The 138,838-nt window shown below is 40.5% G+C and overlaps 4 protein-coding genes and 2 long non-coding RNA genes across 10 annotated transcripts in view; 3 read left to right on the forward strand and 3 right to left on the reverse strand.

Annotated features, from left to right (window-relative positions):
• The window catches only part of LOC116051620, a 13,324-nt gene extending 12,414 nt beyond the window's left edge, over positions 1 to 910 (forward strand). The window contains exon 3 of the long non-coding RNA XR_004105382.1: positions 753 to 910. This is a non-coding gene — a long non-coding RNA (uncharacterized LOC116051620). The remainder of the gene's footprint in view (positions 1 to 752) is intronic.
• A 9,759-nt stretch (positions 911 to 10,669) lies between these two features.
• Positions 10,670 to 17,104, forward strand: errfi1a (ERBB receptor feedback inhibitor 1a). Of its 3 annotated transcripts, XM_031301628.2 has the most exons (4): positions 10,670 to 10,883; positions 13,352 to 13,555; positions 13,737 to 13,825; positions 14,068 to 17,104. In XM_031301628.2, the coding sequence occupies exons 2-4, from the start codon at positions 13,410 to 13,412 to the stop codon at positions 15,147 to 15,149; spliced, it is 1,317 nt and encodes a 438-aa protein (XP_031157488.1). In that variant the 5' UTR covers positions 10,670 to 10,883; positions 13,352 to 13,409; the 3' UTR covers positions 15,150 to 17,104. The 3 variants fall into 3 exon arrangements, with proteins under 3 accessions (XP_031157488.1, XP_035858110.1, XP_031157489.1); XM_036002217.1 differs by lacking the exon at positions 10,670 to 10,883 and having other exon boundaries at positions 13,352 to 13,567; XM_031301629.2 differs by lacking the exon at positions 10,670 to 10,883 and having other exon boundaries at positions 13,525 to 13,652.
• Positions 17,105 to 20,595: 3,491 nt separating this feature from the next.
• On the reverse strand, positions 20,596 to 23,075 carry LOC116051599 (mucin-3B). The gene is made up of 8 exons (XM_036002201.1): positions 22,736 to 23,075; positions 22,394 to 22,518; positions 22,104 to 22,168; positions 21,799 to 22,001; positions 21,484 to 21,649; positions 21,209 to 21,373; positions 21,001 to 21,071; positions 20,596 to 20,896 (listed from the first exon to the last, which is right to left on the reverse strand). Exons 1-8 carry the CDS (start codon positions 23,073 to 23,075, stop codon positions 20,838 to 20,840), a joined length of 1,194 nt encoding a protein of 397 aa, XP_035858094.1. The 3' UTR covers positions 20,596 to 20,837.
• Positions 23,076 to 37,817: 14,742 nt separating this feature from the next.
• On the reverse strand, positions 37,818 to 38,919 carry LOC118495330. Its single transcript, XR_004897705.1, has 3 exons — positions 38,449 to 38,919; positions 38,107 to 38,231; positions 37,818 to 37,881 (listed from the first exon to the last, which is right to left on the reverse strand). It is a non-coding gene; the product is annotated as an uncharacterized LOC118495330 (long non-coding RNA).
• Positions 38,920 to 55,905: 16,986 nt separating this feature from the next.
• On the reverse strand, positions 55,906 to 58,674 carry mrps16 (mitochondrial ribosomal protein S16). Of its 2 annotated transcripts, none has more exons than XM_031302057.2 (4): positions 58,494 to 58,674; positions 57,571 to 57,601; positions 56,564 to 56,830; positions 55,906 to 56,256 (listed from the first exon to the last, which is right to left on the reverse strand). In XM_031302057.2, the coding sequence occupies exons 2-4, from the start codon at positions 57,581 to 57,583 to the stop codon at positions 56,132 to 56,134; spliced, it is 405 nt and encodes a 134-aa protein (XP_031157917.1). In that variant the 5' UTR covers positions 57,584 to 57,601; positions 58,494 to 58,674; the 3' UTR covers positions 55,906 to 56,131. The 2 variants fall into 2 exon arrangements, with proteins under 2 accessions (XP_031157917.1, XP_031157918.1); XM_031302058.2 differs by having other exon boundaries at positions 57,571 to 57,604; positions 58,494 to 58,657.
• A 16,155-nt stretch (positions 58,675 to 74,829) lies between these two features.
• On the forward strand, positions 74,830 to 121,048 carry pax7a (paired box 7a). 2 transcript variants are annotated; one of them, XM_031302060.2, is made up of 9 exons: positions 74,830 to 75,344; positions 76,578 to 76,813; positions 77,623 to 77,752; positions 78,159 to 78,287; positions 96,411 to 96,610; positions 104,579 to 104,744; positions 105,226 to 105,422; positions 116,866 to 117,109; positions 118,294 to 121,048. In XM_031302060.2, exons 1-9 carry the CDS (start codon positions 75,257 to 75,259, stop codon positions 118,407 to 118,409), a joined length of 1,506 nt encoding a protein of 501 aa, XP_031157920.1. In that variant the 5' UTR covers positions 74,830 to 75,256; the 3' UTR covers positions 118,410 to 121,048. The 2 variants fall into 2 exon arrangements, with proteins under 2 accessions (XP_031157920.1, XP_031157919.1); XM_031302059.2 differs by having other exon boundaries at positions 74,831 to 75,344; positions 77,623 to 77,767.
• The last annotated feature ends 17,790 nt before the right edge of the window (positions 121,049 to 138,838 follow it).

Genomic DNA, 138,838 nt, shown 5'->3' on the forward strand with positions numbered 1-138,838 from the left:
AGTGACTTGCTTTCCTTTTCTAAGCACAACCAATCAAAATTATTCATCACGTGATCAACCACAGATTGACCATGAGAGAAGCCCATCTTGAGTAGCTTTACAATGGCGTCCATACTTCATACAACTATCTAATGACTATTTCAGCATTACAAATCAATCAGACTTTGTTTGTGCATACAATTCCCCGCCATGATACACAAGCACGCACAAATACACACAACACACACACACACACACACACACACACACACACACACACACACACACACACACACATATTCTTTATTCTAAATATGATACCTTTGGTTTACATATGTTTGTAGTTTTGTTTTCTTGTTTCATGCTACTGTATACAACACTGTGCTACTCTTACAAATGTGATGTTTTGTCCAATAAATATTTTCTGTTTTACTGTAACATTGCATTGTTGTTTACAGTGCACTTTTCAACCCCTCTCAGTCGATTACTTTCTCTCTAGAACATTGTAAATGTAGATATAAGCCTAAGAAAGCCAAAAGAGCTTTAGATTTAGAACAACAGTGTGTACATGATATATCCAAAAATGTACTATTATGAAAAAAGTGTTTGCCGTTTGATGCAAATGCTTCATTTTGAGATGTGTTTATGGTATTTTGAATGCAGTGTTTCAAAAAAAGAGACATAGTTTTGAAAATGTGTGTAAGCTGTTGGAAAAAAACTGTAAGTGATCAGAAAAACAGATTCACGTCGCCGGGTTGGCCTGGTCGGTGGAGCGAGCGCACATGTGTAGGGGTTTGCTCCTCGACACAGCGGCCGCGGGTTCGGCTCCGGCCTGCGGCCCTTTGCTGCATGTCGTTCCGTCCCTCACTCCCCTTTCATGTCTTCGTCTGTCCTGTGGAGGTAGAGGCCTAAAAATGCCCCAAAAAATAATCTTTAAAAGAAAAACAGATTCACAAAGTGTTGCAGAGCTCAGTTATTCACTGCCAAAGCATGCTACACACTCTCACTGTAGTAGGAGTGACACTCATGACAATATGCATCACTACAAGCTCTGACATTGTTCGCTCTCTGCAGGGTCTTATGTCATGATTTAGATAATTGTGTGTCTACTCTAATCAGTCGCCCATCACCGTGGCTCCAGTCGTGAAAGCCGCTGTGAGTGATTTGGACACTCCACTCTGCTCTGGCTCAGGGGGCAGGCAGCACATACTGGAGAGGAGACCCAGTGTAATGTCCCTGTCCCACAGCTGTGTGCCAACGAAACCGCATGAGTCAAGCCTTTGTGGTAAGTGTGGGTGGCTTCTCTCCTGTGACTACTCCCTGACCCATCTTTCTCAAACCCCCTCACACTCTAACCTCTCTAACTCCCTCTTTCCCATGTGAATCATCAAGCTGAATTTTGATGGTGATGAATGTTTGCCCCCTCAAAATACCTCTTCACTTCCTGACCATGATTTGACTGAAGGTGTAAATATCACCAATACTACACTAGCTTTGGAACAACAACACACAGCTCTGTTTGCCGAGCTATAGCCGTATCACATGAGAGATCTGCATTACGTCATATAGACACGTGCCTATGCAAACACAAAAGGCCAGAAGACAGCAGGGAGTGGTGTTTGTGCTCTTGTACAAGTAAGGTGTTCGGTGTAGGCCAGCACGTCCATCAGACTTAAGTCTTTCCCATTAGAAAATCCATTCTTCCCCTGTGTGTCTGTTGTTGTTCTGAGTAACAGGCAACAGGGGACTAGGAAAACACATCTATAGGGTCTGCTTCTTCTCACACAGACTGCCAACAACATGCTGACGTACTCCCATGAAGTGCTGCCTGTGCTCTAAGCTCTGCTGTTCATCCTGTGCTGACGTTATTTGTCCCACTCTTAGGCTTGCAATGTCACAAGTGCATGTGAACATACTGTACGTGCATGTGAACGCTCATAAACACAAACTCAACACATTTTGGTTTCCAAGATGCTTTATCTACTTCCTATTAGCTCAGTTTCCCAGAGCAGGGGAAAAGCCAGAGGAAGCAGAACTGTTGTTGTCTCTCTCAGCTGGGTGCTTCCTGTCCTGATAGAGGGCCAAGTAGAGATATCTGTGAAAGGAGCTGTTGGAACAGGGGAGGGAAGAGTTGGGTGTTTTGGACCCCTTTCAATGACTTACAATCTAATCTGGCTTGAGATTGGTATGCATCCACTAGTTAGAGCTGGGCATATTTTGAGAGAATATGTTAGAGTCTCCCTTCTTCGCCTCTCTGTTACAAATAGTGAACAATTTGCAGAGCTGCAGATAGCCCTTCATCTTTAATGGAATTTGGACTTTAATGTAAAACATTTTTACATATGACTTTTATCATGCTTTCTCACCATACAGAGAACAGACACATTTCAACCTTTGATTGTTTGTTCTTAATCTGAAAAGACATAGACTGAAAGATTTCACCAGGATTTGTTTGGTGTTTGCAGCATTCCAGACAATATTTCAAAGGAGCTACTTTCAGCACTTTAATGAGCACCAACTTAATTAGTGGGTCCTGGTGGGAACACTTTGCAAGCTCACTTCAAAAGAAGATTGCAGCTATGCAGGATAAGCTCAAAGCACTCACTGTGCAGCAGGAGTCTATGTTATGGGCAAGCAGGCGTGATTACTTTTGCCATATATCATTGCTTTTTGATAAAGCACTTCAATGTGAAAGACTCTGCCATCTTGTTCTCTTGTCGAATTCTGATGCATTTCAAGATGCTTACTTTCAGTTTGAACTCTAATCTGAGTAAACATTCAAAGACAGGCCACCTCCCAGGCTGTCTGGTCTGTCTATCACTCTGTGTGTACTCTCTCGTTTATGACTAGATGGTGGCCTGAGAGGCTTCATATGTGTGTTTGTGGTGGGACTAGAATGTAAACATTAGGCTCCTCATCCTGTCCGCAGATAAGAGCAACCTAAATGGATATGATTAAATAATAAAGTGAGTAGCAGATGCTTCAAGACTATCATCATCTGCAGTCAGGATATCCGAGCTTATCCTTGTCAATGACACTTGATTGGTAATTGGATGGCTGGCTATTGTTGCCTACAAATGCAGGACACATACTGCTGTCTCAGACGTCACAGACACACATGCTCTATGGAAAATTGCCCACATTTTAATCAGAAGCTTTGTGCTCAAGTGTATTCTGTGCAGAGTTATTCCAGGCTATTACGCCAGCATTTTAATTAGGCAAAGCTAATTATCAGGCCAGAGTAAGTCAGAGAGACACATGCATAAGGGCAATTGCCTGATGTCTGATATGTTTGATCTCCCTAAAAACTCACAGTGGAAACTTTACATGAGCAGAATACTTTCTCTAAGTTCTGAGAAATTAGTCTTGCTAAACATGCTGTACAGTAAACTAAACTGGGTTCCATTAGTTTTCTTTTGTAAAACTTGGTACTATCTTCAATTCTTTTGTAAATGTCTTCTAAAGACAGACACATTCGGGGGCCTGTTTCAGGTCACGACAGATAACATGCAAGGCTCTTTAACGCAAGCAGAGTGTCACAATGTGTCTTAACCACTTCGACATGAGCCCCTATTTAAAGCCAGTCCTTCAAAGGTAGTCTGAGGTCAGAGGCACACGTATGTGAGTGTGATATCTCTTAGAGAAGTGTAAAATGACACTCCTGTGTAGTGAAATCTTAAAAAAATGCTTGTCAGTAAAAGGGATTCAGGAGAAGGCTCCAAAATGATGATGATGGAGTAATTATGTCAGGAGCTTTACAGTAAATATAGTTTTAGAGTTGGATTTAGAGGTAGAGGGTAGAGGGTGTTAAGTATAGACTACTGCTCTCAAAGTGTTGCTTGTGTGGGAAAAATCCAAAAATGAAAATGTTTGACTTAAGCAAGCGCATGTGCCTGTCTGTTGCTTACTGATGTGTAAACTCAAGTATGTGCAGATGTCTATATGCACACATTTTTTCATGAGTTAATGTAAGTTTATGTGCACGTCTGTGTATACAGCAAAGTATGTTTTTTTACTTGACGAGGAAGTAACAAGCACATTGTGCCCCGTGAGCTCAGTGTACACCTCCCACACCCCTTCAGGCTCCAGAGGCCCTTGCAGTGTTTGGGCTGGGGCGGCTCCCCGGCTGATTTATTTCCTGCCAGGGACCACAGCAGTGCGTGGAGGAGAGTGTCTGCAGGGTTTACCAGAAAGCAGAAAGAAGGCAAGGATAAACTGAGATTTATGTTAAAACTCATTAATTCTACATTTCACCGCCTCTTCAAACAGAAGCTGTCCGTCTTAGTGACCCTACTGTTAGTTCACTGAATGCACAGTAGACCTACAGGACAAAGCATTAACTATGTTTAAGAAGCTGAATCAGAATAACACTATTGCACCCAAGTAATCAGACCTAGAGCGTCACTTGTTACATGATTTAAAAATAGGGTGTACAGCAGTGATAACCCATTATTTTTTCTACGGAGCTGAGAATAATCTGCTGGCTCCAAGATAATTATAGTCTTTAACTTGACTTTGAATGTTCTTTCCACCCAGAGCTAAATTTACAAAGCAGTGAAGATGGCTCATCTGAAGTCTCAATTTTGTCTTGGCATGAACCATGGTGTCATATTCTTTATAATTTTTTAGTTGTTTTAGTCATAGAGTACAATAAACATGATACCATATGAAGATGTAAATATTGAGATGGATAACAATATAAAATAATTAGCAACAAACTAAAGTGTTCATACTCACAAACAAATCTTTCCGTGGATCTTCCTGCCCTGTATGGAAGCATCTGCATTTGTTAGGTTTCTCCACTCATTTATTACTTTTCACATCACTAAGTTTCACAACACCATGGGTTAGTGTGGCTTTGCATTAACTCTTGAGAAAAGGTACAAATGATGTTGTAGTGAAGTAGATGGCAGTTTAATTATTCATCTGGCTTAGCTTTCAGCATGTAGCCCCAAGGCCATTATAGTCCTCGTACCCTGACGATTGAGTTTAGCTCAGGACTGCATTCCCACCCACGCACGGTTCTCCCCCTGGAGCGTCACATTTTGCCCCAAACATTATGCGTCTGCACAGCCAACCTGCTCGTAGAGGATGGAAAATGGGAGCTGGAACTCATCTGCATTTCTTCTGAACCAGTAGGCTCGCTCGTTAAGAGGCTTGTGTGAGCGGTGATCCAGAGCATTTCTGTTGTGAGGAATTAATGTGGCTGCTGCCCAGCACTAGATCAGGTAGTCTGGCTGACTTCATCAGGGGCCCTAAATTCATTTGTGAATGGAACAAAAGGCACTCTGACAAAGCACACTCTGCCCTGTATGACTCAGTCCCTGTCATCAGACCCTGCCACATGCACTCTCTCTCTCCCTCTCACACACACACACACACACACACACACACACACACACACACACACACACACACACACACACACACACACACACTCACACACACACACACACACACACACACACACACACACACACACACACACACACACACACACACACACACAAATGGGGGAAACAGGACTTGTTCAGCTCACTGACCAGCTCATATGGACTGCATCCTTCATTACACATGTGTTTTTCTGTCTTCTTAGTGTACCAAGAGAGCAATGCGGAGGCTACTGATTTATACCCTTCTCCATTAGAAGTGCCCCCCTTTGATGGCAAGCCTGCTGATCTTCTTGGTGGACAACATCTGAAATCTTTATCAGCAGAGTCGGGGGCCTTGGGTCCTGCTGTGTGCTGTGTTTCTAATATCCCCCACGAGTGAGACTGAACCAGGAAATCAGGGGAAGAGCCAATTCCCTTAGCAATCAGTTGTTACTTAAGATTAATATATTGCTACATTACCTAAGCACAACCTAAACCTTCGCCTCTACAGGCTAAGCTCAGGAACACCGGAAACCTGGGATACTCATCGGCCAAATGCCAGAAACTCCTGTTTTGGAAGTCCGAAATACAATGCAGGCATTACATTGCGGGAAACAGGTAATGTATTTCTTTATGTGACCCTAGGATTCAATAATCCACAACAAAAAATGAAAATGTAGTCAAAAGATAGGTGATGTTAGTTGTGAGGCCGGAAACAAAGCATATTAGGAGCGGGTTTCCATCTGTGTCAGTCAATCCTGTAGAGCTCCAGTGAGCAGAGTTGGCTCTGAACTAGCAGCTGGAGAAAGTCGAACCAGCATGACGTTCTCCATCACACCACAGCTGTCGTTTTCACAGCTTCTCCCCAAACACCAGACACAAATGAGAGTGTTTGTGTGGGTGCCTGTGTAGGGGATTATGTGTGACTGTAAATGTATGCTCCCACTCTTTTTTACTACTTCCCAAAATCCAAAAAAGACGAATTATTACAGCATGTTAGCCTTACTAATAATCAGCTATCATAATTACTAACATGACTTTGATTCAGTCTCAGTCATAGGATGAGCATGCCAATAACTCCCCCAGTCTATGTCTAAAGTGATCCTTGGGTTATGGAGACTAAACACACCCTGTCATCATCAAGGAGGCGGTGTGGCTCGCTCCACCCATTACTAACAGCAAGCTGTGGCGGCACTTGAACCACTCAACAATGATGGGAAGTGATGCAATGATGACTCGTTATTGCTGCTTTTGATTATATTGCGCTCCAAAATAGAAAATACCTGTGTGAGGCAATTTACTCTAAAATCCCTGCATTTCCCCGATGTCTTTGTACCAATACAGGAAGTGATTAATAAGTGAAGCAGCTGGAGGATTCTCAGGAGTTTGGTATGATTAACAAGTAGTGCTTTAATATGGTCGTATTTACATTCTAGAGAGACACGACAGCCCGTTGCCTGGGGATTTGTGTTTTGTTTCCACGGCAGGAGCCAAGTGTGTGGGTCTGCCAGACAAAACCACGATCCAGCAGTAATACACAGCGATGTGTCAGCCTGAGCCTTGGCTGTTGCTCACAGCTGCACCGGCTGGACACACAACTCATCTGCAGCGTGAACCATGAAGGCAGGACACAGTCATGTTGTATTGTATTGTTGTTGTATTGTTTCTGTGTGCTACTATTGCATTTCTCTGAGGCTACTTAGGGATTAAAAGAGACTGTTCCTGTTTAAAATAGTTCATTATTTATCCCCTTTCAAGAGTCAAAAAAGGTTTTACAATTAACAAATACATAAAACAAGACAGGTAAAATCAGTTCATCTCAATTATAAAAATCCATGTTTTCTTACTTTCTTAGCTGGGCACATTGTTTTAACTTTATTTCAATCAGGAGAGACAAGTTAATGAAGTTAAGATGAATGTTTATTATAACAGATGATGTGATAATTAAGTCTTGGCACAGTTTATCGGCCAGGAAGCCAACATTTGATTGAAAGCTAGGAAAGCTGGTCTGCTGGGGTTAGCCTTCAGCCAAACACAAACACCGGCTTGTTTGCTGTGTTTATGTTCTCACACCACCTCCGCCGTCTCCTTGTTCAGATGGCAGCGTTAGCCTGCTACAAGGACCAGAGGCCGAAGCCACAGCATGGCCTGTTGCTGCCATCCGAATGAGGAGACTTGTGTGAGAGGAACATACATTTGGTAGATGACCCGGTAGCAGCATAAATGTTCTAAAGGCAGAGCGAGAATCATATTTAAACAGAGGCAGCAGCAGGCTAACAATGTAGGTGTGTGACTGAGCTTTTGGATAAATGAGATCAGCTGATGTAACCAGCTGATGAGGCAAGGCGAGGCAAGGCAAGGCAGCTTTATTTATATAGCACATTTCAGCAACAGGGCAATTCAAAGTGCTTTCCATAAAACATTAAAGAGCAGTTAAAAATGAATAAAAAAATTTAAAACAGATAAAATACGAGAATAAAATTCACAGTGCAGTATAAGAAATTAAAGAAAGGCAACATCAAAAAGACAGGTCTTCAGCCTTGATTTAAAAGAACTGAGAGTTGCGGCGGACCTGCAGTTTTCTGGGAGGTTGTTCCAGATACGTGGAGCATAAAAACTGAACGCTGCTTCCCCCTGTTTAGTTCTGACTCTGGGGACAACAAGCAGACCTGTCCCAGATAACCTGAGAGGTCTGGGTGGTTCATAGTGTAGTAGCAGATCAGAAATGTATTTTGGCCCTAAACCGTTTAGTGATTTATAAACCAGCAAAAGTATTTTGAAATCAATTCTTTGAGGCACAGGAAGCCAGTGTAAAAACTTCAGAACTGGAGTGATGTGATCCACTTTCTTGGCCTTAGTGAGGACTCAAGCAGCAGCGTTCTGAATCAGCTGCAGCTGTCTGATTGATTTTTTAGAGAGACCTGTAAAGACACTGTTATAGTAGTCAAGTCTACTGAAGATAAAAGCATGGACAAGTGAGAACAGCTGATAACATAATTGACAGCGATGGACAGCAAGGAATAATGAGTGAGCATGCGTAAGAGGATTAAATGCAGATGCATGAGAAATAAAACTAACTAACTAACTAGGCCTAAGCATGCAAAAGTAACCTATATTCTTCCTGACTAAACTTATGCTATAGCGTCATTAGTCATGGTTTTGAGATATCATTTCTACCACAACCCAAATGTAATGGAAGTGAATGTGATTCTTTTTCAAAATGTTTTGAAAATTTGCTTTCAAAGGAAAAGTTTGGGAAATATACTTCATCACTATGACTAGGGTATACATTTAATAGGCTATATGCAGATTTTATTTTTCTACTTAATCCTAGTTTTTCTACTTAACTAGTGGTTTAGTAGAGAAATATCTCTTTTTGTAATGTGAGTGAACTGACTATTTAAGCTGCTTTTTAAAGGTGTCAGTAGCGGCCACAGTTCTCATGTCTAAAGAGAGAAAGCTGCAGACTTTGCTGGTCACAAAATGCTTACAATAACCTTTAAATTTTAGCAAAAACAATCACAAACTTAACACCACATTTACTGAAATCTTCTACAGACTCATAGGCTTGACGTCACCATACTTCAACACTGAACCTTCTGCTGCTGTGTTTATATCAGTGTGAACTTTGGACACAGGCTAAATATGCACGTAATTGAATTACCTCAGCAATCAATGCTGTGGCCTCCATAGTGAATAAATCATTTACACTGATGATACAGGTAATTTTTTTTATTTCCAACTCAACTCCACCCTTTTTGTTGGTAAGTGATTCATAGTCTGAGACGGGACTGAAGTGGGAAGAGAGACAGTTTGGACATGAAGCGTATTTTGAGATGTAAAGAGTTTTACGGACAGATTCAGAAATATAAAGTGGAAATAAACATAATCACATGCTTTAATGAACTGTATCTGATTACATTTAATTTCATTTTTAATTTTCCTTTTGAAAATGTACCTTTATTGTTATAGGTGAGTATTCCCTATACCATCCATCACATCACACTTGTAAATTATTTATAATCCAAACTGTGATGCTCATTTTATTCACATTACACAAACTGTAATTCTCACCTAGCAAAACCCCTTCCTCCACTGGTCACAACCAGCCCAGGGAATTCCAAAAATTTGGCTGAAATTATAAAGGGGATTAGCGAAAGCCTGGTCCATGTAGAGACCAAATATGTAATGAAAAGCCTTCTGGGTGGGGGGGCTTGTGCACAAGCTGTAAAGGATTTACGAACTCAGACACAAGAACACTCTGTTCTCTCTCTGCACACACCTCTGCTTTCTGCCACTATTGATTCAACACACAAGTTGTTTGTAGCCATTGTATCACTGTGTTTGGTTAGTGTGCATGTTACTGTTGGGTTTGTATAGCCCAGATAGGTTAGGTGCCATAGTTATTACAGCACCACTTAAGATCTAAGTAGGTTAAGTGACTAGAAATAGAGGGTGTTAGGGATGGCACATCTAAGATTTTTACCTTAAACTAAAACACAGAAAAGTATATTTGACCTGATCAACCTTGTAGCCTGAGTTAAATTACACTGTGTAAAGTGAACATTATGTCAGAAAAACAGAGAACTAGCTAAAAGCAAATGCCCAGGGTGATCTGATAAGCGAGCAGCTAAACAATCTGTGCTTCATTCAGTTAGCAGCTGTGCAGATAAGAGTGTTTCTGGCTCTGTTTCTTTGCCTGTTGTCTGCATTATCTATACTGGAGCCATCCCTATTACTGCCTCTGTCTCCCTGCAGATCTGTGTTCACTTTTGACTGCAGCACGTATGCTTGTTGTTTATGAAACCACACAGGAGACACATATACGCCTATAATATAGGTAATAAAATGCAATGTTTTTAAAAGCTAAACATATGGGATGATGTTCCACCTTGCAATTATTACTTTATTGCTGCTAAGGAACTGTATGCAATTATGAATAAACATCACTCCACTGCATCAACCAATCCCTGTTCCGCTTAAATGTATTCACAGAGCAGCTGCATGTCTAATTGTTGAGGTGTTTACTGTTTAATGCATGTTCCCTATCCCACTGTAACAGTTTATCAGCTAACTGTATCCTTGTGTACACACCTGATCCGTCCTAGGGATAAAAGCAGACTTTGATCACATCAAGTTAACTAAATGCTCAAATTAGACCTGTGTATATGTCCAAGGGTGATTTTGCCATCCCATATGCACTCAGCCTGTCCTGATGTGCATAGACTAAACGCTGCAGAGAGACATGTAAAAATGAAAACTGCGCCTTTAAGGGCAAGTGTGCGAGGCGGAGCCAGTGCGACTTTCGTGTGGTGGAGCTTATATGAAGACATAAGCCTATTGCTCACTACAATACTTGTCTTATCTAAAGTGGCACAGTTTAGCCGGAGCTCCACCAATTCGCTGGCGTCCTGTCCCTGATACAGTCAGAAGACTATAGATTCAAATCAAACCAAAGAAACCGAGGAGCTATATTTCACCAAAGAGGAGTCTAGGAGTAAGTCAGCGGAGGAGAACTGTGAAGTTATTTAGGTGAGTTCAGAAATTGATTTCAAATGTCTGGTGTTGGCTGCTGTAAGAGCCCATGTCTTGTCTATTGTTTTGTATGTTGGTGCCAGCACGACAGACTCCACTGATTGATGCAACCTGAGCTCCTCTTGCGATTATATGTATTTAAAAAAAGAAGTATAATCTAAGCCGTTTAGAGGTGTAAATTGTCTTTAAGCCGACATAACGAGGATTTTAAAAGTTCACATAACACATACAAGTAACACATTTGTCAACTTTTATTAAGTCTATCTATCCATCTTTTATGATGAGCCGAAATATTAAAATCTATCCCTTAGATAACTTTGGGTCGATTGCAAACCTATAACCTGGTTTGATTCTTTTATTTAGTCTACAATATCTATGTGTATATTTTCCGCTTAAACTAAATGGACATGACAATCAATTCTGTGTCATCAGTACCCGGCCTTGCCAGATGGCTGACTTGTGTGTTGTGGTGTGACTCACCTGCATGCTAGAGGGCTTTTAACCATTATTATCTCAATCCGGTAAAGTGAGGGGGTGTGCGCGCTGTTTGCTTGCCGCACAGGTAGAGCGGGTATAGTTGCTCGGAAATGACTGCAGGGATGTCATGAGCGGGGTGTGAACTCCTTATTTCAAAGTCTGTGTGTGACTACTACAATCCTGAATCAAAGGCAAACTATCTCCTGATGTTTTACATCACAGCTAACCAATCAGACCTCCTCCTTTCCAGTAAGCATGGGCCGTGTGTTATCTTCACACTCGCCTGTCCACCTAGGCTATTGTATAGACCTACACAGAAAGGCCAGACTTCACCATATAAAGACTCACATTCTCTGAAATAATCTGATTTAAGTGATTTTAAAGAATTCCATCTTAAGAGGGTTAATGCTCTGCATGACTAAACATAATTTGTTTAATTCTGTTGCCTGTAAATGCTCCTCTGGTAAACTGCCAGGATGAACTGTCTTTGCACCTGTTGCAAGAGGAAGCACAAGCCCCCTGGGGTTCATTATCGAGGATCATGTTGCTTCCCATCCCTGCCGAACCGAATCGACTGCCCTGGGCATGTGGAGTGCATGCCTTGTTGGGCAGTTTGGCTAATGCTGCTGACCCAGGCTTCCTGTTGTTTTAGAGCTTTGTTTCTCCCCAGCTGTCAGGACAGCACATAAATTTGGCTCATAGGAGAACAGGAGCAAGGGGGCCGTGTTCTTCTCAGTCATCACTCCAACATTATAAGGACAGCTTGTCTCTGGGTGTGCAAGCACCTCATTTGTGGTCTTCAGAAGAGATGACCACCAGGCCAATGGATGCACCTGTTTTACTGCATTCTGAAAAATAGGACTTCTGATAGGGCGCCGGAGCAACAATGCACGGCTGGTGTCAGTGAACTCACACATGGTGTACAACAAATACACCTATAGTAGGCACTGTATACTTTATAATAACACTTTCTAAAGTGCCAGAGATTGTGACATACTGAACTGGTTAATCCAGTGTGAGTCAAGACATTCAGATCAGATTTTGCTTCCAGTGTATTGCTGACCCCAGAAATATCAATATGCTTCCGGATTTCCTCCCCTCTGAATATTGTACACATTGTTTACTCAGCCCTGACACATACTTGACATGACACAGACATTCAGGTCATTTGACTGGAGGAGTTCTTGCAACATCAGGTATATCTATGGTAACTGGAGGAGCCCCTTCCTCTGCCGTTCAGGACAAGCGAGATTGCAGCACTGGAGTACAGCACAGTCAAGTTTAAAATCAACTGTAAACCTATTAAGAGATTGCTATGTTAAATTTAGACTATATATATATATATATATATATATATAAAAGAGAGAGAATGTAAAGATAATTCAGTGAGCTGTTAATTGCTCTCACTGTTTACACTTTATACAACTCAACTTCTAACTTTTATCTGTCATCTACTTCAGGCTAGTTTTTGAATAAAGTAGACTTGAAGAACGAACAACAAAACAATCTGTAAATTATAGCGACATTTCTACATAAATATCTTTGTTAGTTATTTTGGTCTATCTACTGCTTTTCTGCTTTCTTTGTAAAATACTCTGAACAGAACATTATGAATGATAAAGTGCTCTGTCCTCATCGTGTGTGGGGACATAAGTGACAGAAAATCTTGTCAAACTTCTCTTGTCAAACTTTTTGTCAAGCTTTTGTCATCTCTGTCATAGAAGATTGTTGTCTTGTCTTGTGAGAGGTAAAAGAATAATAAGCAAAAGGCCATAACTAAATATTTGGTTTGGTGGGCAGCAGAAAGGGGGAGATGTGTTATTTGCACTCTATTTTAATATCAGGTCTTTTTTGCTTCAGTAGAGGATGTGAGCTCTGCTTTCAGAAAGCATTTTTTCAATGTGCTACACGTTCTGTTTCTCTTCATCTGCTTTTGCTTTCAACCTTCTTTCACTGTCATTCATTGCTGTGTCTTGGCTGTGTTACAGGTACACCAGAAGCAGGGGCAGCCAGCCAGCCGGGCGATCTGAGTGTTTCCTGACTTTGATGCGACCCGAGTGTGCCTGGAGCATGTCCACAGTGGGCCTGACTGCCCAGGAGATCTCTTTTCCCATAGAAAACCCCTTCCTGAGGGGCAGCTACTGTCATAGCATGGCCAAACCCTCCTGGAGCTATCGCCATGAGCTGGACAAGTGAGTGTTCAGGTGCCACAACTAGCAGTCCATAAAGATTTTTTAGAAAGGGACATTATTTCAAATCTGCATGACATGCTGCACTTTTATGGTTCAGGTCAGTCTGAGATTTATTGCAAATTACGATGAAATGTTATGTAGCTCTTAAACTGGTACTAATCTAATGTTTCTTTTTTAACAGCTTCTACTTCAGTATGGACACTGCACACACAGATCACAGCTCTCGTGCCCAGCATAAGGGGCCACCTCCACCGTCTCTAAGTCATGAAAGTAAGTGCATGATCTGTCATCTGCATAGTGCAGGTCTTCTGAAATACCCAAATGCTGCATTGGATATGTTGTTCCTTTGAATCATCTGCTTCATACTGGATATAGTAAGTGGTTTTCCAGAAATATAGAGAAAGATAGGAGTCCATTGGAGTAGTAAATTGTGATTGTCGTTGAACAACCTTAACAGTTTTATACTGTGCCATTAATGTGATGGGTCTGTTTCATTTTTTTCTCTCTGACAGGCCATAAACACAGTTTCAGCTCACAGAGATTACCTCCAAAGAAATCCCGGCCCTCCCATCTCTCCCTGTCCTGCAGTGCTGAACCATCCACCCCAAGTCCTGCTGATGACGACCAGGTGGTCCCCTCATTCCAGAGGCTCTCAGTATACGAGTGCAGCAGTCCCCCACAGACGCCAGGCAGATGCTCTAAGCCTCTGCCCCCCATCCCTCCACAAACCGACATCTCCCCTGAGCAGGCTATGGACAGTGAGGTAGAATTTTTTACGAGTTCGGACGACAGCCGCTGCCTGGTGTCTGATCAGTGTCCAAAATCGTCTCCTTTTCGATATGGAGTCCCCAGTCGAAGGAGCTTCAGGGACTGCGGCCAGATTAACTATGCTTACTATGACGGGCCATTAGGACCGCAAAGCCAGAGGAAGCCCCAACAGCAGCATCAAGCACATCCTCCGCAGGAAGTGCGGGAACAGTGTGAGCAGCAGCAACAGGAACCACCTGAGCCAGTGGTCTGTCAGAGACAGCAGGACAAAGCTCAGAGGAGGCTACGACGATCGCACTCTGGCCCAGCTGGATCCTTTAACAAGCCCTCGCTGCTGCGCCTCACGTGCCACAAACACCACACCCAAAGTATGGATAAGCCCGAGGTGCCACCCCCAATCCCTCCTCGAACAATCAAGACAGGAGACTATCGCCGCTGGTCAGCAGAGGTCTCGTCAGGGGCTTACAGCGATGAGGACAAACCACCCAAGGTACCCCCAAGGGAACCTTTGTCCAGAAGCAGCTCCCGCACCCCCAGCCCCAAGAGCCTCCCAACATACATTAATGGGGTGATGCCCCCCACCCAAAGCTTTGCACCGGATCCTAAGTACGTAAGCTGTCGGGGTTTACAGAGACAGAACAGTGAGGGCTCCCCCTGCATCCTCCCTGTTATGGAGAACGGCAAAAAGGCCAGCACCACACATTACTATCTCTTGCCTCAGCGATTTCTTCGTGTCATTAACAGCCCTGGAGCTCGCAATACAGATGTATCAGACTCAGACTGGGACTGTCACACCAGTGGGAAAGCACATGTGGATTTAGTTTAAAAGGTTTTAGTGGAAGTAGCAGAGGACTCTACTGTAAATGAACAAAAAACACTTGAAAAATGGTGAAACTGGACACTATAATCCCTCAAACCGCTGCTTTTACCTTCTTTTTTTTAACCCCTATGTATTCTGAACACACAGGGTGTGTGTGCACTGTAATCAGTTACTGGTAATGTTGGAATAGCTATCACAACCGAGATACTTTATGTAAAAACTGTATCTCTGACCATAGATTGTGGGCAAAATTCAACATTGTAGAGCTTATTTTTGATGTGCTTATTATTACATGATATTCAATATTGTGCTGTTTTTGTTGATGATGTGGTACAGTCAGAAGGTACAAGCGGGCCTTGAACCTTGTGTGTTCAGTGTTTTCGGTGTCTGGAAGGTTGAGGATGTTTCGTGAGATGCATTGACGCTGCTTTTGTATCTCACAAGAGACAGGTCAGTAATGTAACCATGTATAACTTAATGTATGAAGTCTAAATACAAGGACAGTTAATTTTTTAACAAAATGAAGGATGCTAGCACACAAATCTCTTTTCTGTTTGCTATTATATATCAACACGATATGGTTTCCCTGCCTTGATGAAGTTTCAGTTTTACTTAGGCCACTATATCTGTGTAAATGTTGTTTTCCACATGGTATATTTTGTACTAAGATGTGGATATATTACTGGTAGCTACGCATGTTCCATTGGAATCTTTAGTGCAGCTTAAAGTGTGTGTGTGTGTGTGTGTGTGTGTGTGTGTGTGTGTGTGTGTGTGTGTGTGTGTGTGTGTGTGTGTGTGTGTGTGTGTGTGTGTGTGTGTGTGTGTGTGTGTGTACAGCAGTTGGAAAAGTGTTCTGGTGAGACTTTATAAAAGACTTTCTACAATTGGTAGAAAACTGTCAACTATACTTGTTACTGTGCTCTGCTTATTTGCAGCACCTGCGTTTAAGTACAGCCCTCTAAAAAGTAATTGCTTTCTTTTAGTGTCCAGGTCTGTTTTGTTGCACAGAAATTGACCTGTTGAACATTAAGGGGAATGTATGCTATCCTTACTGAAATTTTATCAAACAGTTGGAGGAGCTTATTTTTGTCAAGCTGTGATTCATTGCTTGGAACTAATTTGCCTCAAGTACTACTGTACCTCCCTTTGAAATAAATCATATATTTCACATACTCCCATTAATAAAGGCAACATCTAAAATGATATCTACAAAAGGTGAAGTAACAGCTCCATATGTGACTTGACACACAATTTAAATTCAATTACACTTCAGTTAAGTGTAAGACAAAGTCAATTCTACCTGGATTTCCTTAAATAGAGATTTTAGATCACGCAGATCTTAGATCACGAAGATGTTGGGCTAACCTGTTAATACAGACGCATTACACAGACAGTGCAGGGTTTACCTACCTGACACAGACTTTCCTGTTCTGCTCATGCATTCCTGCCTTACATGATTGCAGTAGGTGTGGTCAGAGAGACTTTGGCTGCTGGCAGCCTAGAAAATGTATGCATTTTTGTTGTTGTAGATGATTCAAGAAGCATCAGGATGATATAGTAAATGTAGCACATGTATTATACAAGTAACCCTTTGTATCGAACACGGTGTTCAGTTTGGGAAACATAACTGTTAAGGTCAAATATGAAATATACTTTTTCTCTCCCTCCTGCTTACAAAACCTTGCCAACACAATGTTGCTTTTGACTTAAATGTCTGAAAAATGTTTACATCATACACTGATACTATTTAATCTTAAGGTATTCATGTCTTATTAGAAATAATAAAACTGAATGAAGACTAGTTTATTAAGTAATAACTTCTCTGCTGTGGTGAAGACATGCACTGGGAGAATACAGTATGCTGTGTACAGTATTTAACAATTCCATTTGTTATGACTAGTTGATAAATATATAGTCTTTAAAAAAGAAAGCAAAATAAAATGAATTATTTATGAACCTGCTTTATTCTGTTTCTTGAATCTATCAAGCCTGAAATCTCAACTCAGCTGTTTGACCTGTTTTATCACCCACACACCCTCATGCTGTGCCTTTTTGTGACTGGCCTCTATCCAGAGAAAGAAGAGTGACTTACAATAGTCGACTGGCAATACATTGTGTACAGCGTATTGCCTTCCTCTTCCTGGTTAAAACACATTCTCCTCCTGCATGACTCCTTAGATGCTCTGTGGTAGCCAGCTTTGTGCCAACAGGTTTTTTAAGCACTTAACAATGTTGCAAGTGTTTTACTCTTGACTTGAGTCCATGTGGTTAGGCATGGAGCCGAAACCACAGTGAGCCACACAAGAGAATTAGAGGTCAAATCATTACTAATTCAGCTGCAGTTACAATAGCCACCATATAACCTCTCAGCAAGGCAGTAACCATTTCTGTAGGTTTGTAGCAATTGATTTACAATTATTGTCTTAATGGAACAAAAGGCAGCAGTTGGAGCTATTGAGGTCATCTGCAAACCTTTTCACCTGGTTTACTTGTAGGTGAGCTGCTAGGCGACAGCATTGGTGGTGACTATAGCAACTGTGGCTGCACATTTTAAATGTCTGTTGGGGGCAGGAAAGGTCAACTACCAGATGAATTAACAAAGCGTGTGGTTTGTGAGTAGTGTTTGAGCGACACACATTATAGCATGGCTGTGGCACGAAAAGGCATTGTTGTGTTCTAAGCCAGAACTCAGACATGTCATTTGCTTAGACTCCAACTTTTGATTTTACATTAAACTTTTTTTTTAACAAACAAAACACAAGGGATCATTACAATTCTCTATTAAATTCAGTCACTCTGTGTTCTAAACAGTTTATGTGGCTGATTCTTCTTAAACCTTTTGTTTCCTGACTGAGCTTTATTTTGACAACACAACTTAAGTATTGCACTTAAATATGCCATTGGATTTTTACCCTACCTTGGATTTAATTCAGGCATCGAGTATGTGGGACTTAACTTTCAGTTGTAGCAGCTCAACTACATCAAATATATGTTTTGGCCTCAGTTAATTAGATAGAAGTCCTTGGCTCGCAGAGCCGATGGATTAACTAGTGAAAGAAACTTGTTTTAGTGATAAGAATTATTACAGTAATTATGATTAATGCCTCATCAATTGCGAAACAGCCTCTGCTGATTAGTCTGCAGTTGTTTCTGTGACTGGCTCTTAACATGTCTGCAGTGCTGCAGAGATTGACATTGATCAACAAGAAAATTACATAAAATTTTGCTATAAACAAATTAGTATGCTGAGTAGTAATATAACATATTTTACAGTTTAAGCATGATTATTACACTGATGGATTTAACTCTAAGGTCCAGAAATTGAAATTGAATATCAAGCAGCTATACTGTTGTAGCCTACTTTTATACACACAACAAAAAAGTAAGACACTAAATAGTTTAACGCAACCTTTGTCTTCAATAGTAATGTACTATAAAATAAGGCTATATGGGGGCAAATTTAATTGGTTTGACCTTTAACAGTCAGAAAAACTTCCTCTTCAAATTTTAGGCTAGGTGCTTAACGACATATGTTTCCAGGATTAATGCAATTCACACAACATCCCATTCCTAATATATCTATAAAACATCTGCAATTGTATTCTACATTCAACAATATACTATTTTTTTTAGAAACTCCTTGTGAGTGAAAAGGGGTAGTTAACAGTACAATGATATCAGGCTATTGTGGCAGTGTCACAGAATACCTGACAAATAATGAGAATCTTAGCCGAGAAAAACCTTTGGCCAGTTAAAATGTATGTATGTAGACAAAATGTGGAGCATATTCATCTTATCATAAATGGTGTAGTAAAAATGTTCTTAACAGTGAATTCAAAATTGCTATTCGTGGAATATTACTTGCTATGCTCGCTCGTATATCAGTTATATATAAATATACTTTTGGTTATAGCAAGAAAATGCATATCTGCAATCCGTCATATGTTCAAGAGGCAAGAGAAGTAGAGTTTGTAAATTCTATGTTGGCTTCTTCTGCGTATTTTGATTCTCATGTGATTTACCAAAAAAACATGCAGCAAGATAATCGGAAAAATCTGCTAATTAATTCCATTGCATGCACCGCCTTTTCTTTTGCTGTGACTTTTCTTATCATTTGCTATGAGGGGTGGACAGAGTTGTAAATATTTAACTTAGACTGAAGTGCTGCTGGTTAAATTTTACTCAGGTCAGATTACTTGTAAAGAAAGTATAGTACATCAAGGGAAGGTAAACAAATTGGTCACAAGTGTTTCTTCTGAGTCAGCCACTTGTTGTACACAAACAGCCATCAATGGATCAGATGGAAAGACATCAATGAACTGTATATTACTGTTGAGGACCAGCAGCAGGGATGTGCACTAGCATTTCAAGGTACAGTGGCACAGTTCAAAAAAGAGATCTCAATGCCAGTATCCCAAAGATCAACAGGAACAATAATATTGGACTCTTACAGTACTGATAAAGCTGTATTACCTGATGCGACAGTATACATTTCCAATTCTACAACAGGAAAGAGGTGGTCACTGCTGAGGTTCACATCACTCTCATTCGCTTTATAGATCATAAACAATTGTATTAAACTGTCTATCTCTCTATTCACATATGGCAATGGTAAAGCATAATTTAAATGAGTGTGTGTATGCCATCTAGTGTCAGGATATTGTACTGACATTGAGGGATATTGACAAGCCACCGTTACCCTATTTGGCTTAGCAGGGATAGTGAACATGAATTTCACTAATGGAACCCTAGATGCTGACTTAAAAAACAACACCTTTTGGCACGGTTGAAGTAGCATTTTGCATGGCTACTGTATTGGTTTACATATCATTGGACAGATGTTTCTAATCATGATTACCTATGTATTTGAATGCTATAGATTATTGGATGTATCACAGAGATGTTGTGTTATCAAAACATATTACTAACTGCTATGGCAAGTACATATTGCAGATATTAGTCAAAGTCTGAGAACTGGTAGGTTGGCACAGCCCATTGCATTTTCTTGAATACCAAAAACACTCACATCTCAACATCAACGTGCTCCAAACCCGATGCCAACATTGATAAAAATTACACTCATCTAAGCCACCCTGAAAATATTTAAATCACATTTTATTCTTACTATCAGTTTACTACTGGTTGCTATTGCATCTATGTGAATTCAAAACATGTTCTAAATTTTGTATGTATGATGAGGACATCAGTTCTGAAACAAACCCTGGGCAAGAGTTTCAGGAAGTGTTGGTTTTTTTACATTTCTTACCTTGTGTTTCTCATTACTGCAGAGCAGCATTGCTCATGTAGTGAGGTGTGATTAACTGGAGTCTGAATAGACATTGGATTTTTATATAAGGGCACAATAGGCTACAGTAAATTACAATACATATAAATAAAGTCATAAATATAACAAATTACTAGTATATGACATCATGTGCAATATAATGTTGGTAGCTCATACTGATCTGTAATTTTCTTTATTGCTAGCATGGAAAACAATTGTAATTAAAAAAAAATGTTGCTGTTTGTAGCCTTCATCTAGGGTTGATGTTCAAAACCTCTGGACACAAGAATGATTACATATTAATAACATTTTAACTAAAATATTACATGTATCTGTCCTTGAACTTCAGAAGACTTCCAGAGGTACTGTATGTAATACCACACTAGACTGCAATTGGGTGTCAACATTTTTTAGATGTGGCCTAAAACCTTTGATGTGTAAGTGCCTGCAAATCCCAAGTTGTGATCTCCTGGGGAAAAGAACATGAAATATTGAAATTGCAAATGTTAGAGTCCTTGCGGATCAATTGTTTGGCAGATCAGTGCTTACTAAAAAAAACAGACCAGAACACACCTGTATCAGAGAAGTCAAAGAAATCTTCCTCAAAGGCAGACAGTCTTCTTTTGTAGGAGTTGCTTCTTCTCCTAAAATAAAGAGACAGTTCCTTTAGTTTCCCATGGCAATGTTTGTAACTTTATGATTGCAGGCAACAAGCAACAACATTTGTTGACTATTTGCATATTACTATATAGGAAGATGCATATTGGGCATCACAACCCACCAAACGCTCATATGTCTCTTTTTGACAATGACAGCAATGACAATGATAATCAAGAGCAGGAGTGCTGCTGCCAACGATCCAAAGAGTGCACCATAGAAACCTGGACCTCGACGGAAGAGGTCACACTGTGGGCCATAAAACTGCTCGAGGCTAGACTCGAAGCACCTGGATTAAAAGGCCATAAGAGGGAAACGTTACTAAAAAAAACATTAGGAGCAAAATATAATATTTAAGGTCCTTGCAATTAAGATAAAAAAACAGATGTTTTTGCTTACCTACATGTTGGCCCTTGGTGAATGTTATTGTGACATTCTCCATGTTGATGACAGTAATCAGGGTTTGTTTTGCAAGGTCCAATACACTGCCACTGATCAATAATAATCTCAGCAGTGTAATTAGCAAACTGAGAGCAGTTTACAAAAGGCTTTAGATCTGTGATATCTGATTGATAAAAAAGTGATGTATTTAGCATTTTGTAAAAGTACCATAATACAAATATAGAATTGTTGACATATACTGAAAGAAACACTGACAGTGCAAAGCAACAATACGTTAAGTATGCACATTTAGAACTGACAGAGTACACTTACTTGTAATCTCAGGTGGCTGGAAGATGAATCCATTTAACTGCACAGCTGAATTATTAAAGGCCTGAGATATATTTTTGAGGTTACTTGTGTCATTCAAGATATTAAGCAACACTCCATCAAGCTGATTGTTGACAAATTGGATTTGAGTTTCATTGTTTGGATAGATGTACTCAGCCACGCTCTCTGCAACAGTACTTCCTGGTCTACAGTTGAAAAATAGAAAGATATTACCAAAAAATCCAGCGTGTACTTGATTAAAGAGTCATTTAAATAATTGTATCAGTAAAGATTAAATGAAAACCTACGATAACTTGATGACTTGTACTTTTTTAAAGGTTTCTGGATCTGCTTCTTTGCATAGCCCTTCAAGCTACAACACAGGACAGATGTTATTATAGCATGGTTATAACAATAAATAAAAAAGACATCAACATAAAAAACAGTATAGAGCAAAACACACATTATAAAAAGGAGCTTTATATAGTATCACTTATTGCCTGGTAAATAATAAGTATAGCAATAAGTACGTTGTACAACATGAATAAATATAAATTCTACTATCATTAAGTCATGCAACAATGAAATAAATATTTACCTCCCGTTCTAATTTCTCGATGAATTCTAATGATTGAGGTGAGCTTAGATTATTATAAGCCGGCTCAAAAGTGACTTGAATTTCCAAAGTAAAATTTGCTTTTCGAGTTGGAATTTTTCCGGTATCTGCAAAACATGATGAAACCGTTAAATTGACATTGCAAAAATATTATAGACACTGCAATAACATTTTACATTCAACACTGAGGTAAGAAATATCAGTGCCAAAATCAGACACAATTTTAACATACTGCTAAAATCCAATAACGTATCTCTGCTTTGAATATTTTTCTTCAGTTTTTAGAATATTGTAAGACCTGTATTTGGGTATGAAAAATCTCACCAATATGAACAGGGGTGTTGTTCTTTCCAAAAGAGCAGACATCTCCAAAAACAAAATCTTGACATTGGCAGTGACATCTTCCAAGTGTCACGTTGAATTTACAGGTACCCCCGATACACTGACAGTCCTTACACTGAGGAGGTGTAGATAATGTTGACACAGTGACAGTAGTAGAAGATGTTTGAGTGAAATGAGTAGTTAGTGGAGGGACTGTAGTGGGTGAACTTGGTGAGACCTCTGTATTTGTGCGGGAATTGATTGTTGTTGTCGGTTGATCAGTCTTGGTAGTCTTTTTTCCATTAGTGGCAAGGGTTGAGGTTGTTAATTCTGTTGTTGCCATCGGTGTTATCATCGTCACAGATGAAGATTGTTGCTCTATCGATGAGGACATTGTTGTAGATGTTCCATGGCTAGTTAAAGGGAGCTGAGTTGTGCTGGTTCCTGTTGGTGTTGTTTCACTGTTTTGGTCAGAAGATGTTTGAGTGAAATGAGTAGTTAGCAGAGGGACTGTAGAGGAGGAACTTGGTGAGACCTCTGTATTTGTGCGGGAATTGATTGTTGTTGTCGGTTGATCAGTCTTGGTAGTCTTTTTTCCATTTGTGGCAAGGGTTGAGGTTGTTAGTTCTGTTGTTGCCATGGGTGTTATCATCGTCACAGATGAAGATTGTTGCTCTATCGATGAGAACATTGTTGTAGATGTTCCATGGCTAGTTAAAGGGAGCTGAGTTGTGCTGGTTCCTGTTGGTGTTGTTTCACTGTTTTGGTCAGAAGATGTTTGAGTGAAATGAGTAGTTAGCAGAGGGACTGTAGAGGAGGAACTTTGTGAGACCTCTGTATTTGTGCGGGAATTGATTGTTGTTGTCGGTTGATCAGTCTTGGTAGTTGTTTTCCCATTTGTTGCAAGGGTTGAGGTTGTTAATTCTGTTGTTGCCATGAGTGTTATCAGCGCCACAGATGAAGAGCGTTGCTCTATCGATGAGGACATTGTTGTAGATGTTCCTTGGCTATTTAAAGGGAGCAGAGTTGTGCTGATTCCTGTTGGTGTTGTTTCACTGTTTTGGTCAGAAGATGTTTGAGTGAAATGAGTAGTTAGTGGAGGGACTGTAGAGGAGGAACTTGGTGAGACCTCTGTATTTGTGCGGGAATTGATTGTTGTTGTTGGTTGATCAGTCTTGGTAGTCTTTTTGCCATTTGTGGCAAGGGTTGAGGTTGTTAATTCTGTTGTTGCCATGGGTGTTATCGTCACAGATGAAGATCGTTGCTCTATCGATGAGGACATTGTTATAGATGTTCCTTGGCTACTTAAAGGGAGCAGAGTTGTGCTGATTCCTATTGGTGTTGTTTCACTGTTTTTGTCAGAAGATGTTTGAGTGAAATGAGTAGTTAGTGGAGGGACTGTAGAGGGCGAACTTGGTGAGACCTCTGTAATTGTGCGGGAATTGATTGTTGTTGGCGGTTGATCAGTCTTGGTAGTTTTTTTCCCATTTGTTGCAAGGGTTGAGGTTGTTAATTCTGTGGTTGCCATGAGTGTTATCAGCGCCACAGATGAAGATCGTTGCTCTATCGATGAGGACATTGTTGTAGATGTTCCTTGGCTACTTAAAGGGAGCAGAGTTTGGCTGATTCCTGTTGGTGTTGTTTCACTGTTTTGGTCAGAAGATGTTTGAGTGAAATGAGTAGTTAGTGGAGGGATTGTAGAGGAGGAACTTGGTGAGACCTCTGTATTTGTGCGGGAATTGATTGTTGTTGTCGATTGATCAGTCTTGGTAGTCTTTTTTCCAGTTGTTGCAAGGGTTGACTTTGTTAAGTCTGTTGTTGCCATGGGTGTTATCATCGTCACAGATGAAGATTGTTGCTCTATCGATGAGGACATTGTTGTAGATGTTCCATGGCTAGTTAAAGGGAGCTGAGTTGTGCTGGTTCCTGTTGATGTTGTTTCACTGTTTTGGTCAGAAGATGTTTGAGTGAAATGAGTAGTTAGCAGAGGGACTGTAGAGGAGGAACTTTGTGAGACCTCTGTATTTGTGCGGGAATTGATTGTTGTTGTCGGTTGATCAGTCTTGGTAGTTGTTTTTCCAGTTGTTGCAAGGGTTGACTTTGTTAAGTCTGTTGTTGCCATGGGTGTTATCGTAACAGATGAAGATTGTTGCTCTATTGATGAGGACATTGTTGTAGATGTTCCATGGCTAGTTAAAGGGAGCTGAGTTGTGCTGGTTCCTGTTGATGTTGTTTCACTGTTTTGGTCAGAAGATGTTTGAGTGAAATGAGTAGTTAGCAGAGGGACTGTAGAGGAGGAGCTTGGTGAGACCTCTGTATTTGTGCGGGAATTGATTGTTGTTGTCGGTTGATCAGTCTTGGTAGTTGTTTTTGCAGTTGTGGCAAGGGTTAAGGTTGTTAAGTCTTTTGTTGCCATGGGTGTTATCATCGTCACAGATGAAGATTGTTGCTCTATCGATGAGGACATTGTTGTAGATGTTCCTTGGCTAGTTAAAAGGAGCTGAGGTGTTCTGATTCCTGTTGGTGTTGTTTCACTGTTTTGGTCAGAAGATGTTTGAGTGAAATGAGTAGTTAGTGGAGGGACTGTAGAGGGGGAACTTGGTGAGACCTCTGTATTTGTGCGGGAACTGATTGTTGTTGTCGGTTGATCAGTCTTGGTAGTTGTTTTCCCATTTGTTGCAAGGGTTGAGGTTGTTAATTCTGTGGTTGCCATGAGTGTTATCAGCGCCACAGATGAAGATCGTTGCTCTATCGATGAGGACATTGTTGTAGATGTTCCATGGCTAGTTAAAGGGAGCAGAGTTTGGCTGATTCCTGTTGGTGTTGTTTCACTGTTTTGGTCAGAAGATGTTTGAGTGAAATGAGTAGTTAGTGGAGGGATTGTAGAGGAGGAACTTGGTGAGACCTCTGTATTTGTGCGGGAATTGATTGTTGTTGTCGGTTGATCAGTCTTGGTAGTCTTTTTTCCATTTGTGGTAAGGGTTGAGGTTGTTAATTCTGTTGTTGCCATGGGTGTTATCATCGTCACAGATGAAGATTGTTGCTCTATCGATGAGGGCATTGTTGTAGATGTTCCATGGCTAGTTAAAGGGAGCTGAGTTGTGCTGGTTCCTGTTGATGTTGTTTCACTGTTTTGGTCAGAAGATGGTTGAGTGAAATGAGTAGTTAGCAGAGGGACTGTAGAGGAGGAACTTGGTGAGACCTCTGTATTTGTGCGGGAATTGATTGTTGTTGTCGGTTGATCAGTCTTGGTAGTTGTTTTTCCAGTTGTTGCAAGGGTTGACTTTGTTAAGTCTGTTGTTGCCATGGGTGTTATCATCGTCACAGATGAAGATTGTTGCTCTATCGATGAGGACATTGTTGTATATGTTCCTTGGCTAGTTAAAGGGAGCTGAGTTGTGCTGGTACCTGTTGGTGTTGTTTCACTGTTTTGGTCAGAAGATGTTTGAGTGAAATGAGTAGTTAGTGGAGGGACAGTAGAGGGGGAACTTGGTGAGACCTCTGTATTTGTGCGGGAACTGATTGTTGTTGTCGGTTGATCAGTCTTGGTAGTTGTTTTCCCATTTGTTGCAAGGGTTGAGGTTGTTAATTCTGTGGTTGCCATGAGTGTTATCAGCGCCACAGATGAAGATCGTTGCTCTATCGATGAGGACATTGTTGTAGATGTTCCTTGGCTACTTAAAGGGAGCAGAGTTTGGCTGATTCCTGTTGGTGTTGTTTCACTGTTTTGGTCAGAAGATGTTTGAGTGAAATGAGTAGTTAGTGGAGGGATTGTAGAGGAGGAACTTGGTGAGACCTCTGTATTTGTGCGGGAATTGATTGTTGTTGTCGGTTGATCAGTCTTGGTAGTCTTTTTTCCATTTGTGGCAAGGGTTGAGGTTGTTAATTCTGTTGTTGCCATAGGTGTTATCGTCACAGATGAAGATTGTTGCTCTATCGATGAGGACATTGTTGTAGATGTTCCTTGGCTAGTTAAAAGGAGCTGAGTTGTTCTGATTCCTGTTGGTGTTGTTTCACTGTTTTGGTCAGAAGATGTTTGAGTGAAATGAGTAGTTAGTGGAGGGACTGTAGAGGGGGAACTTGGTGAGACCTCTGTATTTGTGCGGGAACTGATTGTTGTTGTCGGTTGATCAGTCTTGATAGTTGTTTTCCCATTTGTTGCAAGGGTTGAGGTTGTTAATTCTGTTGTTGCCATGGGTGTTATCATCGTCACAGATGAAGATTGTTGCTCTATCGATGAGGACATTGTTGTAGATGTTCCATGGCTAGTTAAAGGGAGCTGAGTTGTGCTCGTTCCTGTTGATGTTGTTTCACTGTTTTGGTCAGAAGATGTTTGAATGAAATGAGTAGTTAGCAGAGGGACTGTAGAGGAGGAACTTGGTGAGACCTCTGTATTTGTGCGGGAATTGATTGTTGTTGTCGGTTGATCAGTCTTGGTAGTTGTTTTTCCAGTTGTTGCAAGGGTTGACTTTGTTAAGTCTGTTGTTGCCATGGGTGTTATCATCGTCACAGATGAAGATTGTTGCTCTATCGATGAGGACATTGTTGTAGATGTTCCTTGGCTAGTTAAAGGGAGCTGAGTTGTGCTGGTACCTGTTGGTGTTGTTTCACTGTTTTGGTCAGAAGATGTTTGAGTAAAATGAGTAGTTAGTGGAGGGATTGTAGAGGAGGAACTTGGTGAGACCTCTGTATTTGTGCGGGAATTGATTGTTGTTGTCGGTTGATCAGTCTTGGTAGTCTTTTTTCCACTTGTGGTAAGGGTTGAGGTTGTTAATTCTGTTGTTGCCATAGGTGTTATCGTCACAGATGAAGATTGTTGCTCTATCGATGAGGACATTGTTGTAGATGTTCCTTGGCTAGTTAAAAGGAGCTGAGTTGTTCTGATTCCTGTTGGTGTTGTTTCACTGTTTTGGTCAGAAGATGTTTGAGTGAAATGAGTAGTTAGTGGAGGGACTGTAGAGGGGGAACTTGGTGAGACCTCTGTATTTGTGCGGGAACTGATTGTTGTTGTCGGTTGATCAGTCTTGGTAGTTGTTTTTCCAGTTGTTGCAAGGGTTGACTTTGTTAAGTCTGTTGTTGCCATGGGTGTTATCATCGTCACAGATGAAGATTGTTGCTCTATCGATGAGGACATTGTTGTAGATGTTCCTTGGCTAGTTAAAGGGAGCTGAGTTGTGCTGGTACCTGTTGGTGTTGTTTCACTGTTTTGGTCAGAAGATGTTTGAGTGAAATGAGTAGTTAGCAGAGGGACTGTAGAGGACGAACTTTGTGAGACCTCTGTATTTGTGCGGGAATTGTTTGTTGTTGTCGGTTGATCAGTCTTGGTAGTCTTTTTTCCATTTGTGGCAAGGGTTGAGGTTGTTAATTCTGTTGGTGCCATGGGTGTTATCGTCACAGATGAAGATTGTTGCTCTATCGATGAGGACATTGTTGTAGATGTTCCTTGGCTAGTTAAAAGGAGCTGAGGTGTTCTGATTCCTGTTGGTGTTGTTTCACTGATTTGGTCAGAAGATGTTTGAGTGAAATGAGTAGTTAGTGGAGGGATTGTAGAGGAGGAACTTGGTGAGACCTCTGTATTTGTGCGGGAATTGATTGTTGTTGTCGGTTGATCAGTCTTGGTAGTCTTTTTTCCATTTGTGGCAAGGGTTGAGGTTGTTAATTCTGTTGTTGCCATAGGTGTTATCGTCACAGATGAGGGTCGTTGCTCTATCGATGAGGACATTGTTGTAGGTGTTCCTTGGCTACTTAAAGGGAGCAGAGTTGTGCTGATTCCTGTTGGTGTTGTTTCACTGTTTTTGTCAGAAGATGTTTGAGTGAAATGAGTAGTTAGTGGAGGGATTGTAGAGGAGGAACTTGGTGAGACCTCTGTATTTGTGCGGGAATTGATTGTTGTTGTCGGTTGATCAGTCTTAGTAGTCTTTTTTCCATTTGTGGCAAGGGTTGAGGTTGTTAATTCTGTTGTTGCCATGGGTGTTATCGTCACAGATGAAGATTGTTGCTCTATCGATGAGGACATTGTTGTAGATGTTCCTTGGCTAGTTAAAAGGAGCTGAGGTGTTCTGATTCCTGTTGGTGTTGTTTCACTGTTTTGGTCAGAAGATGTTTGAGTGAAATGAGTAGTTAGCAGAGGGACTGTAGAGGAGGAACTTGGTGAGACCTCTGTATTTGTGCGGGAATTGATTGTTGTTGTCGGTTGATCAGTCTTGGTAGTTGTTTTTCCAGTTGTTGCAAGGGTTGACTTTGTTAAGTCTGTTGTTGCCATGGGTGTTATCATCGTCACAGATGAAGATTGTTGCTCTATCGATGAGGACATTGTTGTAGATGTTCCTTGGCTAGTTAAAGGGAGCTGAGTTGTGCTGGTACCTGTTGGTGTTGTTTCACTGTTTTGGTCAGAAGATGTTTGAGTAAAATGAGTAGTTAGTGGAGGGATTGTAGAGGAGGAACTTGGTGAGACCTCTGTATTTGTGCGGGAATTGATTGTTGTTGTCGGTTGATCAGTCTTGGTAGTCTTTTTTCCACTTGTGGTAAGGGTTGAGGTTGTTAATTCTGTTGTTGCCATAGGTGTTATCGTCACAGATGAAGATTGTTGCTCTATCGATGAGGACATTGTTGTAGATGTTCCTTGGCTAGTTAAAAGGAGCTGAGTTGTTCTGATTCCTGTTGGTGTTGTTTCACTGTTTTGGTCAGAAGATGTTTGAGTGAAATGAGTAGTTAGTGGAGGGACTGTAGAGGGGGAACTTGGTGAGACCTCTGTATTTGTGCGGGAACTGATTGTTGTTGTCGGTTGATCAGTCTTGGTAGTTGTTTTTCCAGTTGTTGCAAGGGTTGACTTTGTTAAGTCTGTTGTTGCCATGGGTGTTATCATCGTCACAGATGAAGATTGTTGCTCTATCGATGAGGACATTGTTGTAGATGTTCCTTGGCTAGTTAAAGGGAGCTGAGTTGTGCTGGTACCTGTTGGTGTTGTTTCACTGTTTTGGTCAGAAGATGTTTGAGTAAAATGAGTAGTTAGTGGAGGGATTGTAGAGGAGGAACTTGGTGAGACCTCTGTATTTGTGCGGGAATTGATTGTTGTTGTCGGTTGATCAGTCTTGGTAGTCTTTTTTCCACTTGTGGTAAGGGTTGAGGTTGTTAATTCTGTTGGTGCCATGGGTGTTATCGTCACAGATGAAGATTGTTGCTCTATCGATGAGGACATTGTTGTAGATGTTCCTTGGCTAGTTAAAAGGAGCTGAGGTGTTCTGATTCCTGTTGGTGTTGTTTCACTGATTTGGTCAGAAGATGTTTGAGTGAAATGAGTAGTTAGTGGAGGGATTGTAGAGGAGGAACTTGGTGAGACCTCTGTATTTGTGCGGGAATTGATTGTTGTTGTCGGTTGATCAGTCTTGGTAGTCTTTTTTCCATTTGTGGCAAGGGTTGAGGTTGTTAATTCTGTTGTTGCCATAGGTGTTATCGTCACAGATGAGGGTCGTTGCTCTATCGATGAGGACATTGTTATAGGTGTTCCTTGGCTACTTAAAGGGAGCAGAGTTGTGCTGATTCCTGTTGGTGTTGTTTCACTGTTTTTGTCAGAAGATGTTTGAGTGAAATGAGTAGTTAGTGGAGGGATTTTAGAGGAGGAACTTGGTGAGACCTCTGTATTTGTGCGGGAATTGATTGTTGTTGTCGGTTGATCAGTCTTGGTAGTTGTTTTTGCAGTTGTTGCAAGGGTTGACTTTGTTAAGTCTGTTGTTGCCATGGGTGTTATCATCGTCACAGATGAAGATTGTTGCTCTATCGATGAGGACATTGTTGTAGATGTTCCATGGCTAGTTAAAGGGAGCTGAGTTGTGCTGGTTCCTGTTGGTGTTGTTTCACTGTTTTGGTCAGAAGATGTTTGAGTGAAATGAGTAGTTAGCAGAGGGACTGTAGAGGAGGAACTTTGTGAGACCTCTGTATTTGTGCGGGAATTGATTGTTGTTGTCGGTTGATCAGTCTTGGTAGTTGTTTTCCCATTTGTTGCAAGGGTTGAGGTTGTTAATTCTGTTGTTGCCATGAGTGTTATCAGCGCCACAGATGAAGAGCGTTGCTCTATCGATGAGGACATTGTTGTAGATGTTCCTTGGCTATTTAAAGGGAGCAGAGTTGTGCTGATTCCTGTTGGTGTTGTTTCACTGTTTTGGTCAGAAGATGTTTGAGTGAAATGAGTAGTTAGTGGAGGGACTGTAGAGGAGGAACTTGGTGAGACCTCTGTATTTGTGCGGGAATTGATTGTTGTTGTTGGTTGATCAGTCTTGGTAGTCTTTTTGCCATTTGTGGCAAGGGTTGAGGTTGTTAATTCTGTTGTTGCCATGGGTGTTATCGTCACAGATGAAGATCGTTGCTCTATCGATGAGGACATTGTTATAGATGTTCCTTGGCTACTTAAAGGGAGCAGAGTTGTGCTGATTCCTATTGGTGTTGTTTCACTGTTTTTGTCAGAAGATGTTTGAGTGAAATGAGTAGTTAGTGGAGGGACTGTAGAGGGCGAACTTGGTGAGACCTCTGTAATTGTGCGGGAATTGATTGTTGTTGGCGGTTGATCAGTCTTGGTAGTTTTTTTCCCATTTGTTGCAAGGGTTGAGGTTGTTAATTCTGTGGTTGCCATGAGTGTTATCAGCGCCACAGATGAAGATCGTTGCTCTATCGATGAGGACATTGTTGTAGATGTTCCTTGGCTACTTAAAGGGAGCAGAGTTTGGCTGATTCCTGTTGGTGTTGTTTCACTGTTTTGGTCAGAAGATGTTTGAGTGAAATGAGTAGTTAGTGGAGGGATTGTAGAGGAGGAACTTGGTGAGACCTCTGTATTTGTGCGGGAATTGATTGTTGTTGTCGGTTGATCAGTCTTGGTAGTCTTTTTTCCATTTGTGGCAAGGGTTGAGGTTGTTAATTCTGTTGTTGCCATGGGTGTTATCATCGTCACAGATGAAGATTGTTGCTCTATCGATGAGGGCATTGTTGTAGATGTTCCATGGCTAGTTAAAGGGAGCTGAGTTGTGCTGGTTCCTGTTGATGTTGTTTCACTGTTTTGGTCAGAAGATGGTTGAGTGAAATGAGTAGTTAGCAGAGGGACTGTAGAGGAGGAACTTGGTGAGACCTCTGTATTTGTGCGGGAATTGATTGTTGTTGTCGGTTGATCAGTCTTGGTAGTTGTTTTTCCAGTTGTTGCAAGGGTTGACTTTGTTAAGTCTGTTGTTGCCATGGGTGTTATCATCGTCACAGATGAAGATTGTTGCTCTATCGATGAGGACATTGTTGTAGATGTTCCTTGGCTAGTTAAAGGGAGCTGAGTTGTGCTGGTACCTGTTGGTGTTGTTTCACTGTTTTGGTCAGAAGATGGTTGAGTGAAATGAGTAGTTAGCAGAGGGACTGTAGAGGAGGAACTTGGTGAGACCTCTGTATTTGTGCGGGAATTGATTGTTGTTGTCGGTTGATCAGTCTTGGTAGTTGTTTTTCCAGTTGTTGCAAGGGTTGACTTTGTTAAGTCTGTTGTTGCCATGGGTGTTATCATCGTCACAGATGAAGATTGTTGCTCTATCGATGAGGACATTGTTGTAGATGTTCCATGGCTAGTTAAAGGGAGCTGAGTTGTGCTGGTTCCTGTTGATGTTGTTTCACTGTTTTGGTCAGAAGATGTTTGAGTGAAATGAGTAGTTAGCAGAGGGACTGTAGAGGAGGAACTTTGTGAGACCTCTGTATTTGTGCTGGAATTGATTGTTGTTGTCGGTTGATCAGTCTTGTTAGTTGCTTTTCCAGTTGTTGCAAGGGTTGACTTTGTTAAGTCTGTTGTTGCCATGGGTGTTATCATCGTCACAGATGAAGATTGTTGCTCTATCGATGAGGACATTGTTGTATATGTTCCTTGGCTAGTTAAAGGGAGCTGAGTTGTGCTGGTACCTGTTGATGTTGTTTCACTGTTTTGGTCAGAAGATGTTTGAGTGAAATGAGTAGTTAGCAGAGGGACTGTAGAGGAGGAACTTTGTGAGACCTCTGTATTTGTGCTGGAATTGATTGTTGTTGTCGGTTGATCAGTCTTGTTAGTTGCTTTTCCAGTTGTTGCAAGGGTTGACTTTGTTAAGTCTGTTGTTGCCATGGGTGTTATCATCGTCACAGATGAAGATTGTTGCTCTATCGATGAGGACATTGTTGTATATGTTCCTTGGCTAGTTAAAGGGAGCTGAGTTGTGCTGGTACCTGTTGGTGTTGTTTCACTGTTTTGGTCAGAAGATGTTTGAGTGAAATGAGTAGTTAGTGAAGGGACTGTAGAGGAGGAACTTGGTGAGACCTCTGTATTTGTGCTGGAATTGTTTGTTGTTGTCGGTTGATCAGTCTTGGTAGTCTTTTTTCCATTTGTGGCAAGGGTTGAGGTTGTTAATTCTGTTGTTGCCAAGGGTGTTATCGTCACAGATGAAGATTGTTGCTCTATCGATGAGGACATTGTTGTAGATGTTCCTTGGCTAGTTAAAAGGAGCTGAGGTGTTCTGATTCCTGTTGGTGATGTTTCACTGTTTTGGTCAGAAGATGTTTGAGTGAAATGAGTAGTTAGTGGAGGGACAGTAGAGGGGGAACTTGGTGAGACCTCTGTATTTGTGCGGGAACTGATTGTTGTTGTCGGTTGATCAGTCTTGGTAGTTGTTTTCCCATTTGTTGCAAGGGTTGAGGTTGTTAATTCTGTTGTTGCCATGGGTGTTATCATCGTCACAGATGAAGATTGTTGCTCTATCGATGAGGACATTGTTGTAGATGTTCCTTGGCTACTTAAAGGGAGCAGAGTTTGGCTGATTCCTGTTGGTGTTGTTTCACTGTTTTGGTCAGAAGATGTTTGAGTGAAATGAGTAGTTAGTGGAGGGATTGTAGAGGAGGAACTTGGTGAGACCTCTGTATTTGTGCGGGAATTGATTGTTGTTGTCGGTTGATCAGTCTTGGTAGTCTTTTTTCCATTTGTGGCAAGGGTTGAGGTTGTTAATTCTGTTGTTGCCATAGGTGTTATCGTCACAGATGAAGATTGTTGCTCTATCGATGAGGACATTGTTGTAGATGTTCCTTGGCTAGTTAAAAGGAGCTGAGTTGTTCTGATTCCTGTTGGTGTTGTTTCACTGTTTTGGTCAGAAGATGTTTGAGTGAAATGAGTAGTTAGTGGAGGGACTGTAGAGGGGGAACTTGGTGAGACCTCTGTATTTGTGCGGGAACTGATTGTTGTTGTCGGTTGATCAGTCTTGGTAGTTGTTTTCCCATTTGTTGCAAGGGTTGAGGTTGTTAAGTCTGTTGTTGCCATGGGTGTTATCATCGTCACAGATGAAGATTGTTGCTCTATCGATGAGGACATTGTTGTAGATGTTCCATGGCTAGTTAAAGGGAGCTGAGTTGTGCTGGTTCCTGTTGATGTTGTTTCACTGTTTTGGTCAGAAGATGTTTGAGTGAAATGAGTAGTTAGCAGAGGGACTGTAGAGGAGGAACTTGGTGAGACCTCTGTATTTGTGCGGGAATTGATTGTTGTTGTCGGTTGATCAGTCTTGGTAGTTGTTTTTGCAGTTGTTGCAAGGGTTGACTTTGTTAAGTCTGTTGTTGCCATGGGTGTTATCATCGTCACAGATGAAGATTGTTGCTCTATCGATGAGGACATTGTTGTAGATGTTCCTTGGCTAGTTAAAGGGAGCTGAGTTGTGCTGGTACCTGTTGGTGTTGTTTCACTGTTTTGGTCAGAAGATGTTTGAGTAAAATGAGTAGTTAGTGGAGGGATTGTAGAGGAGGAACTTGGTGAGACCTCTGTATTTGTGCGGGAATTGATTGTTGTTGTCGGTTGATCAGTCTTGGTAGTCTTTTTTCCATTTGTGGCAAGGGTTGAGGTTGTTAATTCTGTTGTTGCCATAGGTGTTATCGTCACAGATGAGGGTCGTTGCTCTATCGATGAGGACATTGTTATAGATGTTCCTTGGCTACTTAAAGGGAGCAGAGTTGTGCTGATTCCTGTTGGTGTTGTTTCACTGTTTTTGTCAGAAGATGTTTGAGTGAAATGAGTAGTTAGTGGAGGGATTGTAGAGGAGGAACTTGGTGAGACCTCTGTATTTGTGCGGGAACTGATTGTTGTTGTCGGTTGATCAGTCTTGGTAGTTGTTTTTCCAGTTGTTGCAAGGGTTGACTTTGTTAAGTCTGTTGTTGCCATGGGTGTTATCATCGTCACAGATGAAGATTGTTGATCTATCGACGAGGACATTGTTGTAGATGTTCCATGGCTAGTTAAAGGGAGCTGAGTTGTGCTGGTTCCTGTTGGTGTTGTTTCACTGTTTTGGTCAGAAGATGTTTGAGTAAAATGAGTAGTTAGCAGAGGGACTGTAGAGGAGGAACTTGGTGAGACCTCTGTATTTGTGCGGGAATTGATTGTTGTTGTCGGTTGATCAGTCTTGGTAGTTGTTTTTGCAGTTGTTGCAAGGGTTGACTTTGTTAAGTCTGTTGTTGCCATGGGTGTTATCATCGTCACAGCTGAAGATTGTTGCTCTATCGATGAGGACATTGTTGTAGATGTTCCATGGCTAGTTAAAGGGAGCTGAGTTGTGCTGGTTCCTGTTGGTGTTGTTTCACTGTTTTGGTCAGAAGATGTTTGAGTAAAATGAGTAGTTAGCAGAGGGACTGTAGAGGAGGAACTTTGTGAGACCTCTGTATTTGTGCGGGAATTGATTGTTGTTGTCGGTTGATCAGTCTTGGTAGTTGTTTTTGCAGTTGTTGCAAGGGTTGACTTTGTTAAGTCTGTTGTTGCCATGGGTGTTATCATCGTCACAGCTGAAGATTGTTGCTCTATCGATGAGGACATTGTTGTAGATGTTCCTTGGCTAGTTAAAGGGAGCTGAGTTGTGCTGGTACCTGTTGGTGTTGTTTCATTGTTTTGGTCAGAAGATGTTTGAGTGAAATGAGTAGTTAGCAGAGGGACTGTAGAGGAGGAACTTGGTGAGACCTCTGTATTTGTGCGGGAATTGATTGTTGTTGTCGGTTGATCAGTCTTGGTAGTTGTTTTTGCAGTTGTTGCAAGGGTTGACTTTGTTAAGTCTATTGTTGCCATGGGTGTTATCATTGTCACAGATGAAGATTGTTGATCTATCGATGAGGACATTGTTGTAGATGTTCCTTGGCTAGTTAAAAGGAGCTGAGTTGTTCTGATTCCTGTTGGTGTTGTTTCACTGTTTTGGTCAGAAGATGTTTGAGTGAAATGAGTAGTTAGTGGAGGGATTGTAGAGGAGGAACTTGGTGAGACCTCTGTATTTGTGCGGGAATTGATTGTTGTTGTCGGTTGATCAGTCTTGGTAGTTGTTTTCCCATTTGTTGCAAGGGTTGAGGTTGTTAATTCTGTTGTTGCCATGGGTGTTATCGTCACAGATGAAGATCGTTGCTCTATCGATGAGGACATTGTTATAGATGTTCCTTGGCTACTTAAAGGGAGCAGAGTTGTGCTGATTCCTGTTGGTGTTGTTTCACTGTTTTTGTCAGAAGATGTTTGAGTGAAATGAGTAGTTAGTGGAGGGATTGTAGAGGAGGAACTTGGTGAGACCTCTGTATTTGTGCGGGAATTGATTGTTGTTGGTTGATCAGTCTTGGTAGTTGTTTTTGCAGTTGTTGCAAGGGTTGACTTTGTTAAGTCTATTGTTGCCATGGGTGTTATCATCGTCACAGATGAAGATTGTTGATCTATCGACGAGGACATTGTTGTAGATGTTCCATGGCTAGTTAAAGGGAGCTGAGTTGTGCTGGTTCCTGTTGGTGTTGTTTCACTGTTTTGGTCAGAAGATGTTTGAGTGAAATGAGTAGTTAGTGGAGGGATTGTAGAGGAGGAACTTGGTGAGACCTCTGTATTTGTGCGGGAATTGATTGTTGTTGTCGGTTGATCAGCCTTGGTAGTTGTTTTCCCATTTGTTGCAAGGGTTGAGGTTGTTAATTCTGTTGTTGCCATGGGTGTTATCGTCACAGATGAAGATCGTTGCTCTATCGATGAGGACATTGTTATAGATGTTCCTTGGCTACTTAAAGGGAGCAGAGTTGTGCTGATTCCTATTGGTGTTGTTTCACTGTTTTTGTCAGAAGATGTTTGAGTGAAATGAGTAGTTAGTGGAGGGATTGTAGAGGAGGAACTTGGTGAGATCTCTGTATTTGTGTGGGAATTGATTGTTGTTGTCAGTTGATCAGTCTTGGTATTTGTTTTTCCAGTTGTTGCAAGGGTTGAGTTTGTTAATTCTGTTGTTGCCATGGGTGTTATCATCGTCACAGATGAAGATCGTTGATCTATCGATGAGGACATTGTTGTAGATGTTCCTTGGCTACTTAAAGGGAGCAGAGTTGTGCTGGTTCCTGTTGGTGTTGTTTCACTGTTTTGGTCAGAAGATGTTTGAGTAAAATTATTAGTTAGTGGAGGGAATGCAGAGTGTGAATTTGGTTAAAAAAAACAGATGTTTTTGCTTACCTACATGTTGGCCCTTTGTGAATGTTATTGTGACATTCTCCATGTTGATGACAGTAATCAGGGTTTGTTTTGCAAGGTCCAATACACTGCCACTGATCAATAATAATCTCAGCAGTGTAATTAGCAAACTGAGAGCAGTTTACAAAAGGCTTTAGATCTGTGATATCTGATTGATAAAAAAGTGATGTATTTAGCATTTTGTAAAAGTACCATAATACAAATATAGAATTGTTGACATATACTGAAAGAAACACTGACAGTGCAAAGCAACAATACGTTAAGTATGCACATTTAGAACTGACAGAGTACACTTACTTGTAATCTCAGGTGGCTGGAAGATGAATCCATTTAACTGCACAGCTGAATTATTAAAGGCCTGAGATATATTTTTGAGGTTACTTGTGTCATTCAAGATATTAAGCAACACTCCATCAAGCTGATTGTTGACAAATTGGATTTGAGTTTCATTGTTTGGATAGATGTACTCAGCCACGCTCTCTGCAACAGTACTTCCTGGTCTACAGTTGAAAAATAGAAAGATATTACCAAAAAATCCAGCGTGTACTTGATTAAAGAGTCATTTAAATAATTGTATCAGTAAAGATTAAATGAAAACCTACGATAACTTGATGACTTGTACTTTTTTAAAGGTTTCTGGATCTGCTTCTTTGCATAGCCCTTCAAGCTACAACACAGGACAGATGTTATTATAGCATGGTTATAACAATAAATAAAAAAGACATCAACATAAAAAACAGTATAGAGCAAAACACACATTATAAAAAGGAGCTTTATATAGTATCACTTATTGCCTGGTAAATAATAAGTATAGCAATAAGTACGTTGTACAACATGAATAAATATAAATTCTACTATCATTAAGTCATGCAACAATGAAATAAATATTTACCTCCCGTTCTAATTTCTCGATGAATTCTAATGATTGAGGTGAGCTTAGATTATTATAAGCCGGCTCAAAAGTGACTTGAATTTCCAAAGTAAAATTTGCTTTTCGAGTTGGAATTTTTCCGGTATCTGCAAAACATGATGAAACCGTTAAATTGACATTGCAAAAATATTATAGACACTGCAATAACATTTTACATTCAACACTGAGGTAAGAAATATCAGTGCCAAAATCAGACACAATTTTAACATACTGCTAAAATCCAATAACGTATCTCTGCTTTGAATATTTTTCTTCAGTTTTTAGAATATTGTAAGACCTGTATTTGGGTATGAAAAATCTCACCAATATGAACAGGGGTGTTGTTCTTTCCAAAAGAGCAGACATCTCCAAAAACAAAATCTTGACATTGGCAGTGACATCTTCCAAGTGTCACGTTGAATTTACAGGTACCCCCGATACACTGACAGTCCTTACACTGAGGAGGTGTAGATAATGTTGACACAGTGACAGTAGTAGAAGATGTTTGAGTGAAATGAGTAGTTAGTGGAGGGACTGTAGTGGGTGAACTTGGTGAGACCTCTGTATTTGTGCGGGAATTGATTGTTGTTGTCGGTTGATCAGTCTTGGTAGTCTTTTTTCCATTTGTGGCAAGGGTTGAGGTTGTAAATTCTGTTGTTGCCATGGGTGTTATCATCGTCACAGATGAAGATTGTTGATCTATCGACGAGGACATTGTTGTAGATGTTCCATGGCTAGTTAAAGGGAGCTGAGTTGTGCTGGTTCCTGTTGGTGTTGTTTCACTGTTTTGGTCAGAAGATGTTTCAGTGAAATGAGTAGTTAGCAGAGGGACTGTAGAGGAGGAACTTCGTGAGACCTCTGTATTTGTGTGGGAATTGATTGTTGTTGTTGGTTGATCAGTCTTGGTAGTTGTTTTTGCAGTTGTTGCAAGGGTTGACTTTGTTAAGTCTGTTGTTGCCATGGGTGTTATCATCGTCACAGCTGAAGATTGTTGCTCTATCGATGAGGACATTATTGTAGATGTTCCTTGGCTAGTTAAAAGGAGCTGAGTTGTGCTGGTTCCTGTTGGTGTTGTTTCACTGTTTTGGTCAGAAGATGTTTGAGTAAAATGAGTAGTTAGCAGAGGGACTGTAGAGGAGGAACTTGGTGAGACCTCTGTATTTGTGCGGGAATTTATTGTTGTTGTCGGTTGATCAGTCTTGGTAGTTGTTTTTGCAGTTGTTGCAAGGATTGACTTTGTTAAGTCTGTTGTTGCCATGGGTGTTATCATCGTCACAGATGAAGATTGTTGATCTATCGACGAGGACATTGTTGTAGATGTTCCATGGCTAGTTAAAGGGAGCTGAGTTGTGCTGGTTCCTGTTGGTGTTGTTTCACTGTTTTGGTCAGAAGATGTTTCAGTGAAATGAGTAGTTAGCAGAGGGACTGTAGAGGAGGAACTTCGTGAGACCTCTGTATTTGTGTGGGAATTGATTGTTGTTGTTGGTTGATCAGTCTTGGTAGTTGTTTTTGCAGTTGTTGCAAGGGTTGACTTTGTTAAGTCTGTTGTTGCCATGGGTGTTATCATCGTCACAGCTGAAGATTGTTGCTCTATCGATGAGGACATTGTTGTAGATGTTCCTTGGCTAGTTAAAGGGAGCTGAGTTGTGCTGGTACCTGTTGGTGTTGTTTCACTGTTTTGGTCAGAAGATGTTTGAGTGAAATGAGTAGTTAACAGAGGGAATGTAGAGGAGGAACTTGGTGAGACCTCTGTATTTGTGCGGGAATTGATTGTTGTTGTCGGTTGATCAGTCCTGGTAGTTGTTTTTGCAGTTGTTGCAAGGGTTGACTTTGTTAAGTCTGTTGTTGCCATGGGTGTTATCATCGTCACAGATGAAGATCGTGGCTCTATCGATGAGGACATTGTTGTAGATGTTCCTTGGCCACTTAAAGGGAACAGAGTTGTGCTGATTCCTGTTGGTGTTGTTTCACTGTTTTGGTCAGAAGATGTTTGAGAGAAATGAGCAGTTAGTGGAGGGACTGTAGAGGGCAAACTTGGTGAGACCTCCGTAATTGTGAGGAAATTGATTGTTGTCAGTTGATCAGTCTTGGTAGTTGTTTTTCCAGTTGTTGCAAGGGTTGACTTCGTTAAGTCTGTTGTTGCCATGGGTGTTATCATCGTCACAGATGAAGACTGTTGCTCTATCGATGAGGACATTGTTGTAGATGTTCCATGGCTAGTTAAAGGGAGCTGAGTTGTGCTGGTTCCTGTTGGTGTTGTTTCACTGTTTTGGTCAGAAGATGTTTGAGTGAAATGAGTAGTTAGCAGAGGGACTGTAGAGGAGGAACTTGGTGAGACCTCTGTATTTGTGCGGGAATTGATTGTTGTTGTTGGATGATCAGTCTTGGTAGTTGTTTTTCCAGTTGTTGCAAGGGTTGACTTTGTTAAGTCTGTTGTTGCCATGGGTGTTATCATCGTCACAGATGAAGATTGTTGCTCTATCGATGAGGACATTGTTGTAGATGTTCCATGGCTAGTTAAAGGGAGCTGAGTTGTGCTGGTTCCTGTTGGTGTTGTTTCACTGTTTTGGTCAGAAGATGTTTGAGTGAAATGAGTAGTTAGCAGAGGGACTGTAGAGGAGGAACTTGGTGAGACCTCTGTATTTGTGCGGGAATTTATTGTTGTTGTCGGTTGATCAGTCTTGGTAGTTGTTTTTGCAGTTGTTGCAAGGGTTGACTTTGTTAAGTCTGTTGTTGCCATGGGTGTTATCATCGTCACAGATGAAGATTGTTGATCTATCGACGAGGACATTGTTGTAGATGTTCCATGGCTAGTTAAAGGGAGCTGAGTTGTGCTGGTTCCTGTTGGTGTTGTTTCACTGTTTTGGTCAGAAGATGTTTCAGTGAAATGAGTAGTTAGCAGAGGGACTGTAGAGGAGGAACTTCGTGAAACCTCTGTATTTGTGTGGGAATTGATTGTTGTTGTTGGTTGATCAGTCTTGGTAGTTGTTTTTGCAGTTGTTGCAAGGGTTGACTTTGTTAAGTCTGTTGTTGCCATGGGTGTTATCATCATCACAGCTGAAGATTGTTGCTCTATCGATGAGGACATTATTGTAGATGTTCCTTGGCTAGTTAAAAGGAGCTGAGTTGTGCTGGTTCCTGTTGGTGTTGTTTCACTGTTTTGGTCAGAAGATTTTTGAGTAAAATGAGTAGTTAGCAGAGGGACTGTAGAGGAGGAACTTGGTGAGACCTCTGTATTTGTGCGGGAATTTATTGTTGTTGTCGGTTGATCAGTCTTGGTAGTTGTTTTTGCAGTTGTTGCAAGGGTTGACTTTGTTAAGTCTGTTGTTGCCATGGGTGTTATCATCGTCACAGATGAAGATTGTTGATCTATCGACGAGGACATTGTTGTAGATGTTCCATGGCTAGTTAAAGGGAGCTGAGTTGTGCTGGTTCCTGTTGGTGTTGTTTCACTGTTTTGGTCAGAAGATGTTTCAGTGAAATGAGTAGTTAGCAGAGGGACTGTAGAGGAGGAACTTCGTGAGACCTCTGTATTTGTGTGGGAATTGATTGTTGTTGTTGGTTGATCAGTCTTGGTAGTTGTTTTTCCAGTTGTTGCAAGGGTTGACTTCGTTAAGTCTGTTGTTGCCATGGGTGTTATCATCGTCACAGATGAAGACTGTTGCTCTATCGATGAGGACATTGTTGTAGATGTTCCATGGCTAGTTAAAGGGAGCTGAGTTGTGCTGGTTCCTGTTGGTGTTGTTTCACTGTTTTGGTCAGAAGATGTTTGAGTGAAATGAGTAGTTAGCAGAGGGACTGTAGAGGAGGAACTTGGTGAGACCTCTGTATTTGTGCGGGAATTGATTGTTGTTGTCGGTTGATCAGTCTTGGTAGTTGTTTTCCCATTTGTTGCAAGGGTTGAGGTTGTTAATTCTGTTGTTGCCATGGGTGTTATCGTCACAGATGAAGATCGTTGCTCTATCAATGAGGACATTGTTATAGATGTTCCTTGGCTACTTAAAGGGAGCAGAGTTGTGCTGATTCCTGTTGGTGTTGTTTCACTGTTTTGGTCAGAAGATGTTTGAGTGAAATGAGTAGTTAGTGCAGGGACTGTAGAGGAGGAACTTGGTGAGACCTCTGTATTTGTGCGGGAATTGATTGTTGTTGTTGGATGATCAGTCTTGGTAGTTGTTTTTCCAGTTGTTGCAAGGGTTGACTTTGTTAAGTCTGTTGTTGCCATGGGTGTTATCATCGTCACAGATGAAGATTGTTGCTCTATCGATGAGGACATTGTTGTAGATGTTCCATGGCTAGTTAAAGGGAGCTGAGTTGTGCTGGTTCCTGTTGGTGTTGTTTCACTGTTTTGGTCAGAAGATGTTTGAGTGAAATGAGTAGTTAGCAGAGGGACTGTAGAGGAGGAACTTGGTGAGACCTCTGTATTTGTGCGGGAATTTATTGTTGTTGTCGGTTGATCAGTCTTGGTAGTTGTTTTTGCAGTTGTTGCAAGGGTTGACTTTGTTAAGTCTGTTGTTGCCATGGGTGTTATCATCGTCACGGATGAAGATTGTTGATCTATCGACGAGGACATTGTTGTAGATATTCCATGGCTAGTTAAAGGGAGCTGAGTTGTGCTGGTTCCTGTTGGTGTTGTTTCACTGTTTTGGTCAGAAGATGTTTGAGTGAAATGAGTAGTTAGCAGAGGGACTGTAGAGGAGGAACTTGGTGAGACCTCTGTATTTGTGCGGGAATTGATTGTTGTTGTCGGTTGATCAGTCTTGGTAGTTGTTTTTGCAGTTGTTGCAAGGGTTGACTTTGTTAAGTCTGTTGTTGCCATGGGTGTTATCATCGTCACAGATGAAGATTGTTGCTCTATCGATGAGGACATTGTTGTAGATGTTCCTTGGCTAGTTAAAGGGAGCTGAGTTGTGCTGGTACCTGTTGGTGTTGTTTCACTGTTTTGGTCAGAAGATGTTTGAGTAAAATGAGTAGTTAGTGGAGGGATTGTAGAGGAGGAACTTGGTGAGACCTCTGTATTTGTGCGGGAATTGATTGTTGTTGTCGGTTGATCAGTCTTGGTAGTCTTTTTTCCATTTGTGGCAAGGGTTGAGGTTGTTAATTCTGTTGTTGCCATAGGTGTTATCGTCACAGATGAGGGTCGTTGCTCTATCGATGAGGACATTGTTGTAGATGTTCCTTGGCTAGTTAAAGGGAGCTGAGTTGTGCTGGTACCTGTTGGTGTTGTTTCACTGTTTTGGTCAGAAGATGTTTGAGTGAAATGAGTAGTTAGTGCAGGGACTGTAGAGGACGAACTTGGTGAGACCTCTGTATTTGTGCGGGAATTGATTGTTGTTGTTGGATGATCAGTCTTGGTAGTTGTTTTTCCAGTTGTTGCAAGGGTTGACTTTGTTAAGTCTGTTGTTGCCATGGGTGTTATCATCGTCACAGATGAAGATTGTTGCTCTATCGACGAGGACATTGTTGTAGATGTTCCATGGCTAGTTAAAGGGAGCTGAGTTGTGCTGGTTCCTGTTGGTGTTGTTTCACTGTTTTGGTCAGAAGATGTTTGAGTGAAATGAGTAGTTAGTGCAGGGACTGTAGAGGACGAACTTGGTGAGACCTCTGTATTTGTGCGGGAATTGATTGTTGTTGTTGGATGATCAGTCTTGGTAGTTGTTTTTCCAGTTGTTGCAAGGGTTGACTTTGTTAAGTCTGTTGTTGCCATGGGTGTTATCATCGTCACAGATGAAGATTGTTGCTCTATCGACGAGGACATTGTTGTAGATGTTCCATGGCTAGTTAAAGGGAGCTGAGTTGTGCTGGTTCCTGTTGGTGTTGTTTCACTGTTTTGGTCAGAAGATGTTTGAGTGAAATGAGTAGTTAGTGCAGGGACTGTAGAGGACGAACTTGGTGAGACCTCTGTATTTGTGCGGGAATTGATTGTTGTTGTTGGATGATCAGTCTTGGTAGTTGTTTTTCCAGTTGTTGCAAGGGTTGACTTTGTTAAGTCTGTTGTTGCCATGGGTGTTATCATCGTCACAGATGAAGATTGTTGATCTATCGATGAGGACATTGTTGTAGATGTTCCTTGGCTAGTTAAAGGGAGCTGAGTTGTGCTGGTACCTGTTGGTGTTGTTTCACTGTTTTGGTCAGAAGATGGTTGAGTGAAATGAGTAGTTAGCAGAGGGACTGTAGAGGAGGAACTTGGTGAGACCTCTGTATTTGTGCGGGAATTGATTGTTGTTGTCGGTTGATCAGTCTTGGTAGTTGTTTTTCCAGTTGTTGCAAGGGTTGACTTTGTTAAGTCTGTTGTTGCCATGGGTGTTATCATCGTCACAGATGAAGATTGTTGCTCTATCGATGAGGACATTGTTGTAGATGTTCCTTGGCTAGTTAAAGGGAGCTGAGTTGTGCTGGTACCTGTTGGTGTTGTTTCACTGTTTTGGTCAGAAGATGTTTGAGTAAAATGAGTAGTTAGTGGAGGGATTGTAGAGGAGGAACTTGGTGAGACCTCTGTATTTGTGCGGGAATTGATTGTTGTTGTCGGTTGATCAGTCTTGGTAGTCTTTTTTCCATTTGTGGCAAGGGTTGAGGTTGTTAATTCTGTTGTTGCCATAGGTGTTATCGTCACAGATGAGGGTCGTTGCTCTATCGATGAGGACATTGTTGTAGATGTTCCTTGGCTAGTTAAAGGGAGCTGAGTTGTGCTGGTACCTGTTGGTGTTGTTTCACTGTTTTGGTCAGAAGATGTTTGAGTGAAATGAGTAGTTAGTGCAGGGACTGTAGAGGACGAACTTGGTGAGACCTCTGTATTTGTGCGGGAATTGATTGTTGTTGTTGGATGATCAGTCTTGGTAGTTGTTTTTCCAGTTGTTGCAAGGGTTGACTTTGTTAAGTCTGTTGTTGCCATGGGTGTTATCATCGTCACAGATGAAGATTGTTGCTCTATCGACGAGGACATTGTTGTAGATGTTCCATGGCTAGTTAAAGGGAGCTGAGTTGTGCTGGTTCCTGTTGGTGTTGTTTCACTGTTTTGGTCAGAAGATGTTTGAGTGAAATGAGTAGTTAGTGCAGGGACTGTAGAGGACGAACTTGGTGAGACCTCTGTATTTGTGCGGGAATTGATTGTTGTTGTTGGATGATCAGTCTTGGTAGTTGTTTTTCCAGTTGTTGCAAGGGTTGACTTTGTTAAGTCTGTTGTTGCCATGGGTGTTATCATCGTCACAGATGAAGATTGTTGCTCTATCGACGAGGACATTGTTGTAGATGTTCCATGGCTAGTTAAAGGGAGCTGAGTTGTGCTGGTTCCTGTTGGTGTTGTTTCACTGTTTTGGTCAGAAGATGTTTGAGTGAAATGAGTAGTTAGTGCAGGGACTGTAGAGGACGAACTTGGTGAGACCTCTGTATTTGTGCGGGAATTGATTGTTGTTGTTGGATGATCAGTCTTGGTAGTTGTTTTTCCAGTTGTTGCAAGGGTTGACTTTGTTAAGTCTGTTGTTGCCATGGGTGTTATCATCGTCACAGATGAAGATTGTTGATCTATCGATGAGGACATTGTTGTAGATGTTCCTTGGCTAGTTAAAGGGAGCTGAGTTGTGCTGGTACCTGTTGGTGTTGTTTCACTGTTTTGGTCAGAAGATGGTTGAGTGAAATGAGTAGTTAGCAGAGGGACTGTAGAGGAGGAACTTGGTGAGACCTCTGTATTTGTGCGGGAATTGATTGTTGTTGTCGGTTGATCAGTCTTGGTAGTTGTTTTTCCAGTTGTTGCAAGGGTTGACTTTGTTAAGTCTGTTGTTGCCATGGGTGTTATCATCGTCACAGATGAAGATTGTTGCTCTATCGATGAGGACATTGTTGTATATGTTCCTTGGCTAGTTAAAGGGAGCTGAGTTGTGCTGGTACCTGTTGGTGTTGTTTCACTGTTTTGGTCAGAAGATGTTTGAGTGAAATGAGTAGTTAGTGAAGGGACTGTAGAGGAGGAACTTGGTGAGACCTCTGTATTTGTGCTGGAATTGTTTGTTGTTGTCGGTTGATCAGTCTTGGTAGTCTTTTTTCCATTTGTGGCAAGGGTTGAGGTTGTTAATTCTGTTGTTGCCAAGGGTGTTATCGTCACAGATGAAGATTGTTGCTCTATCGATGAGGACATTGTTGTAGATGTTCCTTGGCTAGTTAAAAGGAGCTGAGGTGTTCTGATTCCTGTTGGTGATGTTTCACTGTTTTGGTCAGAAGATGTTTGAGTGAAATGAGTAGTTAGTGGAGGGACAGTAGAGGGGGAACTTGGTGAGACCTCTGTATTTGTGCGGGAACTGATTGTTGTTGTCGGTTGATCAGTCTTGGTAGTTGTTTTCCCATTTGTTGCAAGGGTTGAGGTTGTTAATTCTGTTGTTGCCATGGGTGTTATCATCGTCACAGATGAAGATTGTTGCTCTATCGATGAGGACATTGTTGTAGATGTTCCTTGGCTACTTAAAGGGAGCAGAGTTTGGCTGATTCCTGTTGGTGTTGTTTCACTGTTTTGGTCAGAAGATGTTTGAGTGAAATGAGTAGTTAGTGGAGGGATTGTAGAGGAGGAACTTGGTGAGACCTCTGTATTTGTGCGGGAATTGATTGTTGTTGTCGGTTGAGCAGTCTTGGTAGTCTTTTTTCCATTTGTGGCAAGGGTTGAGGTTGTAAATTCTGTTGTTGCCATAGGTGTTATCGTCACAGATGAAGATTGTTGCTCTATCGATGAGGACATTGTTGTAGATGTTCCTTGGCTAGTTAAAAGAAGCTGAGTTGTTCTGATTCCTGTTGGTGTTGTTTCACTGTTTTGGTCAGAAGATGTTTGAGTGAAATGAGTAGTTAGTGGAGGGACTGTAGAGGGGGAACTTGGTGAGACCTCTGTATTTGTGCGGGAACTGATTGTTGTTGTCGGTTGATCAGTCTTGGTAGTTGTTTTCCCATTTGTTGCAAGGGTTGAGGTTGTTAAGTCTGTTGTTGCCATGGGTGTTATCATCATCACAGATGAAGATTGTTGCTCTATCGATGAGGACATTGTTGTAGATGTTCCATGGCTAGTTAAAGGGAGCTGAGTTGTGCTGGTTCCTGTTGATGTTGTTTCACTGTTTTGGTCAGAAGATGTTTGAGTGAAATGAGTAGTTAGCAGAGGGACTGTAGAGGAGGAACTTGGTGAGACCTCTGTATTTGTGCGGGAATTGATTGTTGTTGTCGGTTGATCAGTCTTGGTAGTTGTTTTTGCAGTTGTTGCAAGGGTTGACTTTGTTAAGTCTGTTGTTGCCATGGGTGTTATCATCGTCACAGATGAAGATTGTTGCTCTATCGATGAGGACATTGTTGTAGATGTTCCTTGGCTAGTTAAAGGGAGCTGAGTTGTGCTGGTACCTGTTGATGTTGTTTCACTGTTTTGGTCAGAAGATGTTTGAGTGAAATGAGTAGTTAGCAGAGGGACTGTAGAGGAGGAACTTTGTGAGACCTCTGTATTTGTGCTGGAATTGATTGTTGTTGTCGGTTGATCAGTCTTGTTAGTTGCTTTTCCAGTTGTTGCAAGGGTTGACTTTGTTAAGTCTGTTGTTGCCATGGGTGTTATCATCGTCACAGATGAAGATTGTTGCTCTATCGATGAGGACATTGTTGTATATGTTCCTTGGCTAGTTAAAGGGAGCTGAGTTGTGCTGGTACCTGTTGGTGTTGTTTCACTGTTTTGGTCAGAAGATGTTTGAGTGAAATGAGTAGTTAGTGAAGGGACTGTAGAGGAGGAACTTGGTGAGACCTCTGTATTTGTGCTGGAATTGTTTGTTGTTGTCGGTTGATCAGTCTTGGTAGTCTTTTTTCCATTTGTGGCAAGGGTTGAGGTTGTTAATTCTGTTGTTGCCAAGGGTGTTATCGTCACAGATGAAGATTGTTGCTCTATCGATGAGGACATTGTTGTAGATGTTCCTTGGCTAGTTAAAAGGAGCTGAGGTGTTCTGATTCCTGTTGGTGATGTTTCACTGTTTTGGTCAGAAGATGTTTGAGTGAAATGAGTAGTTAGTGGAGGGACAGTAGAGGGGGAACTTGGTGAGACCTCTGTATTTGTGCGGGAACTGATTGTTGTTGTCGGTTGATCAGTCTTGGTAGTCTTTTTTCCATTTGTTGCAAGGGTTGAGGTTGTTAATTCTGTTGTTGCCATGGGTGTTATCGTCACAGATGAAGATTGTTGCTCTATCGATGAGGACATTGTTGTAGATGTTCCTTGTGTACTTAAAGGGAGCAGTGTTGTGCTGATTCCTGTTGGTGTTGTTTCACTATTTTGGTCAGAAGATGTTTGAGTGAAATGAGTAGTTAGTGGAGGGACTGTAGAGGAAGAACTTGGTGAGACCTCTGTATTTGTGCGGGAATTGATTGTTGTTGTCGGTTGATCAATCTTGGTATTTGTTTTTCCAGTTGTTGCAAGGGTTGAGTTTGTTAATTCTGTTGTTGCCATGGGTGTTATCATCGTCACAGATGAAGATTGTTGCTCTATCGATGAGGACATTCTTGTAGATGTTCCTTGGCTAGTTAAAGGGAGCAGAGTTGTGCTGATTCCTGTTGGTGTTGTTTCACTATTTTCGTCAGAAAATTTTTGAGTGAAATGATTAGTTAGTGGAGGGAATGTAGAGTGTGAATTTGGTGAGACCTCTGTAATTGTGTGGGAATTGATTGTTGTTGTCGGTTGATCCGTCTTGATAGTTGTTTTTCCATTTGTGGCAAGGGTTGACGTTGTTAATTCTGTTATTGCCATGGGTGTTATCGTCACAGATGAAGATCGTTGCTCTATCGATGAGGACATTGTTATAGATGTTCCTTGGCTAGTTAAAAGGAGCTGAGATGTTCTGATTCCTGTTGGTGTTGTTTCACTGTTTTGGTCAGAAGATGTTTGAGTGAAATGAGTAGTTAGTGGCGGGACTGTAGGGGAGGAACTTGGTGAGACCTCTGTATTTGTGCGGGAATTGATTGTTGTTGTCGGTTGATCAGTCTTCATAGTTGTTTTTCCAGTTGTTGCAAGGGTTGAGTTTGTTAATTCTGTTGTTGCCATGGGTGTTATCATCGTCACAGATGAAGATCGTTGCTCTATAGATGAGGATATTGTTGTAGATGTTCCTTGTCTAGTTAAAGGGACCTGAGTTGTGCTGATTCCTGTTGGTGTTGTTTCCCTGTTGTGGTCAGGAGATGTTTGAGTGAAATGAGTAGTTAGTGGAGGGAATGTAGAGTGTGAATTTGGTGAGACCTCTGTAATTGTGTGGGAATTGATTGTTGTTGTCGGTTGATCAGTCTTGGTAGTTGTTTTTCCATTTGTGGCAAGGGTTGACGTTGTTAATTCTGTTGTTGCCATGGGTGTTATCGTCACAGATGAAGATCTTTGCTCTTTCGATGAGGACATTGTTGTAGATGTTCCTTGGGTACTTAAAGGGAGCAGAGTTGTGCTGGTACCTGTTGGTGTTGTTTCACTGTTTTGGTCAGAAGATGTTTGAGTGAAATGAGTAGTTAGTGGAGGGACTGTAGAGGGTGAACTTGGTGAGACCTCTGTAATTGTGCGGGAATTGATTGTTGTTGTCGGTTGATCAGTCTTGGTAGTTGTTTTTCCATTCGTGGCAAGGGTTGAGGCTGTTAATTCTGTTGTTGCCATGGGTGTTATCCTGGTCACAGATGAAGATCGTTGCTCTATCGATGAGGACATTGTTGTAGATGTTCCTTGTCTATTTAAAGGGAGCTGAGTTGTGCTGATTCCTGTTGGTGTTGTTTCACTGTTTTGGTCAGAAGATGTTTGAGTGAAATGAGTAGTTAGTGGAGGGACTGTAGAGGAGGAACTTGGTGAGACCTCTGTATTTGTGCGGGAATTGATTGTTGTTGTCGGTTGATCAATCTTGGTATTTGTTTTTCCAGTTGTTGCAAGGGTTGAGTTTGTTAATTCTGTTGTTGCCATGGGTGTTATCATCGTCACAGATGAAGATTGTTGCTCTATCAATGAGGACATTCTTGTAGATGTTCCTTGGCTAGTTAAAAGGAGCTGAGTTGTTCTGATTCCTGTTGGTGTTGTTTCACTGTTTTGGTCAGAAGATGTTTGAGTGAAATGAGTAGTTAGTGGAGGGACTGTAGAGGGCGAACTTGGTGAGACCTCTGTAATTGTGCGGGAATTGATTGTTGTTTTCAATTTATCAGTCTTGGTAGTTGTTTTTCCATTCGTGTCAAGGGTTGAGGCTGTTAATTCTGTTGTTGCCATGGGTGTTATCCTCGTAACAGATGAAGATTGTTGCTCTATCGATGAGGACATTGTTGTAGATGTTCCTTGGCTAGTTAAAGGGCTCTGAGTTGTGCTGGTACCTGTTGGTGTTGTTTCACTGTTTTGGTCATAAGATGATTGAGTGAAATGAGTAGTTAGTGGAGGGACTGTAGAGGGTGAACTTGGTGAGACCTCTGTATTTGTGCGGGAATTGATTGTTGTTGTCTGTTGATCAGTCTTGGTAGTCTTTTTTCCATTTGTGGCAAGGGTTGAGGTTGTTAATTCTGTTGCTGCCATGGGTGTTATCATCGTCATAGATGAAGATCGTTGCTCTATCGATGAGGACATTGTTGTAGATGTTCCTTGGCTACTTAAAGGGAGCAGAGTTGTGCTGGTTCCTGTCGGTGTTGTTTCACTGTTTTGGTCAGAAGATGTTTGAGTGAAATGAGTAGTTAGTGGAGGGACTGTAGAGGAGGAACTTGGTGAGACCTCTGTATTTGTGCGGGAATTGATTGTTGTTGTCGGTTGATCAGTCTTGGTAGTTGTTTTTTTTACAGATGTAGATTGTTGCTCTGATGATGAAGACATTATCTTTGTAGATGTTTCCTGGCTAGGTAATGAAGTTGGTCTGGTGCCTTTTTGTGTTTCACTTTTGTGTTCAGGTGTTTTAATGAAATTGGTTGTCAAAGTTATGCTATTTGTATGATTCTCAATAGATGTGCGGTTAATTATGATTTGCTGCAATTCTTGTGATTGAGTCCCATATTGTTGGTCTGTTATCTGTGGTTTCCTCCATGTTTTGATAGGTTGATCTTGGTTTGCATTTTGATCTCCTGTTAAACAACACAATATTTGTGCATTATATATGCATTCGTCAATGCACATCACAGCAACTTGCATCACCATTTAAGTTACATCAAACTTTAACATGAATTTAACCCTTTCTTTTGTCTTTTCATTGTTTTAACAACATTTCATTGGAACTATCCCCACATTCTTAGTAAATTCTGTTTTTTGTCAGCATTGTTTATCTTTAGTTGTACAGAGGCTGTTTTTTACACTTTAATATATAAATACAGTAATAATAACTAAGGTCACAAAAATGAAAATCCATTCAACCAACGTTAAATAGGCTATATTTTACTTATTGCACCCAAATATCTAATGGTAAAGTTTGTATTCTTACACAGATCAGTTTCTTCAATTATTAACTAGTCACTATACAGTCATTAGTTATTTCTCGTTTATGTGATCTGTATAGTTTTCATGGACTAAGATTGTACACATGAAAAAACTTAGTCTAATCCTGAGATGATGTGTGTTTTTTAAAAATTAACTGAAAACTGTAAGAACGTCTAGGTATGAAGATTATTTTGACAGCAATATAAGCGATAACTTGGATCTCAGAAATGGTTGTGAAAAAGCTTCCTAAAATGCATCCAATAAATCGTTATTTCAGGTGACCTATAAAGAAAATAACAAAAAAAACATGAAAATAACTCATAGTGAGCACAAAAACCCTTTAACTATTATGTGAGGATTAGTGTGCATATTAACAGCAAGGAGCAGAATCATATTATTTGTACTTTCTGCATTTGAAGCTGTGGTGGAGAGGAGGTCACTGAACAAACTGTTATCTACAGTATCATTGATAACCCTGACCACCACTCCACACCATACAGGTACAGCAGGGGACTACCTTCTCTAAGAGGCTCTGACAGCTTCGGTGTCGCACTGACCGCTACAAGAAATCATTCCTACCACAGGCAATAAAACTTTTTAACACTTCATCACTGCGTGTTAGATAAGACTCATATACATTACAATACTGCACTAAGTAGAACTTGCACAAACATAGGTTTTACTTACATCTTTATCTTTGAGGATGTTGATTGACTTGGAGGCAGCCACATCTGGCTGCAGATGTTTTGCCTTATGTGTTTAGGATTGTGGTTGACTTTGAAAGATTTGCTGTGTCAGTTGTTTTGTTTTTGGTGTTTTTGCGTATTTTTTGTTTGTATGTACTGTATGTGTGGTTGTACTGCTGCCTGTCTTGGCCAGGACACTCTTGAAAAAGAGATTTTTAATCTCAATGAGTCTTTTCCTGGTTAAATAAAGGTAAAATAAAAAAAAATAAAATAAAAAAAAAAAATATATATATATACTATTTAAGTAGTTGTACATTTTCATTCCCAACTTGTATATGTTTGTACATTCTTTCCTTAGTATTTTTTATCTTTATTTTTTGAATATTTGTTCTTGTATTCTATCCTATTTATTTATTATTTTCATGTATATTCTATGTGTGCTGTGTGTCTGATATTTTGCTGCTGTAGCAATGAAATTTCCCAATTTGAGATCAATAAAAGTCCATCTATTAATTGCAGTTATTCTTGAAGGATTGTCAGGACTAAACGTATCATGTGAAATTTGAATGGCAATGTATATACTGTCAAATGATATCAGTGTGAAGAGGGTTGCATTCAAAATAATGCTTACGTTGATAGGAGTATAGGCTCACCTGGTTATGGAATAAAGAATTACAGAAATCAAAGACTTACCTCTTTTTTGTGTAAAGAACACAGATAATGCCAGCACGATGACCACAAAAGTAAGGATTATAAGAATGGTGGAAAGCCTCTTCCAATTACAGGATCCCAAATAAATCCACCTTCTCATTTTCCCCTCCATTCAGGTAATCATCCAAAAGAAGATGAAAAGATGAAATGTTTCAACTGCAGCTGAAATGTCTTTCACTCCATAAACATGTACAATGAAGCAGAATAACTAAGATGTTCTGTAAGTTTCAGTCTTTTAGTATACTTCCAATAATCTCTCCTGATAAACGTCTGCGAATTGGCAGTTAAGTGTGATCCTGTTGGCAGTTGTATGCCATATAAACATGTGTCTATCAGTATCAAATCTACTCTATGTGTCATTAATTATCAACTTGTAAAAATAGGTTGTTAATGATGTAGTGCCCTCCCTAGGCAAACCTTTTTACGTATTGTGTCAAAGACGCTACAGGGATTTTCGAATTTCCCTTAAAGTGCACTCACACCCTGTACTTTTTATTTTATTTTTTTACAAAGGTCCAGATCACTGTGACGTTGAAGCAGACTAAGGACTAAGGCATGAGTGGGTGGGGTGGGGTTTGGTGCGAATCTAGCAAGACTTATTAACCACTATTAATTGTCAATGACACCAGTGATGTTTAATATACACTTGTCAGACAATTACTGAAATCTTTCATACACTTACTAAAAGCAAGACTGCATTTTATTTGAATATGTTAGTTATATAGTAATAGTAATGTGTTTTCCAAAATAATGAAATAATATTAAAATGCTTTCTTTGGCAAAAAAAATAACTTGAGTTATGCACAGCATTACTGAGAATTTAATGCCTCAGGATCCCCCAGTCAGAGATGATTAATGTGGCTCGGGAAGGGGAAGTTTGGTGTCCCCTGCTTGAGCTGCTGCCCCCGCAACCCAGGATAAGCGGTTGAAGATTGATGGACGGATTATTGATATATACAGTATATGTACTGTCTTACAGGACTGAGGTAGCCTAGGTTTATACCGAAAACTGTAACTGGATTTTATCCATCAGCGGTGTGGTATTCTCTTCATATGTTACAGATCTTATGTAAAATCAACAACCAATAATTTGTTCAATCCTGTAAATTTAACTACAAAAATAGTTATGAGTATAGGTGTTATTAGTATCTATTATTCATTTTAGTATTATATGCATGCATTGTTTTTCTCCTTATACACAATTATTGAAATAGTTGTATTGCAAAAAATCTGACAAATGGTATTTTATTGGCTATGTTGTTGACATTTATTTTAATCCAATATTTACATGCTGTTGCAATCAGCTGGACATGATGCAGAGGGGCACGTGACTCAATCTTTCGGAATGTTACATTGAGCAACATATTGACAATATAATCAGTTGTATTGAATAGCCATGCTATAAATAGACTGTCAAACATGATCCCACCAAGTGTAATAAACTGTCTCAATAGCAACAGGAATAATTGAGCTGTGGCAAGGTTAAACAAATACATATTCTCTTGATCTTGAAGCCACAAGAGGTTTGGGCTCTCCACACCTCTGTTTGCTTATTAGAAAATCATTTCTGAAATGCCACTTAACAAACCAAAAACAGAATATTTCCTGCTCATTATGTCATTCAATCTTTTCATAAGACATTAAATTAGTAAGGACCTTTATACATACATGTATATATATTTTTTAAATACTGAATCAGATCATATGCATTGACATATGGCCATAACTTAGAAATACCCTGCTGCTTTGTAATTGCAGTTGTATTTGGGAATGCTCAGTACATCAACATGTTAAAGAATTAAACTGACTTTTTATTCCAGTCCTTAAGGAAATTAGGCAATATCAACAGCATAACCATTTCAAGTGCTGTGTTTGTTTCTGCTGGACTTTCAAATGTCACCTGGGTGTTGTCAAGTGGGCTCAAATTAGTCTTTTTAGCATTACATGATTGACGCAAGCCACATTTGTGGTTTGAAATATGGACCTGTTCAAGATAGAACAAAAAGCATGCAATAAGCATGTGATAGGCACACCAGACAGCAGATTATATACTGAGGAAAAATAATCATCTATTACGATTTCACTTTAATTAGTGTTTGTAGTACTTCATTAAATGATCTGTCCCAAGCTCATCTAAAAACTTTTAGTGAACAGAAAGTTGGAACAATAAAGTATAGAAATGAATACATATTTTGTGCGTTTGCTTTTTCTGGAGGTTTATTAAAAGACAACATGCACGTAGAGTTATCTGCAACCTTTTTGTACAATATGACCCATTAATGATTATGTGTGGTGTGATTATGTTTTAGAGATCAACACTATCTTTTTTTTTTTTTTTTTTTTTTGGGTCAAATCTAATCTTAAACTGATAATTTACTGTGTATGATTTATTGTGCATATTGGTGGTCATCAATATAGGTTAAGGCCTACAGCATGGCCGGTGGTACCTTAATTTCTTCTGTAAATATTAACTCTGAGAAAAGAAAAACATCACTAGGCTGTTTCCTTTGAAACAGTAAAAACATGATTTACTGCATCATGATTCCAAAAATATATAACATTACATGACGTCTGTGAGTGAACAGTAAGTTTCCAGTTTCCAAAGGTGTCCATAACACGTAATTCAGTATAAAAAGGTGGAGAATTTGCTATTGAGCCAAAAAGGAAGCGCTGTAAAGCTTGCCAATAATCTTATCAGCAATCCACCCACTTCTGATTTCGATCTTTTCTTGTGTTTGACATTACTGACGTTCACTATTGACTCTTGTGTGCACATGTAAGTACATGCAGGCCAAAACAGAAAGAAGACAGACAAAAGAAGGAGAAACGATTGCACAGCTTACGAGTCAGGTTCTAAGTAAACAAACTAAGTTAATTATCTGTAAAGGTCTTGAAAATGTTAGACATCGAATGGTGGAAAGAAATCTGCAATTTACCCTCAAATGCAGTAATATATAAATACTTTAAGTCAAATAAAACAGTAAATACAAACATATGCCTGTTATGGCACACTTTATTGAGAATCAGTTTTTATATAAATTGTTCATAGCTGCTACTAAAGCAATATAACTACCGTATGCCATATCTGACGTTGCTACAAGCAGTCCACCCAACAAGTTAGGAAAGAAATTGATCAGTTCTCTCTCCAAATAACTACGATATCTTTTTGTACGGGACAGTCACAGACAGTCCCCAGCTTTAGTTCTCACACTTAAGCCACATTCTGTCCCTCCTGCAGACCATCTTCTGCTCCTGTTGCTGTCAGCTCCGTTAGGGCTCTTCGACGCTCTGCCTCAGTTATCATCATTGGGTGCAGAGGGAAAAATCCTGCCAACCCTGCAAAAAGACAGAGGGGAGAAACAAAGACAATATCTTTCACTACAAGCTTTTTCCACAAACAAAAGACAGTAGTCATCATTTATGGTAGCAGATTATATAGAAAACAAGATTTGAAAGAATAGTTAACACAGAGAAGTATATCTCCAGATAAATATATTGCCTCAAAAGGTGTAGGCCCTCAAAAGTTATAGATGAACCTCCTTGAATAAACAAATCACTATGAGCAGCAACCTTATCTGGATAAGCATACAATGAAGTTGTGCAATGTTGATCTACCTTAAAAGAACATGTAGTGAATACACACCTAGAAGTTTGGCCACTGGCTTTGTAGGGTGTGCGCCACAGCCGATCCAGTACTTGATTCGGTCGAAATTGAAGCTGACAAGTTTCTCGTTGTATATGTTAGGGAGGGGGTCATAGGAACCCAGCTGCTCTATATATTTACCATCTCTTGCCCTTTTGTTGTAAGCTGCCACAATGCGATAAAAGGGTCTGTTAGCTTGTTTGTGGCCTGCAAGAGCCAATCGGATGACAACGTAACCCCCATGGTATTTCTTTAGCAGGAGTGATGCTGCAGAAGGAAATTAAAAGAGAAAATAAAATGAGTTTCTTGTGCAACAGCACCTTAGATTGCCATTTCAAAAATGATTGTTTTGTTAGATCACATTCGTTTTAGCAGGAAGTATATGTGAATGTATATGTATATTAAATAGTCATATTGTGTCAAAAACAATTATGTGATTAATCCGAAAACAGAAACAGAAAACCAATTTAACAATTTAAACTTAAACAATCAACCATTAAACTTGCTTTATCAAGCAAAAATGGCAACTATTCTTTAATTATTGCTTCTGATATGAAAATATTAGCTCCTTTTAAGAGTTCTATATTATTTGTAATTGCATATCTTTGTGTTTTGAACTGTTGGTAGGACATAACAAGACATTTAAAGATGTGACCCTGAGGTCTCTGAACTTGTGATGGGTATTTTTCGCTATCTTTGACATTTCATAGATTAGGCGATTCATCGACTGATCAATCAGTAATAAAGAAAAATTGTTAGTTGTCATATTGATAAACTTAATTTTACTCTACAATATGCCCACAGTAAATCCCATATGGGAAGCTAATTCTGTTTACTGTTGAGAAAGCAGTAACGGTTCTGTGAGGAAGCTGTCTTGGCTGCTTATGATAAATGTAATATTACAAAAATAAATGTGAAATGTGACTACACCTATGCTTGATGTTATACTTATGTATCTTGCTAAAACTCTGCTGCTACAAGACAAAAGCATATAGAAGTATACTCACATAAATGAACCATGATGTTGACTGGACTATCCTGCTGCACAAAAAAGTCACATTTAAACCAAAGTGTATATGTAACTTTCTTTCTAAACAATGCCAGCACTAAATCTCTCATACTGTTGCATTAGATTAATTAATTCATTCATTCATTCAATCTTTATTTATACTTGAGAGATACCTGAGGGGCAGCACTCATTTGCAATGACATTGAGCATTGAGTTAGTTACAAAGAAAACAACGCAGAAAAAGAAGCAACACCATCATAAGTACATAGAAAGCCAATAAAACTTTCCGAAATGGAAAAATATATATAACAATAATTGATAAACAGATCAGGATAGCCAGGATGCAGAAGAAATACAACTATAGCAATTACATGTATAAATTTGGAGGTCCAAAATCAGATTTCAAAAATGTCCAAAAGGCACAAGTGAGTTGATTTTAAGAAAGTGTTTTTTAGTAGGCCTACATAGATTGATTTAGTACATATCACATATAATTAAATTGCAAAAGTAACAATCTGTGGGGACTTGGCTTGGGAGCCGGTAGGCTGCTGGTTCAAGTTCCCGTACGGACCAAGTACGAAGTGTGGACTGGTAGCTGGTGAGGTGCCAGTTCTCTTGTGCAAGGCATCGAACCTCCACTGCTCGGGCCGCCTGTCCATGGGCAGCCCCATAGCTCTGACATATCTCCATTTAATGCATGTGTATAGGTCCTGTTTGCATGTCTGTGCATTCCGGGCCTGTGTATGATGTTTGTTAACAGAGTGAAACAAATTACGTTCCTCTAGGGAATTAATAAAGCATGTCTTCTTGTTCCTATAACTGCTATGTAAGCTATTGCTAACACCTAACCTTAACAGTAAAGAGCATCTCCTGTTTGAGGACTACGTACGGTTTAGAAATGAGCAAAAACAAACAAAATACCTGCGGATGTTGGACGAAGTAAAGTAAAATCTTGTGTCGCCTTCTTTTTAATCGCTGGACAGATCATATAATTAACGTTGATAACTATATGTTTTCAGCAGCAGAAGTAACGTGACATTTGTCAGTGCGCGGCCATGTTTAAACAGGAAGTGACGTGGTGTGCTAGCGTCAGTGCATTCCGCGACGCTAGATGGCGCTGTTGTCCTGCTCTCCACTGTACCGCAGGAAACTTAAGGCCTACAACACATTTTACTGTTAGAAGGTTGTATTGTGAAAGTTATGCTTCCGTCTTAAATATTTTCTGACACATTGAAACTATTTTGAAGATTTATTGTAGGCTAAGCCTTGAAAATGTCAAAATGAGAAAAGAATAAAATAAATATGCCATCGCACATGGACCATCAAGTTTTTATACTGTAGTTTTATAATGTAGCCTATAATCCTTTTTGGTCAGAGGTAGATAACTGCTCAGATTCTTAAGTAAAAATAGTAAAAACACATTGTAAAATATTATAATATATTACGAGTAAAAGTTCTGCATTAAGATGTTAGGTAAAATTACATGAACTATTATTGGCTAAATGTAAAAGTAAAAGTAAGCCTACCTATTACAGAATTACCTCTTTTGAGTGTTATAGGCTAATATTATGTACAATTGCTACTATGATATATTATTATTATTATTATTATTATTATTATTATTATTATTATTATTATTATTATTATTATTGTTGTTGTTGTTGTTGTTATTGTTGTATTGAGCATTTTACTCTTGGTTGAGGTGGAACTAATTACTTCTTTATATACTGTTGAATAGTTTAATTTATGTCATATTTTATAAACAGATCGTATGTTTTGTATGTCATATCTTAAACTAGTAACTATAGCTGTCAGATAAATGTGGTGGACTATAAAGTGCATTTTTTATACAATATTACCCTTTATGTAGTGGAATAGACGTATATAAAGTGGCATACAATAGGAATGCTCAAGTAATTTAAAAAATCACCTCACATAAGTAGAGTGTTTCAATTTATAATTTCCAATTTTACCTCTGCTTTTGGTGATAAGTAAAAACACTGATTTCAGTGCCTTATAAGTTTATTTTAATATTGCACTCATTATGAATCTCAGTGGACAAATGCATTAGCAATGAATGCAGCTGGTACACCTACCTAAATGCAATGCTTTAATTATATGAATAATACAGTTATAGTTTGGTACAAAGATCATATGATAAGCATGATAACAATGTCAAACACATGTTACATTTATAATTATGAGTTTGTAAAGATTATGATCTGATGCTCAAGATTATGCTCAGTGCTGTCAGACAGGTACTCTTTCAGAATCTTTTTTCTGTAATTTCTATTCTACGTGTGTTGTGTGTCCTACATTAGCAACGCTTGGAGGTTTAAATCAGCTTCCACTGTTGACCCCAGCAGAAATGAAACACTGATTTCCTGAGAGTGTTCACGAATTCAGGGGTCATTTCTTTGCCTGATCTCGTCTGAGTGCACAGAGATTTCTGCCCACTGGGAGCCCCCCCAGTCTTGGAACATGGTGATTTCACACTCCTGTTGTGTAAAGCTTGTTTTTCTGTGTGTGTGTGTGTGTGTGTGTGTGTGTGTGTGTGTGTGTGTGTGTGTGTGTGTGTGTGTGTGTGTGTGTGTGTGTGTGTGTGTCTCCTCATATATAAAGCCAGTTATGACTTCTACACTTATAAAAGAGATAAGAGGCATTACCTAAGAATATTTATAAAATACTTCATTTAATTGATTTAACTCTCCTTGGATCAAATTTATTTGAAATGCTTTCAGTTAAGAATACATATAAAGTTGCCACATTATACAATTTCTTCTGTATTGTAGTCTAAATAACGTATCTAAATGGAGAATTATTAATACATATCTGTAGCAGTGATGTTATTGCAAATGATTTTACAATTTTTCAAGGGGAACATGACAAATACTGAGACCAAATGTTTTAATTACCAACATGAGAGTTACTTCATAGTACAGTAGTATTTAAAACTAATCTAATTGACTGTGTGCCACACTATCCAAATACACACAAACATACACACACATACACACACATACACAGCTGAATAGAATAACAAAATTACAAGGATGTTAGTTTAAAAAGATTTAAACATTTTGTCAGTTTGGCTTGTCACAGAAATATTTTCAGCAACCAGATGTACAACATAACACAAAACACTTGGTTCAACCAGGGCTGAAATTTCAAGAGGAAAGCATCCTTATTAAGTTGACCATGTTTTTTTCTGCGGAAAAATCTGAAAATGAATAGAGGCTTTACACAGTTAGGCAGCAAACAAAATTCATCTTACATGGTGAATCGGCAATGCGTGATTATCTGAATGGTGACATTAATTCTAGTTGTGGCTCACTCTCTCGTGAGGACCCCATGCTCTTTGGGATACCAAGACGAGTTGTTCCTCCTGTAATCATCTGTGACAGCTCAGTTAGAGACGCTCAGATGACCAGATATTTTACTAGGAAAAAGCAAGAGGAGTCTGTTTTAAACGAAGAAGGCTGCCCCAGACATTGTAGTCAAAGAGGGCTGAGTTTAATTTGATTATGTGGAAGAAGAAGAAGAAGAAGACACAACATCTAAAACACTGAGCTTAATCTTATATTGTGCACTTGTAAAAACAACTCTTACTACCTCTGTAAGCTGAATTAAAGCAATATTTTAAATCCTTGTGAGACCATTGGTGTATTATATGGCCCCAAACTTCTTTATGTATTTAAAATAATGTATACAGATAGAAGTTCACACTGTCTGGCATGATTAGTATCTGTGACACACAGGATTTAAATAACATTTTTTTCACTTCGATGAGATGAAAAGGTTTCTCCCACTCTTACATCTGTCCGTTTAATATGAAGCTACAGCCAGCGGTTAGCTTGGCACAAAGACTGAAAACAGTGGTAAACAGCTAGTCTGGCTCTGTCAAGGTAATAGAATCCGCCTACCAGCACCTCTAAAGCTCACTAATGAAAGTTATATCTCATTTGTATGATCTGTACATAAATGGAGGTTGAAAAAAAGGTTTTGTTTTAAAGGTGTTATGTGCTAATCTATTTCTTGGCTGGAAACACTAACTTCCTGGAGCCACCCCTGATTGTCTGGCAACTGCTCATAGTCTTTGTGCTAAGCTAAGCTAACCAGCTGCTGCTGGCTGTATCCTTCTATTTAACAGACAAATACTGGATATGTGAGTGGTATCCATCTTCTCTAATATCTAATTCTCACCAAGAAATCAAAGAAGTGTATTTCACAAAATGTCAAAGTATTTTTTCAATCTTCCATTGGATCTAGAACTTTGTTTATTAGGAAATTAAAAAGGGGTATAATGCATCCTTAAAGGGCTCTTATTTGCTAATAAAAGGTTCATACTTGTATTTTGGGTTTCTAGTAGTACATGTTTACATGGTTTAATGTTCATAAAACACATTCTTTTTTTTGTAATGTCTGTCAGAATACCTGTATTCACCTCTGTCTGAAATGCTCCGTTTTAGCATCTGTCTCCATAAGCCCCCATCCCGAAAAAAGCCCAGTCTGCTCTGATTGGTCAGCATTTCCGGGTATTCTGCAGATGCGATTTCTGCGTCTCTTCAACATAATTCAAATACATCTGTGACATCACAACCATGCAAAGTCCTGACGGCTCGTATAAAGGCTGTTTCTGAATATGGGCTGTATGCATTTCTCTGTGGATTGAGCGTTTTGATACTTTCACAGTATTTACATAGCACCTCGACTTGCTTTATAATCAAAAACAACATGGAAATCTTAGTTTTTAAAAAATGGGACCTTTAAAGATTGACATGTTGACTATATTGGTCGTAATTGTTACACAAATGTAATCATCTTTGTCTATCTTTTTTAACCATTTTTCTGTTTTTTGTTAAACTTTTAAATTAAGTTAAAAACATTTTATGCTCGCTTCGAGGCCATCAGCAGCCAATGAGCAAAGACAAGTGCTTTGCAAGTATTCACAATGATATTCAACCTGTCACTGGCTCAGTCTGTCATCCCCATGTGCTTCATGAGGTCCACCATCATTCCTGTGCCAAAGAAAACAAGGCCAGCCTGCCAGTGGCACTCACCTCTGAAGTGATGAAGTGATTTGAACCACTGATCAAGGATTACATCTGATCCTCCTCACTACCCAGCACAGTGGACCCATTATTACAGATTGCCTAACGTCCCAACCGATCTACAGAAGCCATAGCACACATCCTCCACACCACCCTATCTCACCTGGAAAAGAAGGGAAGCTATGTGAGATTGCTGTTCATTGATTCACAGTTAAGTGTTTAACATCATCCAAGCTCGTCACAAAGCACAAGGACCTGGAATTAAATCCTCGTACAACAGTGCATGCGCAAAATGTTCGCGCATGCACTGTTGTACGAGGATTTACGACACTGCACGATCTGTTCCACGCTTCCGGTCGACAGCCAAGCTAACGTTAGTTTAGCTAACAGCTAATTCGGCTAACTGCTAGCTGAGACAGCATGTAATAACTTTAAAAGACCCTCAAAATAAAACGTGCAAATAACCGTTAACATATATAACAGCTGTTACGTCAGTTCTACTTTACTTGTGCTCATTTAAAATACAATCACTCAATACTTGTCTTTATTGTTATTACTGTGAAGTCTTAATTTAGCTGTAGCCTGCTTTTCCCATTACGTTTGAGTTAACGTTACTTTAGACTGAATCTAGCTGTCAGCTAGCAGTTAGCCGAATTAGCTGTTAGCTAAACTAACATTAGCTTCCCGGTGGAGGCTAGCCATAGGCTAGCGTGGAACAGATCGTGCAGGTCGTATCCTCGGTAAAACAGTATTATCTTGCGCATGCGCAGAACAGATCGTGCAGGCAGAACGGATCGTGTACCGACAATGCCTATGATTGGTGGAACTCATGCTGGTGAGGAGGGGGAGCTGCCGGGAGCTGCCTGCACGATCCGTCATGCGCATGCCCAAGATGATAATCTTGTTTTACAAGGATTTACGACACTGCACGAATCACAATCTGTTCCATGCTTCTGCCGTTAGCCTCCACCAGGAAGCTAACGTTAGTTTAGCTAACAGATAATTCGGCTAACCGCTAGCTGACAGCTTGATTCAGTCTAAAATAACGTTAACTCAAACTAAACACTGGGTAAAGCAGGCTACAGCTGACGTAACAGCTGTTATATATTTTAACGGTTATTTTCAGGTTTTATTTTGAGGGTCTTTTAAAGTTATTACATGCTGTCTCAGCTAGCGGTTAGCCGAATTAGCTGTTAGCTAAACTGACGTAGCTTCCTTTATTCAGTGGTGTACGGTGGTTTATGGGATGTAAACCAGTCCCTAGCTCGATAATGAAAATATGTACACAGTCTTGTACCTTTGACTTTTTTTGGATTTTCTGTTAATTTTTTCACTCAAAATGATATGTTGTATGCTTATGAGTCACGTCGTAGCTGGTTAGCCTAAGGCATGGTCTAAAACTCTTTATATACGGATTTTTCCAGACGTCAATGGGAGAAATGAATGGGAAATTCACTTCCGGAACCCAAGGTCTCTCGGAGGAGGGGCGGGACTGTTGAGCTCTATAAACACACACAGACACAGTAAATATGACCCTCCTGTAAGGGCTCTCTATTGGCTGAGCAAAGTCAGTCCTCAAATGAATTCATGCGATTGGTCGACTCAACTGTCAGTCAAGGCGTCACTATCCCATATGTCATCTGCCTGACGCAAAAACATCAGTTTTTGGTACAAAAAGATGACTAAATACAGTAAATAGCTGTTTAATTATGGATTTATCGCTCTGGAATTACTTGTGGAAGCCCCCGAAAAGAGAAAAAAGACTTGACGCTGGGTTGAAAGGTCTCAAAGAAAAACAGAGATTTGTGAGTTGATTTTTGGATTCATAAATATTTATTTATGTTACCGACACTGTAATTCCATGATGGATTAAAAAAGCTACTGGATGGCCTAGAGGTTCTCTCTGAAATGGTGCATTTCCTTGCTTCTAAACAAAAAAAGTAAGTCTCTGCACTGTATTGATCTGGAGATATGATTTAAAGTATGTATTGTCCTGTCGCGGGCGACAGTGTCGACTGAGCTGTGTTTTGAGCTCCCAGCTGTAGGCTACTCCCTGTACACACGACTGTGTAGCCACTTTTGACTCCAACACCATCATCAAGTTTGCTGACGACACAGCTGTGGTGGGCCTGATCACAGATATCAATAAAAAGGCCTACCTGAAAGAAGTAGAGGACCTGACCTGCTGATGTCAGGACAACAACCTACTCATAAATGTAAGTAAAATTAAAGAGATAATAGTGGACACTGGGTAGAAGAAGGGAAGGAACTAACCTCCACTTAATATCAATGGGTCCTCGGTAAGGAGGGTGGACAGCTTCAAGTAGCCTGGAGTCCACATCACCAAGGGTCTGACCTGGATGCAGCATACTGACTCATTGGTGAGAAAGGCAAGGCAAAGACTGTTTCACCTCAGACGTCTGAGGAAATTTCGGTTATCACCTCAAATACTGAGCAATTTCTACTCCTGCATCATCATCAAGAGCGTCCTGACGGAGAACATCACTGCCTGGTACGGAAACAGCCCTGAACAGGACCACAAGGCCCTGCAAAGAGTGGTTTGATCGGCTGAACATGCAATAGGCAGTGCCCTACCCTGCCTAATGGTTATTTACACCAGGCACTGCAAGAAAAATGCTAAGGGAATTGTGATGGCCACAGCCGTGGCCACACAGCCATCTTATCGTAACCTCATACACTAACATTTATCTTAGTTCATGCTGTTTTCCTTAAGATTGGTTTCTATATCTTTTCAGACACATTATATATTTTGTTGTAAACATTTATTTAGTTTAAATAATGTACAAGACACTGGATTTGGTTTACATATATACTTTATTAGTTTGGATTGTCTTTTTGCTATAACAGTTTTCTTTTGAGCTTACCAGTGTTGCGGATTCCACACCCTGGAGTGAGGCATGCAGGCTGCTGGGACAAAGGGGTGGCGTCTGGAACAACAGCAGCTTTAAAGGGGTGGTGGCCAAATTGGATTCTACCACTACTTGTTATGTCTAGGAATTGAGTTTGTTATGTTCAGAGCTTAAGTTCGGTTTGTTTGTTTGACCTCTTTTAAGGGCCCAAACTTTATCTCTATTTTGTTGTAATGATTTTGTGGGTAAAATAAAAAAAACCTTTTTTGAAATCCTCTTGTGACTCCTCTTGCCTAACTGCTTGGTCCCTGACAGGAATCATTAAAGATAATTACCACCTGGGTAAAAGCATTTTCTCCCTGGTGAGGTCTGGTAGAAGGTACTGCATACACATGCCACACTACCCCCCACCCTATTGATTAATTGATTGATTGATTGATTGATTGAAAAGCATATATATATAGAAAGGCCAAAGACACCTTGGACAGGACTTCCTGACGCAAATGTTTAATGAAGCAAATGTTTAATGAAGCTATTGGAGTACCCAAGGTAACCCACATGAACACTGGGAGTGTTAGCAAACACTAAATGGTGCAGGGAAATGTCCAGATCCCATCATTAAGGAGACCAAGAGAAAGAACTGCTGAAACTTTTTTATGCTACTTTGTTCTGACCACAATTTCTGCACCAAATAATACATTTTCTAAGGTAGATTATCTGTAAAACAGCCAGCCAAACTGTTTCATTTACACTACAATCAAAATGTGTTGTTTATTTTTTTGTAAGTTTATTTTTTGTAAGGAACAGCATATGCATTCGATTCTTTAGCTCAGTTAGTCAGAATAATGGATCTTTTCAATCACAGGGGCTGTGTGACTTCTAGTCTGTGAGCTCTTTGTGATTCCCCGTGCTTTTTTTTAATCATCTGTGTCCAGCTCGAGCAGAGATAGACGTTCTGGTTGCAGAGAGCACCTAATGGAAAGACAGGATTCGGTCACAGATGGGGTGTCAAGTGATCTTCCTTCTCTGGAAGGATCTTTCAAATGGTTGTGGTGAGACTAATGGTAATAGCATGCTAAAATGGAGGCATTACTTTCATCTTCATTTACAAAGAGACTTTTTCTTTTTCTCTAAGATTTCTTTCCTCTTGCAGCCACTGACAAAGGAAAATATTCTGTGTTCTTTGGAACTGAGAAGTATATGCGTGCTCGCCTCAGTCAACAAAGTAGTGAATGTTGTGGGTGATACACAATCTATTTCATGTTAAATACTCTGATTTGAAATAACTAATACTGTTACTTTGAACAGTTTTTGTTTGTCACTAATTATGTAGTAACAGTGTTAATTAACAAAGCAATATTGACAAAATGGTTCCATTTTCAAAGATTTGCAAAGAATAGGTGTATGTTGTATTTCAACCTGGACCATAAAGATTTTATATTTTCCATCCTTTACATCTTTTACAACACAACCTCTTCAACAGCTTTAGCTTTGAGAAACTAATTAACCTTTGTGGGTCTTAAACATGGTCTAATGGGATATCATGTAAGACTTCAAAGACCAGGATAACATTTCAAAAACAGAATGTTCACAGAATAGGCATGATCAATTCATTAAAATGTTGTTGTAAACTACACTTACTATTACCTTTTAATGTCTTTATATATTCTTCAGCACGAGAAACAGGAGATTGTGCAAAAAATAAATCCATTTGGCCTTATTAAAAGCAAACGTTTGTGACCATGTTTATACTTGGAACAAATATGCATGTCTGATTATAATGTGTTTATGTGTATAATGTTGTCATTTTTATAAAATTTCATTTTGAAGACCCAAACAATTACCCATTTAACAGTTTTTATAACTACTGACAAGCTACATCATAGGCATAAAGTTTTGCCATGCAGGATTATTAATGATGGTAACAATATTTTGATGGGATATGGGTTGAAGAAAAACGTTGCGCTCAATCAACAAAAAAAAGAGAGCTGGGGCACATGCAACTAATGTCACTAGTGGAATGTGTGTAGTTTTGAGGTACTTGTACGGAACTTGAGTATTTCCATGTTCTACTACTACATACTTCAACTGCAATACATTTCAGAGGGGCAGTTATAGTTACATTGCACATTTAGATTTACATACAAATATTGTGATCAGTCAATACAATGTGAAGCATTGTTACAGATTAAACTACCAGTATATAAAGTACTTACAATTAGCTTCGTCTCAAACAGCTACAACAGTAAAATGCTTCTTAAATGTTGATGCCTTAGTGACGATGATTAAATAACATAATATGTAATAACTCTGACAAGGGCCATACTGCGAAATTATTTTGCTTTCATTAATTTGTAAATATTTTGTTGATAAACTTTCAGGACTACAATATGAATGCAGGACTTTTACTTGGAATTGCGTATTTTTACATTGCAGCATTACTACTTTTACCTTAGTAAATGATCTGAATACTTCTTCCATAAATGTCAAAATCCAGCAAGTATAAATTAAGTTCACATTCCCAGAACTGATTGTTCCTTTAATTCCTATAGTGTCTTTAGATATCAAAGTTATGTTTATGTTTAGCACAAAAAAGTTAGCTATGACTGCTATACATAGCTAGGCCTTCATCAGTGTGCAGTAGTCATTGAGTTATTTATAAAAGGACCTGGGTTAAAAAAACAACTGTGAATCTCTATTTTAGAATGCTGATAGATTTCTTTTAAGAGCTACTGGTTTTTCAATTGACATTATGAAACAATTAACAGCCGGTGAGAGCAGACAGGGTAACTATAGCCAGTTAAAGGTAATATTTGGTCAGTTCAGTCAGCACATCACATTGTGATTTCTGCTATAAGGGGTCATGAACTGCCTCCTGAGCTGCAGCTCTTCCCAGACCTCTGCTGGCAGAGCTGAAACCGCAGAGCCACACTGGTAGGTTGTGTGAGAGGACAAGTGGATTTGGCATGCACATCAGAGCGTGATACCCAAGCATTTTGGTCCTATCACATGCCACACACACAGACACACACACTCACACAAGTACAACAGGCACACAGAGCATTCTTGGTCGTGTAAAATGGATTGTAACACTGGCCACTGTAATTAAATGATGCCAGCAACCAACAGTATTCCTTTACAGACAAACTCTCTAAAGGTTTCAGTGTACTCTCAGTGTCCAGTGTTGTACAGCATTACAAGGAATTTTACCAAATGTATTTTTTACATTGTAAACAATCTGTGTTTCTTGTATTACTGCAGACAGGGGGAATGGTAAGGCAGCCATTTTCCTTATGTTCAATATACTAGACAGAGCACTAACAGGTTTGCATTTGACCAATCTCGGAACCAGCTATTGGTCTGACGGCGATTTAACCTCTGGGAGTTGAGAGACGACGTCTATGACAGATTATTTCACAAGTAGCAAGTATTTGTTTAGTTATTATTAAGTATGAATGCAGATACATTTTTAAAAAAGCCAATACAAAGCTAAATCCTCGTCAGATGATAGCCGATGAGTTCCAAGATAGCTTTTCGGCCTATGCGTTCGGCTTCTTTTGCTCTCCACACGGACTGTTGACCTACATGCAAGCAAAACCCGCTCAAACATGATTGGTCAATACGACTCGTTATACAAACGGACTACAAATGGAAACTACAATGCTTCCGAAACCAAAATCTTGTCCCGTTGCCTGCAGATTCTGCATTCATATGCAGATATGTGTTTATAGAGATTAACATTTGACAAACTTAAAAGTAGATTTTAGTTTCATTTGACCAAAACAAAAATGTTTCAATTAATAGAAAAAAAGCCTTCTGGTTGTTTTCTAGTCAAACCTTTGAAGGGATTTTGAGCAAAGTGACAAAAATCATCAGGGATACATTCTTCCAAAATGCTTGTTCACTGATTTAGTCTCAGTCATGTTCATGTGTGCTTCAGGGAAATCTGTTCATCTGTGATCTTTCACATTTGGGTGTTAGAGTAACCTGTTTATTGAACACCCAGTAGCAACGCAGAGATTACTCCTTGTTTAACTGTAATGATGCCCCTCTCTTAGGTAACTGACACTAAACCAAAAGCTGCCTTATCTTAGGGACATTGTAGGCGGCCATGACAAGTTCTACACCATTTCAAATGTAGCATTATCTCAATGCGTTTGTGCCGGTCTGAGGCGAATCATCAAAGACACGAGATCAGCGGTTGGCTATGACATGGTACCATATTTATGCACAACTCAGAGTAGCAGGCATCGCGTTAGACTCTCACGACCAACGCCATACTCAACGTTACACAAACTGGTGTTGAAGTGAATGTATGATTTTGTGTGCCAGTAAAACAGAAAGAGGTGCTTTATTGGTTTTCTGTTGCGTTAAACAGAAGAGGACAGGTGAGCTCTGTTGTGGGGTGATAAGAGCCTTGTGATATACAGACAACAGGTTTCTCTACATATTGTTTAAGGAGGATAAAGGAGCGCTGTTGCACATCCTGAGATGCAGAGGAGACAACAGTGATCATCATTGCTTTGTCATGTGCCTTGTATTTTGTTTGTTACCTGTTAGGCCTACTTCCTGCCTTCAAAGTGTGAGATCGCTCTCATTTGAAGACTCAAGATTGTCTGTCTTTGTGCAGTGCATTGTCTACCGTCTATATTGTCCTCCATCTATTCCTTAGTGATCAAACTCTTCCCTCCAGACATTTATCTCCAGTGTTGCATCACTAGTTTGTGCTGCTTATGTGCCAAGTTAAGGTGCTATTGAGGATAGACAGAATTCACACTATAATGAGCAGTGACAGGATGTCAACCCCCAGCCTGCTGCTGCCACCCCTGCACCCACCTGCACCCATCCAGCTGAGTCTGCCTGTTTATGTGATGTCACCCGCACTCCACAGTTTTTTTCTCTGCAGAGTCGATCAGCCTGTTGATGGTGTTTCAACAAGGAGGCAACATTCACTTCTGTCCCTTTTTCCCAACTTGGCCTGATACGACTGATTAGTCTTTTTATTTTTAGCACAGTTGTACCATAATTTGGTATTTTCCATGTCCAGTTTGTCCTCCCTCTGATACCTCTGATCTTCGTGAAAATCCAGAGAGAGCTGCCCTCTCTAAGTGGCCTTTGGCTGTGTTTGATCACTGGTTGAGTTATAGATGTCTCCCTGTCTCATAACTCACATGCCAGACTCAGATGTCAACATAACATATGTCGTTTTTCCTGCTCCCCTACCACACGTTGTGTGTGATAGAGTACACAGTGATGTAGAAAAGAGTAAGGTTGTTGTGGGATGTCTAGTGCGCTACAGCAGAAATTTTCAAGCGGAGTTCAAGCACAGTTCACACATAGGCTAACTTGTTCAAATGAGTGTGAGGAATGCTCCTTATTAACCTCCTCTCCTTATTAACCAAACATCACCTTGTCAGGCCCGACATGCCTGTTCAGGGCTCTTCCCGGTGCCACACATAATGAGATGAATATCTCAAATCAGCTTTCTTTAGTTAAAGTTACAACACAAAGTAAGCTTTTCGCCAGTATCCTCCTAAGAGTGCATTTTATACGCTCTCTCTCTCTATCATGATAAAATAATTCCCATAAGGAAGTGATTACGCATAAGTATAATTCTGAGCATATGTGGAAATGTCTCACCAAGGTAACAAGGCTGTGGTGGAAGTGCAGTTCTTGTCACTGTTGAAGCAGCGTGCCGCGTCAAGAAACTGTCTCCAGAGCCTTCAGCCTGGCAGTGGACGACGGAAGATGATGGAAAAACAATTATTTTTGTGGCTTTATGCTGTCAGGAGCTTCCTCCTACTTTGGGTTGCAGTTTATCACAGTGACCACTGTGTTGTTACACATAGGCAGATTTCACTTGCAATACTTTCAAATTCAGCCATCACAGGAGATAAAACGTATGGCTTATGATTTATGTGTTGAGTACTAGTGCAGATTATTTTCAAAAGTATTGACAACAGAGAATACAACTTGCCATCAGCATTAATATGCCCACAAAATTGGGGGAAAAAGCTTTAGGAAACTATTGAATTAGATTCATAAATATATTTATTTTTTATAGGGCAAGACGGAGTATTTGTCTAAATGTTTACTGTGTTTTGGGTTTGTTTAAGAACTAGATTGTGTACTGTACCCGTTTACCAGTTTTTTAAACTCTCTCTCCACAATTTAAATACAGTAAAAAATTATGTTTATATACAGTTAATGCCTGTGCTTCTTGCCTTTGTTCAGCTCAGACAAAGATAAAGCCTAAATTGGCGATGCATCTTATCAAAGGTGTTTTCTCTTTGTGTTCCTCAATGTGAATAGCTAAACAGAGAAAATGTAGATGGGGGATGGGGGGTGGAGTGTTCACCTACAAGCAAAAAAGAAACTTTGGTAATTACCATAACACAAATAATGAGAGGCTATGTAGGAAAGTGTTTGAAGAGTGGTCCTGATCAAGATAAGATTGGAGACACTATCATGAGAGAGAGAAAGTGTTTTTCTGTCTGCTGCAGCTGAAAGGAAACTTAAGTGACAGCGTTACTTATGTACAGTATATGAGCCAGACGCTGAGCTGAACTCTGAAACAACCGGGCTAAATGGAGTATGGTGTGACGAGGACGAGTGGGATTCAGACGCCACTTGTGGTCAGATAGTACAGAAACATAATGCATTCGCACAACATTACGACTACAAAACTGTTGTTTGGAGCAGCATGCAGATCACATAAAAGTAGTCTATATCCACAACGTTGCACTTCCGGGATTGCTCTGTTGCCGCCAGAAATTCCGCCGGATGTCGCTCTTTTCGGTCGGAAGTCCATTATCTAAGGCTTTCTTTGTGTTGTAATTTTAAACTCCGGTCGATTTATGAGGACTATGGTGGAATCTGAATATGAGTTTTCTGTTACACGACTAAAACGACTTTTGAACGTTCACATGTTCCACCAAAACAAGTTCCTTCCCTAGGCTATTTTGCAGCGGCCGTCGGGCGCTTAGCACCGCCCATACGATTGTGATTGGTTTAAAGACATGCCAATAAACCAGAGCACGTTTTTCTCCCATCCCAGAATGCTGCGTGGACCCTCCTCTACAGCGCTGTGGAGAAAGGTCTGGTCTTTATGTGGCTTTTCTCCACATAGCCTAAATCAACTGATTTAAAAAAAAAAGTGGTGAAAAAACAGTAATCGTCCACTAGTGGACATGGTGCAACAACAGTATGATAAGATAAACATAACATTCTCAAAAAGAAACTCAGTTTAGAAAATATAGACAGGCCTTTACAAGATTAAAATTTTGGTCGATTAAAATCAGCTGTTTCTGCTGCAGTGTTGCAGCTTATAAATTACAGACCAAAACGAGGAGGCCATTAATGAATAACCATTTATTCTATTCAACACTTCTGTTACCATAAATTTAAGCAGGCATCAGCTTTGAAATTCTTCATCTGGACTCTTTGAAAATCCTTGAACGTGGTGTTAAATTAAGAAAACTGTAGCCTACAATGAAGTGCGATTGAAGCGCCGAAATAAGTGCTGTCTTTGTTGAGCTTGTAGGCTATACCATACACACTATACAATGTATAGTGTTCATTTTAAAGTTGTTATTTGTTTGTTTGTTTAAGTTGTTAAGGTTGATCTAGATGTGTTCGTGTTAATGTGTCCACCCTACATGCCTTTGTCAAAAAGAACTAAATGAAAATCTGGCAATTAATCTATAGTAAATACTTAACTAAGATTAGTGTAGATCAAATTTCTTGAAATACTTATAAACAAATTAGAATAACAGGATATATAGTTCAGTCCTATAAGTGTCTTTATGTTTGCAAAAATATGACAAACAGAACATCACATTTAATTTCATAAATTACTGTATATATCACACCTTTCTTTTCGGTGTAGGCCCTAATTATCATCAGCTGCATAACAAATGAATAACAGGCTAATAATGATTAGGGCAGACCTGATTGTGGTGAACCAATGATATTTGCAGGGATTAATAGCTTTATTTGCGTGTCTGTGTGATTTCAAAAACATACCTGTTGTAGCTTCAGAGAGACACAGAGGTAAAAATATTTGTAAAAGAACATGCTTTCCATAAGAGAAATTTGCTATTGTTTGGATTTCACATGATTGATGCTTGACTTAATCCATTGCTCTTTGCGGCTTCCCAGGAGGGTGAGGCGGTCTCTTTGTGCTTTTCTGTCCCAAACCAAAGCGGGAGAGTGAGGGTCATAGCTATTCGGCAGGGTACCAGATCCTTCCCACCGGCACATCTGCATGTGAAATCGCCATTTCACCCCTCCACACTCCCTAATTGTTGCTAAAATTATTTGTGAAATTGCCTTCCACCAGGAGTGTTTTCCACGGCAATTGTCACACAATTTTATATGCACGGTGGGCCCACAGAGTTGACACATGCACTTCTTCTTTTCTACCATATGTGCTCTTTTTATTCGAGTTTAATAGTAGCGCATTATTTTATTTTTTTTACAATTACTTTTAAGCAATTACTCTTGTGCGTACTCGAGGGCAAGTCAACCTGTTGTCATCAATAGATATTGTAATTACCACAAAAGCTATAGGAGCGATTTAGATGTTCATGCTGCGCACATTTACTTAATTGAAAGGTTAACAAGCCAAACGCATCTTGTAGTCTATAACCTTCGCTGGGCTGGGCTGCTTTTGCGCAGCTTTTGTCCATCCAAAAACCACACCATCAACTCCTGACTCAATTATTTTGGACCATGATTTTTATTCACACGAAGCTCAGCGCGTGTTGGTGTTTGGAGGAACAACTTTGGATATACACGTTTAGCCTAGATACTCTTAAAGTTTGATCGAAAACAAGGTGATTTTGCTCAATTCATTTAAAAAAAATAATATTTGATTCAGACTTTAATTCTTTATCTGCAGACAACATAAAAAATAACTATTTTTAAAGACATTTTCAATTGGATTTTTTCTAACGAAATTATTTCAGGCTTTTTTCATTTGCTATTGTTATGTAGTTTATATATAGGCACATATTTTGTTTACATATACGTTTACGTTTCTTCTGATCTAGCAACGAAAAAAAATTAATGGAAATATAATTTTAAAAGCATTATTAATCCACAGGTTCGAATAGCTGAATGTCAGGGAAGCAGACACATTTGGAAAAGACAGGCTTTAGAATAACATTTAGATATAATAACATTTTGAACTGCTTTTTGGTGTAGTCTTATGAGAGAGGCAGCAGTGAATTAAAATTGGAATGTGTTGCTCTGATTGGTCGGTCGGCTCCTGGCTAAACCCACTCTCTTTCATCCATAAAAGAAAGGCCAGAGAGCCTATGAGAGCGCTCGGCTGTCTCCTCCTACGACATGCACGAAAGTTGGCCACTTAAACTACTTCCAACCAGCCAGCAGACATTATACTGATCCCAAACTACACCAAGGGAAAATAATAACATTGCATTTTGCATTTTCCAACTCAGACACACAACTTTTTAATGCTCCATTTTGCAGAATTCCCTGTTTAAAGGAGTTTTTATTTAATTTGTAGCAGCTGATTTTTTTTTTTTTTTTTTATTTTTTTTTTTTTACATTTTTGGCACGTTCATCGCACCAGGAGAGCATCATTTATTTTTCGCCGGTGGAAGGGCTTGTCCAGTTTCTCCGCCTTGGATTTGGATTTGACAGCAGACTGTGCATTATTTTGAAGACATTGCGGTTTTTTTTTGACTTGGACTGGAGTCCGTTTTGTTGTTTGTCTATTGTTTGTTTGAGTGGCTAAATGATGGCTACTTTACCAGGAACAATGCCTCGGATGATGCGCCCTGCGCCAGGCCAGAACTACCCCCGAACCGGCTTCCCGCTGGAAGGTAAGAGAAATGACAACGTGTGTTTGATGTTTGAACTTGTGCTGTGACAAAACTCATCATCAGTACTTCCATCTGTCAGCGTGATAGTCACACAGAGCGCAGTTCGTTACCGGCGACATGCTGGGAAATAAAAAGGTGGGTGAACAAATACGACCTCCAGTCATTGATGATTAGAGTTAACAACCTGAATCAAAAGTGAATTATATTTGCATAAAAAACGTCAGCTCGTGCTTTGAAAATCAACCCACAACCTTTTAAAATAGCCTTCCTCATAGCCTTGTTTTGATTGAACCCGATATTGTGTTTATTATTCATAAATAATACATAATATTTGTATGAATTTGTGTGGATTATTTGTATCTGATATTAGTTTGTTGTGTTTAGACAGACCTCTCTCATTCCTGCTTATTATACAGAATCTACCTGAAATATTTGTATTAGCCTAATTATTTTTATATAATTGTTTATGTTTTTGATGGTTTGACGTTCAAGTAATAGATACATGGTAATAATAGGTCTAGAAAACTTACTAAAATTGAAGCCAACCTGACAGTAATTTACTTTAGATTTTAGACTATAGAATTTAGATTTGTTTTTTATAGTCCAGCTTCGATTGTTACACACACAAAAAGCAATCTAATTGGTAATTTTTTTTTTTACTTGGATACCCATATACTCAAGTTGTCTGAACATATGGGCAGAAAAAGATCACTTTGTATTTGCATGCATTTATGGAAACAGTTTTTCCATTACACCCAGTTCGTGCTCAAGTGCTCTGGACTGAAATGTACAAAAACCACGTAGCTCGCAAGTTACTCGAGCTGCGGGATTTGTTCAAGTGTCCTGCTGCTGGAAATGGCAATAATACACACAGCAAAGAGATGACTCAAAGGATCACATCAATATTTGTACAGCATGACTAGGAATAATCAAGGTGGGAAGTGTCCCTCTTTAGTCTCTCTTGAATGTGAAATTGGATCCTGAAGTGGCCTCGGATAGCCTACATGCTGTCAGCCAGAATTACGCTGGATGAATTTGGCACGACGCTCTCTTAAAAATGTGTGATAACGTGCGTAAACAGCGTCCCATTAAAAGTCAGCAAAACAGGAAACACGCCACTATTTGACTATAACACAAGCTGAATAAGCTTCGTCTATTACATTAAAGTGAACATTTAAAGAATAAGATGTGTTGATGTTGTTTTTGAGACTTTTATTGTTTACTGTGGCGCAGTATCCACCCCTCTGGGCCAGGGTAGGGTGAACCAGCTTGGCGGTGTGTTCATCAACGGGAGGCCCCTGCCAAATCACATCCGACACAAGATAGTGGAGATGGCCCACCACGGCATCCGACCCTGTGTAATCTCGCGACAACTGCGAGTTTCTCACGGTTGTGTCTCCAAGATCCTCTGCCGATACCAAGAGACCGGCTCGATCCGTCCGGGAGCCATAGGAGGCAGCAAGCCCAGGGTGAGTGGGATCCATGAACGGGTTTGTGGGTCACTGAGCGCGAGGGAGGGCGTCTCGAGGTGCAGCACACCTGAGTGAGCTCAAAACGGATGTTGTGTTATTGCAACAGCCTGATGGAGAAGAACGATCAAGACTAAAAGGATGTCAGACCTCGTCTGTTTGGAAATCTTTTGATGTTTGCAATTTAATAATAATAATAATAATAATAATAATAATAATAATAATAATAATAAATCTGTTTCCCAAAAGTTTAATTAGCGTATACATTTAGCCTATACAGCCCACCTGTGACACCCTTTCTGCAGTCCTTACTGATCATAACAAACTTTGCAGCTGCTACTTTGTTCTTCCTGAATAATCCTAAATACATATGCAATATGTTTCATAATCGATAAAAGAATCATGAAAACATTAACCTAAAGAACTGAAAATTACAAACACTGAGAAGTCAATTCCTATGATATATATTTTTTTGTCTGTGATGCTCAGTAGTGATTGATTATACAGTAGTGTGAGTATTTAATACTAAATCATTATTTGTGTTATTATATCGGCTATATGTTTTACTAAAGGGGGGCATATAGCTTAGTTTATCACTGGTGTTAAATACATAGTTTATTGTGCCGTTCCGACCTTTTAATGGTTGGCTTATTTGTTTGTCTCTGGCAGGTACTTAAAGATATACATATTTAGAGTTTTGTCGTTTATTTTTAATACGTTTTGTATCACAGTTTGTGTTCATCTTTTAAAAAATCCTCTCAATTAAAACGTTTTTTTCCCCCTCCCTTTACACCATTTGAAACCTAAAGCAGGTGGCAACTCCTGACGTGGAGAAGCGGATCGAGGAGTACAAGAGAGAGAACCCCGGTATGTTCAGCTGGGAGATCCGGGATAAGCTGCTGAAGGACGGGGTGTGCGACAGAAGCACAGTTCCTTCAGGTGAGGCTTCATCTGGTAAGCTGCACTTTTTTTTTCTTATTACGAGCGAACACTGCAGCATCACTTCTGAACATCACTTTGAATTCAACATGTTTTAAGCCCCAGTTACTGATAATAACATGTTCAGTGTAGCAGGAAGAACACATACAGCTGTGTGACCCAGAAAAAAAAACCCACCCTGTTGGGAAAATGTGCCTTTGGTGCTGAATAGTTAATTTTTCTTATTGCATTTATAGTGTACTATTTTCCTTTAATATAGAATTTTATTTTTTTCAACGCAGCTGCTTGATGTAAAACTTTTTCTGTGTTTTTTGTATGGTATCCTAACAAAATGTATGATAGGATTACTATGGTTCTTTTATGGCTTTTAGAGCTAATCACCCATTTACCTTTTTGTTGCCATTAGTGAGCTCCATCAGCCGCGTTTTGAGGGCCCGATTTGGCAAAAAAGATGACGAGGATGACTCTGATAAGAAGGATGAAGATGGAGAAAAGAAAACAAAGCATAGCATCGATGGCATCCTCGGTGATAAATGTAAGTTAACAGCAGAAAGTATATGGCCCTTTTGTATTATTATTATTATTATTATTATTATTATTATTATTATTATTATTATAGGGTAAATTACAGCCTTGTAAGCAGGGAGAAAGTGTTTTAAATACACTTCCTACTTTACGTCCTCTTGGGAAATTGTCCCACATCCGAGCTGCAGCTAAACGCTGAGAATTTATTCCTGCTTTTAACTTCGAGCCAGCAGTTGTTCATTCACTCAATTATTTATGAGAGCCTTGGCAGAAGGTATTTAACAGCAGAAAATTAATTTGTGTAGCGAATTCCTCCTCATTCATTCACTCATTTAACGACCTCTAAACGACAGCTGACAGTTGACCCATTTCACAATCGATGTCAGTTCACTGACATTTCACCACTTGTCAGTTAAAGTGGAAATCAATGTTCATATTATTATTTGCTCTATTAGTAATGCTGCGAGGAGGGGAAAATAAAGCTTTGATGCAGGTATTTGCTGTCAGTGTTTGTCAATTGTATTTACAAGCTTATAATAACCTTATATGTGGTATATAATACCTTCGTCGCATGATTTATATATTTAAAGATATATAGGCTAATACACCTGAGAAATAACAGTTCTTAGTTAATACAACTTTAAATAAGAAAATGTGAGATTTATCTTATTCTACGTTATTTAATAAAAATATATTTTATATTATAAATTTTACGAGACAAACTTCTGCTTTTATTGTCATATTTTATAGTCACGTTATGTTTAGTGTTTTTCTACGGAGTGAAAAATGCAAAGCGTCCAAGCGATATAAAGGTTGGCTCTTTTAGTGATCAAACATGAGTGAATGGGGTTTAGATAAGAGTTCACAAAAGCCTCCTTTTTCCTCAAAAGGACACTGCCAAAAAATTTCAAACTTCAAGATGAACTTCATGAGCAAAACCTCCCCTCCATTGACGCTTTTCTAAAGTAAAGAGTGGCAAGGTACAAAAGCAAATCCTGGAAAGCAGGGCAGCGAAAAGGAGAGTATGGACCCGTCCATTCTCATTCAAAAATCGGGTAAAAGAGAGTGAAAACTTTGGACAAAGGGCACGAAGAGACATAAAGGGAGATGAATTATTCAGTACGCCCCGCTGGTAGATAGTTTTGTAATTTTATATAATGGCCCGTTGGAGAAGAATCAGTTGATAGCGTGAAAACGGTGTCTTTTTTCTGCCACCGCACGCATTAATGTTATGAAAGAAATGTCAAAACGTTGTTGCAAATATCTCAAGTGTCCATATTGATGGTGTGTAAACCCTGCTGGCTATAAATGGCCAACGTCTTTTGGAGAGTCTGCTCGTTACGCACAACTCAGCCGCGTAAAACTGAGTTATGTTTTCTGAGTAATGTGATAGTTTGACTTTTAAAGTGTTAACTACATTATCATTGCATTATTATTGACTGTCTACTGTTGGTAAAACATATCCACATGATGTTCCTGCTTCTATTTCTTTTTCTTAGCGCTGCTTGTGTTTTAAATTGGGACTCAATTACGTTGCTATAAAAAGAGACGCACCCTCTGCGTAAAGCAGTTTAGACTACCGGCATCCGGATGGCATTTAATAATGTTAATACTTATTAGAGTAAGCACTGGAAACGATGGTTGCTGAATAGGTGGCTGTGTTCGTGCCGGGTGTAATAGCTCGCAGGCATGGTAAGAAATGTATTTATCCCCAATCAGCCCCTCACTCTCCGAGTTTGAAGCAGCCCTTATGTGGAGAGGGGTTTTAAAGCAGATTAAATAGAGCCTTTTATTTCTTTTCACTTTCATCTCACAGCGGAGCTCACAGTGGCTCGCCCAGGGCACAAAAATTCATGAGATTTTTTTCGTTTACTTATCCAGATTTTAAGACTTTATTTATTTATCTATTTGTTTATTAGCCCTGTGTATTTGATTTTCTCAGAGGTTACATCACGGATTTATCCCAGCTCTAATCTAGCTTTATTTAACGTGTATTCAAACTGCTAAACATATTATAATATTGTACATTTTATTTTGTTGCTTGGAGTCAACTGTTATTTCTCAGAAGGATAGCGAAAGCTAAACCAAACAAAACTCAGTGTATACACCGAAATCAGTTCCACCTTTTTCTCACTGCTGTATTGGCCTTTTTATTCCATAATTGTTAATCATCTGTTGATCACCGATTTTTTTGTGCTGAAAAAAAAGTTGGTGCGCACTTTTAAATTCTGTGCCAAAGTTAAATTACAAGCAAGAAATTGGGTTAAGATTGCACAACATCTATGCAAACGTGGACATCCTTTTGTTTGCGCCACACCGCTCAGAAAGAGAAGGTGAAACAGCTGTCCAGCGTCCATCTGCCACACTAACGCAACCAACCTGACCGTCAGATGAGGTGGAGACAGGCGATGGACACTTCAGCAAATCGCAGGATTACCTGAGGTGCTCAATTTAATTAAACAGATGTCAGGTGGGATTATTTCCGAGTATCATGGAGGGAAAGTGACAGAGCAGCGAAGAGGTGTGAGGAAGCCAGACAGACCAAAGATCCAGGTTAGGATTGGTTGAAAGGAGGCTCCTATTATATGCAGTGAAATGTAATTTGTAGTGAAATGAATGTGAGGCGTAAATCATGACTTACACTTTGTTCCAAACATAATTGTAGAAACCAATTGTCTCTAGATTTTCATTTTCCATTTCGGTTTCAGTGTGTGCTGTATGTTACCTGCAAAGTTAATTTACGTCATACGTCAACCAGTTACGCAAAAAATAAGCATATGTTTTCCTACAGAAACAAAGAAACAAAAAATCATTTCTGCTCAGCCTATAGTGATGAGAACTGTGAGAAGCTGCCCCCTCTACGAGCTCCACGTCACTACACGCACGCACTTACACACACACACACACACACACACACACACACACACACACACACACACACACACACACATACACGCACGCGCGCACACACACTTTCGTGCACGCACACCCAGTCTCTTAGTGTATGGTAATATAATGTAGCTATATTTCGGGTCTAAAGCCGTGCTGAATGAGAAGGACAGGGGAATGAAGCGAGAGACCACTTCAAACAAATCCATCTGGAACAGTGTGTGAGAGAGATTCAGTGAAAGTATGGGGAAGTTATTTAGCTATTAATAACGTTTTTTCCTCAGGCATTGAGAGTGACTCCATCTGCACTTTCTCGCAGCTATTTGGCTGGGTGGAAATTGAGGGAGACCCAAATGTTGGGCAGAGATAACATACCCATCATAGCCCAGACCCTGCGCTGTGCTTCACTGCATTAAACTCGGATTAACCTCCCCTGTCCCCGCAGCCACTCAAGCCACATTTCACTGGAATTTACATCGGTAGGCCTACATTTCTTCTTATAGAGGGGGCAGGAGATGAAAGACGCGACAACATCGATGATAATAATAATAACAACAACTATAATAATAATAATAATAATAATAATAATAATAATAATAATAATAATAATAATAATAATAGTAATAGCAATAGTAATAGTAATAATAATAACAATAATAATAATAATAATAATAGTAATAGTGATAATAATAATAATAATAATAATAATAATAATAATAATAATAATAATAAGAGTAATAAGAAGAAGAAGAAGAAGAAGAAGAATTACCATCATAATTATCATCTTAGGGCTGTTTGTATTTGTATTTACAGTAGTCTAAATTAATAAAATTAATGAAGATGGAAAAATATAGGGCCTATTAAATATTGAAACTACATTTTAATTTAAATTTTTAACAGTTGTCCTACCAAACCAATTTTGCTAAAAGTAAAAAGCAATTGCTTTTGTTATGCATAACAATTAATATACATATATTTTTGAACATTCTTTTCACGTTAAACATAAATGTTTATAGAGCTAAGTGAGTTTTACACTTAATATTTTAGTTTTCAACACTTCTGAACTTTTGGCTATATCTCTGCATCTAAAGGATATTTTTCTGTTTTGTTTTGAGTGTTTCCATGATGTCTAGTTGGCATTGATGATAGCTAGCTACCTGTCGTCTTTCCATTATGTTTGTAATAAACAGTGACAGATGACATGTCTCTGGGAATATGCCTTTAACAGCTGCTCCATAATACTAGAAAAAATAACAAAATTGGATAAATAGTGAGCACAGCTAGTTTAAATTACAGCCAGTAGGTTGTGAGGTAGCTGCATTGTCTCATTCAGTAGACACTGGTGTAACAAATTTCAATTTTAGCTTCAGTAATGGGCTATTTGTTGACACCATATAGGTAGAATAGGCCTGTTAATTTTTTTTCTCTCCATCCATTCATTTTGTTAAGGTTACAACAATACTGAGCAGACTTAAGATAATAAATACACAACAAAATTCCACCTGAAAGAAATGGTGACATGTTATATTCAGCATATCTTTTTTATTCAAAAAATGGTGGTCTAATTTGTTGTTAATGACATATTGCAAAATGTTATGGTGAAGAGCTACTACCAGTGTAACAAATTAGCCTATTGGTTCCAGCAAGGTAACATGAGCAAACCGTGCAACATAATAACATGGAACCCATGCTTATGAGTAATGAGTAATGCATCAATTTTGAGGAGTGCAGTTTAAGCTTGTAGGCCTACCACACTGCAGAGACATTTCAGTGTCAGGAGCTTTAAGTGTCAGCAGCATTAGGCTAAATAAAAAAATGGAGTAGGCTTAAATTCATTCTGTGCTGGCATTTGACTTTGATCACATCAGAAATATTCATGGAAGCACAAACACTGACTCTGCCACCATTATCCAGGCTGACAGTGATACCTCTCAAGGCTGTCTATTAATTAAAGTGGCGCTTACCATGTGGGATGACTCCCTATCTGGGCACAAAAATGGTTTTTCCATCTCTTGTGGGGCTCTTGAAAAGGGGCAATCTTTCCTCTCCAGCTTCTTGTGGGAAATTTAAAAGTGTACAGAGGAAGACATGGGGATTTCTAGCTCATTTATAAAGACGAGTTTATAATCCTTTCCTGCTTAATAACTTAAAAGGATTCAATTTCTCCCCTCATTTATGGGGTTATGATCACACATTGTTAAGCGCAGATAGTAGCATTTCAAGGTTAACATTTCCTGCTCGAAAATATCAGAATGTAAGCTGTAAATCATAGGTGCCCTTTGTTTAGCCTGCAATTTCCCCCACACATGCTGATAGGCCCGTTTTAGATGTTGTTACTATTAATGTGATAACAAGGATGAAGCCGAGGAAGACCAAGTTGATAAGACGCCTCTATGCCACCGAGCATTTTTTAAATGATACGATATTTAATTATAGCATATAATTTCACCATCGAGAATTACACTCAGTAGGCTTATGCAGACTGAGGATTGAATGTCTGGTTGGGGGTCTCAAACCATACGAGACAAATTAAAGAGGAAGTGTTGCCCTCCAGGTATCCTGTCACAACAGTAGGGTGCTTCAGCGCATCTCTCATTTCTGTCTGTGTTTTATTTCGCTAATTTTCACTATGGGGCTCCGGGATCCTGCCTGCAGGGCTGCAGTCCAAAATAAATAGAAAATCTAAAGTTTTGTATCTACTTAAGTTTGAATGACTCGTTCTCTTTCTCTCTCTTTCTCTCTCTCTCTCTCTCTCTCTCTCTCTCTCTCTCTCTCTCTCTATCTCTCTCTCTCTCACACACACACACACACACACACACACACACACACACACACATCGTTCAGCTTCACACATTCATGTCAACAGGTGGGGGTATTGAAATATGTGTAACTTCATTTTTTCGTTTTTTTGTGACATCATTTGTTCTTAGTGTGTGTATGGGGGATTTGGGGGGTCATCTTAAATAGCTGATGTAGTTTTAAAAATGTCCGTTTATTCTGATTTTATAATGTTGATAGAGGTAAATACAATTTCGTGGTAATTTGGGGGTGATTGTGTGGTGTTTTTGTTAAAAATAGGCTTAACATTTTGGGAAATAATTTGAGTGTTGACAGTTGATATTCTGGAAAATACTGTCTATAGGTGTTACCCCATTATTTTGTATATTACCCAATTATATTTTTCTGCCTAGATATTATTATTTTGGTGGCCAATATCATTACCACCTCCAACTTTAACATCACATATTGTACACTATGCACACATACACTGCATTATTATTATTATTAGTAGTAGTAGTAGTAGTAGTAGTAGTAGTAGTAGTAGTAGTATTTTCCATTTAAATATGATTATTATCATGTTAGCATTACCAGCTTATTGACATTGCTTCAAACATTTACATTTCCCCTTGAGACGTTTAATGTATTCCCCAAATTGCCACCGCTTTGTTAGCAGTGATGTTTAATTGGCTGGAAGAAGATGAATGAGGCTGACAGGAATCAGCTGTCCAGAGATTCCCCTGTGAGTCTGACTCGGAAATCATAACCTGACCAGCTTTTCCTCCTCTGAAACCAGCTCGTTGAACTTGTCACATCTAATTAGGGTGTTAAAACGCAGAGTGCATCGGTGGGAAACAGTAGGTGGTTGGTCCGGGGCAGCCAATAAGGCCTTTTTGGGTCAGATGGTGGAGGTGGAGGGGGCTGAGCAGCGTGGTTGGATGGTGATGTTGTTGAATTGGACCGCTGCAGGGTTTTATTTTCTAAGCAGGCCTTTTTTCCGCTATTACTTCAATTATGGCCATCCAGCTGGCTAAACAGGCCAGCCTGCATGGACTGTATAGCCTTGCTTTAATTAGGTATGAAATTAATTAGAGCAGACATTTATTAAAGACTTTTAAGTTTGGCTAATTTTTTTTCCACAGAGTTTAAAGGTATAACAGTGGATTAATGGCTTACAGCCAAAATTACATTTTATTGCATCCCATCATTTCTGTCTAACAGGTGTCAGGCAATCTTTAAATTTAGAGAAAACTAATATCTTCATATTCATCTGCTCTGTTTTTTCACATTCAACTGTATTTTGGTAAATAAATTAAAACATGGGCATTTGAAATTTAAATCTTAATATTTCTCTCTACCCAATTTCTGCAATCTTAATGTTGTATATCAATGAATAGAAACACATTTTAATTTTGTAAACAACTTTCTAACTTATTGTGCTGCTTGAGTTAGCACCGCTTGTGCACATGTGAAAATACAATTGTCTTGAATCCCTTTTTATTAACAGGCTGCATTCTTTTTTTTATTGAATACTTTTTTTTCTTGTATTGGTACAAAAAAGCCCTGTGATGTCTGACAGCCTACTCTCACCATTGTTAAATGAACAGCCACTAGAAAAGGACGAGAGAAAGAAGAGGGAGGAGAAAAGGCCCTTCTGTTATTTTCTGTCTTGAGACTTGCTGCATATGCTATTCAGGCAAGTTGATGAACTCCTCCAAAAGTTTATTAAGGGGCTGAAAACAATACAAACTAAAGCCTTTGGATGCCTGGGCAGACAGTTTATAAACTAGCTGCTATTGTGCCTCAAAGGCAGATGCATGAATACTTTTGAATAGGGGCCTTCAAACTGACACGATCAGGCTGGACAGCAGCACAGTTTTAAAGGGAGAGAGAGTGCTTCTGCTGCAGCTCAGATCTCTGCCTTTTTTGCATTAATGTACATCTGCAAAGGAAAGGGGGGGGGGCTCGGCACTGTCTGTCATGCTTAAATACACTTAAAAGAAGATATATATGTTTTAGTAAACAAGCACTTTCTTAAACTTTGCTGTGAGGAAATGATATGGAGTATGGCTTCATGTTTATTTATTATCGAAGAACAGAGGTTGTTTTTATCAGCGTAAATATTAGTTTGTCCTCTGAATCATCATAAAAGCAGATGGTTTAGTACCTTGCATCCTATTTTCTTCTTCTGCTAATGTTATATTTTGGGTGTGGAAATTGCACAAGCTGTTATGGAGACCAAGAGCAGAGTGTGACAATTGGTCTTTCCTGTTCTGTACTGTGCTGAATTTCAAACAAAAATCTTTCAAATAGTCCTGATCAATTATGTACCCCAAAAGAGATAGAAAACAAGGCAGAAAACTGTTGTATGCTTTGGCGACGTGGATTCACTGTTGATATGTTTTTTTTTTTGAATGGGTGCACTGGTTACGCGCACTCAAGAAGATACATTATTCCCCTCCTTTTCAGTAAACAATAGACTGTCACTCTTTATCCCTCTTCCCTCCTCTGTCCCTCCCTCTCCAGCTTTCTCTTTTAGTCTTCTCAGTCTCTGGCTCTGTGCCTCACAACATCAGAGGGAGTCCAGTGATTTGTGACCCCAGCAACCCACACTTAATCTTGCTAAAGAGGGGGAGCATCCAGTTTGCAGCTTTGCGGACCCTAAATAGACCAAGCCTGCTCTGGCAGGTGTCAACATTAGCAAACAATTGGTCCCCAGTCCCATGCCCCGTACCCCAGTGCGAAACTGAACCTAAACTATTTGAGGCACGCTGAAAGGAGCCACATAATAGGGAATGTGGAGGGGGAGGAGAGGAGGGGGAGGACAAGGGAGAGATTACACTCTCAGACAGCTATTAGCAGGGATGAGGCTTTTCTAAACAAACAAAAAAAAGAAGACGATCAATACTGTGTTAGTTTACCAAGTGGAGTCATCATTGTGGCTTTGGAGTATTTATTTTCTGCTCCATTGTTTTTCTCGACTTCTCAAACGTCTGTGGGCCGTATTGGCAATCCAATTTAGTTTGGAGGGGGTTCCCTGGGAGGCCTATTTCTTCTCCCGGGCAGTTGTGTGTTAGTTGTGGATTTTGCTTGGGAGTGGGTAGTCCATTCATAGATTTAGTGTTGTAATGAATCCTGATTGGTGAGTAATACCTTTGATAGTGGACGATGACTGGGCTGTCCGGAGGGAAAACAACACTCAGGGATGACAGAGCTCTGCTTAGCCCTGTGGGATTGCAGCCCCTCTACCTCATTAGACAGGAGTGTCTTAGTGAAGAGAGCAGAGGAAATGGGAAGAGAATGAGTTGACATGTGGACTGTTGCTGCTCTCGAGTGGATATGTGTCTTGACAAGAGGGCCAATTTTTTTTTAAAAGCCATTTATTTATCTCTCACTGCTGAATCCCAGCCATGCCACAAGGTGAGACAAGTGTTCTCAGTTGGGGAGATTAGTTTCAAAGGTTTTAATGGAAAAACCTATAGTTATCAGACAGAAATCTCATTTAATTGCTTTGAGATGTCCTCTTGGCGTCTTTCTTCCTGTTCTCGAGAAAAATAAGAAAAAACCCAGTTTAATAAAGGGAACATCTATAAAACAAACCTCCTGGTGCAGCTGTTCTGCACACATCACTAGAGAAGCTGCCATCATTTTGCTGCAATAAACAAGTGTAATTAACTGACCTCAGGACCTCTATAGACAATGGTGCCTGTTGTCAGGGAGCACAAATAGCATTGTCAACGAGCAATAAAGTGATTCTGAGCATTCATGGCACAACACAGATAAGAAGCCCCAAACATAGACTGATCAGACTGAAGGTAAAATGTTCAGTATTTTTGTTTTTGTCTCGACTAGGTGAATTGCCAAAGGGGACAGACAGTCTACAGAGTTATTTCAGCTTTAAGCAGTATTTAATTAACCATGTAATTCCATGAATCATTGTCATTTAGCCTAATAAGTTATCTACCAAATAACATAAATGTTGTTGCCGGCTGTCAGATAATGTCAAACAATGACAATGACCGGTTAAATTGTGAAAGATCCACCAGTCAGTTTTCAGTATATTTATGTATGCCATATCGGTCAGGAGACAAGTATCGGTGTGCAGTTGTCTCTTTGATTTCATCCAAATATAATCTTCCAGCTGATAAATCAGTACCATCTTATATGTATGGCTCAGTTGGACTAAACACTGTCTTTTCTTATGCACTAAATTTGAAAGTATAGTTTTTAAACCCTGTGAAAGCTGGATTTTACTAACTGCTTCAGGAGGTATTTCACAAATATCCTCCAATATATAGACTCATATTTAACATATTTTTACATTTGTTTCCCTCCTGTAGTTTAGAAATATTAATTATAATGATTGATTATCATTGAATCAGTACCAAATAGTTGAATTTAGTCTTGCAGTCCTCTCATTATTTAGATCTTAGATTTGAAGATGAACAGTGTAATAATAATAATAATAATAATAGGCGGGACTTTTGGCAGGAATACATCTTTGTCTTAGTGATTAAACCATTGTTATTCTGCCAAACACAAAATACTCACACAAATAAGTATACAGTACATCAGGACATCTCAAGCTATATTATTTAGATGTTAAATTGTGTAATGAATAAGGAGGTCAGAGCCACATCATTTATTGAAAGAAATGTAGTTTCCTCCAATTCGCCTTGCCACCTAAGGTTGTCAAGCTCTGACAGCTGGCACAGATCGGGGACAGTGTGTTGCATTATGACCATCCACTGGTTACCATGGAGCTGCATTACAAAAGACAAAAGGCATTTCTGGCTAATTTTATTACAATACAGGAATAGCCCACATAATGTGCAACAGTAATTACGTTTAGCACAGTGCGCCCCTGCTCTCCCTCAGTGATGAATGAGAAACATTGACCATGGTCTGCTAGTTTAAAAATCGCCATTAGCCTATGCTACTTAGGGCCAGAACATTTCAGATTTTATGCTCTTGTTCTGCTTCAACACTGAAATATTCATTTGTTTTAATTGTGCATGTTTTTTTCATAACCACAAAGACAATAAACATGTTCCCCGAGTGTTGCAAATCAGAAATGTGTTTTTTCCCACCAAGTTAAAATGTGTAAGCGGTTGTCCAAACAGTGGGGTGGAGCTCCTGTCTTTGCCGACAAAATAACAACTTCAAATGTTGTCCGCTATTTTCAACTAATGGGCTTATTTCTGCATCGTCAGTCATTCTCTCCTTGGGGAACATGTAGTCTCTGTATAAAAAGCTTTGCTACTGTGCCACATTACAACCCCTCAATATGGAGGGATCTTAGAAATTAATGCCAAGCACTGTAATGCTTCACTGTGCCCAGAAAAAAGCTCTTTATTTGAAATATTCATTAAATTGTTGAATATAAAGGAAACTCTTTTTGTTAAGTTCCAAGCCACTAAATGTCCATTTACTACAACACAGTGGAGTATAATAATATTTTAAAAAATATGTTTAATGATTTCAAATTGCATATGAAGATTATGGAGCCATTTATCTGAGGAATAGGATAGGAATAAAGTAATATTCAGACATATAAATCAGTAGCCAAAAGGATATATATATATATATATATATATATATATATATATATATATATATATATATATATATATATATATAATTTTTTGTAGCTTTATTCACATCAATCCTAAGGTTTCTATTAAAGTTTCCATCATTCTTAACTCTTCTTTCCTTCCTTGTGTCCTCTATATCGCACAAACTTTTTCGCAATATTTGCTGCCCAGCCTTGTCCAGAAAATTAGGAAACTTCCCTTTGGGCACATAAAAATGTCCGCTGTGCATTCCTATACTGTGCCCAGTAATCTCTCTTTGGCTTTGTTGAGAAAATGATTTGTTCCTCCAGGAGACCTCGGCTCATAGCCCTGAGACGTTACTGTTTGATTTCCTGCGTAGGTTTTTAGAGCTTTTTGCTGGGGGACCGAAGCTGTGGCTCCAGTGCCATTTGGCAGAGACCCCAATGGGCTCCTTTTTACTTTCTTGTGCTCTCTGTTAATTTCATTACTTTCACTGTGACCTCAATTAGCAAAGACTCAAGCTCTGGCGGTGACATTCTACTCGACAGAAGAGGAAATTCAGTCTTAGTGAGGGGAGAAGTGAGAGGTGGCAACAGTCTTCCTAACAAAGTTCAAATTTGGTATCCTCTGAAGTCTTTATGGGTCCATGTCGCTCTGTTAGATCCTTTATAATCTAGCTTTGTTCTGCCACAGTAGGAAATTATATGATAATTTAGCAAGTAACTTCATATATGCTCATAAAATGTGAGATTTTGTAAATTATTAAAACTAACATATTTGCAATGTTAGAAGTGCATTTTTCTTAATATCTACATCAAGAGAAGTCTTTCAAACTAATTTATGTATAATAAATAAAATAAAAACTAAAAAGTACTCAGGAGAGAAACAGTACTGTAATTGCCTCAAAGTATATCTTGGAGTTAAAAACAAACATATTGTTTAATATCGTAGTTTTAGTCAGTAGTATATTAAAGAAAAAAAATCCCAACCTTCGAGCCCTTCACGCTTTCACACTCAGGCAGCGCAGAGGCATGGGGATTCAATATGTCAGCGTTTATGGATGCCCTGCGGAGCTGCACAGGGCTGTCAGGCCCCTATTCATGCTCTAATGGCCCCCCGAGGAGCCCGTCTCTCTGGGCTGAAAAGGCCGGGAGGCCCAGTGGACGCCCTGTTGTTGAAGGTGAGCGTGCGCTCTCATGGACGCGCCGCGCCTTCATCCATATGACAAGAGCCATAAAAGAGCATCGCTTTCGCTGCTTCTCCCTCTCTGTCTCCTCTGCTTTCTCTTGCGTCCCCTACCCTCCCTCCTCTCTCCCACTTTCTCCCCACCTCAAACAGAGAAAAGGGGGCTAATTGTTTGTTGTGAGAGCCAAAGATTATAGAGCCTCCCATCTTTCTTCCTCCCTTGCATTTTTCTCCTCTTTTTAAGCCCTCTACTCCCTGTCTAAATAATGTGATTCTGTCCAAGAGACAAGGGAAGAAAGGTATTGGAATTTTCCTGAGGAATGTCGTAAAAGAGCCTAAAACTGACACTTGCAGTGGTGAGAGGTTATGCGTTTGGTAGCAAAAGCAAGGCAGCCTTTTCTATTTTCATCAGGTAGTCTGTTTGAACAGTTTTAACAGCTACTTCTTATGTTAAAAAGTAAACTAAAAGCTACATACATTTTAGAGCTCTTGTTCACTTCTGCTTTCCTTTCTCCGTTGTCCATCTTACCACTTGAAATAGATTTTGGGACAAGTGCCCTTGGCCCTGGGCCACCTGCCATAAACTGGTAATTTACATAATAGGCATGAGACAAAGCTGAATCCAATGACATCTGTCCATAAAGGTGAGCTGAGAATGATGTTATTTTCGATAGACGGTGGATTTTTAATATCCTTATGTAAAGTTACACATCTCATCCGGATTCAATTTCAGCTAAATGTCAAATTACGGCCCAGAGAAGGTCACTGACAACCAGAGGAAATTGACGATGCATTTTGGCATGTTACCAAACCAAGTAAACAGTTAACTTGATTTTGCCACATACTGTATGCAGTCTTTTTACAAATAGTTTGGTATGTTAATCAAAATATTTTAATCTAATATATATGAATAAGTTCTGATTATGCTGAGGCTATGCTCACTTTTGGAGTTTTGTTTTTGTTTTTCACTTGCAGGGAGATAACTACAGGAGAAGATTATTCATAGAGAATTTGTCTTTAAACCACTCTGGTTATCGCTGTCGTCTATCTTGTATTCACATAAGGTTCCTATCTCAGATACATCCTTCGGTAAATGCCTTGAATCACATGCCTCCTTTAACTTGGCAACCCCTTTGGGATGAACAGGCAAGTGCATTAAGCAGAGATTCCGCACCATTCTCAGAAAAATGCAAATTGGGAAGTTGTTAGTTATTTGATGTTGCTGCACGATCCCCCCCGCCCCCGAAACATCCCTCCACTCCAGTGTCGGTGGTTGAATCGCATGCAGTCCTGGGGACAGGCAGGGCTGTTTATATGCAGGCCTGGAGCAGCAAAGACAGCACAGAGACAGATGCATGTCAGAGATAGCAGATCCCATCTCAGGCAGATGCCTCTTATCACAGGCCTGTTTGCATAATTAGGCCTTTTGATATTCACCCCCTCTGACTGACAAAAAGTATAATTGCAGTATCAACTACGACAAAAGGTAGGCACAAAATAAACAAGTCAACATAAATAGGGAGAAAAGACGCGGTGTTATTTTTGTCCTATGGGAAAAAAAGAGGGAGGAAAAAACACCATTTTAAACTAAATCTGCTGTCAGTCACAGTCAACTGGTGTGACTCGGTGCTCAGAGGCTGGTCCTGTGAATGCCTGCAAAACACAGAGCGTGAGGCCTGATTGTAATTATGCTGGAACTAATATGCTTTTCAAAATGAGCCATTATGAGCTAATGCTGCACTGCCAAAGCCCTGTCTGTTTTTGTCCCTCTGTCTTGGATAGTTTGCAAAGGTATGGCTGATATTGAGGCCATGGGTTATGATATCAGAGGCAGTCTGACTAGGATGAGCGCTACTTAACTTTAGGTTAATACTGCTCACAGGTGAGTCAGAGATGAGGGATAAAACACCTGAAACCTGCACCACTCCAAAGGGATGTTCTTTAAAAATGATTCCAATAGAGACACCTACGATTTCTGGTTATTATTACATTTTATTTGCACAAAGAGTGAGTCATTTCTTTTTTTTATTTCATCGTTCACATGCGTTGTAGCTGTGTTTAATTTTTGTTATTTTGTTTGTTTTCATGGATTTTGCTGTTTTACCCCGTTATTGAAACACCACCTTTTTAGTTTACCCATTTTCAGAATAAAGCCTTTTCACCCTTTTTAACTTTGATAATTTCATAGATTTTTGCTCCTACAATTGATTGTAATGCTTCATGATGAACATTTACTCAAGGCCATAGTTACTGTTTTTTTCTCTCAGAACCCCCTCAAAGAATCAGCACATATTTAGCCAACATCTCTTAACAACATGAAGTTTATTGCTGTTGTTATGTATCATAAATATGTAACCTTATGGATCACATGGCTAATTGCCGGTATTGAGTGGACAGCTGTCTGTTTAATCAGCATTACCTCAGCATCTCAGGGGTAAAGGTGGAGGAGTGTGAGGGATTGGAGGTAAAGGAAGAGAAGGAGTTGGGCAGGGGGTTGATAAGAGGAGGGGCAGGGTTTTGAGGAAACAGGGTGATGATGAGGATCCCATCTGCCTGTAGTCTGAGAAGTCTGTCTGCAGGGTCAGCAGAGGAGCATCAGGGGAGGGGGCAGGCTTTAAACCTCATCGTAACCTTAAAACTATTAACTAGCAGCACAAGTCCTTCAAGAGCACGAACTCTTTTTATCTAAAAGGTATGGTCAGAATTAAATAATCATTAAAGCAAAGTTACACCAGTGTGAAAGAATTTAGTGGTTCTCCATGTCTTTAGAGATATGGTATCAACCACATAAATTAAAATAGGGATAATAATGTGTTCATCAACATATTCATTGTTAGTGTTCATCCACTTTGCAACCGTAGTTTGTTTAGTAAGATGAGTTTTCCAGCACAACAGTACCCCAATCAAAACATGATTTTAATGCTTGCAAGTCATTAACAACACCTTTTTTATGTTTTATCAATTATATATAACAGTCTTAATAAAGGTCAGTGATTGATCTGCTTCAATTAAACCTTTAAACTGTTCCATGTATTTAAAACATATCTTTCTTAAGTCATGACATTTTGACAATTTAGGTCAAGGTAGCTTTTACTCAAACCAGTGTTATTTCTAATCTTAATCAAGCACTTACCTAGACAAAGCAATGTGTAAACCTGATTAATTCCTACTCATAATGGGCGCAATTTTAAATCAATATTGGGGAAAAACCTCAGAGGTCCCCCTGGAGGAGAGTACACAGTGGTAATCATGCCCACTGGATGGCACATAATTAGATTCTAATTGGACGATAAGTAATGAGACATGGCATGAGTGGTTTATCAATATCCCATGAACCTGTGAATGGAATTACCGCAGTTGTATTATAGGAACGTCTAATCAGAATGTACCTTTTTGTGCCGAGCGGACCATTAAGGAATTGACCTAGACAGCCCTGCAGGGATTTTGTTTGCTGAGTCTTATTTTGTCTTTGATTGTTAACATTGGCACGTGTGAGGGAAAAAAGAGACATGAAATTAACATTTTAAAGAGATTTTGTCAGGAAAACAGACTGAAAAATTGTTGTTTTCTGTCTTTATACCTGCTTGTGTCTAACATGCATTCAAACCAGTTTGTTAGTCATCTTCTCTTTGTACGGACTATTGTAACACCACTGTATTCAGGGCTGTATGTTAACCAAGAATCAGTGTCAGGCTCTGTCTTACATCAACATGGAGAGTAGCCATGTGTTTTAATGTATTTTCCATCTTCTATTCACCAAGTGTAGTCGGCATATAGATGAGTTTTACGTCCAACCCCACTCCCAGTTGGCCCCACGCAGCGTGTGCCATTTTCAAATTTCCCTTGCTCATTACAGGCCAGGCTGTTGACCTTGTGCTTCTGGTTCATGTACAAGAGCAGATGTGTTGGTTCTGTACGGCTTAACAGGGAGCAGCAGTACAAGCTATTGTCTGTTGAGGTTTATCAGTCATTAGCCTGATAGCATGCTAAATGGGACACAGATTGCCACAGCGGTTTACTTGTGAAATAAAGTCTGTGAAAGCGCCTCAGACAAAGGGGAGGAAAATAAAATAATTTGAGGAGAAGAGGACTTTAGTGTCTTTCTCAGAGCCCCTTGAGTATGTGTCTACTCTGGCCCCCACGTCTCCCTATAGGACACAGAGGTGACTTTGGAAAGTGATCTGCAGACTGCTGGGCTGGTCTCAAGTGTCGTCATGGCAAGTTACCGGGCAAATGGATATACGCATCCTCATGAAAACCAACAAAGGGATATGTGGTGTATGTACATATTCAACTTTGTATGTTCAAGGGTGTTCTGCCGCGGAGTGAGCCTGTGCTTCAAGAATCAATCTTTATTAAAAAGGATAAGACTGAAGAATTGATTTAATGAATGCGGCCTCATGTCCTGCGGCCACATGTAATCCGCAGAGAATCATTGAGCATGAGCTCAGGGGGACAAAAATGTTCGTAGAAGACTCATAGAGTGGCCTGTAATGATAGTCTCCATATAATCCCATAATTCCTTGTTTAATTAAACTCGGGAGCTGGCCTTGAGACTCCGCCAGCTCTATTGCTCTTTTGTTCTCACAGTTGTTATTTGGAGGCTAGGTTTGAGTATTCTTTTGTCCACTCATGTTGAAGGATTTGACTGGAGTGAGCAATAAACAGAGATCAGAGCTGTAAAACAATGAATTAGACGGAAGGAACTCACTCTGGCGAGACATTCAGGTGAGCATTATAGTTTTCATTTGAGCTGAATAGCGAAGGGCCTCTGTCAGCAGCAGAAATCTCTTCATACACCCTCTCCTTCAATATCTCTCTTTATTGTCCCTCTCCCACACTTTCTGGACTGTGCATGATGCAATCCAACTAGGCCTGGAGCAACACTGGCACATCACGACGCCTTGTCAATGTCTCAATGAGGAAATTATGAAAATATGAATTTTATGACATGAAATGAAAAGGGCCATGTAGTTTGAATAGACATGCAGAGGAGGTGAAAATGATGCAATTTTCTAAATTCAGTTATAATGGTAATGTGCAATGGTAATGCGTTTTTGCTGTCAAAAATTTCCCTGTCGGCCCGGATTGTACAGCTTTGTGCTGTATCTATATTCCTCGAGCAAAAATTCAGCTTAGTTCAATGCCTAAAAAGTAATGTAAAATATGTTCTAATTCATTTAATGACAGCAGATGGAAACACATGGGACTGAATGGTTTTGGTGTGATATTGTGTTCTATTTTATACACTTTGGCTGAGCTGTGTATGAGCAGTGTGCCCTAGGCCAATGAGAGAGAAAAGCAGGGTGAGGAGCAGCAAGGTGGCCTGTGCAGATTAACCCCTCTACCCACCAACACCCCCACTCCCCCTCAGCCCTTTGCCTTCACAGCCTCTGGGGCCCCTCACAGAGGCAGGATTGTGTATCAGGGCCTCTTTTATATTAAATAAATATCCACAGATTAAGATAATATTCTCCCAGTTGTATATTCAGAGCGGAGTAGCTGTCATTTGAATCCTCTGTGTTGCCAGTCCCGCTATCTGGAGCAACAAACGAGGCTCCAAAATGCAGATAAAGCTGTTAGAGCTCCTACTTGATCAGTTGCAGCTCAAATTTGATGCTATTTTCTACAAACACCCCTCAGTTAATTCACACAAAACACTCCTTAACTTGATTTTATTCCATGATCACACAGATGGCCCTCTGTCTTTTTCTTTTTCACCTCAGGTAACCGCACAGACGAAGGTTCAGATGTAGATTCAGAGCCTGACTTGCCCCTGAAGAGGAAGCAGAGACGCAGTCGCACCACCTTCACCGCTGAGCAGCTGGAGGAGCTGGAGAAGGCTTTTGAAAGGACACATTACCCAGACATCTACACCAGAGAGGAGCTGGCTCAGAGGACAAAACTCACAGAGGCCAGAGTGCAGGTTAGACATACCAGTGACAGTACCAGTGAGACCAGGCATTGTGTCTGGTACCTAGCTATGAAACGTTTTTGAAAAATTGGTCCCTGAGATTTCTGCTTCCACCCCAGTACAAATGGAGGAATTAGCATGTAAAAAAATTGACATCATCAATGTTACTCTGGATAACCAAAAGAACACACTATGGACTTTTTGGGACTATTTCTTTGGTAGAAAGTTCCACTGAAAACATTCATGTTTTGGTCATCCTAAATAACAAAGACGTTGTGTTTGGAAAGATAGATTGCTAATGACTAACCTGAGATGTAATTTGATTCATCGTCATTGTGTTGGGGAAGACATCTCAGAGACCGATATCTCAAAACCTGGACAAATACGATCTAAGCTATTTGCATGGCTGGAGGTAAATGAGAAAAAATTTTTTTTTTCATATTTGGGTGATACAGCACTCTAAATATGTGTAATTGGACTTAAGCTATGCTAACTGTAAAAACGCCACCTGCTAATGTGCTGTAGTCGTTTAGTGGTGAGACTCATGAAGAAAAAGAGCTGCACACCTGGTGTAGGCCTCGCAGGGATCTGTGCTGCCTGAACAACAAATACCATAATTCCCCTAAACACACGGCAAAAGCATCAAGTTTGATCCTCTGAAAATGTAATATTGCCCTTCTTTTACCCAAAGCAATGGTTTACTCATATGTCAGGAGGATGTTGCCATTTTTACCATATTATGCTGTGCATGTAAGGGAGTTCGCTGCAAATCATTAGCCAAGATGTTTGAGAGAAATGCTTCCCATCTTCACACCTCAGACCCAGGAGCATGTCTGTCTGACAGCCAGGGTGCCCTGCAGTTGCATGTAAGATTGAAGGAAGATATGTACAGTAGAGTTATAGCAGCAGCTGTTCTTCCAAAGATGGAGAAAGGGAGAAAAAAAGAGGAGAGGAGAGAAAGGGAATGCATTCCTGATGGATTTCTCATTTCGGCCTTTGGCCAGGATCTCATCCCATCACTTTCAAGCTCGCCGCTGCTTGTAAAACCCTCCACATATCACAAAGGGTTCCTCATCCTCTCCAGGGACCCTATGCCCCGACAACAACATTAATCAATCAGCCGCTAGTAAAAAAAAAAAAAAAAAAAAAGGACCGGGGCACCCCTCTCCTCTTACCACAGTCATTCACACTCCCTCTGAACCCCCCAAACTCCTCACCGCATGCTAACTGTTCATCACGCTACAAACATGCAGTTGGGGTAACTAATTCCACACATGTCTTTGTCCATCTTGAAACCCCCCAACATGCAAGGATGTTCTATATGTCTGAATGTTTAATGCCTCACTCAAGGGAGGAGAAATTTATCTCATGGGTGTTATGAGGCAATATATTAGTTTTAGTTTAAGAGGTAAATGTGGACAAGAGAACTGAAATCATCAATAATATTTATTGAAAATCAAATCATTAATATTAATAAATTAATATAAGTGAATTCAATTTTGCATTTTGTAGATTGAGTTCCAACAATCCTAATACCGTTTTTAACAGACACTTAATTGTACAAACCACAGGAAAATCCATGTACCAATGCATTAATCTCGTGCAATTTAAAGTCATCATGGAGGACAGTAACACCTCAGGTTTGAAAACAAAATTCTCGATCATTTATTTTTGTATTAGCACCTGTGTATTTCTGGAGCTTCAAAAAAATATCTAAGCAAGAAAGTGAGAAACAGAAAGAAGACGGAGTGACTGCTGTTTGCTGTTAGATAATAAACTTAAATGATGTCATGTGAAAACCTGAGGAATTTAAGTCATGGCTGTAATTTGTTAATGCTGTTTGCCTCATAATCTAATTCTTAAAGGCTTTGAAAGTCTCAAAAGGTCAACTTAAACCTAATTTTCTGAAGTTATGAAGAAATGGGCTCTGGTAGCCAAAATAAATAGCGGCTAAAGTTGCGCTCCAGTTTGGTGAAGTTAGATATGAGTCTATAACTGTAACATAAGTCTGATTGTTTTGTCATATCATTTCCCAAATGCATCTCAAAGGAATCATTGACTACTGGAAATACCACACACTTTAGATATAGATCATAAATATAAACTAAATATGAAAGAATTTAGTTTAAATGTGTTTTTGAAGGCTTGTGCATGTGGGTGCATCTCAGCGTTCTGAAAATGTCCACCAGCTGGGCTTTCACATTGGTGCCCAAAATGCCTATCACAGGGCAGGAGAGAGAAGACCCTTTGGCCTGAGAGCAAAGCTTCTCCAGCACAGCTGCAATGACGCATCTTCCAGATGTCGTTCACAGACAAATTGGTGTTTGGGGCTGAAAGGTGTTTGGGGTGTCAGTGCTCCCAGAGACTTTTATTATTTTAACTTGAATTTGTGTCCGCGGTCATGGTTCATCGTTACCCGTTTGTCATTAAACCCGGTGATAATGTGGGGAGCAGTTTGTTCAGGTTGGATTCAGAGGTAAACTGCAATTGTGAGGCACAAACATGGCTGCACTGGCACTTAACCACCACAGCCTGAAGCCTGTGTTGTAAATTAAAATTAGTAGATTCTTGTTGAAGTGATGAGTGTTTGGCTTAGCGCTGACTCACAACCTAAACTCATAAACATAGCTAATTCCCTTATGTCTGCCCTCGCCTGCCATTTTAAGACCCTTTAACCATCCATCTTCACAGCCCGCTGCCCCTTTCAGCAGCGCTACCAGCGCTCCTTCACCACCATGAGCCCTGCAATGGTTTTATCACCCCAACTGACAAATTGTGGGATATGATCCGTATCTCTCAGCAATTAGTTCCAGGCTGTCTCAGTGGGAGGGGATACTGCCAAATCTACCTTCAGTATGTGCTCTGCTGATGCAGTGTGCGCTGCCACTTTCCATCTGATAACCACTCAGTTTTAACAGGAGCAGGCGGCAGAGCCATTCCATGAGCTATTAGAGAAGAGGGCATCCTTAAAGTCTGTTCCCTTTGCAGAGTGGATCAGGTGGGGGTAGCACTGAGGGGAGGGGGAGCAGGCAATAGGCTGCGGGCCGCTGTAAATCAGCACACACATATGAAGCAAATTACATTCTCCTCTATTTAGACTGAAGTTTTAAAGAGAGTGACTCCTAAGTCTCGGCTAAGGCTCATCATCCCAGCATGCTGCCTCCAGATCACTTTACTGAATCTGTCACATAGATCCTCTTTCATTACCAATAAACATTCTGCATGTAGCTATTATACTTAGTGGAATCTAATAAGGTACAAGCATTGCTTTTTACAAAGCGTGCAAATCAATTTTGGTAAAAAGTTTCTCTTTTTATCTGGGGCTTGTGCTGGCCTTTTGATCTGCAATGGAATGAGCACAGGGAAAAGACCAATATGGAGACCGTGTACTGGTTTTCATAGCGTATGTGACAGACCAGTACAGGCAAATTCAAACTCATGCTGACACTTTTAAACATGTTTTCAACACAGCTAATAAAAATATAATCCCATAGGGAGGTATCAGGAGGTACTACACAGTTCCCTGGTTGTTATAATATCAGTCGAGTACCAGCGGCAAGAGAGAAAATCACAATGGAGCTGAGTGGTGACAACCAAACCCAACAGGCAACTGTATTCCCGCCAGTATGGGTTTATGTTTCATAAAGGAATAAATAGGATTTGTGTAGATTGTAAGGGAGAAATTGTTGCAATGCATCAGTGTGAATGTTCTAACAGTTTCTTATTATTAGAATTTAAATGACTTTGGTACAGTGCTTCTGTACTCCTGATACTTATCAAGCTAATCCCACTCGCCTCTCAAATTCACACTCCTAGCTACTTTAATTAGCATAGTGCCAGTCTGGAAGGCAAGCAGGGAGGGAATCAGAGAGAGAGAGAGAGAGAGGGGAAAGAACCGGGGAAGGAGAGAGGAGGAGGGGGTATTGCGTGGTATGAGACAGAAGAGGATTTGTATGTTGAGGCTGGTTGCATCACCCCTCTGTGTTTTTGTGGATATGAAGTCAGCAGCACATTTTGTTTTGTCATTATCTCGGCTCTTGGTATTCATCTACCGAATGTTGCAAATTGGCTCCTGAAAGGCGTCACACATTCAGTGCTTGTCTTTGACAAAATAATTCATGGAGGATTGTCTGAACGGGGAATTCGGAAATATGAGTGATCCTATTTAAGAGAAACAACAGAGAGAGATTTTTACTGCAGTGCAGTGTCACAATGTTTGTGATTGCGTGTTATCACTGATCAGCGAAGAGAAAATGCAAAATGCCACTTGATCGCTCGGAATCAATTCTGTTGGCTGAGAGTAAAGGGAAGATTAAAGGCAAATTAGCAAAGCATGAAAACTGGGGACATAAGGTGTGAAGGTTTCTTATTATACCATTGCAGGTTTGAGGTTTGTAACTAGACCATCTTCTAGTTGTGCTCTACAACAACCCTCACCCTCCTTCAACTATGTCTTCCTCCAAGCCTTCCTCTTTTGTTTCACAAGTAGGGCTAAGCTTGACTTCTATAAGATGGGTTACTTCTCTTTCATCCTCCGCTGCCTTCCTAAACTTTCCCTATAACCATTCAGAGATGCAGTGTAGACGTATCCAAGTGCACTGGATGCAGGGAAACCTTTTAGTCCGTGAAAAGGAAACAGAAGTGAGCCACATGAATTCGGCAGCACACATGTAGGTAGATAGGGGAGACATGGAGGAGCACGGCAGCTCTCTGTATGGCAGAGAATTAAAACGGATTGGGGAGAGCAGAGGAGAATCTGTGGTCCAAGGTGACTTTGTGATCAGGTTCCAGAGTGCAGCCTCAAATCCTCAGCTTCAGGCTGTGTGTTACTTTGTGTGAGAGCGAATGTGTGTACGTAATGTATGCATGCGTGTGATAGCGTATGGGCACTGGTGCGCATGTGTATTGCCACTTGTGTACATGTTTATCCTGGTCTGTGCTAAGAGCCTGACAATTGTCCACTCAGTCAGTGGGGCATGTTAAAGTGAACACACTGCACCCAGATTTTGTGCACAATACCTCAATAGAACTGCAGTCTGCGTGGGTAAGTTTAGTGTGTAGTAACATTGAAGCAAATCTGTAGAATACTGTAAATTTCCAATAAATAATGAGGATACCCTTTACTAATGTTTCTCTATGTGCGTTTTTTTGGCAGCTGAAGGGATTGTGATGCTGCAACCCTATCCCCTTGAAATATATTGTTTATAGTCTACTAATTTGCAAATACACATTTTTAAAGAAACATAATGCAACTAAAGCATGATTCAACTTTTTTATGGTTATGTTGAGCCGCTCATAGCACTTGGGCAATCAACAGCAACTTGATGTATGAGGCACAAAGTCTAACTAAAACCAAAATCTTGGTGCAGTAGAGAAACAAATTGAACCAATTTAGTAATACAGTATTTCAATCAGGAGAGACTTCGTTAAAGATATGCAAAGATTTATTGTACATATGCATGATTTTAAATGTACAGTCTTTGGAGATTAGACTCCATCGTTATTTAAAAAATATACATTTTTTAAAAGGGGTAGAAAGCTGAAAGATAATCCCCCGATGGAGTCTAGACACTGATGGTGGCGCGAGGAGCCTGGAAACCAAAACCGAAGAGCCGTCGGTAGTGGCCTGCCGGGTGAGGACCTAGGCGCCGTGTGTGATGAAGACTGGAGGAGCAAGGGGAGAAGGAGGGTTGTGCTCTTATCCTGAAATGACAACTGAGCAGCAGAGAGAGACAGGTTTAAAACAGGGATGTCATGCAGTGATTGGCTCGTGATTTTCATGGCCGCTTCTGATTGGTTAAGATAAAAGTGAACACCTCTACCGCTGATCCATTTAGAGGAGAGAGAAAGTGATTATGTTTTAGAAGTCTTCCTGAAAGAATTTGCGCTGAGCTCCATATAAATGTACTTTCAAGGAGACGGGGTCGGATCAGGAAGGAAACACCCTGACATAATGGCAGCCAATGAGTGACACATTCCTGTATAATGACAATGTCATTTTCAAAACAAATTTAAATTCCATGAAGGTGTAAACACAGAAAAAGCTCAGTATTTAGGATGGATTTTAGTAGCAAACTAAATGCATTTACATTCAAACTAATTATAGGAACCTGGGAACCTACTTGTTCGAGAAATTATTTTTGCAAAGGAAATGTCTAACTTTGTGGTGGCTGCAAATAAATATACGTATGCATTGAAAACATTAGTAAAGTTAGGAGTGGGAGAAAGAACTGAAAATGTGACACTGACAAAGGGAAAGTGGTAAAAGCAAAAAGCAGACTTCAACGTTTAAGTGTTTTGTGTCTGCCATGATGGAACACCTCCTTCATAAGCTTGGATGACAACGGGGGAAGGAAGTTAAAGTGAACATAAAAGAGGGGTGGGGTGAGTGGATGAGGTCGGAGGTGAAGTGGCACTGTGGGGTGGGGTGACGGGGAGTGTGTGGAAGAAAGGGGTGTGCCCCTCGTGCCCCTCGTGCTCCCCTCCCCTGAGCCAGGCAGCTGTTTGTCTGGCGCAGTAGGAGCTTAGTTCAGACCTTGGACCACGCTCCACTACATCCCAATAGCAGAAATTTCACTGGAGCCACTCACCACATTTGTTTTGGAATAGCTGATTGAGGGATTCAAACAGGGTCTTTAGAGGCAACCAGGCTTGAGATAAGGATTTCCTGTTGGTTTTCCAGTTGTGTGTTTGCCCGACACAGTCATGGCCTGTTGCATTCCATTTTCTCCCTAGTGTGCAGTCAAGACTAAACCAAGCTATAGGCACACAAAAAATCACCTGGTCTTTGCAGAGTTAGTGGCTGTGTGGGAAAAGAACCACATTCAAATTAAGATCTTCATTGGGCTGAGATCCCTTGTAGGCCCATACGAGTTTATATGTATGTTTGTGTGTACAAAAAAGAGGCAGCCCCCAAAAAGCAGTGAGTATGTCGCTGTCTAAGTCCCCTTGAAAGTGTCCCTCTTTAAGACCTGTTTAAAAGGGACGCCCCCTCTTTGTGTCCAGTGTTCTCTGTGGCGTATGGAGGGGCTTTTGTCCCCCTCTTTCATGTGCTCTCACAATAGCCCGGGCCGTTTGAAACACAACAGTAGATGAACTGCGCTGACAGTGTATTAAACTCTGATGAATTGCCTGTGCGAGGCATAGATCAATGTCCTTCAACCCTTAGCACACAGTGAAGCCCGGGCCTTGTCTTGGTTAAATGGAACAGGTTGCTGGCTCTTTTCAGAAGGGTCTGATTATATTCATGTTTTGTTGAAGCAGAAGCCTTTTTAAAATGTGTAAATCTTTGCGATTCAAAAGAGTCCTATTTTTTTCCCTTTTCATTCAGGGAATTGACATTGTGTGTCTGCGCTTTGGTCCTATTCATTTTGTGAGCATTTTTGCTATTTTCAACTCTGTGTCTTGAATCTATAGTTAAAAAAAAAGAAGCTTTAAAAACAACCACATTAAAACAACACAGCAGCATGTATGCCAGTTGATGTTTCTCTGCATCTACAGAGAAGTGCTGGCCTCTCGCAAAGCATCCAATAGCTACACAAACATACTTGAGGTGTGTGATGTGTAGGCTAGTGGTCTACTTCTGACCTTTAAATGACTTGGACCCTCTGAAGGGGGCTTAGGGCAGCCTGTTTACACAGATCACAGCTTCAGCCACTTAAGAACAACAGGGACGGACCACTGAGCCTCTATGGCAGCTCCCACAGGGACTCTCTAAACTACTACCACCAGCACCACCGCTCACACTAACTGGCAGATTAATCACAGGTGGCAGGAGCTGGCCCACTCTACTGAGAGTCTACAGCAGTCAAATGCTCACAGCACAAACATAAATGGAGTTAAAGAAAAAAAAGAGAAAAAAACTTGTAACCTGCAGGAGTTGAAACATTCAAAGCTGAAAATGAGTAAAAACTAAGAATTTGAACTGTGCTTTGATTTGAAGTTGTGTGTGTGTGTGTGTGTGTGTGTTCCTCTTCTCAGGTGTGGTTTAGCAACAGGCGAGCTCGGTGGCGTAAACAAGCTGGGGCCAATCAGCTAGCGGCCTTCAACCACTTGCTTCCTGGAGGATTTCCACCCACAGGGATGCCAACTTTACCCACATACCAGCTACCAGAGTCCAGCTACCCCGGCACCACACTATCACAGGGTAAGACCCGCACAAAACATTTCCATCTGAAAACATACAGAATTCTCTGTGCTTTGAGTTTAATCTAATTTTGGTAAATATTAGATTAGTCCGATTTATTTGCTGTATGCCATCTATATTTTATGTTCACATGAACAACATTATAAATGATATATGAACCATGTGCAGCATATAAGAACCACGTTGCAAGTACTTACGTTTACAATCACATCATTGTCACAGTGGAACAAAAACAAGCCTTCTTTTCTTGTTCATTACAAGTACAGGTCACATCTGTCCATTGCAGCACTTTTAATGCATAAAGGGGACATTTCTCTATGGTTATGAATTTGCAAGAAGGACACCTAATGTATGACTTAGTGAGCTTAAATTTAGAGGCTGCTATTTGAGGATTGTTGTTTAGCGCCAGCACAGACTTTTAAGTGCGTTTTCCCGCTTGATTCTGTCTTACTGTACCTGTTTATGTTGTTCTTGGTGTCAGAGGGCAGCAGTACATTGCACAGACCCCAACCCCTGCCTCCATCCTCCATGCACCAGGGAGGCCTGACTGCTGATGGCAGCTCTGCTTATTGTCTCTCGTCTAATCGCCACGGCTTCTCCAGCTACTCCGATACATTCATGAGTCCTTCAGCATCCAGCAACCACATGAACTCCGTCGGCAACGGACTCTCCCCACAGGTCAGTCCAGCAAGTTGTACCGTATATCTATATATAATAGTATATATAACGTTCCCACATATACTGTAGTGTTCACATTCATCAGTCTATCACCCCTTCCTCCTCCTCTCACTGTTCAGAATATGTAATTGTATTTGACTGAAATTAAAATTCAGAAACAGCATGTTCAGCAAAATAACTGTCAGTGTGGGCTTTTATGTTTCTCCTTCCAAAGCCCTGGATTTATTTTAGCTACTCTAAATTGCTACATTTGTAAAACAATTGGATTAACATCAACAAATTAAAATTCATCTTGATAGTACCGCAAGTACTCAAGCTGCTCCAAACAGCGGTTTCGACTTTCCTGGGACATCTAAATCCTTGCGCAGCGCAGTGAGAACACATGCAGATGAAATAATTAGCTAAAGCTTATAAATGTAGACCCATAATCTTCTTCACGTAATTGTCTGCAGCTGGAAGACTCCACCGCTATGCAACGATTTTCTTCATCTCTTTACTGCTTGATTTCCGGGCAGCTCTATGTACAGAGAAACAGAGGCGATGAGCTCTCTATCTGTGAGGTTTTCTAGTAGGTCTATCCTGCTGGCCACTTCACATACTCTTGTGCACTCCTGTCATGACAAAGGAGAACGTTACCCAGGCTACTTAGATTTCTGGGTTTCCTAATAGCAGTTTAGATCCCAAAAATATCTATTCTACGCATTCTCCTCTGTGCCATCTTAATGTGTTACACAGTATGTGCAGGTTTGTTTGCTCCCTCTTCTGAAAAGCACTGGATTTCACATTAACCTCTTTGGACACCTTCATTAATGAGCGTTAAAATGCGACTCTATGGTAAGGGTTGAGCTTTAAGTAGCACTGAATGAAAAATGATTTGTATTGATGCAAATCGTGTGTACGGAGTGAATTATACACAATTACCCATCAATACTGGCCAGTCTTGCCCACCCTCGCCAACAAGATGTGGTTAACAGGCAGAAAATAAGATTGAAATGGTGTGTAAAGAGTTGAAAATGAATTTCAATGCTGCATTTGTCCACAATTACCCCGTCGTTCACACGTGTTTTATTGGGAGTTTTTTTTTCTTCAAATATTTCTCAAAGCAGATTGGAAACATTCTTGGTATTACCCTCTTTCTTCAGAGAAGAAAGAATTAAGGATTTTGTGACAAAAAAGAGATTTTCTCTCCTGCTGGAGCGACGGAGGATAACATGGAGGCTCACAGCGTGTTTGATTGTTAATCGTGGCACAGGGGCTTTAACTGCTAATGCTCTCACTGCAAACCTGCAGAAAAACACCAGGAACATGGAGTCAGTTTTTTTTTTTTCATTAATGTCTCTCTCTAGTACTGGCATGGGGTACACTGTCGCTTTCTCTCCCTCTCTTCACAGGCATTCAAGAATGTGTTGGGATATTAAACATTTCCTGTCATAGTGAGGATTAGGACAGGAGCCTTTGGGCTACTGTACAGCATGGATTTTCACTATTCAATTACTCTATCAAGTCAGTTTGATTGAAGTTTTTTTTAAACACCTGAAATGCATTTTATAATTTTTTTTGTTAATTTATTATAATTTTAGAACTTAAATTATGTTTTTCTTTCTTTTTTTTTCAGAGGGGCATATGCATGTGGTGTAGATGTTTTGATGTGTCACACCATGTTTGCACTGCACAGAATTGAAATGTATTGAATGCATGCAGAATGCTGTGTGGCATTCCTATCAGTCTCTCAGCATGGAGATGAATGTTCCCACTGACAGCAGAATCAGAGTTCAGTCTGTGGTGCAGCGTCCTGCTGGGCTGGGCAGCCACCATCTCTCTCTCTCTCTCTCTCTCTCTCTCTCTCTCTCTCTCTCTCTCTCTCTCTCTGTCTCCCTCTCTCTCTTCACTAACATGCAGCCATCCACACAAAACTCACACAATAAACACTAAGTTTATCTTTTCCAAGTCAGACCTTGTTTTGTCTTCGCATTTAAACAAATTTCGGTTAAAGGATGGCTAAAAAATTCGTTTCTGCTTTGGAAAATTATCGATGATTGTTCGACAGCTCACAGTTTATTTTCCATGATTTACAGTTTTTACTCTCCTGTTTTCCCTTCCCTGTAATGGAAAAAGCAACACAAGGAGACTCTCTATCAAGATGGAAATGAGAATTTGATATTTTGAGTTACAGACAGCATCTGTTTGCAGGAGATATGCTTGTGCATTGGTATGTGTGCAAGCTATTTCTTCAAGTGTCTGGCATTGATGGCCTAGCGGTTGCTGTAAAGATTGACAAAAATTCTCTGATTCCCAGTAAATGGGCTGTGGTGGCGAGGTGCCAAGTCTGTAATGGAATCCTGCAGCATTCAGCAGTCCCGACAGGAGCTCGCGTCCATCCCAATCCCATAACCTATCCCGACAGCACACATTTTCCCATTACAGGCGGTGGAAAAGCTGTCTGCACTCAAACTGGTTGCTGTCATTGTGGGATATACAACATGTTTGGCTGGTTGAGGGAGGCAGTATATTAGGGGTGGTGAGAGTGAAGCTGTGCATGGCTGGGCAAAAGGTATGACACCAGAAGTGTTTTGTGGTTGGTCTTGTTTCATTTAGCGGCACAGCGGGTGTTGCAAACAAGGAAAGGCAAGGGCACAGAGGACAGACATTCCAGTCTCTCTTTACCTGAAGATTTAAGCATGTCTGCTTTTTCATTGTGGCCCATTTTAAATAGGCCTTTGTCTCTGGCCTCATATGTGGCTATCATGCTTCAAATTTTTATTTTGTATACTCTGACTAGAAAACAACAAGACAGGCAGCTTTCCTACAACTAAAGAGGGCATGCTATGACAGCCAATGCAAATCATTTATTAAGAATATTGCATATTTACCTAACGTATACTGTACAACCCTAACCCTACAAACAAACCCTGGTAATATGAAACTCTAAAGAGCCTTTTAGATACGTTTCAAATTATTCTTTGAAGCACTGTTCATGGGCATTGCATTTTGTGGGGAGACATTTGGGCTGAATTCCTCATTATTGCATGACAGGGACACCTGCTGGGAGAGGAAAGAAAACAACTGCACTGACTGGAGAGCTGAAGCAATGCGAGAGGAGCTCAGTGGCAGAGCTTGGGTTTCACTACTCAGAGAAATCTCTAGAAATAATGACATGAGGAAATAGTAAGAAGGAAAAAAAAGCATTTCTATTGCATAGTAAAAGTGGGAAATGCTCTGCAGTGATGTTGTATGGTGTTCACAGGTTATTCAAATGATAGGGAGGTGTGATTATGGAGAGTGGGAATTCAAAGCTATGACAGATAGAGATTTTATTTCTGTTTTGATGAAGGAAGTTTGCAAAGTTTTTTGAGGAACTTTTTTCTGTTTTGCAGTTTTATGAAAGTGTTGTGTGTTTTGGAATGACAAGGATGTGTGTGTGTGTGTGTGTGTGTGTGTGTGTGTATCTGAGGAGGACCTTTGGGCTGTGTGAGTGGGCCGGGCCTACACACACACACACACACACACATACATACACACACTCGCACACACACTTGCACACACACACACACGTACACGGGATCAGAGGCAGAGCGGCTCTCACCCCTGCCTCCCTTTGATCTGTGTCCCCAGGCCTGCCTGCCCGCGCGGCGCTGCACCGTACCACGCACACTGACACCATGCTCACCAGCGACTCCCCACAACTGTCTGAGAGAGATAAGCCAGGGGAGACTCCAAACTGTGCTGCTGCTCTTCCATTAGCTAGCGCAGACGCTTCTTTTAAAAACGGGATGAATTATTTTTAAGAAGCAAGCTCTGCCATTGCCAAAAAAAAAAAAATAAATGGAGAGGGGAAAATGTACGGAACAATCTGGAGCTCTGGCTTCTTTCCGCCTCCCTCCCTGACTTCTAACAAGACATTCTGCACCTGAATACCAATGAGAGGGGGAGATTCATGTAGTCCCCCACATTATTAAAACTTGGGCATTAAGCCTCTCACCGGGCACTGTGTCAGCTGGCAGGCTTCACTGACAACAAATCAAAGGGGATGAGCACATAGCCTGCATTCATAGCTCAGCCACTCGCAGAGCAAGAGGGGGAATACATACTGGTTAATTAGAACTCCCATTAAAACAAATACTGTTTCAATTTGGCAAGTATAAAAAAAGATGTAAGAGGCTTTCAGAAAAAAAGAGACCTGCTGTTGGCAGCTGCCAAGAAAATCCAGAGACTGTAAATCATATCCACTGGCTATACTGTTTCTGCACAGATTATTAGTGTTTGCTGTTGTTTTGCAACACTTTTGAACTCTGAGGAAATATTCTGTGCCTGTGACACCAGAAATGTACCTCTGTGCACGTCATGGTCGTCGTCGTCGTAGTTGTTGTGTTGCATTGGCTCTTCGTCTTCTTTATGATAATGTATCTTGGTTTGTTTCTGCAGCTTGCAGAAACAAATATCTGCATGGACTGTAGTGTTTATAAAGTATGAAATAACTATTAGTATTGTTTCTTGTTCTAAACTCAAAGCTTTTTGACACTTTACAGAACCAAAGAGTGTCATTCATGGTGCATATCATGGGTGATAGCTGCAGCTTTACATGTAGGCCTCATTTGCTAGCCGCTGCATACCTGAGCCATTTGTTGCTCACTCCAGCTTTTAGGTCTCCCGAGCACCCAAGTAAAGCCATTTTCTTTTCCATTCCAAAATATTTTTGGTTGGAGCTTTATGTATTCATAATCTATTTTTCACCTACCAACCTTTCTTCCCTCTATTTGGCTTTATGTCATCCCATGATGCCTTGCCAATAGTGCTTTGCTCTCTCTCTCTCTCTCTCTCTCTCTCTCTCTCTCTCTCTCTCTCTCTCGCTCTCTCTCCACCTTCCTCTTTTGCTCCAACTCTCTCCCCTGGAGAGGCAGCTCTTCTCCCCACGCCCAGATGAAAGGCTATGGCGGACAATAAAAATGCTATTTAAATGCAAGGGTGTTTGTGTGCGGGTGAGAGATATTTCCTGCTGAAAGTGAGCTGCTGCATCCTGATAAATAGTAAATATAAGGGAATGTGATTTACATTTATCTTGCAGAGGCAGCCAATATGAATTTCAGTAAATCCTAGAAGATGGGGATTTAAGGAGGAAAATGACTGAGACTGATTCACATGCTGTGTGTCCCACGCAGTTGAAATGCCTGTAAGGTGGAAAGTGGTACTGCTTTTATTAAAGTATAGGCACAGACATCGATCCTATCTAAAATACCTATTACACACATACATGCACTGTGTCACATGCTCATCTGCAGAGATTTCCAGCCTCATATATACACTATTTGAAGGTGATTTGTATTTAAATAATAATAGAAATAATAATCATATTAATATATAAATGCAATCTGTAATAGCAGGCCACAGGGCAGGTGAAGTGTCTGTGGGGCATACGCTGGGTGACCCATCTCCGGGGTCAAGGGTCAGGGTGCAGGAGGTTATGGGACGGCGGGGAAGAAGGAGGGCTGGTTCGCTGTGAACCTGTCCTGCTAGCCGGAGGTCTTGGGTTGTTGTCTAGCTGCATGTGGTTCCTCTTAGTTCCAGATGCCACTCTGACAGGTGCATAGCTGTGATTAATACTCTCTCTGACTTTTTCTCTCTCTCAAGTTTTCTCAAGTCTCTTTCTGCATGTCCCTCATTGGTTTCTTGGTCCCTGACTTCAATGTGGACTCTTTGCTAAGTTGATCTAACCGTTTTCTTAGCCTTTTTAAAAAAAACAACAAAAAAAGTAGATATCTGAGTATCTATTGCCAGCATGCTTCATTGCACGTGTCTCTTTCTCTCTCCTCCTTTCTTCCTCCTGACAATAAGATGAGAATATGGGAGGTGGTTGGGTCCTCAGCTGGTTGTCTCATGCAGCAGCTCTCCCCTCTCAGTTTCCAGCTGAGAGCTATTTCACTATTTATTTACATGTAATTATGGCTATGAGGTGCAGATATTAACACTGTCAAGAACAATTTGACCTGACATTTTTCACTAGACCTGGCCCCTGCTGTTTTTAGCAAACAAACCCCACCCTCCTCCTCCTCCCCCTCCTCCTCTTTCTCCCCCCTTTTTCTCCTTCACTCCCTTGATCCGCCTCGCTTTCCTTCTGAAGCTGCTCCCTCACACACACAAACCCTGCCTCGCTGAAACCACTCTCCTGGAATCAGAAAATCTGCCGTTTAATTTAGAAGAAGCGTTGGTGCAAGGTGCAGAGAGTAAAAGTGTGTGTGTGTGTGTGTGTGTGTGTGTGTGTGTGTGTGTGTGTGTGTGTGTGTGTGTGTGTGTGTGTGTGTGTGTGTGTGTGTGTGTGTGTGCACGCTTTGAAGGGGGCCTCTCTTGTTCCCAGTGGCTGAATCCATCCCATAGTTACTCAAGCATATCACTAGCAGAGAATAGAGGATTGCTCCCCACACGTTCTCCAATTGCAGTCCAATAGACGGCATATTAACCTCTGGTTAGCGCTGGGCCAAGTTTATAGCTTATACTGTGGGATGTTTAGGAGGGAGGGGGACCTTTCTCCAGCTTGAGCAGCTGTGCTTTCTTGAACAGTGAAACTAGCATGAGCTAAAGTGGGCTGGACAGGATTTAGCTTAATGAAAATGTTCAAAGAGAGAGAAGAGGTATAAAAAAGCCTAAATATTCCTTTCCCACTTGTTTCAGCTTTCTTTGTATGCATGAACAGCTTCACAGGGAGAAGAGACACAGGCGCAGGATGGCTAACATGTTGTGAGGAGTGACAGCTTGTTCCAGTGCCCACTAATCGTCCTCATCTGTGCCTCACTTGTCAGTGCCCAGATTCTGTCAGTGCCAATCAGCCAATTAATTGAACACAATTAGCACCCACCCCACCCCAACCCCCCCATGTGCATCACATTCTTCAAAGGCCAATTTCTCTCCCTCCAGCATCAACTCCCCCACCACCCTTCCTCCCATTCTACTGCTCATTCTGCTTCTGTCTCTTCATCCTATGGCGCTGGTGGAAGACACTTTTCAGTTTTTATTAATGTGCCGCAGCCAATTAACGCAGTGGCATGCAGGCCAGAGCCCATCATCTGCTGCCTGCCACCATCCCGGCTGTCTGCTGCGGCCCCACGCCACCCCTCTCGCCACCTCCACCGTGACCAAAACGCTTTAATTCAATTTATGCAATCACTGTTATTTTTAAATAGTCATTTTGTCTGCTCAGATGAGGGGCCTTACTGCCCGCTGGGCCGGCCCTCTCATGTGAGGGATGGGGGAAGGGTGGGACATTGTGAAAGCAGGAGTCAACTGACTTAGGGAGAGGAGGATGAGGGGGGGGTCCATGATATGTGTATTTGTAATTTATTTCTTCATGTTTGTTTCAGGTTATTAGATGTTTGATTTAGATTTTTGAAATCATAATTTGAAGCAATGCAAATTAAAGTTTTCAAGGATAATCTCTAGATTTCCTTCTCAAATATATATAGAGTCCAGATATAATATTTAGTTTTCAAAGTCAGACACTTTCCAGGCACTGGATCTGTGTGACTCTTTGTTCACAGAATTAAAGAGTATATTCTCTTCCTGTAATCACACCCTCAGGACTGGCCTTCAAATATTGATCTCAAATTCAGTGTCATCACTGTGGATCTTTAATCACTCTTTGCTGAAGCGAGTATCAGCCAGGCAGATCTGCTAAGGTGCAAGATGCTATTCTGCACCACTCAGATAACTTACAGTCATTTGGAGTGCTCATTTTTCCCTGTCTGCCCCGGTGACCTCTGCCTAACTTAAAGGTACATCTTGGGGGCATTTTGATTTGGGCAGAACAGGGTGCTATCGGTGACAGAGGAACTAATCCAGTCTTGCGCAGATTAGAGTATTTGTGGAGTGGGGTGTGTTGGCGCTGGCGCCGGGAATGGAACAGAAGGGGCTCCTATCAGCTCTCCAGGCAGGCTAGCCCTCAGGCCAGCGCAGTCCTACAGGAGTCTTTGTACTTCCCAAAGCCTCCACTTTCCTCTCACTCACCCTATATCACTTTCTCTTCCCTCTTCTGCCCCCCTCGCCCTCTTTCTATAGGCTATCATATTTTCATTCTCCGTTTCCTCTCTTTAAATGTGTGAATTTATGTTGTTTTAGTCCAAAATAAGAGTTCATGTGTCCACTTATTATCGTCAGGTGCTTGAACAAGAACAAACAGTTGTTACATAAATGTTCTGGGTCACAGATTTAAGGCACATTGATACCATACCACTAACTATAAAAAGACATAAATGCTGCACATTTAAATATTGCACAAGATATTAGAACTAAATTGTTTAAAAAGTTTTTTTTTTGCTGGCTTTCCCCCCATTCTTTCTGGTTTTATTTTTTTTCTCGTATCACTCACAGTGTTTCTCTCAGCTCTGTCTCTGTCACATTGTTTTATTCTGGAAAGAAATCCAACAAAGAACATCTCGTCAAACATTCACGCAGACAAAAAAAATGTAATTTAACTGTTGAAGAAATTAGGGAGGTATGAAAGGGCCTCTATTTGTGTTTCAAGTGCGCTATTTATTTATCTGAAAGGATGCACATTGTATCAATTTACACTCCTCCATTCACTTCGCCACAGGCTGGAGGGCTCAGAAGTTGAGAGAATTAATTACTTTTTTATTATTATTTATAAAGTAATCTATCTGTAGAGAGGGAGCGGAAAAAGGAGAGGGAATGGGTGAGGGGAGGGGGTGAGAGAGGCAGGGAACGCCCTGGAGCATTGTCCTTTAAACTAGGTCCTGGCTCACATTATCTGCCAAACCAGCACTCACACAACGTCAAACAACAAACGAACTCTGGGCTGCTGAGGACGCTGTTTGCAAGGAAAGAGAGGGAGGTGGGGGAGAAGAGAGGGAAGGAGGGAGGGAGGGAGGGAGGGAGGGAGGGAGAGAAGCAGTGAGGAAGTCTTCTCTGCAAGAGTGTAAAGAGCATGTTAGGAAAAGTTATGTAGTTGTTAAGATTTTTTTCTCAGTTCTGAAATTTTACACCAATTCAAACTCCACAAGTCTTGTTTAATGCACCTGTGTTTATACTGAGAGGTGTAATAGCACTTGAGTGACATCCTGGTGCATCAGTGAAACTCCATCAAATATTACATTGACAATAACCTTGTCAATCCAAAAACCACATTCCATTAATGTCTATCAAGCTGTGCATGTTAAATATATAAATCTAACAAAAAGCTTTTTTTATTCCTCTCTGACAGTAAATTCACTGGCTAGGATTTTGCCAGCAGGAATGCTAGACTTTCTGCCAAAATGTAATATCTATAAAGTTTTGTTTTACATAGCATGTAGCAACAGAAATATGTGAAGGTATCAGTCTGCAAATGTTTTTTATGAGCTTATGTGACTACGTATTATTTAACCCCTGAATGTGAAGTGAGAGAACTTTATGGGGACATCAAAGTAGCAAAGCCATGCAATTAAAGTTGACCTATGGAAAACCTAAAATACTGGAGATGTGGGTGGAGGAAGACAACTTTGCTGAGAGGCTGAAGTGACACCAACACAGTCCAACCCGGCACTTGAAAGATAAATCCACCTATATCTGTACCTTCATCAGATTGAGAGGACAATGTTGAAACAGCATTGATATTTGTTATAGTGGTGTGAACACAAAATGTAACTGACACACAGCTAATGAGAACCTGACGACTACATGAAGAGTTTACCTTCTCCCCTCTCAACTCAAATCATTAAGACAGAATCCTCTTTCGAGGAAGGACGACTGAAGGATAGCGACGTCCTCACAGATGACAACACTTGTTAGACTCTAAAGTGGCTGACCCATCCTAATTTCTCTAAAATAGCAAAACTGCCACAATGTCAATGATAAGAAGCCATTTTCTTTAGAAGAACTTTTATGAGCATGAATAATATTGGGGCCAATTGTTGGCTATTCTATTTCATAAGGAAGCGATGTAATCAAGCTTTAATTAACCAATGACTAAAATGGACTCATACCCTGCAGCTGTCTCTCTCAGGACACTGTAGAAGCTCTCCCCTTCACTCTCAACCATCACAAACCATCAGGACACATACACATTTCATCCTCCTCAGAGTGTGCGGCTCGGCTCCATATGGGAGGAAGCATCACATGTGTCCAGCATTGAGAGGGCCATGAATCTCCCACTTATGGATACATGTCACATGTTTTGTCCGCAGATGTGGAGGGGACGGGGCGTGGGGGTTTCCATACTGATAGAATTAACATGTGGAAATGACTAACCAGCCTTTATGTGTATGATGTGCTTCAAGTGCTTCATATTTCCTCAGAGGCCTTTTCTGAAGATATGATTAATTTGCAGAATATGGTTAATTTTCCCTCTGTGGGATATTCCTGTCTTAATGCATAATTTGTGAACTGTTTGGCTTGCCCCTGCATTGCCTCTATGTTTGCAGCGTATGTTTGCGTGCATGTATGTGTCCGTTCATGTGTGCCTGCATGCAAACATATGTCTGCGTGTGTATCCCCCCTGTGTAACCACCTCCATGATGGGCTAATTGGTTTAGCAGCCAAGGGGCCAAAGGCCAGTGCAGCATAGCAAAACTCAACATGAACCTGATGTTAAAGGGAAGGCTTCCCTGCTATAGGCGGGAAGCATGTGTGGGACAATTCCTTTTTTACCACCCCCTCCCACACACACACTCCACTTTGCTTTTTCACTTAAAGAAACTCACAGCATAAGAAAACTAAATTCTTCACAGTGTTCTGGGCCACTGTGCTTCAGACTGGGGTAGCACTAGAGGTAATCTCTTCCATTTTAACATATTTTGAGACCTTCTCCTGACGAATGTCACATGCTATTACATTAATCTAAAATATTGAATTGGAAGCTTTTATGCACTATGAATAATATACACACTGTGATATTCAGGCAAGCCTCAACCTGCAAGTATCAGCAGGCCCCTCAGTAACGTTTGTGGATCCTACTTTGTGTGGGGATCTGAGGGGATCATTTACCAGTTCCAACTCCATTACTATTCATGAGATGGGTAGGCTAGGGGCGAGGGATTAGGGACTCCCTTGGTGCTTGTTGTGCTGTAGGCTCGGGCTCAGGCCTCAGGCTCCGGGACAGGGGCTGTCTGGCACGGATGGTGGGTCTATTATCACCCTGGGACCCTTCTGTCCCACAGCAGAACACTTAATGGCAGCGCCAGCTAATGAAACAGTCTCTCTTGTTCCTTTTCTCCTTTTTTTAACCTCATCACCTTCTTTGTATCTTTCTCTCTGCTCTTTAAAAAAAAAAAAAAGATGGGGAAGTTTTTCCATTTTCCCTATTTCAAAGTTTAAATGGTGTATTTCTATTGGCATCTTTACCGTGAAGTGCTAGGATGGCACTATATTTGCAGAAAAAATGTACTTTCCCCTTAACTCTGTCAATGCTTTGATCCTCAATTTTCCAAATTTCTAACATCCTCCGTTTCCCCTTCACCCCCAGGTGATGAGTATCCTGAGTAACCCCAGCGCCGTACCCTCCCAGCCCCAGCACGACTTTTCTATTTCCCCCCTGCACAGCAGCCTGGACAGCTCCAACCCCATCTCAGCCAGCTGCAGCCAGCGCTCTGACACCATCAAGGACAGCCTGGCTTCCTCCCAGTCATACTGCCCCCCCACCTACAGCGCCACCAGCTACAGTGTGGACCCCGTCACTGCAGGCTACCAGTATAGCCAGTACGGACAGAGTGAGTAAACCCTGAATTAACATTTATATACTGTAAGTCTGTGTTTAACTTGAGTTGTTGTGCTTTTGTCTTTTTATGTGTCCAAACGAGTCACTCCTTTATATCCTCCTCTAAAGTTGACTACATTTAAAAAGCCTATGAAGTGATGTCCAACTCCCAGGCAAGAGAGCCTACTGACCTTTGCACCCTGGTTGGTGGAGGCAGACACATGCTCTTGATAAAGACCCCCCCTCACACCACCACCAACACCACCACCATCCTCCTAGAGAGCTGCCTTAGTCACACCCCACTCCACTTGGATGGGAAAGAGGAGAGGGCCACTTCAAAGAACGGCACACCCTCAGGGGCCACAGTGTCCTCTTGCCCACCTCTCTCCCTTTTTTCTCTTCTCCATCATACACACACACACACACACACATACACACACCCTCAGGGCAGGAAAGAGTTTTCTTTATTAGATCAGCATAATTGACTGATGCTGTCACAGCCATTTATAAGAGGTAAAAAGAAGCACACTTCCCAAACAAGCCAGCCAGCGCCAGCTAGCCAACATTTGTTTGTATTTATATGCTTCTTCTAGTAGTGATCTGCTGTATTGTGCGTCTTTTTTTAAAATGTTGTTTGTGTTGTGGTCCGTGAATGCACGTGAGCGCATGCCAATCCGTCACGTTTTGTGTGTGCGTACCAGTGTTTTGTCAGCAAGCAAGAAAGTGACGGATGTGGCAGTGCGGATGTGAGCTGATGTGAGGTTAATTAAGATGGTGATTGAGCACAGTAGATGGGTAATGAATGGAGGAGAGAGGAGAGAGCTGCTGTCTGAGGATGAAAATGATCGGCCATGTGGAGTGTGGAGGGCATGAAATCAGAGATGCCAAGTGTAATGAAGACTGGCACACAGAACACACACGGGGACCCGTCTGAGTGACAGCATGGAGACTTTACCAGGATGCACATGCTCCAGTGCCAGCAGCGTGCCAACCTCAGACAAGGGACAGGGGAGGGGTTTTTATCTTTCACTCTCTCTCTCTCTCTCTGTGAATTGTTTTCCTTTGAATCACTCGCTTCTGCCACAACTTATTTCAGCCTTAATCAGAGGAATGAAATGAGAGTGAATAGGACATATGTCTCAGGAATCTACCACCTGTCTGACGTGTGTTTTTTTCTGTCTTTTTGTTTCTGTGCAGCTGCTGTGGACTACCTGGCCAAGAACGTGAGCTTGTCTACCCAGAGGAGGATGAAACTTGGAGACCACTCGGCCGTGCTGGGACTGCTGCAGGTGGAGACGGGACAAGCCTACTAAAGCCCCTCCCAGGACGCACCCAGCACCACTCTCCTCCTCCCTCTGCCACCTTCCTCCATGCTCCATCAAGTCTGGACTCTAGCTCGCCCCCCGGCCATTACATCAGCACACAGACACGTAGCCTCGCTGTGTAACAGAGAAAGTGACGCTTGAGAGTGCGACAAGGCAATTTGGGGAATGGAACTAAACGTTTCACGCCATTGCCAACCACCAGGCGGCTCTGTACCCTCTCTTCTCAACCTTTGGGCTTCTCTGCCTGCTCCTTGTACTCCTTCCCCAGCCCCAAACCCTGTTTTGTTTAGCTCAGAAGGCCAGACAGGACCCCAGAACACCCAAGGATGGCCGTCTTGGCCCGGGTTCCTGTTTGTCTTGGCTGCAGTCCAGCACACATTTAGAGCCATCAACAACATGTACTTTGACCTTGCTGTTCATAGTAGTTAACAAAGCCAATATCATTTGAACGACTCTTATTCTTGTTCCTTTTTGATATTGTTAAGATTATTGTTGCTGTTATATGATTATGGTTAATGTGATTTATGTTGTTCTTTGATTCCATTCGTATCTCTTTTCTCTGTTAGATGTTGGTGTGTAAAACACAGTGTGGATGACTGAGATGATTTGGGAGTGTGTGTCTGTTGCGTGTGCATGTTTTGCGTGTCGGCACAGTCACACAAAGAGAGGATGATTGTTTTCCAAGCTGCTGTTCCTCTGCCTGTTCCCTGAGCTCTAATGTTCGTGAGCGATTTGACCTTCCCACTTTCATATTCATCTTGACATTCCTAAAGAACTTGGCCACTCTGTGGGAAGTCTGGCTGGATGGATTCTGCAGGGAATTAAAGCAGCGTTTTGGCGGCCAATAGCTTTCCCCTTCTAACCTCCATCCCATCCTTAGCCGCGGTCCATGGGGAGGGGGGCATTGTTTGCAAAAACAGGATTGGGCAAATTAATGTATTTTGTATAGAAATATGGACCTTGCCAAGGAGGGCTAACTCAATCCCCCCACCCCTTTACTCCTCCCAAATCCCATCTGCCAGGAAACCCTATGTGACTTTAACAGTGTAAAGCAGATTAAATCACACAAAATTAATGTCAAAGCTAATTCACAGTGACCCTTCCCATTACTAGCCAGTATTTCTGTTTTCATAGAGTAAAAAACTCATTGTGTAAATGCACCTTCAACTGGTTTCCACTCTCAGACTAAACAAGCATTCCTTCGAAACATTCCACCGGCTCCATAAGCATTCCAACGCTTTCTGTTATGAGATTAAAAAGTACACAAGCTGTGCCATTCACATGCACTCTGAAAATCATATAATCCAGTCAGTTGTGAAAGGGCACAGGTAACACCACTGATTGGCCCCCCTCACTGGTTTGGACCGGAAACCCCCTCTAATCCTCCGCTTTGACGGACTCACTGAAATGTACAAAAAGATGGAAAAAAATAAAGAATAGTGGATATGAGACATTTGTGTAGCACTCATAGTTGACTTATGACACGATCCAGGACCAGCTGATCTCTTGAGATGTGTGTGTGTGATATCCATGATGATGAATTTTTCACTTTATCTCAAGACAGGATTTGGCCCTCAGTCGCCTTTAAAAAACGGAAAACTGTACAGTAGCTGGAGCAGATTGTGTATTGTTTGTTTATAAAGAGTATGTTTTATACTAAAACAAAACTATGTTGAGTGGTAGGTAAGCAAGGAATCTGTGGAAGTAAATGTTTGATTTGAGTTTCCTTAACTGGCTTATTTTTCTGTTGATTATGTTTTAATAGTATTTAATTGGTTGACCTGTTTTGACCAAAAGTTGTGTTTCTGTTTTTGGGCCCAGGTAAGATTGAATTTGTATAAATCAGTAAAATAATAATAATTTCCATTAAAAATGTTCCAATTAAAAGTTGTATAAAAGAGGATCAAACTGAGCTTAATGGAAAATGAATGCTTGGTGACACACATAGACTCCCTGGACCACAGGGCCACTGTATATTTGAAAGGTGGCTTGATGAAACATCTTCATGTGTCAGAGCATTCTGATCTCACAGACTGATTATTAGTGCAGACCAGACTCGACTGGACCATGGACCTAACACACCTGAACCCTGAGACTTCGGTGCGGGACTTTACCAACGGTTCAGGATGGTGATGAAGCTGGTGAACACAGCCTCTCTGCTCTGGGAAACTGAATGGAGTCATGTTTGATTTGTGGACCAATATGACTTAAGGAGAAGAAGTTAAAGTAACACTGATTCCGCACTGAATCACAGCAGTTCTCCCTGCTACGCTTAGACGCCTCACTTATGTGTATATTTTAAAAAGGAAGAATTTTAGAATTGTCTTTAGTGTATCAAACCCATTTCTAACACTTAGGTCAAACATTTGGATATTTAAAGCATACAACTCCTTATGCCCCCTCCCGTCTGTTTGAACCTTAACTTGTTTAGTTGCTTTCTGACATCTGTGCTTTGCTTTACTCCTTTTTCTGTTCCGCATGTGTGTATATTATCATGGTATAATTTATTCTGCTGTATGAAGTATTAGAGTAGTGGGAAACGTGTACTGGTATTTACTACCTTCAGCCTGTTGGTGTGTTTACTGTAACACTGGCGTAACTGTTATCAATTAAAGATCCAAAACTGATTCTGCCATTCGTATTTTTATTGTGTGTTGATTATTTTTTTTAAACATATTCTATTTTAGATTTCAGATTGTTTTACCATGTGTTAGTGTTTGAAGTAGTGTGATTCGTCAACTGATCCATTACAGAAAAATGAATCTGCAACTACAGTATATCTATAATTAGCTGACTGTTTAAATCATTTTTCAAACAAAAATAACAGAAATGATCTGCTTTCAGCTACTCAAATGTGTAAATTTGCTGCTTTTTATTGTTGGATATCATTGTGATTTAGAATATATTTGAGTGTTGGACTGTTGTTCGGACAAAAATTGCAGTGTGAAGACATCAGCCGGGGCTCTGATAAGTATTTTTCAGTATTTTCTGACAATTAATAAAGCCAGCAGATTATTCAATAATGAATGAACGCTGGTTGCAGCCCTAGTGTAAAGTTTATGAGTGCACCATATGCACATACACATGTATACATAAGCATATGCACACAGCCTGTGCATGTGTGTGTGTGTGTGTGTGTGTGTGTGTGTGTGTGTGTGTGTGTGTGTGTGTGTGTGTGTGTGTGTGTGTGTGTGTGTGTGTGTGTGTGTGTCCTCCATGTGTGTTCAAGTACATTAGTGGAACGAGCGGCCACCAGCAGACTGTTCCAGTGCTGGTGATGTGATTAGGGAGTGATGAGAGCTCAGACGTCCCAGACTCAGAAACACAGACTGAGAGTGTGTCTGGTTGCAGCTGTAGGAAGTCATTCATTGTGCCCACTGACCAGCAGCGCTCTCCTCTCCCGCCACTGACCAAGGAATGGTGTGTGCAAATCTCTGTGGTATGGTGTGAATGCAGGGGAACTAACCGGTGTGGTCTGGAAGCATCCGCTGTGTTTTATATTACACGTCAGTTGAACTCATTCAGTTTTTGCCATCAGCACTGCCAGAGGTATGTGAAACATGCCTTAGGTATGTTCATTCAGCCCTGATTGATTTTAAACACACTTCAAACATGTTACATATGTCTGCTGTCACTGCAGCGATAAAATGTCTATACATTATGTTGTGTAAATTAGTAATGACAGCAAAATCATGCCAAGTTGCGCTATGAGAGATGTATTTACATTTCATAAGAGCGCAAAAATAATATCCAATACTTTACTGTTCATTTGCAATTAAATGAAACTAATTAAAGGCATCACTAATCACAAGTATTAACATCATTAACATCAAATTGTATTAGGAGATACATTTGATGCTAAATAAAGTAAGGACTCATCTGAATAAACTTCTATTTAGACTGTGTTATCATGAGGTAACTATTATTCATATTTCATACTTTGTTAAATATTTGAACAGCTCAGCTAGTATAAACGGACGCAGAATATTAAGTATTCCCTTTAGATTTACAGATTCAAATCAGCTCCAAATTGCAGTGTTATCACCACGTTATCATTATCAATATTTTCATCGAGGCTCAGTTAAATGTGGCACAAGTGGAAATTATCTTCAGTGTCGATTTACAAAACACACATTTAAAAAAAAGGACTCTGGAGAAGCATGTTAATAAGGCAGGAATATGATCAATAACTAAATCAACATTTTTGTATATGAGTTCACTCTGAGGAGATGGAAGGATTTCAGTGGATCCTCTCAACATTATTGAATATGCATTGTCAGGTGGCTCTTTGCCTGCTGTGTGTCATCTTACATATATTCCACTAAAAGTTTGTGTTCTGGTTGTCCAGAATAGACCTTGGCATGTGCCATGGTTGTCCCCTTTGCTCCAGCTTGTCTCCTGAGGTGCCGGCCTGGGAGTTTGGTCCCCCTCCGGTCTGCTGTCACTCAGACTGGACGGGGTGGCAGCTCAGGCAGTGGTGTGTGGGAGAGCTTTGTGACACTTCCCTCATCTCCTCCTTTGATCCCCTAATTGATTGACTACAGGAGCAGAGGATAAACAGAGCCCACAAGAGCCGATTCCACTCGCCTCTCTGGAGTGGTTTAGATAAAGTGCAGAGGCCCTAGTTCTTCGTTCCTCCTCTCCCCTCTTTATATGGACATACGGCCATTGAAGGTGGCTCTGTGCTACGGTAGCTTAGCCATGGGCTGTGTCCTCAGGCCCGCGGCTTGCATACTGCCCCTGTGCATAAATGGCTGCCGGTAATGGGTTTGTTTAAATCACAGGGATGGAAATGAAACTCCTGAGCCTCACCGCAGAGACCAGGAGGTCCTATCGCTCAGGAGGCAGCGATAGAGAAGTCGCAACCTCAGCCTGGTCATACCCACTTTCAAATTGAGCCATGGAATAGAGGCTCTGATTTAGATCTAATTTAGGACCAGGCTCCTGAACCTGGCCATGCTGTGATAAATAACCTGCTGCTGAAGACTCAGGGCAGCCATGAAGAAGAAGGTAGAACACAAATGACCAGCGAGGGCCTCCAGTGAAGAAAAACATGCCAAGAAATGTCTCAATTTTAAAGAAAATGTGCATTTGAAAACATGACTTTAGAATATTTTATTCCAGATATGATAATTATATTCTAATTTTACAAATCTGTCTTCAGAAAGGGAGTTCAGAGCCGTGTGCAGGTATGCTAAGAAATGATTAAGAGATGCTCTGGGGGTCTTGGTTTTATTCTTTGAGATTATGTGTCACGGGGAGTAAAAAGCTCCCAGCTGTCGCCATGAAAGCACTTACAGTATAATAATCCTCCAAATCCTGTAATTATGCCAGCATACGCCGTGTACCTGAGCCTCAGCTTTGTGCTCGTCACCTCAAGGATCCCACTGACACAGACACAGACGCACAGCTTGCTGTGCATATATCTCCTGCCCAACTGTGTGTTTTGCATAGGGAGAAAATCTTATTTTCAGAAGATTTTAGGATCTTGAATGTCATGGTTATCCCTCTCAGGTATTATAGATAGACAATCTGTAATGTATAAGTAAAAAGCAGAAGCTCAAATTGGGTATTTTGATAGCTTTAAGTCGTCTTATTTACCAGAATCTGCTTCCCAATTATAAAATATTTTACCTATATTGCATTTCATCAGTTTACATATAATTTATAAGATATAACCAACCAATTAGTCCAATATTGCAAGTGTGCACATAGATGCACAAATACACACACACACGCACACACGCACACGCACACACACACACACGCACACACACACACACACATGCAATGCACAGGTCCCTTAAAGCAGTTTTTTTTTTTTTTAAATGAATGGAGAAGAAAAAAGTCCAAGTAAAGTTGTAAATCTAAGAAATCGGAGCAAGATAAAAATCACTGTGAAGCCAAGCTTGATTTACATTTCAAATCTGAGCTGTGCTCTCAAACTAATTAATATTAATAACAAAATGGAAATGAGTGCAGTGGCAGCCCTAAGTGAAGAACAAGCTGGGTGCATTCAGTCAGGAGATTCATATATAAGCCCTTTCTCAGGAGAGGTGGGCTCTAAACAGCCGTGACGGCAGGGCATAGACCGCCATACACAGCGACAATTTTTCTAGATAATAGCCTATCACGCAGGATACAATTTAAATTAAAAAATGCAATTTTCACCTTGAAATGAACAAATGATTACAGTTTCTACACAAATTAAGGCATCCAGGCTGTGCCTCAGTACTGTGCCAAGGCCATGAAACCTGACATAATTACCATGAAATACATTTTCAAATATTTGTATTTTGTCCATCGCTTTAAAACATGCCACTCTGCCTTCTATGGGTTTGTGATCTCACCTTCTGGGGGAAATACATAAAAAAGAGAGAAAATCATCAGAGATGAAAAGCTCTTCAACAGGAGAGATAAAAATGTGGAGAAAAAAAAACAACCTCCCGTACACACAGTAAATCAGCGCAGCTCTGCACAGCGGCCCCCGGAGCTATCTCTAAAAGCCAAATTACTGCTCCTTATCTGAGGAATCATATCTACTAGTTATCTGCTCCTGAGATAGGCTCCTCTCTCTCTTGTGCCTTGCGCTCATCGCTAGAAATGCTATTTATTTGTGATTACAGACACCCTTTGAATAAAAGATGTTTGTGTTTGAGATCCAAAGTTTCGGCAGATTCTGAACTCTTCAGATTCTTCAGAGAGGAGAGTATTGAAGGCAGAACACCTTATTTGGGCAGGGTTGCTAGGGGTGGTCTGCTGCAGAGAGAGGGATGAAAGTGTAGCCGATGGGAAATATGAGACAAGACCTCAAACTTCTCTGATGCTTCGTATGACATATGCTTTCGGAGGGGATTCATACTGAGATGAGGTGTCGAATTGACTTTAAATGCAGAACCTTGTGTTTAAAAACACATGGAGACAGGAAGTTCTGGCATGTATCTTGTAGAAACCTGCCAAAAGCTGCAAAGTTTGGAGTTTTGGGAGTTTTTGTACTCAGAGGTATTAGCGCCCTTAACGGTGAGGAGAAATATGAAAGTAAAAAATAATGTTTCAAGCAAATAAATGGGGATGTAACACTTGAACTACCAAAAACGATGTATCAACATGCGTAGGAGTGTTTTAAAGGAACATACTTATTGGGACTTTAGCTTATTCACAGTAACCCCCAGAGTTCGACAAGTCGATACATACCCTTCTCATCTCCATGCGTGTTGTAACTCTATCTGACGCCCCCAGCGCTAGCTAAGCCTAGCACAGATCCTGGAGGTAACCGGTTCCAACTAGCCTACTGCTTCGAATAAGTGACAAAATAACGCCAACATGCTTACATGTTGTACAGGGTGTACAAATAACAAGGTCATATGAGACACAGCCGTCTTCTAACCGTATACAAACTGGGAACTATATTCTCAGAAAGGCGAAGCACTGCTACTTCTGCTACTTGGGCGGAGTGATTTGCTAGCAGCACCTGAAACCCTGTGGTGAGGAGCAGAGAGTTCGCCTGGAGTTCGCCCAGAGTTGGAGTAATAGAGTCAACAATTACTAGATAGTAAAAGCATAGTGACCTTGTTATTTGTACACCCTGTGACTATACAAATCACAACATGTAAACAGGAACATTTTGGCGTTATTTTGTCATGTATTCGGAGCAGTAGGCTAGTTGGAACCGGTTACATCTAAGGATCTGTGCTAGGCTTAGCTAGCGCTGGGGGCGTCAGACAGAGTTACGCATGGAGATGAGAAGGGTATGTATCGACTTGTCTAACTCTGGGGGTTACTGTGAATAAGCTAAAGTCACAATAAGTCGGCGTGTTCCTTTAAGATGAAAACAAACATGGTATGTCCAAATTGAACATAACCTCGAATGAACAGTCACAATTTTTCATTGTAACATTCAGCCTAATAAAGGCTCAGACTGTGATGTTTTTGCAGGGGCATAAAGATGTTCACCCTTCCAATAAAAACGCTAATGGTTGTTCTCGGAATTTGGATTTCCTTTCAAAGAAGTCTTCAAAATTGAAACAAACCATCAGATCACCAGTGTCAAGAAAATGACTCTTTATGTAAAAATGTGAAACTATTTCTCACCCCACCAACAGATTCTTAAACTTATTTGGAGCGTGAGTAACTATGGTGCTACAACTTGTTGAAATGAATCTTTTTAAAGAGCCTTCTTTTCCCTTCCATGTATTACCTTCCCTCTCTTTCCCTCCATCTGTTGAAGTCCCTCAGCCAGAGTGGCGCACATCAGATTTCAACAGTTGACCTCTTAATGCTGAGGTCAGTGCTGCACCGGCAACGATTTCACACTCAAGATGAAAGGGAAATGAACACTGAGGATGCTGGGGGTGACATGGAGCCCTGACCACACCAGCTATTGCCACACTAACCGCTTCACTGCACTAGGCTGGGATCTGAGAGGATCCAAGGAGGAGGTGCTAAGATAGAGGTTTGCCACCTGGATAACAATGGTTAAAGTCACTGACCTAAGATCGATTGGTTTTCAGCAATGTTAAAACTCTGATAAACTCACTTGTGCTATTGATTTCTGATTAAACTAACAGAAGCAGACACACGTCAAGCAACTTTACTAGCACCGGCAGGTCTGGAGAGCTGAGCTCCCATGTGACTGAAACTCTAGCGAGGCTCTCAGTGTCTCTACAAGCTACTGAACCCTGACAGATTTTTCTTTTCCACCAATGAGCCGGGGCCATCTTAAAAGTCTCCTGATGCTTAGCGTCAGACTCCCGGGCCTGCCTGCACAGTTACAACTGCTCATTACTGGTGCATTTCTCGGAGGCCATTATTGAATGAACACTGAGACAAGGCCAGCAGTGAATGGACAGTTTGGTTACACCGCCGTAAGGCTTGAGCTCCTCAGAGTAATGTACCGCTTAAGTACCTGTCAGCTTTATAAAGGAGGGAGTAGACTGTGTAAATGTGTGTGTAAATAGAGTGTCAGATCAGGACCCCAGGGAGCGGAGGTGGGGAGTATGTGTGTGTGTGTGTGTGTGTGTGTGTGTGTGTGTGTGTGTGTGTGTGTGTGTGTGTGTGTGTGTGTGTGTGTGTGTGTGTGTGTGTGTGTGCTCTTTTGTTCACTGATGCATATGTGAGCGCATGTGTGTGTTAGTGTGTGTGCATGTGAGTGTCACAATAATGATCATTTAACCCTCCTCAGCATTCCCCAGGGCTCCACATTCCCCTTTCGACTTCATCATGCTCCCGGCTCTCTCTCTCTCTCTCTCTCTCTCTCTCTCTCTCTCTCTCTCTCTCTCTCTCTCTCTCTCCCTCTCTCTCTCTCTCTCTCTCTCTCTCTCTCTCTCTCTCTCTCTCTGCCTCCTCTGTCTGCTCCTCACGGCTGAGCACAGTTGGGGAGCAGCTCCTTATTCATTCATGAGAGAGGCACCGGATAAATAAAAAGGTTCATTACTGTGCTAAAGTGTTACTAATGACATGTACCTGCCACTGAGCACCTCCGAAAATCTAATGTGACACACTAGAATGGAAAATCTATTCTGCCGCACCAAGGCCTCCAATGGTGCTAGCACATACTATATGGAAATTTCTCTCCGCTTGCCCTCCAATTGTGTCTCTCTAAAACCAATATTTACAATCCCATAGCCATTATGTCCTACTACGCCCTCTGCGCTTGCTGTTGCGACCTCCATATTAGCTGAAAATTGGACTTTGCAAACTTAGCAGGGGGGAAAAGGCTCTTCTCGTAGATGAGAGGGGGCAGCACCAGGGGACTCAGCATGAGGTTTGCGGTGCCTCTCAACTCCCTGCTGCCCAAACCCTAAACTGACAACACCCACCAAATGGCAAACAGAAATACAGAAGAACGCAACGTGCTGCATTCCATCTTTTAGTCTCTTTAATTTTAATTCAAAGTGTGAAATAATAAATAAATGCTAATCAAACATTAACTGACTTTTATAAAGACACCTTATGTCTGAGTTTTTATCATGAAAACATTAAAATCTACTTTGTGCTGTTTCCATGAGTTCTCTTTTACCACTAAAATGTGTCACTTGATCACGTACATTCAGCCACTGGCTTATAAGTTATGCAAATTAGCACTTAAGCAGCAAGAATGCTTTTGCAATTGTCTGAAAGCCGTATGATAGGATTGATAGGAGAGAGGCTGGATGAAGAAGCTTCTATAGCACCCACAGTAACAGCGCTTAATGTCTACACTTCAATTGTACTGCTGTTTGAAGCAATGCCAACAATGTGTCTTTAAGATGGTATTCTTTTTAAATCAGATACATATACTGTGTTGTTCTCTATAATAATAAAACATAATGGTTGTTTTCTTATTCTGTCACAATTGTATTTTATTTATCATTATAATTTTGAGATTTTGGCAGCACGTAAAAACTAATACATTAATTGATTTTGTAATGTATATATTGTCCTGCAGGTTAATAGATGCTAATACTTGTAAAAATAAGGGGAAGAAGCTACTGTATTACATATCCTGCTCAAGCAAAAGAACTGTTTCAGATTTTTCACTTAGGTAAAATTACTAAAAATCGATCCAAAATTGATTATGGGAGTTGCATATTACAATCAGAGAAAATGTTGCGTTAACCCATGCCAAACATCCCTTTCCACTTGTTCCCTACATTTTTTTTAAGGTAATTTTTTGGCATTTTAGGCCTTTATTTGGTAGGACAGTTTATACATGAAAGGGGAGAGAGAGGGACGAACGACATGCAGCAAAGAGCAGCAGGTCGGAATGGAGCCTGCGGCCGCTGCGAAGAGGACTGAGCCTCTGTACATGGGGCGCATGCTCTACCAGGTGAGCTACCCAGGCGCCCCTATTCCCTACATTTTTAGGAGTCAGTCTGATGGGCTGGCGAGGTGCTTACCAATACACACATTTTTGTGTTTGACTACGCATAATAATAATAATAATAATAATGTAGCTGGATGGATGTACTATGGTATCGACCATGTTATTTGAACATTTGATGTTACAGCATGATTACATTTCCTTTACATAGTCATACAGGTTTAATGCCAGTTTCTGATGCAATGCAAATGAGCGACAAAATGTGCTTAACAGATGTGAAATGTAAAATGTACTCATGTACAATAAACGTGGACCAAGTGACATATGTTCCACATGTGTACAAGGACGTACAGAGTGTTCTCCTCCTGGATCCTCTAAATGATAAACACAGTAGCACATTGGTGCATTTTTACTATTTCCAACAATATTCATTTGCATTAGAAATTAAAGTATGTTCTGAATGTACAACATTTCACAATATTATTAGATTTTTGCTGCCTTTATCACTTCTCATCTATCAAATAATGAATCCAGCCCTCAGGAGGTTTACAGAAGTGTAAGTGTCTGTCAGTTGTGGATTTGTGTTGAAGCCGGCTGTGGTTGTTGTCCTCCCTCCTGAGCTAAACGACTTGTTGCATCTTTAAGAGCTCAGTATCTAATTGAATCATGGGTTTCATCAGTGTCTCAGCAGAGTCTTAAATGACTGTTTGCTCAACATGTCTGCCCATTTCCACTGATTAATTCATACGAAGCCAAACAAAATGTTCTGCCTTGTTTGTCATGTTACATCCGAGCCCTGCAGTCTTTCCCCTATCAGAATGAATGTTTTTAGAGTGGAGCAAAAACACTGAAATATAAAGCAGAGATGTCATATGTAATAATAATAATAATAATAATGTAATTCAAGAAATATATTCAGAATGCAGAGTGACACATTGCAAATGACTTTTTAATGATTTACTATTAATTTGCAAGTTTAAGTGACTACATCATTCCTTTATATCAACATGTAAATATCAAACCCTGACAGAATAAGAGAGTTGATAGGGTTTGCAGGTTTACGGAAGCAGCAACACAACACAAAGCACACTGTGGTGTCGCAAGATAAATATACATAAAATCCATCATTTCACGCATTCCTCACTGTAAAATTGTATTCCAAAAGAATGGATCTCAAATAGTAAAATTATTCTTGAGGTTTTTTTTAACTAAACACCACTCACTGCCTTTCATGTTAAAAAGAAGTAGAAAAACACCAGTGGGAATTTTACAAGGCACAGGTAGACCCCTGCATATTATTAGACATGACGCAGAAAAATGCAACAATAATCAAGAACAGGAACAATTTAAGACCCAACGGCGTCCGAAGCAGAACAGATTTCACATCCCTGCACAAATCTGTGTTGTAGTAGCCTACACTAATTAAATGAATTATTCAGATTATTTAACATTAGTGATGCATGGACATTTGGTCAAGCTAAGTGTCCAGAGTGGTCAAAGGCATAACCTAACAGCAGATGGAAATGAAAAGCAAATCAGTCCATTTTGATTTGATGTTTTTTTTATTTTTTTATTAGGACATCTAACCATGATTAAACTGTTGGAGTCTGATCCCAGTGGGTCTGTTGATCAGACATGAACAATATATTTCTATTGGAACTTTTTTGGATTGGACATAGTTTGTCTCCAGGACAAGAAATGTCTCTTCTGTGCTAACTAACAGAAGAGAAATTCAAAGATCAATAGTCTCATGATAACTCATAGGTTAAATGCTCTGTGGTGATATTACATCACAGACCTTGTGACAGCCACTATAATTATCCCCCCTCCCAATGTTTACTAAGTGTCCTATAAAGCACATTAGCCACTTTAGGCAGGCCGATGATTTAGACTTATATGAGGGGCCTCCATCACTCCACCAACCTGCCAAAGCAGCTACATCCAGGATTTGACACAGCTGTAAATTTTCAATATGAAGATTTCATTATGAGGTGGCCTCCCTGCATGACTTATATGTCTATTGGAGTTAATATTTGTTTTAGTTTTATTTTCGATCGATTTCAAAGACAAGGCAGGTTTGTCATTTATTTCTTCAAATTAAAAAAAATAATCTAAAATTAGGGTTTGATTGAGCATACATTTGCTGCACTGTGTCTGTTTGAAAAGCCAGCTCAGTTCCTTATTCAGCAACCTGTTCAGTCATTGATTGACTTTTTCCTCAGCACCCCTCCAGCAGATGAAGGAACAGAGCTTAAACCTGTTACTGTCAGCTTCTCACCTGGATCATAAGAACTCCTGCTCGGAGCACGCAAACCAATATCCTCCTATTCTTTGCCTAGCCACCCAGGATTCACAGCAATAGTTTTTCACAAAGACCAGGGCAGAGCGCAGTCTGTGTTATCTTATTGAGTTACCTGTAGCTAAGCTCTGAGCGAGCACACACAATGGCAGGCAGTTAATGACAGCGCAGGGCCTAACCCCTTGTCCCCGGCCTTTCCCTGAGCCTCATTTCCGCGCGGCGGCTGCCATTTCACAGCTGTTAGCCACAGACTCTCTTTGTCGTGATTAAGGACAAATTAATAGATGCCTCCTGGTAATCAGCTTTCATTAGGGCTGTCAAACCGTCAGTGGCGTTCGCTCAGTGCACTGGACACGGGATGATCACCTCCCAGTTGAGAGACACTACAGCTGGCTGTGTGCGGTTGTGGTACTGCCTCTCAGCTGCTGTATTTGTGTGCTTGGTGTGGCTAAAGTGTGGGTAACCAGTGCATTAGCACGCTCCTTCGTGGCACAAGTGCTTGTAGTTGGTGCATTAACAGTGTTCCGTGTGGAGCTGCAAGATGGAGGTCATCGTGGGAATGACATAAAGAGTAGTCTTTCTGCTGGGTGTAATTGGCCCCAGCATGCTGAAAATGGACTGTGAAATGTAAGGGGGGGTCAAATAATTGATTTTCCCCCGAATGCAGAATCCAGGGCAGGGCTGTTTAGTGAGTAATTTACAAGAGCAGTTCAGCCTGGGCTGACTGGCATATCTGTTGAAAGTTCCCAGGGGCACAGGGAGAGATAACACACACCTGAGACCCTGGAGCAGATGGACAGCAGTCACTGTGCTACTCAGAGGGCAGAGAGGATTCACATCAAACTTACTTCCACACATCAATGTATGCAGAGGGGATATAAGTGCACATGTACACATGCGCAAGCGCACGTGCACCCACGCGTGCGCGCACGCATACACACACACACACACACACACACACACACACACATGTACTCAGAGGATGATGGACACAGGCTATTGTATGTAGAAATATACTCTCTCCTCTCACTCTGTCCATCTCTCTTTCTCTGTCTGTCCATCTCTCTCCCTCTCTCTATCTCTCTCTCTCTCTCTCTCTCTCTCTCTCTCTCTCTCTCTCTCTCTCTCTCTCTCTCTCTCTCTCTCTCTGCAGCATTTCTGGAATTGATGAAATAAACTCATCAGACTTCCAGCAAGTTTGGCATTGTGCAAGAGAGCTGAAGTCATTTCAGTATGTAGATTTCAGACTTAAACCCATAACCGTGTTGCATGGTGCATGACCACCCCCACCTGCTGGAGAGAGAAGGCTGGGGTGTGCATGATGGGATAGGGATGTCTGTAAGACAGGATATAGCCTGGTCCTCTGTATGTTCCATGATTTTTCTCCACCACAGCCTAAGGGAATTAAGACAATAGCCTTATGTCAGATAGCATAATCTAGTGGCAAAATGGCATTTTATTTGCTGTGCCAAAATTGGGCTCAAAAACATGTGTAAGCTAATTGAGAAGAAGCAGCTGCTTAGCCATCTGCATGGGTAGAATTGGTTTCATTTTCGATTTGGAGAATTTCTTGTTGAGTAAAAAGATGAGTGACGATTGTCAAGATCCATGATCTCGCTAATTTGAATTTATGGAAAACATGATGATTAGCCATTGTTGTATTGTACCAGAAAGTCATTGCTGTCAAAAATGTAGATGAGCCACCTAGAGCTTGTATATTGTTCTCATCACAACAAGTCATTTGTATGCCGCACAGTCAGTGCTCTTCAATTTTCTTAAGCATCTTGGTAAATTGCACCAAACAATTTTCAAGATCTATTCCAGCCTCAAAAACAATGCACACAAATCCCAATCTTCAACCCATATTGTGTTGGAGAGGGCCCCTGTGTTTGCATGAAGGTAATTACAGTGGGATTTGATGTTGTGGTGTGCCCAGAATTCTCCAGCTTTAGATCAGGCTCAGGGTGCTCCACCCCATTAATACTCCATATGGGGAACCCAGCTGTGATCAGAATTGGAAGAGCGTGGGGGGAAATCGATTTCATTTGCAGGATTATTGATGTAACCGAGATGCCGTTTGTATGAAACATAAAGTCTCATTTCAGAGGTTATGGATAAAACTGGATTGAGGGGCTGTTTGTTTTATTCAATGAAACATTACAGAAACACAGAAGTCAATATACACACTGCTGTACAGACCTCACCCGCACTGCACCAGATTAAAGCTTTGGAGCGAGTTTCTCATATCTATCTGCCTATACTGACACAAACTAATGCATACAACAAATAAAATGTGGAGAATATATGAAGGTGGAGAAATCAATGTGTAAAGGAATTGTGGTTTAATAGATGTGTGGATAAAATAAAGTATTCTGATTCTGATAAAAAAAAATAAAAGTAATGTACTGCATTGCAGGAGGTTAAAAAAGGGGGGGTTCAAAGCAACACATAATGTTGGCAGTAAGAACTGACCTGGCATTCAGCCTTTTTCACCCTTTGCCAAACTTCCCCGTCCACCTGTTCCCTACATTTTTAAGGAGGCTTTATAAGTCAGGCTGATGTGCTGGCGAGGTGCTCACCCATACATTAAAACAGTATCAGACTTTCCCAGGGTTCAGATGGCCTAACAGCTGGATCTTTCAAGTGAATCCATCCCTCTCTCCTACTGTTCCAACTTCTTTTCTTCCTCTGTGCCCAGTGCAAGACCATCATAGTTCCCACACGCATAACAGCAGCAGTTGGAGTGATTGGGAGCCAGATGGGAACATTTTTTCTGGGTTCACAAAATTCCTCTGATGACAACAGTAGGGTCAAGACAAAGTAAAGTCATCTATAAAATATTTTCTCATACCTTTGATTACAATTTATAGACAGAGAGAGAACTTCTGTCACACAAAGATAGTTAATAAATATACAACTGCTGTGACATTTGCTGTCTGTAAGATATATAAAGTTAACATAACGTTTTTACATCAAAGAGATTTTTAACAACTGGCCCTGGTCCTCAAATTAAGGGATGGAGGCATTTGTGTGGAGTTTTCTTCCCCGACTTACTGTCCTTACTGTCAGAGCAGCTATTCAGTGTTCTAGTGTCAGTGATGGGCAGTGTAAAAGCAGGCTTACACATGTCACCATATCGTTACAACTAGAGGAGGAAGTTATGTCATCTGGCCAGCTGGCTCTAATATGTGCTGCAGCATTGTTTGAAAAATATAGAGCAAAAACTGGCGGGTGGAGCCAAAACTCAAATTTGGCTGAGTTGGCGACAGTATTCATTAGCTTTGGGTTTTAGAGCACAGACACACAATAAGAGCTCCAGCAGAGTTTCACTCTTCAACTCATAAGTAAGTCATTATTTTACACTTCATACACACGCAACGACACACGGTCTCCCTCCTTGTGCAGTTTTGTTTTTAGTAACAATAATTACGGGTTTAACAGTCGAGAAATGGGCTTGTTGCAGCTGATAAAGGAAATTGCAGAATTCCAACACAGAGCATTTGTATTTTGACAGGGGGAAAAAAAACAAGCCATTTTTTGAACGGCGTGTCTGTGAGGGGCTGGTGTTTTGATATGTGCCTGTGTGGAGTGAGAAGGGAAAGTGGGCCCCTGTCTGGGAGAAAGGGCTGAAGCTCTGTTATGGAGCTTAGGTCTCCATCTATCCTAATAAAAAACACTTAAGCCAAACAGCCCCTCTTGCTCTCCCTGTGTCTGATCCTGGGAGCTACCTGCAGGCCCTCCACAGAGCACATTTAATAATGGTCTCCACCATGAGCAATGGGCAGTCCATACGACTGCTTGAGGCAGCAGCACAGTATTCTGGGAAGGCTAAGGCATGTTGTACCGGCATGAAGGGTGTGGTTAGAGTCCCTGCAGTGTCTGTTTTATAAATCTAACAGCGCTGTAGTGTTTTCAATAATGATATTTTTACTTTTGTTTTCAAAACTACTGAATTTAACCAGCCTTAAACTGACACTGACACTTTGTGTTTATTTTTCCCCTCTTCGCTCTTTTCACCCAGTCTTTTCAAGATGCCATTCTTTGATGGTGTTTATGGAGGCAGTTTGAAGTGGTTTTCCTTTGCCATCGTAATCCCTGTTTCTGTTCCACATAGACCCTGATGTGAATGAGCGGGAACGTAATGAAAGACTTGTGCTTTCGACTGTGTTAAACCAGAATAAAAAGTGGCATTTTTTATTTGTTTTGCCTCGTGTTTGATTCTTGGTAATGCAGACAATCAACAGGGTAGAGGAGTTAAGTGCATTATAAATTACTGAGAAGGAGCCACCTCGCTCTTGGAGCTCATCCTGATGCTGCTGCTGCCACTTTGGGTTATGTGAGGAGTAAAGTACTTTAGCAAAGACCGTGGCGCTGCTCCACAGCACTCCTTTGCATATCAAATAAACAGCAGGGCATGATGGCCGTGCCAACCCAGACAGCTATGTTATATGTACAGTTGCTACGCGGTGATGCACATGCATATGTCTGTAAAGGTGCCATTGAAGTCTATTGAATATTTCCTACGATACAGATCATTGTGACATAGTCTCTGAGGTTGAGGTAGTTTGTATGTGGAGTGTATAGACTCCTGAGGAGACACATTTGATTTAAAGCATCACAGGTGAATATGGTAATTAAAACAAACCAATTCACAGAGAATATAATTAGGAATTTTACACAAGCAAGATTTCATTTTAACACTGCCCCTGATCATTCATACTGCTTTCATGTTTTTGAATTACATTGTGTTGATAAAATGGATGTATTTCAATAGTGTATGCTTTTATTTACTGTGTAAAAAAAAAAAAAAAAAAAGATCAGGATTTTCATGCTGAGATGCCATGTTTACGGTGCCCTTTTCTGTGTCCTCAATCCGCAAGGGAAAGATCCATGACTCTTATTTTCATAACAAAGCGTTCCAGAGTCCAGCAAACAAACTGTTGTATGGATGTACTATTGATTTCACATTCACACGTCCGGATTTAAAGGGACTATGGGATTGCCCATGAATCCCAAATCTGTGTGCTACTCACAGTCTGTCAAGTTGACATCCACTCTCTTCTGTAAACTGGCAAGATTATTCACTCAACAGGATCTCTCTCCCTTTCATCCTGCGAACTACAGGCCAATCCGGCCGCTGACAGCCAAGTGATAGCATACAGATGGAAATGAAGGCGAGCGGGGAATGGTGCTGTTTGTCAAACACTGGAGAAAGCTTCTGGGTTCAGGATGTTGACTACTACGCCAAACTGGGTCCTCTGACTCTGACTTCACTTACTGTGAGGTTTCAGCACCCAAAATCTTATACTTAACACAGTTATCACACACATGTATGCAGGCTGAACTTGAAACTCAATATGATCTGATTACCACAAGATAAATATGTTGTGGAGCCATAAAACAGAAGAAATCTCACTTTTTACCACAAGCTTGTTACAAGACGGCACAACCCCCTTACTTCCATTTGTTACCATTAAACACATACAGATGTGTGGCACTTCACTAGAAGCAACGATAAAGTATAATGTTACAGTGCCAGTTGATTTTGGCCTAAAGGGCCTGCTGATGTATGCACAAGAATCTATTTTCTCCCTCGGATGCCATCCATTCGCTCTATTATTAACCTATTCTGAGCAGAAGAAGAACACATCTACAGAAGGAGCTCACAGTGTGCTAAGGAGATGTCATTCATGTCAGTTATTTGTGGAAGTAAATTATGTGCAGTTCAGCCACTACGTTGATAACAACCATATAACAACTAAACTGGTCTCAAAAACTTATACAAGCAATATCTGCTGTGAAATGTATTTCCTTCTCCTTGGGCAACAAATAATATGCATTCTTCCCCTGTAGTCCACCAAGCAATACAAAGAATGCATTCTGTCTGTTCAATCATAACATTGGCTTCTGCTAGGAGATGGCCATTGTGCTCTCTGGATTACAATTCACAGTCACTGGGATGAAACCAATTTGAGCTCCTTTCAAGATAATGCAAATAAATATCAGCCTGATTTACCTGTTTTTTTTCCCCATAACTTTCCTCTCTTCAATCCCTTATCAGCACACAGAGCATTTCTCTATTTCTTAAGGGTCGAATGAAAGGTCTCTCTTTTCTTGAGAATCAAGGCAGAGGAGATGCCTGGTCCAGGACTGATTCATGTTGCACACACTGGTGGGATGTTATGCATGGATAATTGATTGTCGAAGCAGCATGGCCACTGTTGGATCTTGATGGTGCTGCCGAAATGTCACCTTACTGATGTTACAGCGGCGCCGATATTAAAAAGGCTGGTCTCAAAGGCTTCCATCTAAGCACACTCCTCTCCCACTGTGTCTGGGAGAGACAGCACTGTTTGTCAGGCTTCTATTTCAGAGAGACAGATCTTGCATTTGCAACCTTATCTGCACAGGACAGTGCACCCACTTCCAGAAGTGTATTGAACATTTCCAATCATAAGGATATATCATTCTGCTTTTAAAGTGGAAATCAAAAGTGTTGGAATAGTGAGGGGAAAAACAGACATAATTGAGATCGCATAGGATTTATTTATAGGCAGTTTGTCTCCTCCAAAACCCTGAAAAATTACACTCCAAGCTGCAAATACCCCCTTCAACAACAATAAAGAAGCCATCATTTTTGTGGGAATGTTTTCATACCAATTTGAAGAAGTTTTAAAGGAAAATTGTTTGGAAACGTCTCAGAAATTAAGTCAGATAATGCAGTATGCATTTATATAAAAAGTAGGAGATTAAGTGAGTAGAATCCGGTTAATTTCAGAGTTGGGATGGTGTACAGAAAGCTGAGTAGGGACTGGTAAACTGTGTTAATCTATAAAGGCTTATGCAGGTAAAAATAGACTACACCTGCATGCCTTTTTACCTTCATAATACTTTGCAGAGGGAGACTATTGAGCATCCATTTCCATTACCAAGAAAAGGGATATTTTACCATCATATTTTGGAGTGGCTCCGGTACATTGTTCAAAGAATAAGGCGTACTGCTGCCGTCAATCCAGAGGACTGAGCGGGAAAAAACTTATTTTTTTTCCAAATTTATTTTGTAAATAATGTTACAATAATTTGAAGTATTGGATTCCTATTGTGTATTGACTTTTAAAAGGACAGCCCTTTCCTTATTGTGCCTTTCTGACATACTGAAACCATTCAGAACACAGGGCTTCCCCCATAATCAAGTGTGAATGAACATGTAAACTTAGCCAAGTATTAACAGAACTCGGGCCTGTCTTCTGCACGCAGCAGTTCATGCTGCTGTGTGAATCCTGGTTGGCGTGACAGAGGTAAAAGGCAAACAGCTTG

Source organism: Sander lucioperca, chromosome 6 (assembly GCF_008315115.2).
Source record: "Sander lucioperca isolate FBNREF2018 chromosome 6, SLUC_FBN_1.2, whole genome shotgun sequence".
Classification (NCBI taxonomy): Eukaryota; Metazoa; Chordata; class Actinopteri; order Perciformes; family Percidae; genus Sander; species Sander lucioperca.

Excerpts from the sequence above, each read along its gene's own strand:
- errfi1a (XM_031301628.2), top strand. The coding sequence starts at position 13,410 with ATGCGACCCGAGTGTGCCTGGAGCATGTCCACAGTGGGCCTGACTGCC. Across the intron at positions 13,556-13,736 it reads TATCGCCATGAGCTGGACAA|CTTCTACTTCAGTATGGACA; the intron begins GTGAGTGTTCAG and ends CTTTTTTAACAG. Across the intron at positions 13,826-14,067 it reads ACCGTCTCTAAGTCATGAAA|GCCATAAACACAGTTTCAGC; the intron begins GTAAGTGCATGA and ends TCTCTCTGACAG.
- LOC116051599 (XM_036002201.1), bottom strand. The coding sequence starts at position 23,075 with ATGGCAACAACAGAATTAACAACCTCAACCCTTGCCACTAATGGAAAA. Across the intron at positions 22,002-22,103 it reads GTACAAGTCATCAAGTTATC|ACCAGGAAGTACTGTTGCAG; the intron begins GTAGGTTTTCAT and ends TTTCAACTGTAG. Across the intron at positions 20,897-21,000 it reads CTTTGACTTCTCTGATACAG|GAGATCACAACTTGGGATTT; the intron begins GTGTGTTCTGGT and ends TCTTTTCCCCAG.
- mrps16 (XM_031302057.2), bottom strand. Across the intron at positions 56,257-56,563 it reads GCCAGTGGCCAAACTTCTAG|GGTTGGCAGGATTTTTCCCT; the intron begins GTGTGTATTCAC and ends GTCTTTTTGCAG.
- pax7a (XM_031302059.2), top strand. The coding sequence starts at position 75,257 with ATGATGGCTACTTTACCAGGAACAATGCCTCGGATGATGCGCCCTGCG. Across the intron at positions 75,345-76,577 it reads AACCGGCTTCCCGCTGGAAG|TATCCACCCCTCTGGGCCAG; the intron begins GTAAGAGAAATG and ends ACTGTGGCGCAG. Across the intron at positions 105,423-116,865 it reads GCAACGGACTCTCCCCACAG|GTGATGAGTATCCTGAGTAA; the intron begins GTCAGTCCAGCA and ends CTTCACCCCCAG.